Below are 144,179 nucleotides of genomic sequence, written 5' to 3'. Positions count from 1 at the left end.
GACCTTGTTTTCACACAAATGAACCCAGAATGATGTGAAATTGTGCTTCGTGCAACATAATTCTGGGTGCCATTTACAAACCATAAATGCTAATGACTCCATTCCTTTTTGTGGTTGTAGGGGCTGTTGATTGGAGTACATTAAAACAAACCTGATCTCTCTAGGACATTCAGAAGCCAAGTTATAAGCCCACAAATGTGTAACTGGACTACTTCTTTAAATTGACACCAGATCCGGTGACCTTTGGGACATGGTTTGATCCCCTTAGGAAAGCGCTATCATCATGAAACGTTCAGATCACTTACAACTAAATAGATTCTACCTTCCTGTAACGTTTCAGCCTGATTGGACCTTGTTTTCACACAAATGAACCCAGAATGATGTGAAATTGTGCTTCGTGCAACATAATTCTGGTTGCCATTTACAAACCATAAATGCTAATGACTCCATTCCTTTTTGTGGTTGTAGGGGCTGTTGATTCGAGTACATTAAAACAAACCTGATCTCTCTAGGACATTCAGAAGCCAAGTTATAAGCCCACAAATGTGTAACTGGACTACTTCTTTAAATTGACACCAGATCCGGTGACCTTTGGGACATGGTTTGACCCCCTTAGGAAAGTGCTATCATCATGAAACGTTCAGATCACTTACAACTCAATAGATTCTACCTTCCTGTAACGTTTCAGCCTGACTGGACCTTGTTTTCAAACAAATGAACCCAGAATGATGTGAAATTGTGCTTCGTGCAAAATAATTCTGGGTGCCATTTACAAACCATAAGTGCTAATGACTCCATTCCTTTTTGTGGTTGTAGGGGCTGTTGATTGGAGTATACTAAAACAAACCTGATCTCTCTAGGACATTCAGAAGCCAAGTTATAAGCCCACAAATGTGTAACTGGACTACTTCTTTAAATTGACACCAGATCCGGTGACCTTTGGGACATGGTTTGACCCACTTAGGAAAGCGCTATCATCATGAAACGTTCAGATCACTTACAACTCAATAGATTCTAGCTTCCAGTAACGTTTCAGCCTGATTGGACCTTGTTTTCACACAAATGAACCCAGAATGATGTGAAATTGTGCTTCGTGCAAAATAATTCTTTGTGCCATTTACAGACCATAAGTGCTAATGACTCCATTCCTTTTTGTGGTTGTAGGGGCTGTTGATTGAAGTACACTAAAACAAACCTAACCTTTCTAGGACATTCAGAAGCCAAGTTATAAGCCCACAAAGGTGTAACTGGACTACTTCTTTAAAGTGACACTAAGCGCGGTGACCTTTGGGACATGGTTTGACCCCCTATAGGAATGTGCGATCATCTTGAAACGTTCAGATCACTTACAACTCAATAGATTCTACCTTCTTGTAGCGTTTCAGCCGGATTGGACCTTGTTTTCACACAAATTGACCCAGAATGATGTGAAATTGTGCTTCGTGCAACATAATTCTGGGTGCCACTTACAAACTATAAGTGCTAATGACTCCATTCCTTTTTGTGGTTGTAGGGGCTGTTGATTGGAGTACATTAAAACAAACCTGATCTCTCTAGGACATTCAGAAGCCAAGTTATAAGCCCACAAATGTGTAACTGGACTACTTCTTTAAATTGACACCAGATCCGGTGACCTTTGGGACATGGTTTGACCCCCTTAGGAAAGTGCTATCATCATGAAACGTTCAGATCACTTACAACTCAATAGATTCTACCTTCCTGTAACGTTTCAGCCTCATTGGACCTTGTTTTCACACAAATGGACCCAGAATGATGTGAAATTGTGCTTCGTGCAACATAATTCTGGGTGCCATTTACAAACCATAAGTGCTAATGACTCTATTCCTTTTTGTGGTTGTAGGGGCTGTTGATTGGAGTACACTAAAACAAACCTGACCTCTCTAGGACATTCAGAAGCCAAGTTATAAGCCCACAAAGGTGTAACTGGACTACTTCTTTAAAGTGACACCAGGCCCGGTGACCTTTGGGACATGGTTTGACCCCCTATGGGAATGTGAGATCATCATGAAACGTTCAGATCACTTACAACTCAATAGATTCTACCTTCTTGTAACGTTTCAGTCTGATTGGACCTTGTTTTCAAACAAATGGACCCAGAATGATGTGAAATTGTGCTTCGTGCAACATAATTCTGGGTGCCATTTACAAACCATAAGTGCTAATGACTCCATTCCTTTTGTGGTTGTAGGGGCTGTTGATTAGAGTACACTAAAACAAACCTGATCTCTCTAGGACATTCAGAAGCCAAGTTATAAGCCCACAAATGTGTAACTGGACTACTTCTTTAAATTGACACCAGATCCGGTGACCTTTGGGACATGGTTTGATCCCCTTAGGAAAGCGCTATCATCATGAAACGTTCAGATCACTTACAACTAAATAGATTCTACCTTCCTGTAACGTTTCAGCCTGATTGGACCTTGTTTTCACACAAATGAACCCAGAATGATGTGAAATTGTGCTTCGTGCTACATAATTCTGGGTGCCATTTACAAACCATAAATGTTAATGACTCCATTCCTTTTTGTGGTTGTAGGGGCTGTTGATTGGAGTACATTATAACAAACCTGATCTCTCTAGGACATTCAGAAGCCAAGTTATAAGCCCACAAATGTGAAACTGGACTACTTCTTTAAATTGACACCAGATCCGGTGACCTTTGGGACATGGTTTGACCCCCTTAGGAAAGTGCTATCATCATGAAACGTTCAGATCACTTACAACTCAATAGATTCTACCTTCTTGTAACGTATCAGCCTGATTGGACCTTGTTTTCACACAAATGGACCCAGAATGATGTGAAATTGTGCTTCGTGCAACATAATTCTGGGTGCCATTTACAAACCATAAGTGCTAATGACTCCATTCCTTTTTGTGGTTGTAGGGGCTGTTGATTGGAGTATACTAAAACAAACCTGATCTCTCTAGGACATTCAGAAGCCAAGTTATAAGCCAACAAAGGTGTAACTGGACTACTTCTTTAAAGTGACACTTGGCCCGGTGACCTTTGGGACATGGTTTGACCCCCTATAGGAATGTGCGATCATCTTGAAACGTTCAGATCACTTACAACTCAATAGATTCTACCTTCTTGTAGCGTTTCAGCCTGATTGGACCTTGTTTTCACACAAATTGACCCAGAATGATGTGAAATTGTGCTTCGTGCAACACAATTCTGGGTGCCACTTACAAACCATAAGTGCTAATGACTCCATTCCTTTTTGTGGTTGTAGGGGCTGTTGATTGAAGTACATTAAAACAAACCTGATCTCTCTAGGACATTCATAAGCCAAGTTATAAGCCCACAAATGTGTAACTGGACTACTTCTTTAAATTGACACCAGATCCAGTGACATTTGGGACATGGTTTGACCCCCTTAGGAAAGTGCTATCATCATGAAACGTTCAGATCAGTTACAACTCAATAGATTCTACCTTCCTGTAACGTTTCAGCCTTATTGGACCTTGTTTTCTCACAAATGAACCCAGAATGATGTGAAATTGTGCTTCGTGCAACATAATTCTGGGTGCCATTTAAAAACCATAAGTGCTAATGACTCCATTCCTTTTTGTAGTTGTAGGGACTGTTGATTGGAGTACACTAAAATAAACCTGATCTCTCTAGGACATTCAGAAGCCAAGTTATAAGCCCACAAATGTGTAACTGGACTACTTCTTTAAATTGACACCAGATCCGGTGACCTTTGGGACATGGTTTGACCCCCTTAGGAAAGTGCTATCATCATGAAACGTTCAGATCACTTACAACTCAATAGATTCTACCTTCCTGTAACGTTTCAGCCTGATTGGACCTTGTTTTCACACAAATGAACCCAGAATGATGTGAAATTGTGCTTCGTGCAACATAATTCTGGGTGCCATTTACAAACCATAAGTGCTAATGACTCCATTCCTTTTTGTGGTTGTAGGGGCTGTTGATTGGAGTACACTAAAACAAACCTAACCTCTCTATGACATTCAGAAGCCAAGTTATAAGCCCACAAAGGTGTAACTGGACTACTTCTTTAAAGTGACACCAGGCCCGGTGACCTTTGGGACATGGTTTTACCCCCTATAGGAATGTGCGATCATCTTGAAATGTTCAGATCACTTACAACTCAATAGAATCTACCTTCTTGTAGCGTTTCAGCCTGATTGGACCTTGTTTTCACACAAATGGACCCAGAATGATGTGAAATTGTGCTTTGTGCAACATAATTCTGGGTGCCATTTACAAACCATAAGTGCTAATGACTCCATTCCTTTTTGTGGTTGTAGGGGCTGTTGATTGGAGTACACTAAAACAAACCTGATCTCTCTAGGACATTCAGAAGCCAAGTTATAAGCCCACAAATGTGTAACTGGACTTCTTCTTTAAATTGACACCAGATCCGGTGACCTTTGGGACATGGTTTGACCCCCTTAGGAAAGTGCTATCATCATGAAACGTTCAGATCACTTACAACTCAATAGATTCTACCTTCCTGTAACATTTCAGCCTGATTGGACCTTGTTTTCACACAAATGGACCCAGAATGATGTGAAATTGTGCTTCGTGCAACATAATTCTGGGTGCCATTTACAAACCATAAGTGCTAATGACTCCATTACTTTTTGTGGTTGTAGGGGCTGTTGATTGGAGTACACTAAAACAAACCTGATCTCTCTAGGACATTCAGAAGCCAAGTTATAAGCCCACAAATGTGTAACTGGACTACTTCTTTAAAGTGACACCAGGCCCGGTGACCTTTGGGACATGGTTTGACCCCCTATGGTAATGTGAGATCATCATGAAACGTTCAGATCACTTACAACTCAATAGATTCTACCTTCCTGTAACGTTTCAGCCTGATTGGACCTTGTTTTCACACAAATGAACCCAGAATGATGTGAAATTGTGCTTCGTTCAACATAATTCTGGGTGCCATTTACAAACCATAAGTGCTAATGACTCCATTCCTTTTTGTGGTTGTAGGGGCTGTTGATTGGAGTACACTATAACAAACCTAACCTCTCTATGACATTCAGAAGCCAAGTTATAAGCCCACAAAGGTGTAACTGGACTACTTCTTTAAAGTGACACCAGGCCCGGTGACCTTTGGGACATGGTTTTACCCCCTATAGGAATGTGCGATCATCTTGAAATGTTCAGATCACTTACAACTCAATAGATTCTACCTTCTTGTAGCGTTTCAGCCTGATTGGACCTTGTTTTCACACAAATGGACCCAGAATGATGTGAAATTGTGCTTCGTGCAACATAATTCTGGGTGCCATTTACAAACCATAAGTGCTAATGACTCCATTCCTTTTTGTGGTTGTAGGGGCTGTTGATTGGAGTACACTAAAACAAACCTGATCTCTCTAGGACATTCAGAAGCCAAGTTATAAGCCCACAAATGTGTAACTGGACTACTTCTTTAAATTGACACCAGATCCGGTGATCTTTGGGACATGGTTTGACCCCCTTAGGAAAGTGCTATCATCATGAAACGTTCAGATCACTTACAACTCAGTAGATTCTACCTTCCTGTAACGTTTCAGCCTGATTGGACATTGTTTTCACACAAATGAACCCAGAATGATGTGAAATTGTGCTTCGTGCAACATAATTCTGGGTGCCATTTAAAAACCATAAGTGCTAATGTCTCCATTCCTTTTTGTGGTTGTAGGGGCTGTTGATTGGAGTACACTAAAGCAAACCTGATCGCTCTAGGACATTCAGAAGCCAAGTTATAAGCCCACAAATGTGTAACTGGACTACTTCTTTAAATTGACACCAGATCCGGTGACCTTTGGGACATGGTTTGTCCCCCTTAGGAAAGTCCTATCATCATGAAACGTTCAGATCACTTACAACTCAATAGATTCTACCTTCCTGTAACATTTCAGCCTGATTGGACCTTGTTTTCACACAAATGGACCCAGAATGATGTGAAATTGTGCTTCGTGCAACATAATTCTGGGTGCCATTTACAAACCATAAGTGCTAATGACTCCATTACTTTTTGTGGTTGTAGGGGCTGTTGATTGGAGTACACTAAAACAAACCTAACCTCTCTAGGACATTCAGAAGCCAAGTTATAAGCCCACAAATGTGTAACTGGACTACTTCTTTAAAGTGACACCAGGCCCGGTGACCTTTGGGACATGGTTTTACCCCCTATAGGAATGTGCGATCATCTTGAAACGTTCAGATCACTTACAACTCAATGGATTCTACCTTCTTGTAGCGTTTCAGCCTGATTGGACCTTGTTTTCACACAAATGGACCCAGAATGATGTGAAATTGTGCTTCGTGCAACATAATTCTGGGTGCCTTTTACTAACCATAAGTGCTAATGACTCCATTCCTTTTTGTGGTTATAGGGGCTGTTGATTGGAGTACACTAAAACAAACCTGATCTCTCTAGGACATTCAGAAGCCAAGTTATAAGCCCACAAATGTGTAACTGGACTACTTCTTTAAATTGACACCAGATCCGGTGATATTTGGGACATGGTTTGACCCCCTTAGGAAAGTGCTATCATCATGAAACGTTCAGATCACTTACAACTCAGTAGATTCTACCTTCCTGTAACGTTTCAGCCTGATTGGACCTTGTTTTCACACAAATGAACCCAGAATGATGTGAAATTGTGCTTCGTGCAACATAATTCTGGGTGCCATTTAAAAACCATGAGTGCTAATGACTCCATTCCTTTTTGTGGTTGTAGGGGCTGTTGATTGGAGTACACTAAAACAACCCTGACCTCTCTAGGACATTCAGAAGCCAAGTTATAAGCCCACAAATGTGTAACTGGACTACTTCTTTAAAGTGACACCAGATCCGGTGACCTTTTGGGACATGGTTTGACCCCCTTAGGAAAGTGCGATCATCATGAAACGTTCAGATCACTTACAACTCAATAGATTCTACCTTCCTGTATTGTTTCAGCCTGATTGGACCTTGTTTTCACACAAATGAACCCAGAATGATGTGAAATTGTGCTTCGTGCAACATATTTCTGGGTGCCATTTAAAAACCATAAGTGCTAATGTCTCCATTCCTTTTTGTGGTTGTAGGGGCTGTTGATTGGAGTACACTAAAGCAAACCTGATCGCTCTAGGACATTCAGAAGCCAAGTTATAAGCCCACAAATGTGTAACTGGACTACTTCTTTAAATTGACACCAGATCCAGGGACCTTTGGGACATGGTTTGACCCCCTTAGGAAAGTGCTATCATCATGAAACGTTCAGATCACTTACAACTCAATAGATTCTACCTTCCTGTAACGTTTCAGCCTGATTGGACCTTGTTTTCACACAAATGAACCCAGAATGATGTGAAATTGTGCTTCGTGCAACATAATTCTGGGTGCCATTTACAAACCATAAGTGCTAATGACTCCATTCCTTTTTGTGGTTGTAGGGGCTGTTGATTGGAGTACATTAAAACAAACCTGATCTCTCTAGGACATTCAGAAGCCAAGTTATAAGTCCACAAAGGTGTAACTGGACTACTTCTTTAAAGTGACACCAGGCCCGTTGACCTTTGGGACATGGTTTTAACCCCTATAGGAATGTGCGATCATCTTGAAACGTTCAGATCACTTACAACTCAATAGATTTTACCTTCTTGTAGCGTTTCAGCCTGATTGGACCTTGTTTTCACACAAATGGACCCAGAATGATGTGAAATTGTGCTTCGTGCAACATAATTCTGGGTGCCATTTACAAACCATAAGTGCTAATGACTCCATTCCTTTTTGTGGTTGTAGGGGCAGTTGATTGGAGTACATTAAAACAAACCTGATCTCTCTAGGACATTCAGAAGCCAAGTTATAAGTCCACAAACGTGTAACTGGACTACTTCTTTAAATTGACACCAGATCCGGTGACCTTTGGGACATGGTTTGACCCCCTTAGGAAAGTGCTATCATCATGAAACGTTCAGATCACTTACAACTCAATAGATTCTACCTTCCTGTAACGTTTCAGCCTGATTGGACCTTGTTTTCACACGAATGGACCCAGAATGATGTGAAATTGTGCTTCGTGCAACATAATTCTGGGTGCCATTTACAAACCATAAGTGCTAATGACTCCATTCCTTTTTGTGGTTGTAGGGGCTGTTGATTGGAGTACACTAAAACAAACCTAACCTCTCTAGGACATTCAGAAGCCAAGTTATAAGCCCACAAAGATGTAACTGGACTACTTCTTTAAAGTGACACCAGGCCCGGTGACCTTTGGGACATGGTTTTACCCCCTATAGGAATGTGTGATCATCTTGAAACGTTCAGATCACTTACAACTCAATAGATTCTACCTTCTTATAGCGTTTCAGCCTGATTGGACCTTGTTTTCACACAAATGGACGCAGAATGAAGTGAAATTGTGCTTCGTGCAACATAATTCTGGGTGCCATTTACAAACCATAAGTGCTAATGACTCCATTCCTTTTTGTGGTTGTAGGGGCTGTTGATTGGAGTACACTAAAACAAACCTGATCTCTCTAGGACATTCAGAAGCCAAGTTATAAGCCCACAAATGTGTAACTGGACGACTACTTTAAATTGACACCAGATCCGGTGACCTTTGGGACATGGTTTGACCCCCTTAGGAAAGTGCTATCATCATGAAACGTTCAGATCACTTACAACCCAATAGATTCTACCTTCTTGTAACGTTTCAGCCTGATTGGACCTTGTTTTCACACAAATGAACCCAGAATGATGTGAAATTGTGCTTCGTGCAACATAATTCTGGGTGCCATTTACATACCATAAGTGCTAATGACTCCATTCCTTTTTGTGGTTGTAGGGGCTGTTGATTGGAGTACATTAAAACAAACCTGATATCTCTAGGACAATCAGAAGCCAAGTTATAAGCCCACAAATGTGTAACTGGACTACTTCTTTAAATTGACACCAGATCCGGTGACCTTTGCGACATGGTTTGACCCCCTTAGGAAAGTGCTATCATCATGAAACGTTCAGATCACTTACAACTCAATAGATTCTACCTTCCTGTAACGTTTCAGCCTGATTGGACCTTGTTTTCACACAAATGAACCCAGAATGATGTGAAATTGTGCTTCGTGCAACATAATTCTGGGTGCCATTTACAAACCATAAGTGCTAATGACTCCATTCCTTTTTGTGGTTGTAGGGGCTGTTGATTGGAGTACATTAAAAAAAAACCTGATCTCTCTAGGACATTCAGAAGCCAAGTTATAAGTCCACAAAGGTGTAACTGGACTACTTCTTTAAAGTGACACCAGGCCCGGTGACCTTTGGGACATGGTTTTAACCCCTATAGGAATGTGCGATCATCTTGAAACGTTCAGATCACTTACAACTCAATAGATTTTACCTTCTTGTAGCGTTTCAGCCTGATTGGACCTTGTTTTCACACAAATGGACCCAGAATGATGTGAAATTGTGCTTCGTGCAACATAATTCTGGGTGTCATTTACAAACCATAAGTGCTAATGACTCCATTCCTTTTTGTGGCTCTAGGGGCTGTTGATTGGAGTACACTAAAACAAACCTGATCTCTCTAGGACATTCAGAAGCCAAGTTATAAGCCCACAAATGTGTAACTGGACTACTTCTTTAAATTGACACCAGATCCGGTGATCTTTGGGACATGGTTTGACCCCCTTAGGAAAGTGCTATCATCATGAAACGTTCAGATCACTTACAACTCAGTAGATTCTACCTTCCTGTAACGTTTCAGCCTGATTGGACCTTGTTTTCACACAAATGAACCCAGAATGATGTGAAATTGTGCTTCGTGCAACATAATTCTGGGTGCCATTTAAAAACCATAAGTGCTAATGACTCCATTCCTTTTTGTGGTTGTAGGGGCTGTTGATTGGAGTACACTAAAAGAACCCTGACCTCTCTAGGACATTCAGAAGCCAAGTTATAAGCCCACAAATGTGTAACTGGACTACTTCTTTAAAGTGACACCAGATCCGGAGACCTTTGGGACATGGTTTGACCCCCTTAGGAAAGTGCGATCATCATGAAACGTTCAGATCACTTACAACTCAATAGATTCTACCTTCCTGTATTGTTTCAGCCTGATTGGACCTTGTTTTCACACAAATGAACCCAGAATGATGTGAAATTGTGCTTCGTGCAACATAATTCTGGGTGCCATTTAAAAACTATAAGTGCTAATGTCTCCATTCCTTTTTGTGGTTGTAGGGGCTGTTGATTGGAGTACACTAAAGCACACCTGATCGCTCTAGGACATTCAGAAGCCAAGTTATAAGCCCACAAATGTGTAACTGGACTACTTCTTTAAATTGACACCAGATCCGGTGACCTTTGGGACATGGTTTGACCCCCTTAGGAAAGTGCTATCATCATGAAACGTTCAGATCACTTACAACTCAATAGATTCTACCTTCCTGTAACGTTTCAGCCTGATTGGACCTTGTTTTCACACAAATGAACCCAGAATGATGTGAAATTGTGCTTCGTGCAACATAATTCTGGGTGCCATTTACAAACCATAAGTGCTAATGACTCCATTCCTTTTTGTGGTTGTAGGGGCTGTTGATTGGAGTACATTAAAACAAACCTGATCTCTCTAGGACATTCAGAAGCCAAGTTATAAGTCCACAAACGTGTAACTGGACTACTTCTTTAAATTGACACCAGATCCGGTGACCTTTGGGACATGGTTTGACCCCCTATGGGAATGTGAGATCATCATGAAACGTTCAGATCACTTACAACTCAATAGATTCTACCTTCTTGTAACGTTTCAGCCTGATTGGACCTTGTTTTCACACAAATGGACCCAGAATGATTTGAAATTGTGCTTCGTGCAACATAATTCTGGGTGCCATTTACAAACCATAAGTGCTAATGACTCCATTCCTTTTGTGGTTGTAGGGGCTGTTGATTGGAGTACATTAAAACAAATTTGATCTCTCTAGGACATTCAGAAGCCAAGTTATAAGCCCACAAATGTGTAACTGGACTACTTCTTTAAATTGACACCAGATCCGGTGACCTTTGGGACATGGTTTGACCCCCTTAGGAAAGTGCTATCATCATGAAACGTTCAGATCACTTACAATTCAATAGATTCTACCTTCCTGTAACGTTTCAGCCTGATTGGACCTTGTTTTCACACAAATGGACCCAGAATGATGTGAAATTGTGCTTCGTGCAACATAATTCTGGGTGCCATTTACAAACCATAAGTGCTAATGACTCCATTCCTTTTTGTGGTTGTAGGGGCTGTTGATTGGAGTACACTAAAACAAACCTAACCTCTCTAGGACATTCAGAAGCCAAGTTATAAGCCCACAAAGATGTAACTGGACTACTTCTTTAAAGTGACACCAGGCCCGGTGACCGTTGGGACATGGTTTGACCCCCTATAGGAATGTGCGATCATCTTGAAACGTTCAGATCACTTACAACTCAATAGATTCTACCTTCTTGTAGCGTTTCAGCCGGATTGGACCTTGTTTTCACACAAATTGACCCAGAATGATGTGAAATTGTGCTTCGTGCAACATAATTCTGGGTGCCACTTACAAACTATAAGTGCTAATGACTCCATTCCTTTTTGTGGTTGTAGGGGCTGTTGATTGGAGTACATTAAAACAAACCTGATCTCTCTAGGACATTCAGAAGCCAAGTTATAAGCCCACAAATGTGTAACTGGACTACTTCTTTAAATTGACACCAGATCCGGTGACCTTTGGGACATGGTTTGACCCCCTTAGGAAAGTGCTATCATCATGAAACGTTCAGATCACTTACAACTCAATAGATTCTACCTTCCTGTAACGTTTCAGCCTGATTGGACCTTGTTTTCACACAAATGGACCCAGAATGATGTGAAATTGTGCTTCGTGCAACATAATTCTGGGTGCCATTTACAAACCATAAGTGCTAATGACTCCATTCCTTTTTGTGGTTGTAGGGGCTGTTGATTGGAGTACACTAAAACAACCCTGACCTCTCTAGGACATTCAGAAGCCAAGTTATAAGCCCACAAATGTGTAACTGGACTACTTCTTTAAAGTGACACCAGATCCGGTGACCTTTGGGACATGGTTTGACCCCCTTAGGAAAGTGTGATCATCATGAAACGTTCAGATCACTTACAACTCAATAGATTCTACCTTCCTGTATTGTTTCAGCCTGATTGGACCTTGTTTTCACACAAATGAACCCAGAATGATGTGAAATTGTGCTTCGTGCAACATAATTCTGGGTGCCATTTAAAAACCATAAGTGCTAATGTCTCCATTCCTTTTTGTGGTTGTAGGGGCTGTTGATTGGAGTACACTAAAACAAACCTAACCTCTCTAGGACATTCAGAAGCCAAGTTATAAGCCCACAAAGATGTAACTGGACTACTTCTTTAAAGTGACACCAGGCCCGGTGACCTTTGGGACATGGTTTGACCCCCTTAGGAAAGTGCTATCATCATGAAACGTTCAGATCACTTACAACTCAGTAGATTCTACCTTCCTGTAACGTTTCAGCCTGATTGGACCTTGTTTTCACACAAATGAACCCAGAATGATGTGAAATTGTGCTTCGTGCAACATAATTCTGGGTGCCATTTAAAAACCATAAGTGCTAATGACTCCATTCCTTTTTGTGGTTGTAGGGGCTGTTGATTGGAGTACACTAAAAGAACCCTGACCTCTCTAGGACATTCAGAAGCCAAGTTATAAGCCCACAAATGTGTAACTGGACTACTTCTTTAAAGTGACACCAGATCCGGTGACCTTTGGGACATGGTTTGACCCCCTTAGGAAAGTGCGATCATCATGAAACGTTCAGATCACTTACAACTCAATAGATTCTACCTTCCTGTATTGTTTCAGCCTGATTGGACCTTGTTTTCACACAAATGAACCCAGAATGATGTGAAATTGTGCTTCGTGCAACATAATTCTGGGTGCCATTTAAAAACTATAAGTGCTAATGTCTCCATTCCTTTTTGTGGTTGTAGGGGCTGTTGATTGAAGTACACTAAAGCACACCTGATCGCTCTAGGACATTCAGAAGCCAAGTTATAAGCCCACAAATGTGTAACTGGACTACTTCTTTAAATTGACACCAGATCCGGTGACCTTTGGGACATGGTTTGACCCCCTTAGGAAAGTGCTATCATCATGAAACGTTCAGATCACTTACAACTCAATAGATTCTACCTTCCTGTAACGTTTCAGCCTGATTGGACCTTGTTTTCACACAAATGAACCCAGAATGATGTGAAATTGTGCTTCGTGCAACATAATTCTGGGTGCCATTTACAAACCATAAGTGCTAATGACTCCATTCCTTTTTGGGGTTGTAGGGGCAGTTGATTGGAGTACATTAAAACAAACCTGATCTCTCTAGGACATTCAGAAGCCAAGTTATAAGTCCACAAACGTGTAACTGGACTACTTCTTTAAATTGACACCAGATCCGGTGACCTTTGGGACATGGTTTGACCCCCTTAGGAAAGTGCTATCATCATGAAACGTTCAGATCACTTACAACTCAATAGATTCTACCTTCCTGTAACGTTTCAGCCTGATTGGACCTTGTTTTCACACGAATGGACCCAGAATGATGTGAAATTGTGCTTCGTGCAACATAATTCTGGGTGCCATTTACAAACCATAAGTGCTAATGACTCCATTCCTTTTTGTGGTTGTAGGGGCTGTTGATTGGAGTACACTAAAACAAACCTAACCTCTCTAGGACATTCAGAAGCCAAGTTATAAGCCCACAAAGATGTAACTGGACTACTTCTTTAAAGTGACACCAGGCCCGGTGACCTTTGGGACATGGTTTTACCCCCTATAGGAATGTGTGATCATCTTGAAACGTTCAGATCACTTACAACTCAATAGATTCTACCTTCTTATAGCGTTTCAGCCTGATTGGACCTTGTTTTCACACAAATGGACGCAGAATGAAGTGAAATTGTGCTTCGTGCAACATAATTCTGGGTGCCATTTACAAACCATAAGTGCTAATGACTCCATTCCTTTTTGTGGTTGTAGGGGCTGTTGATTGGAGTACACTAAAACAAACCTGATCTCTCTAGGACATTCAGAAGCCAAGTTATAAGCCCACAAATGTGTAACTGGACGACTACTTTAAATTGACACCAGATCCGGTGACCTTTGGGACATGGTTTGACCCCCTTAGGAAAGTGCTATCATCATGAAACGTTCAGATCACTTACAACCCAATAGATTCTACCTTCTTGTAACGTTTCAGCCTGATTGGACCTTGTTTTCACACAAATGAACCCAGAATGATGTGAAATTGTGCTTCGTGCAACATAATTCTGGGTGCCATTTACATACCATAAGTGCTAATGACTCCATTCCTTTTTGTGGTTGTAGGGGCTGTTGATTGGAGTACATTAAAACAAACCTGATATCTCTAGGACAATCAGAAGCCAAGTTATAAGCCCACAAATGTGTAACTGGACTACTTCTTTAAATTGACACCAGATCTGGTGACCTTTGCGACATGGTTTGACCCCCTTAGGAAAGTGCTATCATCATGAAACGTTCAGATCACTTACAACTCAATAGATTCTACCTTCCTGTAACGTTTCAGCCTGATTGGACCTTGTTTTCACACAAATGAACCCAGAATGATGTGAAATTGTGCTTCGTGCAACATAATTCTGGGTGCCATTTACAAACCATAAGTGCTAATGACTCCATTCCTTTTTGTGGTTGTAGGGGCTGTTGATTGGAGTACATTAAAACAAACCTGATCTCTCTAGGACATTCAGAAGCCAAGTTATAAGTCCACAAAGGTGTAACTGGACTACTTCTTTAAAGTGACACCAGGCCCGGTGACCTTTGGGACATGGTTTTAACCCCTATAGGAATGTGCGATCATCTTGAAACGTTCAGATCACTTACAACTCAATAGATTTTACCTTCTTGTAGCGTTTCAGCCTGATTGGACCTTGTTTTCACACAAATGGACCCAGAATGATGTGAAATTGTGCTTCGTGCAACATATTTCTGGGTGTCATTTACAAACCATAAGTGCTAATGACTCCATTCCTTTTTGTGGCTGTAGGGGCTGTTGATTGGAGTACACTAAAACAAACCTGATCTCTCTAGGACATTCAGAAGCCAAGTTATAAGCCCACAAATGTGTAACTGGACTACTTCTTTAAATTGACACCAGATCCGGTGACCTTTGGGACATGGTTTGACCCCTTTAGGAAAGTGCTATCATCATGAAACGTTCAGATCACTTACAACTCAATAGATTCTACCTTCCTGTAACGTTTCAGCCTGATTGGACCTTGTTTTCACACAAATGAACCCAGAATGATGTGAAATTGTGCTTCGTGCAACATAATTCTGGGTGCCATTTACAAACCATAAGTGCTAATGACTCCATTCCTTTTTGTGGTTGTAGGGGCAGTTGATTGGAGTACATTAAAACAAACCTGATCTCTCTAGGACATTCAGAAGCCAAGTTATAAGTCCACAAACGTGTAACTGGACTACTTCTTTAAATTGACACCAGATCCGGTGACCTTTGGGACATGGTTTGACCCCCTTAGGAAAGTGCTATCATCATGAAACGTTCAGATCACTTACAACTCAATAGATTCTACCTTCCTGTAACGTTTCAGCCTGATTGGACCTTGTTTTCACACGAATGGACCCAGAATGATGTGAAATTGTGCTTCGTGCAACATAATTCTGGGTGCCATTTACAAACCATAAGTGCTAATGACTCCATTCCTTTTTGTGGTTGTAGGGGCTGTTGATTGGAGTACACTAAAACAAACCTAACCTCTCTAGGACATTCAGAAGCCAAGTTATAAGCCCACAAAGATGTAACTGGACTACTTCTTTAAAGTGACACCAGGCCCGGTGACCTTTGGGACATGGTTTTACCCCCTATAGGAATGTGTGATCATCTTGAAACGTTCAGATCACTTACAACTCAATAGATTCTACCTTCTTATAGCGTTTCAGCCTGATTGGACCTTGTTTTCACACAAATGGACGCAGAATGAAGTGAAATTGTGCTTCGTGCAACATAATTCTGGGTGCCATTTACAAACCATAAGTGCTAATGACTCCATTCCTTTTTGTGGTTGTAGGGGCTGTTGATTGGAGTACACTAAAACAAACCTGATCTCTCTAGGACATTCAGAAGCCAAGTTATAAGCCCACAAATGTGTAACTGGACGACTACTTTAAATTGACACCAGATCCGGTGACCTTTGGGACATGGTTTGACCCCCTTAGGAAAGTGCTATCATCATGAAACGTTCAGATCACTTACAACCCAATAGATTCTACCTTCTTGTAACGTTTCAGCCTGATTGGACCTTGTTTTCACACAAATGAACCCAGAATGATGTGAAATTGTGCTTCGTGCAACATAATTCTGGGTGCCATTTACATACCATAAGTGCTAATGACTCCATTCCTTTTTGTGGTTGTAGGGGCTGTTGATTGGAGTACATTAAAACAAACCTGATATCTCTAGGACAATCAGAAGCCAAGTTATAAGCCCACAAATGTGTAACTGGACTACTTCTTTAAATTGACACCAGATCCGGTGACCTTTGCGACATGGTTTGACCCCCTTAGGAAAGTGCTATCATCATGAAACGTTCAGATCACTTACAACTCAATAGATTCTACCTTCCTGTAACGTTTCAGCCTGATTGGACCTTGTTTTCACACAAATGAACCCAGAATGATGTGAAATTGTGCTTCGTGCAACATAATTCTGGGTGCCATTTACAAACCATAAGTAATAATGACTCCATTCCTTTTTGTGGTTGTAGGGGCTGTTGATTGGAGTACATTAAAACAAACCTGATCTCTCTAGGACATTCAGAAGCCAAGTTATAAGTCCACAAAGGTGTAACTGGACTACTTCTTTAAAGTGACACCAGGCCCGGTGACCTTTGGGACATGGTTTTAACCCCTATAGGAATGTGCGATCATCTTGAAACGTTCAGATCACTTACAACTCAATAGATTTTACCTTCTTGTAGCGTGTCAGCCTGATTGGACCTTGTTTTCACACAAATGGACCCAGAATGATGTGAAATTGTGCTTCGTGCAACATAATTCTGGGTGTCATTTACAAACCATAAGTGCTAATGACTCCATTCCTTTTTGTGGCTGTAGGGGCTGTTGATTGGAGTACACTAAAACAAACCTGATCTCTCTAGGACATTCAGAAGCCAAGTTATAAGCCCACAAATGTGTAACTGGACTACTTCTTTAAATTGACACCAGATCCGGTGATCTTTGGGACATGGTTTGACCCCCTTAGGAAAGTGCTATCATCATGAAACGTTCAGATCACTTACAACTCAGTAGATTCTACCTTCCTGTAACGTTTCAGCCTGATTGGACCTTGTTTTCACACAAATGAACCCAGAATGATGTGAAATTGTGCTTTGTGCAACATAATTCTGGGTGCCATTTAAAAACCATAAGTGCTAATGACTCCATTCCTTTTTGTGGTTGTAGGGGCTGTTGATTGGAGTACACTAAAAGAACCCTGACCTCTCTAGGACATTCAGAAGCCAAGTTATAAGCCCACAAATGTGTAACTGGACTACTTCTTTAAAGTGACACCAGATCCGGAGACCTTTGGGACATGGTTTGACCCCCTTAGGAAAGTGCGATCATCATGAAACGTTCAGATCACTTACAACTCAATAGATTCTACCTTCCTGTATTGTTTCAGCCTGATTGGACCTTGTTTTCACACAAATGAACCCAGAATGATGTGAAATTGTGCTTCGTGCAACATAATTCTGGGTGCCATTTAAAAACTATAAGTGCTAATGTCTCCATTCCTTTTTGTGGTTGTAGGGGCTGTTGATTGGAGTACACTAAAGCACACCTGATCGCTCTAGGACATTCAGAAGCCAAGTTATAAGCCCACAAATGTGTAACTGGACTACTTCTTTAAATTGACACCAGATCCGGTGACCTTTGGGACATGGTTTGACCCCCTTAGGAAAGTGCTATCATCATGAAACGTTCAGATCACTTACAACTCAATAGATTCTACCTTCCTGTAACGTTTCAGCCTGATTGGACATTGTTTTCACACAAATGAACCCAGAATGATGTGAAATTGTGCTTCGTGCAACATAATTCTGGGTGCCATTTACAAACCATAAGTGCTAATGACTCCATTCCTTTTTGTGGTTGTAGGGGCTGTTGATTGGAGTACATTAAAACAAACCTGATCTCTCTAGGACATTCAGAAGCCAAGTTATAAGTCCACAAACGTGTAACTGGACTACTTCTTTAAATTGACACCAGATCCGGTGACCTTTGGGACATGGTTTGACCCCCTTAGGAAAGTGCTATCATCATGAAACGTTCAGATCACTTACAACTCAATAGAGTCTACCTTCCTGTAACGTTTCAGCCTGATTGGACCTTGTTTTCACACAAATGGACCCAGAATGATATGAAATTGTGCTTCGTGCAACATAATTCTGGGTGCCATTTACAAACCATAAGTGCTAATGGCTCCGTTCCTTTTTGTGGTTGTAGGGGCTGTTGATTGGAGTACACTAAAACAAACCTGACCTCTCTAGGACTTTCAGAAGCCAAGTTATAAGCCCACAAAGGTGTAACTGGACTACTTCTTTAAAGTGACACCATGCCCGGTGACCTTTGGGACATGGTTTGACCCCCTATGGGAATGTGAGATCATCATGAAACGTTCAGATCACTTACAACTCAATAGATTCTACCTTCTTGTAACGTTTCAGCCTGATTGGACCTTGTTTTCACACAAATGGACCCAGAATGATGTGAAATTGTGCTTCGTGCAACATAATTCTGGGTGCCATTTACAAACCATAAGTGCTAATGACTCCATTCCTTTTGTGGTTGTAGGGGCTGTTGATTGGAGTACATTAAAACAAATTTGATCTCTCTAGGACATTCAGAAGCCAAGTTATAAGCCCACAAATGTGTAACTGGACTACTTCTTTAAATTGACACCAGATCCGGTGACCTTTGGGACATGGTTTGACCCCCTTAGGAAAGCGCTATCATCATGAAACGTTCAGATCACTTACAATTCAATAGATTCTACCTTCCTGTAACGTTTCAGCCTGATTGGACCTTGTTTTCACACAAATGGACCCAGAATGATGTGAAATTGTGCTTCGTGCAACATAATTCTGGGTGCCATTTACAAACCATAAGTGCTAATGACTCCATTCCTTTTTGTGGTTGTAGGGGCTGTTGATTGGAGTACACTAAAACAAACCTAACCTCTCTAGGACATTCAGAAGCCAAGTTATAAGCCCACAAAGATGTAACTGGACTACTTCTTTAAAGTGACACCAGGCCCGGTGACCTTTGGGACATGGTTTGACCCCCTATAGGAATGTGCGATCATCTTGAAACGTTCAGATCACTTACAACTCAATAGATTCTACCTTCTTGTAGCGTTTCAGCCGGATTGGACCTTGTTTTCACACAAATTGACCCAGAATGATGTGAAATTGTGCTTCGTGCAACATAATTCTGGGTGCCACTTACAAACTATAAGTGCTAATGACTCCATTCCTTTTTGTGGTTGTAGGGGCTGTTGATTGGAGTACATTAAAACAAACCTGATCTCTCTAGGACATTCAGAAGCCAAGTTATAAGCCCACAAATGTGTAACTGGACTACTTCTTTAAATTGACACCAGATCCGGTGACCTTTGGGACATGGTTTGACCCCCTTAGGAAAGTGCTATCATCATGAAACGTTCAGATCACTTACAACTCAATAGATTCTACCTTCCTGTAACGTTTCAGCCTGATTGGACCTTGTTTTCACACAAATGGACCCAGAATGATGTGAAATTGTGCTTCGTGCAACATAATTCTGGGTGCCATTTACAAACCATAAGTGCTAATGACTCCATTCCTTTTTGTGGTTGTAGGGGCTGTTGATTGGAGTACACTAAAACAACCCTGACCTCTCTAGGACATTCAGAAGCCAAGTTATAAGCCCACAAATGTGTAACTGGACTACTTCTTTAAAGTGACACCAGATCCGGTGACCTTTGGGACATGGTTTGACCCCCTTAGGAAAGTGCGATCATCATGAAACGTTCAGATCACTTACAACTCAATAGATTCTACCTTCCTGTATTGTTTCAGCCTGATTGGACCTTGTTTTCACACAAATGAACCCAGAATGATGTGAAATTGTGCTTCGTGCAACATAATTCTGGGTGCCATTTAAAAACCATAAGTGCTAATGTCTCCATTCCTTTTTGTGGTTATAGGGGCTGTTGATTGGAGTACACTAAAGCAAACCTGATCGCTCTAGGACATTCAGAAGCCAAGTTATAAGCCCACAAATGTGTAACTGGACTACTTCTTTAAATTGACTGCAGATCCGGTGACCTTTGGGACATGGTCTGACCCCCTTAGGAAAGTGCTATCATCATGAAACGTTCAGATCACTTACAACTCAATAGATTCTACCTTCCTGTAACGTTTCAGCCTGATTGGACCTTGTTTTCACACAAATGAACCCAGAATGATGTGAAATTCTGCTTCGTGCAACATAATTCAGGGTGCAATTTACAAACCATAAATGCTAATGACTCCATTCCTTTTTGTGGTTGTAGGGGCTGTTGATTGGAGTACACTAAAACAAACCTGACCTCTCTAGGACATTCAGAAGCCAAGTTATAAGCCCACAAAGGTGTAACTGGACTACTTCTTTAAAGTGACACCAGGCCCGGTGACCTTTGGGACATGGTTTGACCCCCTATGGGAATGTGAGATCATCATGAAACGTTCAGATCACTTACAACTAAATAGATTCTACCTTCCTGTAACGTTTCAGCCTGATTGGACCTTGTTTTCACACAACTGAACCCAGAATGATGTGAAATTGTGCTTCGTGCTACATAATTCTGGGTGCCATTTACAAACCATAAATGTTAATGACTCCATTCCTTTTTGTGGTTGTAGGGGCTGTTGATTGGAGTACATTATAACAAACCTGATCTCTCTAGGACATTCAGAAGCCAAGTTATAAGCCCACAAATGTGAAACTGGACTACTTCTTTAAATTGACACCAGATCCGGTGACCTTTGGGACATGGTTTGACCCCCTTAGGAAAGTGCTATCATCATGAAACGTTCAGATCACTTACAATTCAATAGATTCTACCTTCCTGTAACGTTTCAGCCTGATTGGACCTTGTTTTCACACAAATGGACCCAGAATGATGTGAAATTGTGCTTCGTGCAACATAATTCTGGGTGCCATTTACAAACCATAAGTGCTAATGACTCCATTCCTTTTTGTGGTTGTAGGGGCTGTTGATTGGAGTACACTAAAACAAACCTAACCTCTCTAGGACATTCAGAAGCCAAGTTATAAGCCCACAAAGATGTAACTGGACTACTTCTTTAAAGTGACACCAGGCCCGGTGACCTTTGGGACATGGTTTGACCCCCTATAGGAATGTGCGATCATCTTGAAACGTTCAGATCACTTACAACTCAATAGATTCTACCTTCTTGTAGCGTTTCAGCCGGATTGGACCTTGTTTTCACACAAATTGACCCAGAATGATGTGAAATTGTGCTTCGTGCAACATAATTCTGGGTGCCACTTACAAACTATAAGTGCTAATGACTCCATTCCTTTTTGTGGTTGTAGGGGCTGTTGATTGGAGTACATTAAAACAAACCTGATCTCTCTAGGACATTCAGAAGCCAAGTTATAAGCCCACAAATGTGTAACTGGACTACTTCTTTAAATTGACACCAGATCCGGTGACCTTTGGGACATGGTTTGACCCCCTTAGGAAAGTGCTATCATCATGAAACGTTCAGATCACTTACAACTCAATAGATTCTACCTTCCTGTAACGTTTCAGCCTGATTGGACCTTGTTTTCACACAAATGGACCCAGAATGATGTGAAATTGTGCTTCGTGCAACATAATTCTGGGTGCCATTTACAAACCATAAGTGCTAATGACTCCATTCCTTTTTGTGGTTGTAGGGGCTGTTGATTGGAGTACACTAAAACAACCCTGACCTCTCTAGGACATTCAGAAGCCAAGTTATAAGCCCACAAATGTGTAACTGGACTACTTCTTTAAAGTGACACCAGATCAGGTGACCTTTGGGACATGGTTTGACCCCCTTAGGAAAGTGCGATCATCATGAAACGTTCAGATCACTTACAACTCAATAGATTCTACCTTCCTGTATTGTTTCAGCCTGATTGGACCTTGTTTTCACACAAATGAACCCAGAATGATGTGAAATTGTGCTTCGTGCAACATAATTCTGGGTGCCATTTAAAAACCATAAGTGCTAATGTCTCCATTCCTTTTTGTGGTTATAGGGGCTGTTGATTGGAGTACACTAAAGCAAACCTGATCGCTCTAGGACATTCAGAAGCCAAGTTATAAGCCCACAAATGTGTAACTGGACTACTTCTTTAAATTGACTGCAGATCCGGTGACCTTTGGGACATGGTCTGACCCCCTTAGGAAAGTGCTATCATCATGAAACGTTCAGATCACTTACAACTCAATAGATTCTACCTTCCTGTAACGTTTCAGCCTGATTGGACCTTGTTTTCACACAAATGAACCCAGAATGATGTGAAATTGTGCTTCGTGCAACATAATTCAGGGTGCAATTTACAAACCATAAATGCTAATGACTCCATTCCTTTTTGTGGTTGTAGGGGCTGTTGATTGGAGTACACTAAAACAAACCTGACCTCTCTAGGACATTCAGAAGCCAAGTTATAAGCCCACAAAGGTGTAACTGGACTACTTCTTTAAAGTGACACCAGGCCCGGTGACCTTTGGGACATGGTTTGACCCCCTATGGGAATGTGAGATCATCATGAAACGTTCAGATCACTTACAACTAAATAGATTCTACCTTCCTGTAACGTTTCAGCCTGATTGGACCTTGTTTTCACACAACTGAACCCAGAATGATGTGAAATTGTGCTTCGTGCTACATAATTCTGGGTGCCATTTACAAACCATAAATGTTAATGACTCCATTCCTTTTTGTGGTTGTAGGGGCTGTTGATTGGAGTACATTATAACAAACCTGATCTCTCTAGGACATTCAGAAGCCAAGTTATAAGCCCACAAATGTGAAACTGGACTACTTCTTTAAATTGACACCAGATCCGGTGACCTTTGGGACATGGTTTGACCCCCTTAGGAAAGTGCTATCATCATGAAACGTTCAGATCACTTACAACTCAATAGATTCTACCTTCTTGTAACGTATCAGCCTGATTGGACCTTGTTTTCACACAAATGGACCCAGAATGATGTGAAATTGTGCTTCGTGCAACATAATTCTGGGTGCCATTTACAAACCATAAGTGCTAATGACTCCATTCCTTTTTGTGGTTGTAGGGGCTGTTGATTGGAGTATACTAAAACAAACCTGATCTCTCTAGGACATTCAGAATCCAAGTTATAAGCCCACAAAGGTGTAACTGGACTACTTCTTTAAAGTGACACTTGGCCCGGTGACCTTTGGGACATGGTTTGACCCCCTATAGGAATGTGCGATCATCTTGAAACGTTCAGATCACTTACAACTCAATAGATTCTACCTTCTTGTAGCGTTTCAGCCTGATTGGACTTTGTTTTCACACAAATTGACCCAGAATGATGTGAAATTGTGCTTCGTGCAACATAATTCTGGGTGCCACTTACAAACCATAAGTGCTATTGACTCCACTCCTTTTTGTGGTTGTAGGGGCTGTTGATTGAAGTACATTAAAACAAACCTGATCTCTCTAGGACATTCATAAGCCAAGTTATAAGCCCACAAATGTGTAACTGGACTACTTCTTTAAATTGACACCAGATCCAGTGACATTTGGGACATGGTTTGACCCCCTTAGGAAAGTGCTATCATCATGAAACGTTCAGATCAGTTACAACTCAATAGATTCTACCTTCCTGTAACGTTTCAGCCTGATTGGACCTTGTTTTCTCACAAATGAACCCAGAATGATGTGAAATTGTGCTTCGTGCAACATAATTCTGGGTGCCATTTAAAAACCATAAGTGCTAATGACTCCATTCCTTTTTGTAGTTGTAGGGACTGTTGATTGGAGTACACTAAAACAAACCTAACCTCTCTATGACATTCAGAAGCCAAGTTATAAGCCCACAAAGGTGTAACTGGACTACTTCTTTAAAGTGACACCAGGCCCGGTGACCTTTGGGACATGGTTTTACCCCCTATAGGAATGTGCGATCATCTTGAAATGTTCAGATCACTTACAACTCAATAGAATCTACCTTCTTGTAGCGTTTCAGCCTGATTGGACCTTGTTTTCACACAAATGGACCCAGAATGATGTGAAATTGTGCTTTGTGCAACATAATTCTGGGTGCCATTTACAAACCATAAGTGCTAATGACTCCATTACTTTTTGTGGTTGTAGGGGCTGTTGATTGGAGTACACTAAAACAAACCTGACCTCTCTAGGACATTCAGAAGCCAAGTTATAAGCCCACAAAGGTGTAACTGGACTACTTCTTTAAATTGACACCAGATCCGGTGACCTTTGGGACATGGTTTGACCCCCTTAGGAAAGTGCTATCATCATGAAACGTTCAGATCACTTACAACTCAATAGATTCTACCTTCCTGTAACATTTCAGCCTGATTGGACCTTGTTTTCACACAAATGGACCCAGAATGATGTGAAAATTTGCTTCGTGCAACATAATTCTGGGTGCCATTTACAAACCATAAGTGCTAATGACTCCATTACTTTTTGTGGTTGTAGGGGCTGTTGATTGGAGTACACTAAAACAAACCTAACCTCTCTAGGACATTCAGAAGCCAAGTTATAAGCCCACAAATGTGTAAGTGGACTACTTCTTTAAAGTGACACCAGATCCGGTGACCTTTTGGGACATGGTTTGACCCCCTTAGGAAAGTGCGATCATCATGAAACGTTCAGATCACTTACAACTCAATAGATTCTACCTTCCTGTATTGTTTCAGCCTGATTGGACCTTGTTTTCACACAAATGAACCCAGAATGATGTGAAATTGTGCTTCGTGCAACATAATTCTGGGTGCCATTTAAAAACCATAAGTGCTAATGTCTCCATTCCTTTTTGTGGTTGTAGGGGCTGTTGATTGGAGTACACTAAAGCAAACCTGATCGCTCTAGGACATTCAGAAGCCAAGTTATAAGCCCACAAATGTGTAACTGGACTACTTCTTTAAATTGACACCAGATCCGGTGACCTTTGGGACATGGTTTGACCCCCTTAGGAAAGTGCTATCATCATGAAACGTTCAGATCACTTACAACTCAATAGATTCTACCTTCCTGTAACGTTTCAGCCTGATTGGACCTTGTTTTCACACAAATGAACCCAGAATGATGTGAAATTGTGCTTCGTGCAACATAATTCTGGGTGCCATTTACAAACCATAAGTGCTAATGACTCCATTCCTTTTTGTGGTTGTAGGGGCTGTTGATTGGCGTACATTAAAACAAACCTGATCTCTTTAGGACATTCAGAAGCCAAGTTATAAGTCCACAAATGTGTAACTGGACTACTTCTTTAAATTGACACCAGATCCGGTGACCTTTGGGACATGGTTTGACCCCCTTAGGAAGGTGCTATCATCATGAAACGTTCAGATCACTTACAACTCAATAGATTCTACCTTCCTGTAACGTTTCAGCCTGATTGGACCTTGTTTTCACACAAATGGACCCAGAATGATGTGAAATTGTGCTTCGTGCAACATAATTCTGGGTGCCATTTACAAACCATAAGTGCTAATGACTCCATTCCTTTTTGTGGTTGTAGGGGCTGTTGATTGGAGTACACTAAAACAAACCTGACCTCTCTAGGACATTCAGAAGCCAAGTTATAAGCCCACAAAGGTGTAACTGGACTACTTCTTTAAAGTGACACCAGGCCCGGTGACCTTTGGGACATGGTTTTAACCCCTATAGGAATGTGCGATCATCTTGAAACGTTCAGATCACTTACAACTCAATAGATTTTACCTTCTTGTAGCGTTTCAGCCTGATTGGACCTTGTTTTCACACAAATGAACCCAGAATGATGTGAAATTGTGCTTCGTGCAACATAATTCTGGGTGCCATTTAAAAACCATAAGTGCTAATGACTCCATTCCTTTTTGTGGTTGTAGGGGCTGTTGATTGGAGTACACTAAAAGAACCCTGACCTCTCTAGGACATTCAGAAGCCAAGTTATAAGCCCACAAATGTGTAACTGGACTACTTCTTTAAAGTGACACCAGATCCGGTGACCTTTGGGACATGGTTTGACCCCCTTAGGAAAGTGCGATCATCATGAAACGTTCAGATCACTTACAACTCAATAGATTCTACCTTCCTGTATTGTTTCAGCCTGATTGGACCTTGTTTTCACACAAATGAACCCAGAATGATGTGAAATTGTGCTTCGTGCAACATAATTCTGGGTGCCATTTAAAAACCATGAGTGCTAATGTCTCCATTACTTTTTGTGGTTGTAGGGGCTGTTGATTGGAGTACACTAAAACAAACCTGACCTCTCTAGGACATTCAGAAGCCAAGTTATAAGCCCACAAAGGTGTAACTGGACTACTTCTTTAAATTGACACCAGATCCGGTGACCTTTGGGACATGGTTTGACCCCCTTAGGAAAGTGCTATCATCATGAAACGTTCAGATCACTTACAACTCAATAGATTCTACCTTCCTGTATTGTTTCAGCCTGATTGGACCTTGTTTTCACACAAATGAACCCAGAATGATGTGAAATTGTGCTTCGTGCAACATAATTCTGGGTGCCATTTACAAACCATAAGTGCTAATGACTCCATTACTTTTTGTGGTTGTAGGGGCTGTTGATTGGAGTACACTAAAACAAACCTAACCTCTCTAGGACATTCAGAAGCCAAGTTATAAGCCCACAAATGTGTAAGTGGACTACTTCTTTAAAGTGACACCAGATCCGGTGACCTTTTGGGACATGGTTTGACCCCCTTAGGAAAGTGCGATCATCATGAAACGTTCAGATCACTTACAACTCAATAGATTCTACCTTCCTGTATTGTTTCAGCCTGATTGGACCTTGTTTTCACACAAATGAACCCAGAATGATGTGAAATTGTGCTTCGTGCAACATAATTCTGGGTGCCATTTAAAAACCATAAGTGCTAATGTCTCCATTCCTTTTTGTGGTTGTAGGGGCTGTTGATTGGAGTACACTAAAGCAAACCTGATCGCTCTAGGACATTCAGAAGCCAAGTTATAAGCCCACAAATGTGTAACTGGACTACTTCTTTAAATTGACACCAGATCCGGTGACCTTTGGGACATGGTTTGACCCCCTTAGGAAAGTGCTATCATCATGAAACGTTCAGATCACTTACAACTCAATAGATTCTACCTTCCTGTAACGTTTCAGCCTGATTGGACCTTGTTTTCACACAAATGAACCCAGAATGATGTGAAATTGTGCTTCGTGCAACATAATTCTGGGTGCCATTTACAAACCATAAGTGCTAATGACTCCATTCCTTTTTGTGGTTGTAGGGGCTGTTGATTGGAGTACATTAAAACAAACCTGATCTCTTTAGGACATTCAGAAGCCAAGTTATAAGTCCACAAATGTGTAACTGGACTACTTCTTTAAATTGACACCAGATCCGGTGACCTTTGGGACATGGTTTGACCCCCTTAGGAAGGTGCTATCATCATGAAACGTTCAGATCACTTACAACTCAATAGATTCTACCTTCCTGTAACGTTTCAGCCTGATTGGACCTTGTTTTCACACAAATGGACCCAGAATGATGTGAAATTGTGCTTCGTGCAACATAATTCTGGGTGCCATTTACAAACCATAAGTGCTAATGACTCCATTCCTTTTTGTGGTTGTAGGGGCTGTTGATTGGAGTACACTAAAACAAACCTGACCTCTCTAGGACATTCAGAAGCCAAGTTATAAGCCCACAAAGGTGTAACTGGACTACTTCTTTAAAGTGACACCAGGCCCGGTGACCTTTGGGACATGGTTTTAACCCCTATAGGAATGTGCGATCATCTTGAAACGTTCAGATCACTTACAACTCAATAGATTTTACCTTCTTGTAGCGTTTCAGCCTGATTGGACCTTGTTTTCACACAAATGAACCCAGAATGATGTGAAATTGTGCTTCGTGCAACATAATTCTGGGTGCCATTTAAAAACCATAAGTGCTAATGACTCCATTCCTTTTTGTGGTTGTAGGGGCTGTTGATTGGAGTACACTAAAAGAACCCTGACCTCTCTAGGACATTCAGAAGCCAAGTTATAAGCCCACAAATGTGTAACTGGACTACTTCTTTAAAGTGACACCAGATCCGGTGACCTTTGGGACATGGTTTGACCCCCTTAGGAAAGTGCGATCATCATGAAACGTTCAGATCACTTACAACTCAATAGATTCTACCTTCCTGTATTGTTTCAGCCTGATTGGACCTTGTTTTCACACAAATGAACCCAGAATGATGTGAAATTGTGCTTCGTGCAACATAATTCTGGGTGCCATTTAAAAACCATGAGTGCTAATGTCTCCATTCCTTTTTGTGGTTGTAGGGGCTGTTGATTGGAGTACACTAAAGCAAACCTGATCGCTCTAGGACATTCAGAAGCCAAGTTATAAGCCCACAAATGTGTAACTGGACTACTTCTTTAAATTGACACCAGATCCGGTGACCTTTGGGACATGGTTTGACCCCCTTAGGAAAGTGCTATCATCATGAAACGTTCAGATCACTTACAACTCAATAGATTCTACCTTCCTGTAACGTTTCAGCCTGATTGGACCTTGTTTTCACACAAATGAACCCAGAATAATGTGAAATTGTGCTTCGTGCAACATAATTCTGGGTGCCATTTACAAACCATAAGTGCTAATGACTCCATTCCTTTTTGTGGTTGTAGGGGCTGTTGATTGGAGTACATTAAAACAAACCTGATCTCTCTAGGACATTCAGAAGCCAAGTTATAAGTCCACAAACGTGTAACTGGACTACTTCGTTAAATTGACACCAGATCCGGTGACCTTTGGGACATGGTTTGACCCCCTTAGGAAAGTGCTATCATCATGAAACGTTCAGATCACTTACAACTCAATAGATTCTACCTTCCTGTAACGTTTCGGCCTGATTGGACCTTGTTTTCACACAAATGGACCCAGAATGATGTGAAATTGTGCTTCGTGCAACATAATTCTGGGTGCCATTTACAAACCGTAAGTGCTAATGACTCCATTCCTTTTTGTGGTTGTAGGGGCTGTTGATTGGAGTACACTAAAACAAACCTGACCTCTCTAGGACTTTCAGAAGCCAAGTTATAAGCCCACAAAGGTGTAACTGGACTACTTCTTTAAAATGACACCAGGCCCGGTGACCTTTGGGACATGGTTTGACCCCCTATGGGAATGTGAGATCATCATGAAACGTTCAGATCACTTACAACTCAATAGATTCTACCTTCTTGTAACGTTTCAGCCTGATTGGACCTTGTTTTCACACAAATGGACCCAGAATGATGTGAAATTGTGCTTCGTGCAACATAATTCTGGGTGCCATTTACAAACCATAAGTGCTAATGACTCCATTCCTTTTGTGGTTGTAGGGGCTGTTGATTGGAGTACACTAAAACAAACCTGATCTCTCTAGGACATTCAGAAGCCAAGTTATAAGCCCACAAATGTGTAACTGGACTACTTCTTTAAATTGACACCAGATCCGGTGACCTTTGGGACATGGTTTGATCCCCTTAGGAAAGCGCTATCATCATGAAACGTTCAGATCACTTACAACTCAATAGATTCTACCTTCCTGTAACGTTTCAGTCTGATTGGACCTTGTTTTCACACAAATGAACCCAGAATGATGTGAAATTGTGCTTCGTGCAACATAATTCTGGGTGCCATTTACAAACCATAAATGCTAATGACTCCATTCCTTTTTGTGGTTGTAGGGGCTGTTGATTGGAGTACATTAAAACAAATCTGATCTCTCTAGGACATTCAGAAGCCAAGTTATAAGCCCACAAATGTGTAACTGGACTACTTCTTTAAATTGACACCAGATCCGGTGACCTTTGGGACATGGTTTGACCCCCTTAGGAAAGTGCTATCATCATGAAACGTTCAGATCACTTACAACTCAATAGATTCTACCTTCTTATAGCGTTTCAGCCTGATTGGACCTTGTTTTCACACAAATGGACGCAGAATGAAGTGAAATTGTGCTTCGTGCAACATAATTCTGGGTGCCATTTACAAACCATAAGTGCTAATGACTCCATTCCTTTTTGTGGTTGTAGGGGCTGTTGATTGGAGTACACTAAAACAAACCTGATCTCTCTAGGACATTCAGAAGCCAAGTTATAAGCCCACAAATGTGTAACTGGACGACTACTTTAAATTGACACCAGATCCGGTGACCTTTGGGACATGGTTTGACCCCCTTAGGAAAGTGCTATCATCATGAAACGTTCAGATCACTTACAACCCAATAGATTCTACCTTCTTGTAACGTTTCAGCCTGATTGGACCTTGTTTTCACACAAATGAACCCAGAATGATGTGAAATTGTGCTTCGTGCAACATAATTCTGGGTGCCATTTACATACCATAAGTGCTAATGACTCCATTCCTTTTTGTGGTTGTAGGGGCTGTTGATTGGAGTATATTAAAACAAACCTGATATCTCTAGGACATTCAGAAGCCAAGTTATAAGCCCACAAATGTGTAACTGGACTACTTCTTTAAATTGACACCAGATCCGGTCACCTTTGCGACATGGTTTGACCCCCTTAGGAAAGTGCTATCATCATGAAACGTTCAGATTACTTACAAGTCAAAAGATTCTACCTTCTTGTAACGTATCAGCCTGATTGGACCTTGTTTTCACACAAATGGACCCAGAATGATGTGAAATTGTGCTTCGTGCAACATAATTCTGGGTGCCATTTACAAACCATAAGTGCTAATGACTCCATTCCTTTTTGTGGTTGGAGGGGCTGTTGATTGGAGTATACTAAAACAAACCTGATCTCTCTAGGACATTCAGAAGCCAAGTTATAAGCCCACAAAGGTGTAACTGGACTACTTCTTTAAAGTGACACTTGGCCCGGTGACCTTTGGGACATGGTTTGACCCCCTATAGGAATGTGCGATCATCTTGAAACGTTCAGATCACTTACAACTCAATAGATTCTACCTTCTTGTAGCGTTTCAGCCGGATTGGACCTTGTTTTCACACAAATTGACCCAGAATGATGTGAAATTGTGCTTCGTGCAACATAATTCTGGGTGCCACTTACAAACCATAAGTGCTAATGACTCCATTCCTTTTTGTGGTTGTAGGGGCTGTTGATTGGAGTACATTAAAACAAACCTGATCTCTCTAGGACATTCATAAGCCAAGTTATAAGCCCACAAATGTGTAACTGGACTACTTCTTTAAATTGACACCAGATCCAGTGACATTTGGGACATGGTTTGACCCCCTTAGGAAAGTTCTATCATCATGAAACGTTCAGATCAGTTACAACTCAATAGATTCTACCTTCCTGTAACGTTTCAGCCTGATTGGACCTTGTTTTCTCACAAATGAACCCAGAATGATGTGAAATTGTGCTTCGTGCAACATAATTCTGGGTGCCATTTAAAAACCATAAGTGCTAATGACTCCATTCCTTTTTGTAGTTGTAGGGACTGTTGATTGGAGTACACTAAAATAAACCTGATCTCTCTAGGACATTCAGAAGCCAAGTTATAAGCCCACAAATGTGTAACTGGACTACTTCTTTAAATTGACACCAGATCCGGTGACCTTTGGGACATGGTTTGACCCCCTTAGGAAAGTGCTATCATCATGAAACGTTCAGATCACTTACAACTCAATAGATTCTACCTTCCTGTAACGTTTCAGCCTGATTGGACCTTGTTTTCACACAAATGAACCCAGAATGATGTGAAATTGTGCTTCGTGCAACATAATTCTGGGTGCCATTTACAAACCATAAGTGCTAATGACTCCATTCCTTTTTGTGGTTGTATGGGCTGTTGATTGGAGTACACTAAAACAAACCTAACCTCTCTATGACATTCAGAAGCCAAGTTATAAGCCCACAAAGGTGTAACTGGACTACTTCTTTAAAGTGACACCAGGCCCGGTGACCTTTGGGACATGGTTTTACCCCCTATAGGAATGTGCGATCATCTTGAAATGTTCAGATCACTTACAACTCAATAGATTCTACCTTCTTGTAGCATTTCAGCCTGATTGGACCTTGTTTTCACACAAATGGACCCAGAATGATGTGAAATTGTGCTTCGTGCAACATAATTCTGGGTGCCATTTACAAACCATAAGTGCTAATGACTCCATTCCTTTTTGTGGTTGTAGGGGCTGTTGATTGGAGTACACTAAAACAAACCTGATCTCTCTAGGACATTCAGAAGCCAAGTTATAAGCCCACAAATGTGTAACTGGACTACTTCTTTAAATTGACACCAGATCCCTGTGATCTTTGGGACATGGTTTGACCCCCTTAGGAAAGTGCTATCATCATGAAACGTTCAGATCACTTACAACTCAGTAGATTCTACCTTCCTGTAACGTTTCAGCCTGATTGGACATTGTTTTCACACAAATGAACCCAGAATGATGTGAAATTGTGCTTCGTGCAACATAATTCTGGGTGCCATTTAAAAACCATAAGTGCTAATGTCTCCATTCCTTTTTGTGGTTGTAGGGGCTGTTGATTGGAGTACACTAAAGCAAACCTGATCGCTCTAGGACATTCAGAAGCCAAGTTATAAGCCCACAAATGTGTAACTGGACTACTTCTTTAAATTGACACCAGATCCGGTGACCTTTGGGACATGGTTTGACCCCCTTAGGAAAGTGCTATCATCATGAAACGTTCAGATCACTTACAACTCAATAGATTCTACATTCCTGTAACATTTCAGCCTGATTGGACCTTGTTTTCACACAAATGGACCCAGAATGATGTGAAATTGTGCTTCGTGCAACATAATTCTGGGTGCCATTTACAAACCATAAGTGCTAATGACTCCATTACTTTTTGTGGTTGTAGGGGCTGTTGATTGGAGTACACTAAAACAAACCTGACCTCTCTAGGACATTCAGAAGCCAAGTTATAAGCCCACAAAGGTCTAACTGGACTACTTCTTTAAAGTGACACCAGGCCCGGTGACCTTTGGGACATGGTTTGACCCCCTATGGTAATGTGAGATCATCATGAAACGTTCAGATCACTTACAACTCAATAGATTCTACCTTCCTGTAACGTTTCAGCCTGATTGGACCTTGTTTTCACACAAATGAACCCAGAATGATGTGAAATTGTGCTTCGTGCAACATAATTCTGGGTGCCATTTACAAACCATGAGTGCTAATGTCTCCATTCCTTTTTGTGGTTGTAGGGGCTGTTGATTGGAGTACACTAAAGCAAACCTGATCGCTCTAGGACATTCAGAAGCCAAGTTATAAGCCCACAAATGTGTAACTGGACTACTTCTTTAAATTGACACCAGATCCGGTGACCTTTGGGACATGGTTTGACCCCCTTAGGAAAGTGCTATCATCATGAAACGTTCAGATCACTTACAACTCAATAGATTCTACCTTCCTGTAACGTTTCAGCCTGATTGGACCTTGTTTTCACACAAATGAACCCAGAATAATGTGAAATTGTGCTTCGTGCAACATAATTCTGGGTGCCATTTACAAACCATAAGTGCTAATGACTCCATTCCTTTTTGTGGTTGTAGGGGCTGTTGATTGGAGTACATTAAAACAAACCTGATCTCTCTAGGACATTCAGAAGCCAAGTTATAAGTCCACAAACGTGTAACTGGACTACTTCGTTAAATTGACACCAGATCCGGTGACCTTTGGGACATGGTTTGACCCCCTTAGGAAAGTGCTATCATCATGAAACGTTCAGATCACTTACAACTCAATAGATTCTACCTTCCTGTAACGTTTCAGCCTGATTGGACCTTGTTTTCACACAAATGGACCCAGAATGATGTGAAATTGTGCTTCGTGCAACATAATTCTGGGTGCCATTTACAAACCGTAAGTGCTAATGACTCCATTCCTTTTTGTGGTTGTAGGGGCTGTTGATTGGAGTACACTAAAACAAACCTGACCTCTCTAGGACTTTCAGAAGCCAAGTTATAAGCCCACAAAGGTGTAACTGGACTACTTCTTTAAAATGACACCAGGCCCGGTGACCTTTGGGACATGGTTTGACCCCCTATGGGAATGTGAGATCATCATGAAACGTTCAGATCACTTACAACTCAATAGATTCTACCTTCTTGTAACGTTTCAGCCTGATTGGACCTTGTTTTCACACAAATGGACCCAGAATGATGTGAAATTGTGCTTCGTGCAACATAATTCTGGGTGCCATTTACAAACCATAAGTGCTAATGACTCCATTCCTTTTGTGGTTGTAGGGGCTGTTGATTGGAGTACACTAAAACAAACCTGATCTCTCTAGGACATTCAGAAGCCAAGTTATAAGCCCACAAATGTGTAACTGGACTACTTCTTTAAATTGACACCAGATCCGGTGACCTTTGGGACATGGTTTGATCCCCTTAGGAAAGCGCTATCATCATGAAACGTTCAGATCACTTACAACTCAATAGATTCTACCTTCCTGTAACGTTTCAGTCTGATTGGACCTTGTTTTCACACAAATGAACCCAGAATGATGTGAAATTGTGCTTCGTGCAACATAATTCTGGGTGCCATTTACAAACCATAAATGCTAATGACTCCATTCCTTTTTGTGGTTGTAGGGGCTGTTGATTGGAGTCCATTAAAACAAATCTGATCTCTCTAGGACATTCAGAAGCCAAGTTATAAGCCCACAAATGTGTAACTGGACTACTTCTTTAAATTGACACCAGATCCGGTGACCTTTGGGACATGGTTTGACCCCCTTAGGAAAGTGCTATCATCATGAAACGTTCAGATCACTTACAACTCAATAGATTCTACCTTCTTATAGCGTTTCAGCCTGATTGGACCTTGTTTTCACACAAATGGACGCAGAATGAAGTGAAATTGTGCTTCGTGCAACATAATTCTGGGTGCCATTTACAAACCATAAGTGCTAATGACTCCATTCCTTTTTGTGGTTGTAGGGGCTGTTGATTGGAGTACACTAAAACAAACCTGATCTCTCTAGGACATTCAGAAGCCAAGTTATAAGCCCACAAATGTGTAACTGGACGACTACTTTAAATTGACACCAGATCCGGTGACCTTTGGGACATGGTTTGACCCCCTTAGGAAAGTGCTATCATCATGAAACGTTCAGATCACTTACAACCCAATAGATTCTACCTTCTTGTAACGTTTCAGCCTGATTGGACCTTGTTTTCACACAAATGAACCCAGAATGATGTGAAATTGTGCTTCGTGCAACATAATTCTGGGTGCCATTTACATACCATAAGTGTTAATGACTCCATTCCTTTTTGTGGTTGTAGGGGCTGTTGATTGGAGTACATTAAAACAAACCTGATATCTCTAGGACATTCAGAAGCCAAGTTATAAGCCCACAAATGTGTAACTGGACTACTTCTTTAAATTGACACCAGATCCGGTCACCTTTGCGACATGGTTTGACCCCCTTAGGAAAGTGCTATCATCATGAAACGTTCAGATCACTTACAACTCAATAGATTCTACCTTCTTGTAACGTATCAGCCTGATTGGACCTTGTTTTCACACAAATGGACCCAGAATGATGTGAAATTGTGCTTCGTGCAACATAATTCTGGGTGCCATTTACAAACCATAAGTGCTAATGACTCCATTCCTTTTTGTGGTTGGAGGGGCTGTTGATTGGAGTATACTAAAACAAACCTGATCTCTCTAGGACATTCAGAAGCCAAGTTATAAGCCCACAAAGGTGTAACTGGACTACTTCTTTAAAGTGACACTTGGCCCGGTGACCTTTGGGACATGGTTTGACCCCCTATAGGAATGTGCGATCATCTTGAAACGTTCAGATCACTTACAACTCAATAGATTCTACCTTCTTGTAGCGTTTCAGCCGGATTGGACCTTGTTTTCACACAAATTGACCCAGAATGATGTGAAATTGTGCTTCGTGCAACATAATTCTGGGTGCCACTTACAAACCATAAGTGCTAATGACTCCATTCCTTTTTGTGGTTGTAGGGGCTGTTGATTGGAGTACATTAAAACAAACCTGATCTCTCTAGGACATTCATAAGCCAAGTTATAAGCCCACAAATGTGTAACTGGACTACTTCTTTAAATTGACACCAGATCCAGTGACATTTGGGACATGGTTTGACCCCCTTAGGAAAGTTCTATCATCATGAAACGTTCAGATCAGTTACAACTCAATAGATTCTACCTTCCTGTAACGTTTCAGCCTGATTGGACCTTGTTTTCTCACAAATGAACCCAGAATGATATGAAATTGTGCTTCGTGCAACATAATTCTGGGTGCCATTTAAAAACCATAAGTGCTAATGACTCCATTCCTTTTTGTAGTTGTAGGGACTGTTGATTGGAGTACACTAAAATAAACCTGATCTCTCTAGGACATTCAGAAGCCAAGTTATAAGCCCACAAATGTGTAACTGGACTACTTCTTTAAATTGACACCAGATCCGGTGACCTTTGAGACATGGTTTGACCCCCTTAGGAAAGTGCTATCATCATGAAACGTTCAGATCACTTACAACTCAATAGATTCTACCTTCCTGTAACGTTTCAGCCTGATTGGACCTTGTTTTCACACAAATGAACCCAGAATGATGTGAAATTGTGCTTCGTGCAACATAATTCTGGGTGCCATTTACAAACCATAAGTGCTAATGACTCCATTCCTTTTTGTGGTTGTATGGGCTGTTGATTGGAGTACACTAAAACAAACCTAACCTCTCTATGACATTCAGAAGCCAAGTTATAAGCCCACAAAGGTGTAACTGGACTACTTCTTTAAAGTGACACCAGGCCCGGTGACCTTTGGGACATGGTTTTACCCCCTATAGGAATGTGCGATCATCTTGAAATGTTCAGATCACTTACAACTCAATAGATTCTACCTTCTTGTAGCATTTCAGCCTGATTTGACCTTGTTTTCACACAAATGGACCCAGAATGATGTGAAATTGTGCTTCGTGCAACATAATTCTGGGTGCCATTTACAAACCATAAGTGCTAATGACTCCATTCCTTTTTGTGGTTGTAGGGGCTGTTGATTGGAGTACACTAAAACAAACCTGATCTCTCTAGGACATTCAGAAGCCAAGTTATAAGCCCACAAATGTGTAACTGGACTACTTCTTTAAATTGACACCAGATCCCTGTGTTTTTTGGGACATGGTTTGACCCCCTTAGGAAAGTGCTATCATCATGAAACGTTCAGATCACTTACAACTCAGTAGATTCTACCTTCCTGTAACGTTTCAGCCTGATTGGACATTGTTTTCACACAAATGAACCCAGAATGATGTGAAATTGTGCTTCGTGCAACATAATTCTGGGTGCCATTTAAAAACCATAAGTGCTAATGTCTCCATTCCTTTTTGTGGTTGTAGGGGCTGTTGATTGGAGTACACTAAAGCAAACCTGATCGCTCTAGGACATTCAGAAGCCAAGTTATAAGCCCACAAATGTGTAACTGGACTACTTCTTTAAATTGACACCAGATCCGGTGACCTTTGGGACATGGTTTGACCCCCTTAGGAAAGTGCTATCATCATGAAACGTTCAGATCACTTACAACTCAATAGATTCTACCTTCCTGTAACATTTCAGCCTGATTGGACCTTGTTTTCACACAAATGGACCCAGAATGATGTGAAATTGTGCTTCGTGCAACATAATTCTGGGTGCCATTTACAAACCATAAGTGCTAATGACTCCATTACTTTTTGTGGTTGTAGGGGCTGTTGATTGGAGTACACTAAAACAAACCTGACCTCTCTAGGACATTCAGAAGCCAAGTTATAAGCCCACAAAGGTCTAACTGGACTACTTCTTTAAAGTGACACCAGGCCCGGTGACCTTTGGGACATGGTTTGACCCCCTATGGTAATGTGAGATCATCATGAAACGTTCAGATCACTTACAACTCAATAGATTCTACCTTCCTGTAACGTTTCAGCCTGATTGGACCTTGTTTTCACACAAATGAACCCAGAATGATGTGAAATTGTGCTTCGTGCAACATAATTCTGGGTGCCATTTACAAACCATAAGTGCTAATGACTCCATTCCTTTTTGTGGTTGTAGGGGCTGTTGATTGGAGTACACTAAAACAAATCTAACCTCTCTATGACATTCAGAAGCCAAGTTATAAGCCCACAAAGGTGTAACTGGACTACTTCTTTAAAGTGACACCAGGCCCGGTGACCTTTGGGACATGGTTTTACCCCCTATAGGAATGTGCGACCATCTTGAAATGTTCAGATCACTTACAACTCAATAGATTCTACCTTCTTGTAGCGTTTCAGCCTGATTGGACCTTGTTTTCACACAAATGGACCCAGAATGATGTGAAATTGTGCTTCGTGCAACATAATTCTGGGTGCCATTTACAAACCATAAGTGCTAATGACTCCATTCCTTTTTGTGGATGTAGGGGCTGTTGATTGGAGTACACTAAAACAAACCTGATCTCTCTAGGACATTCAGAAGCCAAGTTATAAGCCCACAAATGTGTAACTGGACTACTTCTTTAAATTGACACCAGATCCGGTGATCTTTGGGACATGGTTTGACCCCCTTAGGAAAGTGCTATCATCATGAAACGTTCGGATCAATTACAACTCAGTAGATTCTACCTTCCTGTAACGTTTCAGCCTGATTGGACATTGTTTTCACACAAATGAACCCAGAATGATGTGAAATTGTGCTTCGTGCAACATAATTCTGGGTGCCATTTAAAAACCATAAGTGCTAATGTCTCCATTCCTTTTTGTGGTTGTAGGGGCTGTTGATTGGAGTACACTAAAGCAAACCTGATCACTCTAGGACATTCAGAAGCCAAGTTATAAGCCCACAAATGTGTAACTGGACTACTTCTTTAAATTGACACCAGATCCGGTGACCTTTGGGACATGGTTTGACCCCCTTAGGAAAGTGCGATCATCATGAAACGTTCAGATCACTTACAACTCAATAGATTCTACCTTCCTGTAACATTTCAGCCTGATTGGACCTTGTTTTCACACAAATGGACCCAGAATGATGTGAAATTGTGCTTCGTGCAACATAATTCTGGGTGCCATTTAAAAACCATAAGTGCTAATGACTCCATTCCTTTTTGTGGTTGTAGGGGCTGTTGATTGGAGTACACTAAAACAACCCTGACCTCTCTAGGACATTCAGAAGCCAAGTTATAAGCCCACAAATGTGTAACTGGACTACTTCTTTAAAGTGACACCAGATCCGGTGACATTTGGGACATGGTTTGACCCCCTTAGGAAAGTGCGATCATCATGAAACGTTCAGATCACTTACAACTCAATAGATTCTACCTTCCTGTATTGTTTCAGCCTGATTGGACCTTGTTTTCACACAAATGAACCCAGAATGATGTGAAATTGTGCTTCATGCAACATAATTCTGGGTGCCATTTAAAAACCATAAGTGCTAATGTCTCCATTCCTTTTTGTGGTTGTAGGGGCTGTTGATTGGAGTACACTAAAGCAAACCTGATCGCTCTAGGACATTCAGAAGCCAAGTTATAAGCCCACAAATGTGTAACTGGACTACTTCTTTAAATTGACACCAGATCCGGTGACCTTTGGGACATGGTTTGACCCCCTTAGGAAAGTGCTATCATCATGAAACGTTCAGATCACTTACAACTCAATAGATTCTACCTTCCTGTAACGTTTCAGCCTGATTGGACCTTGTTTTCACACAAATGAACCCAGAATGATGTGAAATTGTGCTTCGTGCAACATAATTCTGGGTGCCATTTACAAACCATAAGTGCTAATGACTCCATTCCTTTTTGTGGTTGTAGGGGCTGTTGATTGGAGTACATTAAAACAAACCTGATCTCTCTAGGACATTCAGAAGCCAAGTTATAAGTCCACAAATGTGTAACTGGACTACTTCTTTAAATTGACACCAGATCCGGTGACCTTTGGGACATGGTTTGACCCCCTTAGGAAAGTGCTATCATCATGAAACGTTCAGATCACTTACAACTCAATAGATTCTACCTTCCTGTAACGTTTCAGCCTGATTGGACCTTGTTTTCACACAAATGAACCCAGAATGATGTGAAATTGTGCTTCGTGCAACATAATTCTGGGTGCCATTTACAAACCATAAGTGCTAATGACTCCATTCCTTTTTGTGGTTGTAGGGGCTGTTGATTGGAGTACACTAAAACAAACCTGACCTCTCTAGGACATTCAGAAGCCAAGTTATAAGCCCACAAAGGTGTAACTGGACTACTTCTTTAAAGTGACACCAGGCCCGGTGACCTTTGGGACATGGTTTTAACCCCTATAGGAATGTGCGATCATCTTGAAACGTTCAGATCACTTACAACTCAATAGATTCTACCTTCTTGTAGCGTTTCAGCCTGATTGGACCTTGTTTTCACACAAATGGACCCAGAATGATGTGAAATTGTGCTTCGTGCAACATAATTCTGGGTGCCATTTACAAACCATAAGTGCTAATGACTCCATTCCTTTTTGTGGTTGTATGGGCTGTTGATTGGAGTACAATAAAACAAACCTGATCTCTCTAGGACATTCAGAAGCCAAGTTATAAGCCCACAAATGTGTAACTGGACTACTTCTTTAAATTGACACCAGATCCGGTGATCTTTGGGACATGGTTTGACCCCCTTAGGAAAGTGCTATCATCATGAAACGTTCAGATCACTTACAACTCAGTAGATTCTACCTTCCTGTAACGTTTCAGCCTGATTGGACCTTGTTTTCACACAAATGAACCCAGAATGTTGTGAAATTGTGCTTCGTGCAACATAATTCTGGGTGCCATTTAAAAACCATAAGTGCTAATGACTCCATTCCTTTTTGTGGTTGTAGGGGCTGTTGATTGGAGTACACTAAAAGAACCCTGACCTCTCTAGGACATTCAGAAGCCAAGTTATAAGCCCACAAATGTGTAACTGGACTACTTCTTAAAAGTGACACCAGATCCGGTTGACCTTTGGAACATGGTTTGACCCCCTTAAGAAAGTGCGATCATCATGAAACGTTCAGATCACTTACAACTCAATAGATTCTACCTTCCTGTATTGTTTCAGCCTGATTGGACCTTGTTTTCACACAAATGAACCCAGAATGATGTGAAATTGTGCTTCGTGCAACATAATTCTGGGTGCCATTTACAAACCATAAGTGCTAATGACTCCATTCCTTTTTGTGGTTGTAGGGGCTGTTGATTGGAGTACATTAAAACAACCCTGATCTCTCTAGGACATTCAGAAGCCAAGTTATAAGTCCACAAACGTGTAACTGGACTACTTCTTTAAATTGACACCAGATCCGGTGACCTTTGGGACATGGTTTGACCCCCTTAGGAAAGTGCTATCATCATGAAACGTTCAGATCACTTACAACTCAATAGATTCTACCTTCCTGTAACGTTTCAGCCTGATTGGACCTTGTTTTCACACAAATGGACCCAGAATGATTTGAAATTGTGCTTCGTGCAACATAATTCTGGGTGCCATTTACAAACCATAAGTGCTAATGACTCCATTCCTTTTTGTGGTTGTAGGGGCTGTTGATTGGAGTACACTAAAACAAACCTGATCTCTCTAGGACATTCAGAAGCCAAGTTATAAGCCCACAAATGTGTAACTGGACTACTTCTTTAAATTGACACCAGATCCGGTGACCTTTGGGACATGGTTTGATCCCCTTAGGAAAGCGCTATCATCATGAAACGTTCAGATCACTTACAACTCAATAGATTCTACCTTCCTGTAACGTTTCAGCCTGATTGGACCTTGTTTTCACACAAATGAACCCAGAATGATGTGAAATTGTGCTTCGTGCAACATAATTCTGGGTGCCATTTAAAAACCATAAGTGCTAATGTCTCCATTCCTTTTTGTGGTTGTAGGGGCTGTTGATTGGAGTACACTAAAGCAAACCTGATCGCTCTAGGACATTCAGAAGCCAAGTTATAAGCCCACAAATGTGTAACTGGACTACTTCTTTAAATTGACACCAGATCCGGTGACCTTTGGGACATGGTTTGACCCCCTTAGGAAAGTGCTATCATCATTAAACGTTCAGATCACTTACAACTCAATAGATTCTACCTTCCTGTAACATTTCAGCCTGATTGGACCTTGTTTTCACACAAATGGACCCAGAATGATGTGAAATTGTGCTTCGTGCAACATAATTCTGGGTGCCATTTACAAACCATAAGGGCTAATGACTCCATTACTTTTTGTGGTTGTAGGGGCTGTTGATTGGAGTACACTAAAACAAACCTGACCTCTCTAGGACATTCAGAAGCCAAGTTATAAGCCCACAAAGGTGTAACTGGACTACTTCTTTAAAGTGACACCAGGCCCGGTGACCTTTGGGACATGGATTGACCCCCTATGGTAATGTGAGATCATCATGAAACGTTCAGATCACTTACAACTCAATAGATTCTACCTTCCTGTAACGTTTCAGCCTGATTGGACCTTGTTTTCACACAAATGAACCCAGAATGATGAGAAATTGTGCTTCGTGCAACATAATTCTGGGTGCCATTTACAAACCATAAGTGCTAATGACTCCATTCCTTTTTGTGGTTGTAGGGGCTGTTGATTGGAGTACACTAAAACAAACCTAACCTCTCTATGACATTCAGAAGCCAAGTTATAAGCCCACAAAGGTGTAACTGGACTACTTCTTTAAAGTGACACCAGGCCCGGTGACCTTTGGGACATGGTTTTACCCCCTATAGGAATGTGCGATCATCTTGAAATGTTCAGATCACTTACAACTCAATAGATTCTACCTTCTTGTAGCGTTTCAGCCTGATTGGACCTTGTTTTCACACAAATGGACCCAGAATGATGTGAAATTGTGCTTCGTGCAACATAATTCTGGGTGCCATTTACAAACCATAAGTGCTAATGACTCCATTCCTTTTTGTGGATGTAGGGGCTGTTGATTGGAGTACACTAAAACAAACCTGATCTCTCTAGGACATTCAGAAGCCAAGTTATAAGCCCACAAATGTGTAACTGGACTACTTCTTTAAATTGACACCAGATCCGGTGATCTTTGGGACATGGTTTGACCCCCTTAGGAAAGTGCTATCATCATGAAACGTTCGGATCAATTACAACTCAGTAGATTCTACCTTCCTGTAACGTTTCAGCCTGATTGGACATTGTTTTCACACAAATGAACCCAGAATGATGTGAAATTGTGCTTCGTGCAACATAATTCTGGGTGCCATTTAAAAACCATAAGTGCTAATGTCTCCATTCCTTTTTGTGGTTGTAGGGGCTGTTGATTGGAGTACACTAAAGCAAACCTGATCACTCTAGGACATTCAGAAGCCAAGTTATAAGCCCACAAATGTGTAACTGGACTACTTCTTTAAATTGACACCAGATCCGGTGACCTTTGGGACATGGTTTGACCCCCTTAGGAAAGTGCGATCATCATGAAACGTTCAGATCACTTACAACTCAATAGATTCTACCTTCCTGTAACATTTCAGCCTGATTGGACCTTGTTTTCACACAAATGGACCCAGAATGATGTGAAATTGTGCTTCGTGCAACATAATTCTGGGTGCCATTTAAAAACCATAAGTGCTAATGACTCCATTCTTTTTTGTGGTTGTAGGGGCTGTTGATTGGAGTACACTAAAACAACCCTGACCTCTCTAGGACATTCAGAAGCCAAGTTATAAGCCCACAAATGTGTAACTGGACTACTTCTTTAAAGTGACACCAGATCCGGTGACATTTGGGACATGGTTTGACCCCCTTAGGAAAGTGTGATCATCATGAAACGTTCAGATCACTTACAACTCAATAGATTCTACCTTCCTGTATTGTTTCAGCCTGATTGGACCTTGTTTTCACACAAATGAACCCAGAATGATGTGAAATTGTGCTTCGTGCAACATAATTCTGGGTGCCATTTAAAAACCATAAGTGCTAATGTCTCCATTCCTTTTTGTGGTTGTAGGGGCTGTTGATTGGAGTACACTAAAGCAAACCTGATCGCTCTAGGACATTCAGAAGCCAAGTTATAAGCCCACAAATGTGTAACTGGACTACTTCTTTAAATTGACACCAGATCCGGTGACCTTTGGGACATGGTTTGACCCCCTTAGGAAAGTGCTATCATCATGAAACGTTCAGATCACTTACAACTCAATAGATTCTACCTTCCTGTAACGTTTCAGCCTGATTGGACCTTGTTTTCACACAAATGAACCCAGAATGATGTGAAATTGTGCTTCGTGCAACATAATTCTGGGTGCCATTTACAAACCATAAGTGCTAATGACTCCATTCCTTTTTGTGGTTGTAGGGGCTGTTGATTGGAGTACATTAAAACAAACCTGATCTCTCTAGGACATTCAGAAGCCAAGTTATAAGTCCACAAATGTGTAACTGGACTACTTCTTTAAATTGACACCAGATCCGGTGACCTTTGGGACATGGTTTGACCCCCTTAGGAAAGTGCTATCATCATGAAACGTTCAGATCACTTACAACTCAATAGATTCTACCTTCCTGTAACGTTTCAGCCTGATTGGACCTTGTTTTCACACAAATGAACCCAGAATGATGTGAAATTGTGCTTCGTGCAACATAATTCTGGGTGCCATTTACAAACCATAAGTGCTAATGACTCCATTCCTTTTTGTGGTTGTAGGGGCTGTTGATTGGAGTACACTAAAACAAACCTGACCTCTCTAGGACATTCAGAAGCCAAGTTATAAGCCCACAAAGGTGTAACTGGACTACTTCTTTAAAGTGACACCAGGCCCGGTGACCTTTGGGACATGGTTTTAACCCCTATAGGAATGTGCGATCATCTTGAAACGTTCAGATCACTTACAACTCAATAGATTCTACCTTCTTGTAGCGTTTCAGCCTGATTGGACCTTGTTTTCACACAAATGGACCCAGAATGATGTGAAATTGTGCTTCGTGCAACATAATTCTGGGTGCCATTTACAAACCATAAGTGCTAATGACTCCATTCCTTTTTGTGGTTGTATGGGCTGTTGATTGGAGTACAATAAAACAAACCTGATCTCTCTAGGACATTCAGAAGCCAAGTTATAAGCCCACAAATGTGTAACTGGACTACTTCTTTAAATTGACACCAGATCCGGTGATCTTTGGGACATGGTTTGACCCCCTTAGGAAAGTGCTATCATCATGAAACGTTCAGATCACTTACAACTCAGTAGATTCTACCTTCCTGTAACGTTTCAGCCTGATTGGACCTTGTTTTCACACAAATGAACCCAGAATGTTGTGAAATTGTGCTTCGTGCAACATAATTCTGGGTGCCATTTAAAAACCATAAGTGCTAATGACTCCATTCCTTTTTGTGGTTGTAGGGGCTGTTGATTGGAGTACACTAAAAGAACCCTGACCTCTCTAGGACATTCAGAAGCCAAGTTATAAGCCCACAAATGTGTAACTGGACTACTTCTTAAAAGTGACACCAGATCCGGTTGACCTTTGGAACATGGTTTGACCCCCTTAAGAAAATGCGATCATCATGAAACGTTCAGATCACTTACAACTCAATAGATTCTACCTTCCTGTATTGTTTCAGCCTGATTGGACCTTGTTTTCACACAAATGACCCCAGAATGATGTGAAATTGTGCTTCGTGCAACATAATTCTGGGTGCCATTTAAAAACCATAAGTGCTAATGTCTCCATTCCTTTTTGTGGTTGTAGGGGCTGTTGATTGGAGTACACTAAAGCAAACCTGATCGCTCTAGGACATTCAGAAGCCAAGTTATAAGCCCACAAATGTGTAACTGGACTACTTCTTTAAATTGACACCAGATCCGGTGACCTTTGGGACATGGTTTGACCCCCTTAGGAAAGTGCTATCATCATGAAACGTTCAGATCACTTACAACTCAATAGATTCTACCTTCCTGTAACGTTTCAGCCTGATTGGACCTTGTTTTCACACAAATGAACCCAGAATGATGTGAAATTGTGCTTCGTGCAACATAATTCTGGGTGCCATTTACAAACCATAAGTGCTAATGACTCCATTCCTTTTTGTGGTTGTAGGGGCTGTTGATTGGAGTACATTAAAACAATCCTGATCTCTCTAGGACATTCAGAAGCCAAGTTATAAGTCCACAAACGTGTAACTGGACTACTTCTTTAAATTGACACCAGATCCGGTGACCTTTGGGACATGGTTTGACCCCCTTAGGAAAGTGCTATCATCATGAAACGTTCAGATCACTTACAACTCAATAGATTCTACCTTCCTGTAACGTTTCAGCCTGATTGGACCTTGTTTTCACACAAATGGACCCAGAATGATTTGAAATTGTGCTTCGTGCAACATAATTCTGGGTGCCATTTACAAACCATAAGTGCTAATGACTCCATTCCTTTTTGTGGTTGTAGGGGCTGTTGATTGGAGTACACTAAAACCAACCTGACCTCTCTAGGACTTTCAGAAGCCAAGTTATAAGCCCACAAAGGTGTAACTGGACTACTTCTTTAAAGTGACACCAGGCCCGGTGACCTTTGGGACATGGTTTGACCCCCTATGGGAATGTGAGATCATCATGAAACGTTCAGATCACTTACAACTCAATAGATTCTACCATCTTGTAACGTTTCAGCCTGATTGGACCTTGTTTTCACACAAATGGACCCAGAATGATGTGAAATTGTGCTTCGTGCAACATAATTCTGGGTGCCATTTACAAACCATAAGTGCTAATGACTCCATTCCTTTTGTGGTTGTAGGGGCTGTTGATTGGAGTACACTAAAACAAACCTGATCTCTCTAGGACATTCAGAAGCCAAGTTATAAGCCCACAAATGTGTAACTGGACTACTTCTTTAAATTGACACCAGATCCGGTGACCTTTGGGACATGGTTTGATCCCCTTAGGAAAGCGCTATCATCATGAAACGTTCAGATCACTTACAACTCAATAGATTCTACCTTCCTGTAACGTTTCAGCCTGATTGGACCTTGTTTTCACACAAATGAACCCAGAATGATGTGAAATTGTGCTTCGTGCAACATAATTCTGGGTGCCATTTACAAACCATAAATGCTAATGACTCCATTCCTTTTTGTGGTTGTAGGGGCTGTTGATTGGAGTACATTAAAACAAATCTGATCTCTCTAGGACATTCAGAAGCCAAGTTATAAGCCCACTATGTGTAACTGGACTACTTCTTTAAATTGACACCAGATCCGGTGACCTTTGGGACATGGTTTGACCCCCTTAGGAAAGTGCAATCATCATGAAACGTTCAGATCACTTACAACTCAATAGATTCTACCTTCCTGTAACGTTTCAGTCTGATTGGACCTTGTTTACACACAAATGGACCCAGAATGATGTGAAATTGTGCTTCGTGCAACATAATTCTGGGTGCCATTTACAAACCATAAGTGCTAATGACTCCATTCCTTTTTGTGGTTGTAGGGGCTGTTGATTGGAGTACACTAAAACAAACCTAACCTCTCTAGGACATTCAGAAGCCAAGTTATAAGCCCACAAAGGTGTAACTGGACTACTTCTTTAAAGTGACACCAGGCCCGGTGACCTTTGGGACATGGTTTTACCCCCTATAGGAATGTGCGATCATCTTGAAATGTTCAGATCACTTACAACTCAATAGATTCTACCTTCTTGTAGCGTTTCAGCCTGATTGGACCTTGTTTTTACACAAATGGACCCAGAATGATGTGAAATTGTGCTTCGTGCAACATAATTCTGGGTGCCATTTACAAACCATAAGTGCTAATGACTCCATTCCTTTTTGTGGTTGTAGGGGCTGTTGATTGGAGTACACTAAAACAAACCAGATCTCTCTAGGACATTCAGAAGCCAAGTTATAAGCCCACAAATATGTAACTGGACTACTTCTTTAAATTGACACCAGATCCGGTGATCTTTGGGACATGGTTTGACCCCCTTAGGAAAGTGCTATCATCATGAAACGTTCAGATCACTTACAACTCAGTAGATTCTACCTTCCTGTAACGTTTCAGCCTGATTGGACCTTGTTTTCACACAAATGAACCCAGAATGATGTGAAATTGTGCTTCGTGCAACATAATTCTGGGTGCCATTTAAAAACCATAAGTGCTAATGTCTCCATTCCTTTTTGTGGTTGTAGGGGCTGTTGATTGGAGTACACTAAAGCAAACCTGATCGCTCTAGGACATTCAGAAGCCAAGTTATAAGCCACAAATGTGTAACTGGACTACTTCTTTAAATTGACACCAGATCCGGTGACCTTTGGGACATGGTTTGACCCCCTTAGGAAAGTGCTATCATCATGAAACGTTCAGATCACTTACAACTCAATAGATTCTACCTTCCTGTAACATTTCAGCCTGATTGGACCTTGTTTTCACACAAATGAACCCAGAATGATGTGAAATTGTGCTTCGTGCAACATAATTCTGGGTGCCATTTAAAAACCATAAGTGCTAATGACTCCATTCCTTTTTGTGGTTGTAGGGGCTGTTGAATGGAGTATACTAAAACAAACCTGATCTCTCTAGGACATTCAGAAGCCAAGTTACAAGCCCACAAATGTGTAACTGGACTACTTCTTTAGACACCAGATCCGGTGACCTTTGGGACATGGTTTGACCCCCTTAGGGAAGTGCTATCATCATGAAACGTTCAGATCACTTACAACTTAATAGATTCTACCTTCCTGTAATGTTTCAGCCTGATTGGACCTTGTTTTCACACAAATGGACCCAGAATGATGTGAAATTGTGCTTCATGCAACATAATTCTGGGTGCCATTTACAAACCATAAGTGCTAATGACTCCATTCCTTTTTGTGGTTGTATGGGCTGTTGATTGGAGTACACTAAAACAAACCTGATCTCTCTAGGACATTCAGAAGCCAAGTTATAAGCCCACAAATGTGTAACTGGACTACTTCTTTAAATTGACACCAGATCCGGTGACCTTTGGGACATGGTTTGAACCCCTTAAGAAAGTGCTATCATCATGAAACGTTCAGATCACTTACAACTCAATAGATTCTACCTACCTGTAACGTTTCAGCCTGATTGGACCTTGTTTTCACACAAATGAACCCAGAATGATGTGAAAATGTGCTTCGTGCAACATAATTCTGGGTAACATTTAAAAACCATAAGTTCTAATGACTCCATTCCTTTTTGTGGTTGTAGGGGCTGTTGATTCGAGTACACTAAAACAAACCTGATCGCTCTAGGACATTCAGAAGCCAAGTTATAAGCCCACAAATGTGTAACTGGACTACTTCTTTAAATTGACACCAGATCCGGTGACCTTTGGGACATGGTTTGACCCCCGTAGGAAAGTGCTATCATCATGAAACGGTCAGATCACTTACAACTCAATAGATTCTACCTTCCTGTAACATTTCAGCCTGATTGGACCTTGTTTTCATACAAATGAACCCAGAATGATGTGAAATTGTGCTTCGTGCAACGTAATTCTGGGTGCCATTTACAAACCATAAGTGCTAATGACTCCATTCCTTTTTGTGGTTGTAGGGGCTTTTGATTAGAGTACACTAAAACAAACCTAACCTCTCTAGGACATTCAGAAGCCAAGTTATAAGCCCAAAAAGGTGTAACTGCACTACTTCTTTAAAGTGACACCAGGCCCGGTGACATTTGGGACATGGTTTGACCCCCTATAGGAATGTGCGATCATCTTGAAACGTTCAGATCACTTACAACTCAATAGATTCTACCTTCCTGTATTGTTTCAGCCTGATTGGACCTTGTTTTTACACAAATGAACCCAGAATGATGTGAAATTGTGCTTCGTGCAACATAATTCTGGGTGACATTTAAAAACCATAAGTGCTAATGTCTCCATTCCTTTTTGTGGTTGTAGGGGCTGTTGATTGGAGTACACTAAAACAAACCTGATCGCTCTAGGACATTCAGAAGCCAAGGTTTAAGCCCACAAATATGTAACTGGACTACTTCTTTAAATTGACACCAGATCCGGTGACCTTTGGGACATGGTTTGACCCCCTTAGGAAAGTGCTATCATCATGAAACGTTCAGATCACTTACAACGCAATAGATTCTACCTTCCTGTAACGTTTCAGCCTGATTGGACCTTGTTTTAACACAAATGGACCCAGAATGATGTGAAATTGTGCTTCGTGCAACATAATTCTGGGTGCCATTTACAAACCATAAGTGCTAATGACTCCATTCCTTTTTGTGGTTGTAGGGGCTGTTGATTGGAGTACACTAAAACAAACCTGACCTCTCTAGGACATTCAGAAGCCAAGTTATAAGCCCACAAATGTGTAACTGGACTACTTCTTTAAAGTGACACCAGATCCGGTGACCTTTGGGACATGGTTTGACCCCCTTAGGAAAGTGCTATCATCATGAAACGTTCAGATCACTTACAACTCAATAGATTCTACCTTCCTGTAACGTTTCAGCCTGATTGGACCTTGTTTTCACACAAATGAACCCAGAATGATGTGAAATTGTGCTTCGTGCAACATAAATCTGGGTGCCATTTAAAAACCATAAGTGCTAATGACTCCATTCCTTTTTGTGGTTGTAGGGGCTGTTGATTGGAGTACACTAAAACAAACCTAACCTCTCTAGGACATTCAGAAGCCAAGTTATAAGCCCACAAAGGTGTAACTGGACTACTTCTTTAAAGTGACACCAGATCCGGTGACCTTTGGGACATGGTTTGACCCCCTTAGGAAAGTGCTATCATCATGAAACGTTCAGATCACTTACAACTCAATAGATTCTACCTTCCTGTAACGTTTCAGCCTGATTGGACCTTGTTTTCACACAAATGGACCCAGAATGATGTGAAATTGTGCTTCGTGCAACATAATTCTGGGTGCCATTTAAAAGTGCTAATGACTCCATTCCTTTTTGTGGTTGTAGGGGCTGTTGATTGGAGTACACTAAAACAAACCTAACCTCTCTAGGACATTCAGAAGCCAAGTTATAAGCCCACAAATGTGTAACTGGACTACTTCTTTAAAGTGACACCAGGCCCGGTGACCGTTGGGACATGGTTTTACCCCCTATAGGAATGTGCGATCATCTTGAAACGTTCAGATCACTTACAACTCAATAGATTCTACTTTCTTGTAGCGTTTCAGCCTGATTGGACCTTGTTTTCACACAAATGGACCCAGAATGATTTGAAATTGTGCTTCGTGCAACATAATTCTGGGTGCCATTTACAAACCATAAGTGCTAATGACTCCATTCCTTTTTTTGGTTGTAGGGGCTGTTGATTGGAGTACACTAAAACAAACCTGATCTCTCTAGGACATTCAGAAGCCAAGTTATAAGCCCACAAATGTGTAACTGGACTACTTCTTTAAATTGACACCAGATCCGGTGATCTTTGGGACATGGTTTGACCCCCTTAGGAAAGTGCTATCATCATGAAACGTTCAGATCACTTACAACTCAATAGATTCTAGCTTCCTGTAACGTTTCAGCCTGATTGGACCTTGTTTTCACACAAATGAACCCAGAATGATGTGAAATTGTGCTTCGTGCAACATAATTCTGGGTGCCATTTAAAAACCATAAGTGCTAATGACTCCATTCCTTTTTGTGGTTGTAGAGGCTGTTGATTGGAGTACACTAAAACAAACCTGATCTCTCTAGGACATTCAGAAGCCAAGTTAAAAGCCCACACATGTGTAACTGGACTACTTCTTTAAATTGACACCAGACCCGGTGACCTTTGGGACATGGTGTGACCCCCTTAGGAAAGTGCTATCATCATGAAACGTTCAGATCACTTACAACTCAATAGATTCTACCTTCCTGTAACGTTTCAGCCTGATTGGACCTTGTTTTCACACAAATGGACCCAGAATGATGTGAAATTGTGCTTCGTGCAACATAATTCTGGGTGCCATTTACAAACCATAAGTGCTAATGACTCCATTCCTTTTTGTGGTTGTAGGGGCTGTTGATTGGAGTACACTAAAACAACCCTGACCTCTCTAGGACATTCAGAAGCCAAGTTATAAGCCCACAAATGTGTAACTGGACTACTTCTTTAAAGTGACACCAGATCCGGTGACCTTTGGGACATGGTTTGACCCCCTTAGGAAAGTGCGATCATCATGAAACGTTCAGATCACTTACAACTCAATAGATTCTACCTTCCTGTATTGTTTCACCCTGATTGGACCTTGTTTTCACACAAATGAACCCAGAATGATGTGAAATTGTGCTTCGTGCAACATAATTCTGGGTGCCATTTAAAAACCATAAGTGCTAATGTCTCCATTCCTGTTTGTGGTTGTAGGGGCTGTTGATTGGAGTACACTAAAGCAAACCTGATCGCTCTAGGACTTTCAGAAGCCAAGTTATAAGCCCACAAATGTGTAACTGGACTACTTCTTTAGACACCAGATCCGGTGACCTTTGGGACATGGTTTGACCCCCTTAGGAAAGTGCTATCATCATGAAACGTTCAGATCACTTACAACTCAATAGATTCTACCTTCCTGTAACGTTTCAGCCTGATTGGACCTTGTTTTCACACAAATGAACCCAGAATGATGTGAAATTGTGCTTCGTGCAACATAATTCTGGGTGCCATTTAAAAACCATAAGTGCTAATGACTCCATTCCTTTTTGTGGTTGTAGGGGCTGTTGATTGGAGTATACTAAAATAAATCTGATCTCTCTAGGACATTCAGAAGCCAAGTTATAAGCCCACAAATGTGTAACTGGACTACTTCTTTAGACACCAGATCCGGTGACCTTTGGGACATGGTTTAACCCCCTTAGGGAAGTGCTATCATCATGAAACGTTCAGATCACTTACAACTTAATAGATTCTACCTTCCTGTAATGTTTCAGCCTGATTGGACATTGTTTTCACACAAATGGACCCAGAATGATGTGAAATTGTGCTTCGTGCAACATAATTCTGGGTGCCATTTACAAACCATAAGTGCTAATGACTCCATTCCTTTTTGTGGTTGTAGGGGCTGTTGATTGGAGTACACTAAAACAAACCTGATCTCTCTAGGACATTCAGAAGCCAAGTTATAAGCCCACAAATGTGTAACTGGACTACTTCTTTAAATTGACACCAGATCCGGTGACCTTTGGGACATGGTTTGAACCCCTTAGGAAAGTGCTATCATCATGAAACGTTCAGATCACTTACAACTCAATAGATTCTACCTTCCTGTAACGTTTCAGCCTGATTGGACCTTGTTTTCACACAAATGAACCCAGAATGATGTGAAATTGTGCTTCGTGCAACATAATTCTGGGTGCCATTTAAAAACCATAAGTGCTAATGACTCCATTCCTTGTTGTGGTTGTAGGGGCTGTTGATTGGAGTACACTAAAACAAACCTGATCGCTCTAGGACATTCAGAAGCCAAGTTATAAGCCCACAAATGTGTAACTGGACTACTTCTTTAAATTGACACCAGATCCGGTGACCTTTGGGACATGGTTTGACCCCCTTAGGAAAGTGCTATCATCATGAAACGTTCAGATCACTTACAACTCAATAGATTCTACCTTCCTGTAACATTTCAGCCTGATTGGCCCTTGTTTTCATACAAATGAACCCAGAATGATGTGAAATTGTGCTTCGTGCAACGTAATTCTGGGTGCCATTTACAAACCATAAGTGCTAATGACTCCATTCCTTTTTGTGGTTGTAGGGGCTTTTGATTAGAGTACACTAAAACAAACCTAACCTCTCTAAGACATTCAGAAGCCAAGTTATAAGCCCACAAAGGTGTAACTGGACTACTTCTTTAAAGTGACACCAGGCCCGGTGACATTTGGGACATGGTTTGACCCCCTATAGGCATGTGCGATCATCTTGAAACGTTCAGATCACTTACAACTCAATAGATTCTACCTTCCTGTATTGTTTCAGCCTGATTGGACCTTGTTTTTACACAAATGAACCCAGGATGATGTGAAATTGTGCTTCGTGCAACATAATTCTGGGTGCCATTTAAAAACCATAAGTGCTAATGTCTCCATTCCTTTTTGTGGTTGTAGGGGCTGTTGATTGGAGTACATTAAAACAAACCTGATCGCTCTAGGACATTCAGAAGCCAAGGTTTAAGCCCACAAATGTGTAACTGGACTACTTCTTTAAATTGACACCAGATCCGGTGACCTTTGGGACATGGTTTGACCCCCTTACGAAAGTGCTATCATCATGAAACGTTCAGATCACTTACAACGCAATAGATTCTACCTTCCTGTAACGTTTCAGCCTGATTGGACCTTGTTTTCACACAAATGGACCCAGAATGATGTGAAATTGTGCTTCGTGCAACATAATTCTGGGTGCCATTTAAAAACCATAAGTCTAATGACTCCATTCCTTTTTGTGGTTGTAGGGGCTGTTGATTGGAGTATACTAAAACATACCTGATCTCTCTAGGACATTCAGAAGCCAAGTTATAAGCCCACAAATTTGTAACTGGACTACTTCTTTAGACACCAGATCCGGTGACCTTTGGGACATGGTTTGATCCCCTTAGGGAAGTGCTATCATCATGAAACGTTCAGATCACTTACAACTTAATAGATTCTACCTTCCTGTAATGTTTCAGCCTGATTGGACCTTGTTTTAACACAAATGGACCCAGAATGATGTGAAATTGTGCTTCGTGCAACATAATTCTGGTTGCCATTTACAAACCATAAGTGCTAATGACTCCATTCCTTTTTGTGGTTGTAGGGGCTGTTGATTGGAGTACACTAAAACAAACCTGACCTCTCTAGGACATTCAGAAGCCAAGTTATAAGCCCACAAATGTGTAACTGGACTACTTCAAGTGACACCAGATCCGGTGACCTTTGGGACATGGTTTGACCCCCTTAGGAAAGTGCTATCATCATGAAACGTTCAGATCACTTACAACTCAATAGATTATACCTTCCTGTAACGGTTCAGCCTGATTGGACCTTGTTTTCACACAAATGAACCCAGAATGATGTGAAATTGTGCTTCGTGCAACATAATTCTGGGTGCCATTTAAAAACCATAAGTGCTAATGACTGTATTCCTTTTTGTGGTTGTAGGGGCTGTTGATTGGAGTACACTAAAACAAACCTAACCTCTCTAGGACATTCAGAAGCCAAGTTATAAGCCCACAAAGGTGTAACTGGACTACTTCTTTAAAGTGACACCAGATCCGGTGACCTTTGGGACATGGTTTGACCCCCTTAGGAAAGCGCTATCATCATGAAACGTTCAGATCACTTACCACTCAATAGATTCTACCTTCCTGTAACGTTTCAGCCTGATTGGACCTTGTTTTAACACAAATGGACCCAGAATGATGTGAAATTGTGCTTCGTGCAACATAATTCTGGGTGCCATTTAAAAACCATAAGTGCTAATGACTCCATTCCTTTTTGTGGTTGTAGGGGCTGTTGATTGGAGTACACTAAAATAAACCTGATCTCTCTAGGACATTCAGAAGCCAAGTTATAAGCCCACAAATATGTAACTGGACTACTTCTTTAAATTGACACCAGATCCGGTGACTTTTGGGACATGGTTTGACCCCCTTAGGAAAGTGCTATCATCATGAAACGTTCAGATAACTTACAACTCAATAGATTCTACCTTCCTGTAACGTTTCAGCCTGATTGGACCTTGTTTTCACACAAATGGACCCAGAATGATGTGAAATTGTGCTTCGTGCAACATAATTCTGAGTGCCATTTACAAACCATAAGTGCTAATGACTCCATTCCTTTTTGTGGTTGTAGGGGCTGTTGATTGGAGTACACTAAAACAAACCTAACCTCTCTAGGACATTCAGAAGCCAAGTTATAAGCCCACAAATGTGTAACTGGACTACTTCTTTAAAGTGACACCAGGCCCGGTGTCCTTTGGGACATGGTTTTACCCCCTATAGGAATGTGCGATCATCTTGAAATGTTCAGATCACTTACAACTCAATAGATTCTACCTTCTTGTAGCGTTTCAGCCTGATTGGACCTTGTTTTCACACAAATGGACCCAGAATGATGTGAAATTGTGCTTCGTGCAACATAATTCTGGGTGCCATTTACAAACCATAAGTGCTAATGACTCCATTCCTTTTTGTGGTTGTAGGGGCTGTTGATTGGAGTACACTAAAACAAACCTGATTTCTCTAGGACATTCAGAAGCCAAGTTATAAGCCCACAAATGTGTAACTGGACTACTTCTTTAAATTGACACCAGATCCGGTGATCTTTGGGACATGGTTTGACCCCCTTAGGAAAGTGCTATCATCATGAAACGTTCAGATCACTTACAACTCAATAGATTCTAGCTTCCTGTAACGTTTCAGCCTGATTGGACCTTGTTTTCACACAAATGAACCCAGAATGATTTGAAATTGTGCTTCATGCAACATAATTCTGGGTGCCATTTCAAAACCATAAGTGCTAATGACTCCATTCCTTTTTGTGGTTGTAGGGGCTGTTGATTGGAGTACACTAAAACAAACCTGATCTCTCTAGGACATTCAGAAGCCAAGTTATAAGCCCACACATGTGTAACTGGACTACTTCATTAAATTGACACCAGATCCGGTGACCTTTGGGACATGGTGTGACCCCCTTAGGAAAGTGCTATCATCATGAAACGTTCAGATCACTTACAACTCAATAGATTCTACCTTCCTGTAACGTTTCAGCCTGATTGGACCTTGTTTTCACACAAATGGACCCAGAATGATGTGAAACTGTGCTTTGTGCAACATAATTCTGGGTGCCATTTACAAACCATAAGTGCTAATGACTCCATTCCTTTTTGTGGTTGTAGGGGCTGTTGATTGGAGTACACTAAAACAACCCTGACCTCTCTAGGACATTCAGAAGCCAAGTTATAAGCCCACAAAGGTGTAACTGGACTACTTCTTTAAAGTGACACCAGATCCGGTGACATTTGGGACATGGTTTGACCCCCTTAGGAAAGTGCGATCATCATGAAACGTTCAGATCACTTACATCTCAATAGATTCTACCTTCCTGTATTGTTTCAGCCTGATTGGACCTTGTTTTCACACAAATGAACCCAGAATGATGTGAAATTGTGCTTCGTGCAACATATTTCTGGGTGCCATTTAAAAACCATAAGTGCTAATGTCTCCATTCCTGTTTGTGGTTGTAGGGGCTGTTGATTGGAGTACACTAAAGCAAACCTCATCGCTCTAGGACATTCAGAAGCCAAGTTATAAGCCCACAAATGTGTAACTGGACTAATACTTTAAATTGACACCAGATCCGGTGACCTTTGGGACATTGTTTGACCCCCTTAGGAAAGTGCTATCATCATGAAACGTTCAGATCACTTACAACTCAATAGATTCTACCTTCCTGTAATGTTTCAGCCTGATTGGACCTTGTTTTCACACAAATGAACCCAGAATGATGTGAAATTGTGCTTCGTGCAACATAATTCTGGGTGCCATTTAAAAACCATAAGTGCTAATGACTCCATTCCTTTTTGTGGTTGTAGGGGCTGTTGATTGGAGTATACTAAAACAAACCTGATCTCTCTAGGACATTCAGAAGCCAAGTTATAAGCCCACAAATTTGTAACTGGACTACTTCTTTAGACACCAGATCCGGTGACCTTTGGGACATGGTTTGACCCCCTTAGGAAAGTGCTATCAACATGAAACGTTCAGATCACTTACAACTCAATAGATTCTACCTTCCTGTAACGTTTCAGCCTGATTGGACCTTGTTTTCACACAAATGGACCCAGAATAATGTGAAATTGTGCTTTGTGCAACATAATTCTGGGTGCCATTTACAAACCATAAGTGCTAATGACTCCATTCCTTTTTGTGGTTGTAGGGGCTGTTGATTGGAGTACACTAAAACAAACCTAACCTCTCTAGGACATTCAGAAGCAAAGTTATAAGCCCACAAATGTGTAACTGGACTACTTCTTTAAAGTGACACCAGGCCCGGTGACCTTTGGGACATGGTTTTACCCCCTATAGGAATGTGCGATCATCTTGAAACGTTCAGATCACTTACAACTCAATAGATTTTACCTTCTTGTAGCGTTTCAGCCTGATTGGACCTTGTTTTCACACAAATGGACCCAGAATGATGTGAAATTGTGCTTCATGCAACATAATTCTGGGTGCCATTTACAAACCATAAGTGCTAATGACTCCATTCCTTTTTGTGGTTGTAGGGGCTGTTGATTGGAGTACACTAAAACAAACCTGATCTCTCTAGGACATTCAGAAGCCAAGTTATAAGCCCACAAATGTGTAACTGGACTACTTCTTTAAATTGACACCCCATCCGGTGATCTTTGGGACATGGTTTGACCCCCTTAGGAAAGTGCTATCATCATGAAACGTTCAGATCACTTACAACTCAATAGATTCTAGCTTCCTGTAACGTTTCAGCCTGATTGGACCTTGTTTTCACACAAATGAACCCAGAATGATGTGAAATTGTGCTTCGTGCAACATAAGTCTGTGTGCCATTTAAAAACCATAAGTGCTAATGACTCCATTCCTTTTTGTGGTTGTAGGGGCTGTTGATTGGAGTACACTAAAACAAACCTGATCTCTCTAGGACATTCAGAAGCCAAGTTATAAGCCCACACATGTGTAACTGGACTACTTCTTTAAATTGACACCAGATCCGGTGACGTTTGGGACATGGTGTGACCCCCTTAGGAAAGTGCTATCATCATGAAACGTTCACATCACTTACAACTCAATAGATTCTACCTTCCTGTAACGTTTCAGCCTGATTGGACCTTGTTTTCACACAAATGGACCCAGAATGATGTGAAATTGTGCTTTGTGCAACATAATTCTGGGTGTCATTTACAAACCATAAGTGCTAATGACTCCATTCCTTTTTGTGGTTGTAGGGGCTGTTGATTGGAGTACACTAAAACAAACCTAACCTCTCTAGGACATTCAGAAGCAAAGTTATAAGCCCACAGATCTGTAACTGGACTACTTCTTTAAAGTGACACCAGGCCCGGTGACCTTTGGGACATGGTTTTACCCCCTATAGGAATGTGCGATCATCTTGAAACGTTCAGATCACTTACAACTCAATAGATTCTACCTTCTTGTAGCGTTTCAGCCTGATTGGACCTTGTTTTCACACAAATGGACCCAGAATGATGTGAAATTGTGCTTCATGCAACATAATTCTGGGTGCCATTTACAAACCATAAGTGCTAATGACTCCATTCCTTTTTGTGGTTGTAGGGGCTGTTGATTGGAGTACACTAAAACAAACCTGATCTCTCTAGGACATTCAGAAGCCAAGTTATAAGCCCACAAATGTGTAACTGGACTACTTCTTTAAATTGACACCAGATCCGGTGATCTTTGGGACATGGTTTGACCCCCTTAGGAAAGTGCTATCATCATGAAACGTTCAGATCACTTACAACTCAATAGATTCTAGCTTCCTGTAACGTTTCAGCCTGATTGGACCTTGTTTTCACACAAATGAACCCAGAATGATGTGAAATTGTGCTTCGTGCAACATAAGTCTGTGTGCCATTTAAAAACCATAAGTGCTAATGACTCCATTCCTTTTTGTGGTTGTAGGGGCTGTTGAATGGAGTACACTAAAACAAACCTGATCTCTCTAGGACATTCAGAAGCCAAGTTATAAGCCCACACATGTGTAACTGGACTACTTCTTTAAATTGACACCAGATCCGGTGACCTTTGGGACATGGTGTGACCCCCTTAGGAAAGTGCTATCATCATGAAACGTTCAGATCACTTACAACTCAATAGATTCTACCTTCCTGTAACGTTTCAGCCTGATTGGACCTTGTTTTCACACAAATGGACCCAGAATGATGTGAAATTGTGCTTTGTGCAACATAATTCTGGGTGCCATTTACAAACCATAAGTGCTAATGACTCCATTCCTTTTTGTGGTTGTAGGGGCTGTTGATTGGAGTACACTAAAACAACCCTGACCTCTCTAGGACATTCAGAAGCCAAGTTATAAGCCCACAAATGTGTAACTGGACTACTTCTTTAAAGTGACACCAGATCCGGTGACCTTTGGGACATGGTTTGACCCCCTTACGAAAGTGCGATCATCATGAAACGTTCAGATCACTTACAACTCAATAGATTCTACCTTCCTGTACTGTTTCAGCCTGATTGGACCTTGTTTTCACACAAATGAACCCAGAATGATGTGAAATTGTGCTTCGTGCAACATAATTCTGGGTGCCATTTAAAAACCATAAGTGCTAATGTCTCCATTCCTGTTTGTGGTTGTAGGGGCTGTTGATTGGAGTACACTAAAGAAAACCTGATTGCTCTAGGACATTCAGAAGCCAAGTTATAAGCCCACAAATGTGTAACTGGACTACTTCTTTAAATTGACACCAGATCCGGTGACCTTTGGGACATTGTTTGACCCCCTTAGGAAAGTGCTATCATCATGAAACGTTCAGATCACTTACAACTCAATAGATTCTACCTTCCTGTAATGTTTCAGCCTGATTGGACCTTGTTTTCACACAAATGAACCCAGAATGATGTGAAATTGTGCTTCGTGCAACATAATTCTGGGTGCCATTTAAAAACCATAAGTGCTAATGACTCCATTCCTTTTTGTGGTTGTAGGGGCTGTTGATTGGAGTATACTAAAACAAACCTGATCTCTCTTGGACATTCAGAAGCCAAGTTATAAGCCCACAAATGTGTAACTGGACTACTTCTTTAGACACCAGATCCGGTGACCTTTGGGACATGGTTTGACCCCCTTAGGAAAGTGCTATCATCATGAAACGTTCAGATCACTTACAACTCAATAGATTCTACCTTCCTGTAACGTTTCAGCCTGATTGGACCTTGTTTTCACACAAATGAACCCAGAATGATGTGAAATTGTGCTTTGTGCAACATAATTCTGGGTGCCATTTAAAAACCATAAGTGCTAATGTCTCCATTCCTTTTTGTGGTTCTAGGGGCTGTTGATTGGAGTACACTAAAACAAACCTGATCGCTCTAGGACATTCAGAAGCCAAGTTATAAGCCCACAAATGTGTAACTGGACTACTTCTTTAAATTGACACCAGATCCGGTGACCTTTGAGACATGGTTTGACCCCCTTAGGAAAGTGCTATCATCATGAAACCTTCAGATCACTTACAACTCAATATATTCTACCTTCATGTAACGTTTCAGCCTGATTGGACCTTGTTTTCACACAAATGAACCCAGAATGATGTGAAATTGTGCTTCGTGCAACATAATTCTGGGTGCCATTTAAAAGCCATAAGTGCTAATGACTCCATTCCTTTTTGTGGTTGTAGGGGCTGTTGATTGGAGTACACTAAAACAAACCTGATCGCTCTAGGACATTCAGAAGCCAAGTTATAAGCCCACAAATGTGTAACTGGACTACTTCTTTAAATTGACACCAGATCCGGTGACCTTTGGGACATGGTTTGACCCCCTTAGGAAAGTGCTATCATCATTAAACGTTCAGATCACTTACAACTCAATAGATTCTACCTTCATGTAACGTTTCAGCCTGATTGGACCTTGTTTTCACACAAATGGACCCAGAATGATGTGAAATAGTGTTTCGTGCAACATAATTCTGGGTGCCATTTACAAACCATAAGTGCTAATGACTCCATTCCTTTTTGTGGTTGTAGGGGCTGTTGATTGGAGTACACTAAAACAAACCTGATCTCTCTAGGACATTCAGAAGCCAAGTTATAAGCCCACAAATGTGTAACTGGACTACTTCTTTAAATTGACACCAGATCCAGTGACCTTTGGGACATGGTTTGACCCCCTTAGGAAAGTGCTATCATCATGAAATGTTCAGATCACTTACAACTCAATAGATTCTACCTTCTTGTAACGTTTCAGCCTGATTGGACCTTGTTTTCACACAAATGGACCCAGAATGATGTGAAATAGTGCTTCGTGCAACATAATTCTGGGTGCCATTTACAAACCATAAGTGCTAATGACTCCATTCCTTTTTGTGGTTGTAGGGGCTGTTGATTGGAGTACACTAAAATAAACTTGATCTCTCTAGGACATTCAGAAGCCAAGTTATAAGCCCACACATGTGTAACTGGACTACTTCTTTAAATTGACACCAGATCCGGTGACCTTTGGGACATGGTTTGACCCCCTTAGGAAAGTGCTATCATCATGATACGTTCAGATCACTTACAACTCAATAGATTCTACCTTCCTGTAACGTTTCAGCCTGATTGGACCTTGTTTTCACACAAATGGACCCAGAATGATGTGAAATAGTGCTTCGTGCAACATAATTCTGGGTGCCATTTACAAACCATAAGTGCGAATGACTCCATTCCTTTTTGTGGTTGTAGGGGCTGTTGATTGGAGTACACTAAAATAAACCTGATCTCTCTAGGACATTCAGAAGCCAAGTTATAAGCCCACAAATGTGTAACTGGACTACTTCTTTAAATTGACACCAGATCCGGTGACCTTTGGGACATGGTTTGACCCCCTTAGGAAAGTGCTATCATCATGAAACATTCAGATCACTTACAACTCAATAGATTCTACCTTCCTGTAACGTTTCAGCCTGATTGGACCTTGTTTTCACACAAATGAACCCAGAATGATGTGAAAGTGTGCTTCGTGCAACATAATTCTGGGTGCCATTTAAAAACCATAAGTGCTAATGACTCCATTCCTCTTTGGGGTAATGGGGGCTGTTACCTGGAGTACTCTAAAACAAACCTGACCTCTCTAGGATATTCAGAAGCCAAGTTATAAGCCCACAAATCTGTAACTGGACTACTTCTTTAAAGTGACACCAGGCCCGGTGACCTTTGGGACATGGTTTGACCCCCTATAGGAATGTGCGATCATCATGAAACGTTCAGATCACTTACAACTCAATAGATTCTACCTTCTTGTAACGTTTCAGCCTGATTGGACCTTGTTTTCACACAAATGGACCAAGAATGAAGTGAAATTGCGCTTCGTGCAACATAATTCTGGGTGCCATTTACAAACCATAAGTGCTAATGACTCCATTCCTTTTTGTGGTTGTAGGGGCTGTTGATTGGAGTACACTAAAACAAACCTGATCTCTCTAGGACATTCAGAAGCCAAGTTATAAGCCCACAAAGATGTAACTGGACTACTTCTTTAAAGTGACACTAGGCCCGGTGACCTTTGGGACATGGTTTTACCCCCTATAGGAATGTGCGATCATCTTGAAACGTTCAGATCACTTACAACTCAATAGATTCTACCTTCTTATAGCGTTTCAGCCTGATTGGACCTTGTTTTCACACAAATGGACGCAGAATGAAGTAAAATTGTGCTTCGTGCAACATAATTCTGGGTGCCATTTACAAACCATAAGTGCTAATGACTCCATTCCTTTTTGTGGTTGTAGGGGCTGTTGATTGGAGTACACTAAAACAAACCTGATCTCTCTAGGACATTCAGAAGCCAAGTTATAAGCCCACAGATGTGTAACTGGACGACTACTTTAAATTGACACCAGATCCGGTGACCTTTGGGACATGGTGTGACCCCCTTAGGAAAGTGCTATCATCATGAAACGTTCAGATCACTAACAACTCAATAGATTCTACCTTCCTGTAACGTTTCAGCCTGATTGGACCTTGTTTTCACACAAATGGACCCAGAATGATGTGAAATTGTGCTTTGTGCAACATAATTCTGGGTGCCATTTACAAACCATAAGTGCTAATGACTCCATTCCTTTTTGTGGTTGTAGGGGCTGTTGATTGGAGTACACTAAAACAACCCTGACCTCTCTAGGACATTCAGAAGCCAAGTTATAAGCCCACAAATGTGTAACTGGACTACTTCTTTAAAGTGACACCAGATCCGGTGACATTTGGGACATGGTTTGACCCCCTTAGGAAAGTGCGATCATCATGAAACGTTCAGATCACTTACAACTCAATAGATTCTACCTTCCTGTATTGTTTCAGCCTGATTGGACCTTGTTTTCACACAAATGAACCCAGAATGATGTGAAATTGTGCTTCGTGCAACATAATTCTGGGTGCCATTTAAAAACCATAAGTGCTAATGTCTCCATTCCTGTTTGTGGTTGTAGGGGCTGTTGATTGGAGTACACTAAAGCAAACCTGATCGCTCTAGGACATTCAGAAGCCAAGTTATAAGCCCACAAATGTGTAACTGGACTACTTCTTTAAATTGACACCAGATCTGGTGACCTTTGGGACATTGTTTGACCCCCTTAGGAAAGTGCTATCATCATGAAACGTTCAGATCACTTACAACTCAATAGATTCTACCTTCCTGTAATGTTTCAGCCTGATTGGACCTTGTTTTCACACAAATGAACCCAGAATGATGTGAAATTGTGCTTCGTGCAACATAATTCTGGGTGCCATTTAAAAACCATAAGTGCTAATGACTCCATTCCTTTTTGTGGTTGTAGGGGCTGTTGATTGGAGTATACTAAAACAAACCTGATCTCTCTAGGACATTCAGAAGCCAAGTTATAAGCCCACAAATGTGTAACTGGACTACTTCTTTAGACACCAGATCCGGTGACCTTTGGGACATGGTTTGACCCCCTTAGGAAAGTGCTATCATCATGAAACGTTCAGATCACTTACAACTCAATAGATTCCACCTTCCTGTAACGTTTCAGCCTGATTGGACCTTGTTTTCACACAAATGAACCCAGAATGATGTGAAATTGTGCTTTGTGCAACATAATTCTGGGTGCCATTTAAAAACCATAAGTGCTAATGTCTCCATTCCTTTTTGTGGTTCTAGGGGCTGTTGATTGGAGTACACTAAAACAAACCTGATCGCTCTAGGACATTCAGAAGCCAAGTTATAAGCCCACAAATGTGTAACTGGACTACTTCTTTAAATTGACACCAGATCCGGTGACCTTTGAGACATGGTTTGACCCCCTTAGGAAAGTGCTATCATCATGAAACCTTCAGATCACTTACAACTCAATAGATTCTACCTTCATGTAACGTTTCAGCCTGATTGGACCTTGTTTTCACACAAATGAACCCAGAATGATGTGAAATTGTGCTTCGTGCAACATAATTCTGGGTGCCATTTACAAACCATAAGTGCTAATGACTCCATTCCTTTTTGTGGTTGTAGGGGCTGTTGATTGGAGTACACTAAAACAAACCTGATCTCTCTAGGACATTCAGAAGCCAAGTTATAAGCCCACAAATGTGTAACTGGACTACTTCTTTAAATTGACACCAGATCCGGTGACCTTTGGGACATTGTTTGACCCCCTTAGGAAAGTGCTATCATCATGAAACGTTCATATCACTTACAACTCAATAGATTCTACCTTCCTGTAATGTTTCAGCCTGATTGGACCTTGTTTTCACACAAATGGACCCAGAATGATGTGAAATTGTGCTTCGTGCAACATAATTCTGGGTGCCATTTACAAACCATAAGTGCTAATGACTCCATTCCTTTTTGTGGTTGTAGGGGCTGTTGATTGGAGTACACTACAACAAACCTAACCTCTCTAGGACATTCAGAAGCCAAGTTATAAGCCCACAAGTGTGTAACTGGACTATTTCTTTAAAGTGACACCAGGCCCGGTGACCTTTGGGACATGGTTTTACCCCCTATAGGAATGTGCGATCATCTTGAAACGTTCAGATCACTTACAACTCAATAGATTCTACATTCTTGTAGCGTTTCAGCCTGATTGGACCTTGTTTTCACACAAATGGACCCAGAATGATGTGACATTGTGCTTCGTGCAACATAATTCTGGGTGCCATTTACAAACCATAAGTGCTAATGACTCCATTCCTTTTTGTGGTTGTAGGGGCTGTTGATTGGAGTACACTAAAACAAACCTGATCTCTCTAGGACATTCAGAAGCCAAGTTATAAGCCCACAAATGTGCAACTGGACTACTTCTTTAAATTGACACCAGATCCGGTGTTCTTTGGGACATGGTTTGACCCCCTTAGGAAAGTGCGATCATCATGAAACAATCAGATCACTTACAACTCAATAGATTCTAGCTTCCTGTAACGTTTCAGCCTGATTGGACCTTGTTTTCACACAAATGAACCCAGAATGATGTGAAATTGTGCTTCGTGCAACATAATTCTGGGTGCCATTTAAAAACCATAAGTGCTAATGACTCCATTCCTTTTTGTGGTTGTAGGGGCTGTTGATTGGAGTACACTAAAACAAACCTGATCTCTCTAGGACATTCAGAAGCCAAGTTATAAGCCCACACATGTGTAACTGGACTACTTCTTTAAATTGACACCAGATCCGGTGACCTTTGGGACATGGTGTAACCCCCTTAGGAAAGTGCTATCATCATGAAACGTTCAGATCACTTACAACTCAATAGATTCTACCTTCCTGTAACGTTTCAGCCTGATTGGACCTTGTTTTCACACAAATGGACCCAGAATGATGTGAAATTGTGCTTTGTGCAACATAATTCTGGGTGCCATTTACAAACCATAAGTGCTAATGACTCCATTCCTTTTTGTGGTTGTAGGGGCTGTTGATTGGAGTACACTAAAACAACCCTGACCTCTCTAGGACATTCAGAAGCCAAGTTATAAGCCCACAAAGGTGTAACTGGACTACTTCTTTAAAGTGACACCAGATCCGGTGACATTTGGGACATGGTTTGACCCCCTTAGGAAAGTGCGATCATCATGAAACGTTCAGATCACTTACATCTCAATAGATTCTACCTTCCTGTATTGTTTCAGCCTGATTGGACCTTGTTTTCACACAAATGAACCCAGAATGATGTGAAATTGTGCTTCGTGCAACATATTTCTGGGTGCCATTTAAAAACCATAAGTGCTAATGTCTCCATTCCTGTTTGTGGTTGTAGGGGCTGTTGATTGGAGTACACTAAAGCAAACCTCATCGCTCTAGGACATTCAGAAGCCAAGTTATAAGCCCACAAATGTGTAACTGGACTAATACTTTAAATTGACACCAGATCCGGTGACCTTTGGGACATTGTTTGACCCCCTTAGGAAAGTGCTATCATCATGAAACGTTCAGATCACTTACAACTCAATAGATTCTACCTTCCTGTAATGTTTCAGCCTGATTGGACCTTGTTTTCACACAAATGAACCCAGAATGATGTGAAATTGTGCTTCGTGCAACATAATTCTGGGTGCCATTTAAAAACCATAAGTGCTAATGACTCCATTCCTTTTTGTGGTTGTAGGGGCTGTTGATTGGAGTATACTAAAACAAACCTGATCTCTCTAGGACATTCAGAAGCCAAGTTATAAGCCCACAAATGTGTAACTGGACTACTTCTTTAGACACCAGATCCGGTGACCTTTGGGACATGGTTTGACCCCCTTAGGAAAGTGCTATCAACATGAAACGTTCAGATCACTTACAACTCAATAGATTCTACCTTCCTGTAACGTTTCAGCCTGATTGGACCTTGTTTTCACACAAATGGACCCAGAATAATGTGAAATTGTGCTTTGTGCAACATAATTCTGGGTGCCATTTACAAACCATAAGTGCTAATGACTCCATTCCTTTTTGTGGTTGTAGGGGCTGTTGATTGGAGTACACTAAAACAAACCTAACCTCTCTAGGACATTCAGAAGCAAAGTTATAAGCCCACAAATGTGTAACTGGACTACTTCTTTAAAGTGACACCAGGCCCGGTGACCTTTGGGACATGGTTTTACCCCCTATAGGAATGTGCGATCATCTTGAAACGTTCAGATCACTTACAACTCAATAGATTCTACCTTCTTGTAGCGTTTCAGCCTGATTGGACCTTGTTTTCACACAAATGGACCCAGAATGATGTGAAATTGTGCTTCATGCAACATAATTCTGGGTGCCATTTACAAACCATAAGTGCTAATGACTCCATTCCTTTTTGTGGTTGTAGGGGCTGTTGATTGGAGTACACTAAAACAAACCTGATCTCTCTAGGACATTCAGAAGCCAAGTTATAAGCCCACAAATGTGTAACTGGACTACTTCTTTAAATTGACACCCCATCCGGTGATCTTTGGGACATGGTTTGACCCCCTTAGGAAAGTGCTATCATCATGAAACGTTCAGATCACTTACAACTCAATAGATTCTAGCTTCCTGTAACGTTTCAGCCTGATTGGACCTTGTTTTCACACAAATGAACCCAGAATGATGTGAAATTGTGCTTCGTGCAACATAAGTCTGTGTGCCATTTAAAAACCATAAGTGCTAATGACTCCATTCCTTTTTGTGGTTGTAGGGGCTGTTGATTGGAGTACACTAAAACAAACCTGATCTCTCTAGGACATTCAGAAGCCAAGTTATAAGCCCACACATGTGTAACTGGACTACTTCTTTAAATTGACACCAGATCCGGTGACCTTTGGGACATGGTGTGACCCCCTTAGGAAAGTGCTATCATCATGAAACGTTCACATCACTTACAACTCAATAGATTCTACCTTCCTGTAACGTTTCAGCCTGATTGGACCTTGTTTTCACACAAATGGACCCAGAATGATGTGAAATTGTGCTTTGTGCAACATAATTCTGGGTGCCATTTACAAACCATAAGTGCTAATGACTCCATTCCTTTTTGTGGTTGTAGGGGCTGTTGATTGGAGTACACTAAAACAACCCTGACCTCTCTAGGACATTCAGAAGCCAAGTTATAAGCCCACAAATGTGTAACTGGACTAATTCTTTAAAGTGACACCAGATCCGGTGACATTTGGGACATGGTTTGACCCCCTTAGGAAAGTGCGATCATCATGAAACGTTCAGATCACTTACAACTCAATAGATTCTACCTTCCTGTATTGTTTCAGCCTGATTGGACCTTGTTTTCACACAAATGAACCCAGAATGATGTGAAATTGTGCTTCGTGCAACATAATTCTGGGTGCCATTTAAAAACCATAAGTGTTAATGTCTCCATTCCTGTTTGTGGTTGTAGGGGCTGTTGATTGGAGTACACTAAAGCAAACCTGATCGCTCTAGGACATTCAGAAGCCAAGTTATAAGCCCACAAATGTGTAACTGGACTACTTCTTTAAATTGACACCAGATCCGGTGACCTTTGGGACATTGTTTGACCCCCTTAGGAAAGTGCTATCATCATGAAACGTTCAGATCACTTACAACTCAATAGATTCTACCTTCCTGTAATGATTCAGCCTGATTGGACCTTGTTTTCACACAAATGGACCCAGAATGATGTGAAATTGTGCTTCGTGCAACATAATTCTGGGTGCCATTTACAAACCATAAGTGCTAATGACTCCATTCCTTTTTGTGGTTGTAGGGGCTGTTGACTGGAGTACACTAAAACAAACCTAACCTCTCTAGGACATTCAGAAGCAAAGTTATAAGCCCACAGATGTGTAACTGGACTACTTCTTTAAAGTGACACCAGGCCCGGTGACCTTTGGGACATGGTTTTACCCCCTATAGGAATGTGCGATCATCTTGAAACGTTCAGATCACTTACAACTCAATAGATTCTACCTTCTTGTAGCGTTTCAGCCTGATTGGACCTTGTTTTCACACAAATGGACCCAGAATGATGTGAAATTGTGCTTCATGCAACATAATTCTGGGTGCCATTTACAAACCATAAGTGCTAATGACTCCATTCCTTTTTGTGGTTGTAGGGGCTGTTGATTGGAGTACACTAAAACAAACCTGATTTCTCTAGGACATTCAGAAGCCAAGTTATAAGCCCACAAATGTGTAACTGGACTACTTCTTTAAATTGACACCAGATCCGGTGATCTTTGGGACATGGTTTGACCCCCTTAGAAAAGTGCTATCATCATGAAACGTTCAGATCACTTACAACTCAATAGATTCTAGCTTCCTGTAACGTTTCAGCCTGATTGGACCTTGTTTTCACACAAATGAACCCAGAATGATGTGAAATTGTGCTTCGTGCAACATAAGTCTGTGTGCCATTTAAAAACCATAAGTGCTAATGACTCCATTCCTTTTTGTGGTTGTAGGGGCTGTTGATTGGAGTACACTAAAACAAACCTGATCTCTCTAGGACATTCAGAAGCCAAGTTATAAGCCCACACATGTGTAACTGGACTACTTCTTTAAATTGACACCAGATCCGGTGACCTTTGGGACATGGTGTGACCCCCTTAGGAAAGTGCTATCATCATGAAACGTTCAGATCACTTACAACTCAATAGATTCTACCTTCCTGTAACGTTTCAGCCTGATTGGACCTTGTTTTCACACAAATGGACCCAGAATGATGTGAAATTGTGCTTTGTGCAACATAATTCTGGGTGCCATTTACAAACCATAAGTGCTAATGACTCCATTCCTTTTTGTGGTTGTATGGGCTGTTGATTGGAGTACACTAAAACAACCCTGACCTCTCTAGGACATTCAGAAGCCAAGTTATAAGCCCACAAATGTGTAACTGGACTACTTCTTTAAAGTGACACCAGATCCGGTGACCTTTGGGACATGGTTTGACCCCCTTAGGAAAGTGCGATCATCATGAAACGTTCAGATCACTTACAACTCAATAGATTCTACCTTCCTGTACTGTTTCAGCCTGATTGGACCTTGTTTTCACACAAATGAACCCAGAATGATGTGAAATTGTGCTTCGTGCAACATAATTCTGGGTGCCATTTAAAAACCATAAGTGCTAATGTCTCCATTCCTGTTTGTGGTTGTAGGGGCTGTTGATTGGAGTACACTAAAGCAAACCTGATTGCTCTAGGACATTCAGAAGCCAAGTTATAAGCCCACAAATGTGTAACTGGACTACTTCTTTAAATTGACACCAGATCCGGTGACCTTTGGGACATTGTTTGACCCCCTTAGGAAAGTGCTATCATCATGAAACGTTCAGATCACTTACAACTCAATAGATTCTACCTTCCTGTAATGTTTCAGCCTGATTGGACCTTGTTTTCACACAAATGAACCCAGAATGATGTGAAATTGTGCTTCGTGCAACATAATTCTGGGTGCCATTTAAAAACCATAAGTGCTAATGACTCCATTCCTTTTTGTGGTTGTAGGGGCTGTTGATTGGAGTATACTAAAACAAACCTGATCTCTCTTGGACATTCAGAAGCCAAGTTATAAGCCCACAAATGTGTAACTGGACTACTTCTTTAGACAACAGATCCGGTGACCTTTGGGACATGGTTTGACCCCCTTAGGAAAGTGCTATCATCATGAAACGTTCAGATCACTTACAACTCAATAGATTCTACCTTCATGTAACGTTTCAGCCTGATTGGACCTTGTTTTCACACAAATGAACCCAGAATGATGTGAAATTGTGCTTTGTGCAACATAATTCTGGGTGCCATTTAAAAACCATAAGTGCTAATGTCTCCATTCCTTTTTGTGGTTCTAGGGGCTGTTGATTGGAGTACACTAAAACAAACCTGATCGCTCTAGGACATTCAGAAGCCAAGTTATAAGCCCACAAATGTGTAACTGGACTACTTCTTTAAATTGACACCAGATCCGGTGACCTTTGAGACATGGTTTGACCCCCTTAGGAAAGTGCTATCATCATGAAACCTTCAGATCACTTACAACTCAATATATTCTACCTTCATGTAACGTTTCAGCCTGATTGGACCTTGTTTTCACACAAATGAACCCAGAATGATGTGAAATTGTGCTTCGTGCAACATAATTCTGGGTGCCATTTAAAAGCCATAAGTGCTAATGACTCCATTCCTTTTTGTGGTTGTAGGGGCTGTTGATTGGAGTACACTAAAACAAACCTGATCGCTCTAGGACATTCAGAAGCCAAGTTATAAGCCCACAAATGTGTAACTGGACTACTTCTTTAAATTGACACCAGATCCGGTGACCTTTGGGACATGGTTTGACCCCCTTAGGAAAGTGCTATCATCATTAAACGTTCAGATCACTTACAACTCAATAGATTCTACCTTCATGTAACGTTTCAGCCTGATTGGACCTTGTTTTCACACAAATGGACCCAGAATGATGTGAAATAGTGTTTCGTGCAACATAATTCTGGGTGCCATTTACAAACCATAAGTGCTAATGACTCCATTCCTTTTTGTGGTTGTAGGGGCTGTTGATTGGAGTACACTAAAACAAACCTGATCTCTCTAGGACATTCAGAAGCCAAGTTATAAGCCCACAAATGTGTAACTGGACTACTTCTTTAAATTGACACCAGATCCAGTGACCTTTGGGACATGGTTTGACCCCCTTAGGAAAGTGCTATCATCATGAAATGTTCAGATCACTTACAACTCAATAGATTCTACCTTCTTGTAACGTTTCAGCCTGATTGGACCTTGTTTTCACACAAATGGACCCAGAATGATGTGAAATAGTGCTTCGTGCAACATAATTCTGGGTGCCATTTACAAACCATAAGTGCTAATGACTCCATTCCTTTTTGTGGTTGTAGGGGCTGTTGATTGGAGTACACTAAAATAAACTTGATCTCTCTAGGACATTCAGAAGCCAAGTTATAAGCCCACACATGTGTAACTGGACTACTTCTTTAAATTGACACCAGATCCGGTGACCTTTGGGACATGGTTTGACCCCCTTAGGAAAGTGCTATCATCATGATACGTTCAGATCACTTACAACTCAATAGATTCTACCTTCCTGTAACGTTTCAGCCTGATTGGACCTTGTTTTCACACAAATGGACCCAGAATGATGTGAAATAGTGCTTCGTGCAACATAATTCTGGGTGCCATTTACAAACCATAAGTGCTAATGACTCCATTCCTTTTTGTGGTTGTAGGGGCTGTTGATTGGAGTACACTAAAATAAACCTGATCTCTCTAGGACATTCAGAAGCCAAGTTATAAGCCCACAAATGTGTAACTGGACTACTTCTTTAAATTGACACCAGATCCGGTGACCTTTGGGACATGGTTTGACCCCCTTAGGAAAGTGCTATCATCATGAAACATTCAGATCACTTACAACTCAATAGATTCTACCTTCCTGTAACGTTTCAGCCTGATTGGACCTTGTTTTCACACAAATGAACCCAGAATGATGTGAAAGTGTGCTTCGTGCAACATAATTCTGGGTGCCATTTAAAAACCATAAGTGCTAATGACTCCATTCCTCTTTGGGGTAATGGGGGCTGTTACCTGGAGTACTCTAAAACAAACCTGACCTCTCTAGGATATTCAGAAGCCAAGTTATAAGCCCACAAATCTGTAACTGGACTACTTCTTTAAAGTGACACCAGGCCCGGTGACCTTTGGGACATGGTTTGACCCCCTATAGGAATGTGCGATCATCATGAAACGTTCAGATCACTTACAACTCAATAGATTCTACCTTCTTGTAACGTTTCAGCCTGATTGGACCTTGTTTTCACACAAATGGACCAAGAATGAAGTGAAATTGCGCTTCGTGCAACATAATTCTGGGTGCCATTTACAAACCATAAGTGCTAATGACTCCATTCCTTTTTGTGGTTGTAGGGGCTGTTGATTGGAGTACACTAAAACAAACCTGATCTCTCTAGGACATTCAGAAGCCAAGTTATAAGCCCACAAAGATGTAACTGGACTACTTCTTTAAAGTGACACTAGGCCCGGTGACCTTTGGGACATGGTTTTACCCCCTATAGGAATGTGCGATCATCTTGAAACGTTCAGATCACTTACAACTCAATAGATTCTACCTTCTTATAGCGTTTCAGCCTGATTGGACCTTGTTTTCACACAAATGGACGCAGAATGAAGTAAAATTGTGCTTCGTGCAACATAATTCTGGGTGCCATTTACAAACCATAAGTGCTAATGACTCCATTCCTTTTTGTGGTTGTAGGGGCTGTTGATTGGAGTACACTAAAACAAACCTGATCTCTCTAGGACATTCAGAAGCCAAGTTATAAGCCCACAGATGTGTAACTGGACGACTACTTTAAATTGACACCAGATCCGGTGACCTTTGGGACATGGTGTGACCCCCTTAGGAAAGTGCTATCATCATGAAACGTTCAGACCACTTACAACTCAATAGATTCTACCTTCCTGTAACGTTTCAGCCTGATTGGACCTTGTTTTCACACAAATGGACCCAGAATGATGTGAAATTGTGCTTTGTGCAACATAATTCTGGGTGCCATTTACAAACCATAAGTGCTAATGACTCCATTCCTTTTTGTGGTTGTAGGGGCTGTTGATTGGAGTACACTAAAACAACCCTGACCTCTCTAGGACATTCAGAAGCCAAGTTATAAGCCCACAAATGTGTAACTGGACTACTTCTTTAAAGTGACACCAGATCCGGTGACATTTGGGACATGGTTTGACCCCCTTAGGAAAGTGCGATCATCATGAAACGTTCAGATCACTTACAACTCAATAGATTCTACCTTCCTGTATTGTTTCAGCCTGATTGGACCTTGTTTTCACACAAATGAACCCAGAATGATGTGAAATTGTGCTTCGTGCAACATAATTCTGGGTGCCATTTAAAAACCATAAGTGCTAATGTCTCCATTCCTGTTTGTGGTTGTAGGGGCTGTTGATTGGAGTACACTAAAGCAAACCTGATCGCTCTAGGACATTCAGAAGCCAAGTTATAAGCCCACAAATGTGTAACTGGACTACTTCTTTAAATTGACACCAGATCTGGTGACCTTTGGGACATTGTTTGACCCCCTTAGGAAAGTGCTATCATCATGAAACGTTCAGATCACTTACAACTCAATAGATTCTACCTTCCTGTAATGTTTCAGCCTGATTGGACCTTGTTTTCACACAAATGAACCCAGAATGATGTGAAATTGTGCTTCGTGCAACATAATTCTGGGTGCCATTTAAAAACCATAAGTGCTAATGACTCCATTCCTTTTTGTGGTTGTAGGGGCTGTTGATTGGAGTATACTAAAACAAACCTGATCTCTCTAGGACATTCAGAAGCCAAGTTATAAGCCCACAAATGTGTAACTGGACTACTTCTTTAAATTGACACCAGATCCGGTGACCTTTGAGACATGGTTTGACCCCCTTAGGAAAGTGCTATCATCATGAAACCTTCAGATCACTTACAACTCAATAGATTCTACCTTCATGTAACGTTTCAGCCTGATTGGACCTTGTTTTCACACAAATGAACCCAGAATGATGTGAAATTGTGCTTCGTGCAACATAATTCTGGGTGCCATTTACAAACCATAAGTGCTAATGACTCCATTCCTTTTTGTGGTTGTAGGGGCTGTTGATTGGAGTACACTAAAACAAACCTGATCTCTCTAGGACATTCAGAAGCCAAGTTATAAGCCCACAGATGTGTAACTGGACGACTACTTTAAATTGACACCAGATCCGGTGACCTTTGGGACATGGTGTGACCCCCTTAGGAAAGTGCTATCATCATGAAAAGTTCAGATCACTTACAACTCAATAGATTCTACCTTCCTGTAACGTTTCAGCCTGATTGGACCTTGTTTTCACACAAATGGTCCCAGAATGATGTGAAATTTTGCTTTGTGCAACATAATTCTGGGTGCCATTTACAAACCATAAGTGCTAATTACTCCATTCCTTTTTGTGGTTGTAGGGGCTGTTGATTGGAGTACACTAAAGCAAACCTGATCACTCTAGGACATTCAGAAGCCAAGTTATAAGCCCACAAATGTGTAACTGGACTACTTCTTTAAATTGACACCAGATCCGGTGACCTTTGGGACATTGTTTGACCCCCTTAGGAAAGTGCTATCATCATGAAACGTTCATATCACTTACAACTCAATAGATTCTACCTTCCTGTAATGTTTCAGCCTGATTGGACCTTGTTTTCACACAAATGGACCCAGAATGATGTGAAATTGTGCTTCGTGCAACATAATTCTGGGTGCCATTTACAAACCATAAGTGCTAATGACTCCATTCCTTTTTGTGGTTGTAGGGGCTGTTGATTGGAGTACACTACAACAAACCTAACTTCTCTAGGACATTCAGAAGCCAAGTTATAAGCCCACAAGTGTGTAACTGGACTATTTCTTTAAAGTGACACCAGGCCCGGTGACCTTTGGGACATGGTTTTACCCCCTATAGGAATGTGCGATCATCTTGAAACGTTCAGATCACTTACAACTCAATAGATTCTACCTTCTTATAGCGTTTCAGCCTGATTGGACCTTGTTTTCACACAAATGGACGCAGAATGAAGTAAAATTGTGCTTCGTGCAACATAATTCTGGGTTCCATTTACAAACCATAAGTGCTAATGACTCCATTCCTTTTTGTGGTTGTAGGGGCTGTTGATTGGAGTACACTAAAACAAACCTGATCTCTCTAGGACATTCAGAAGCCAAGTTATAAGCCCACAGATGTGTAACTGGACGACTACTTTAAATTGACACCAGATCCGGTGACCTTTGGGACATGGTGTGACCCCCTTAGGAAAGTGCTATCATCATGAAACGTTCAGATCACTTACAACTCAATAGATTCTACCTTCCTGTAACGTTTCAGCCTGATTGGACCTTGTTTTCACACAAATGGACCCAGAATGATGTGAAATTGTGCTTTGTGCAACATAATTCTGGGTGCCATTTACAAACCATAAGTGCTAATGACTCCATTCCTTTTTGTGGTTGTAGGGGCTGTTGATTGGAGTACACTAAAACAACCCTGACCTCTCTAGGACATTCAGAAGCCAAGTTATAAGCCCACAAATGTGTAACTGGACTACTTCTTTAAAGTGACACCAGATCCGGTGACATTTGGGACATGGTTTGACCCCCTTAGGAAAGTGCGATCATCATGAAACGTTCAGATCACTTACAACTCAATAGATTCTACCTTCCTGTATTGTTTCAGCCTGATTGGACCTTGTTTTCACACAAATGAACCCAGAATGATGTGAAATTGTGCTTCGTGCAACATAATTCTGGGTGCCATTTAAAAACCATAAGTGCTAATGTCTCCATTCCTGTTTGTGGTTGTAGGGGCTGTTGATTGGAGTACACTAAAGCAAACCTGATCGCTCTAGGACATTCAGAAGCCAAGTTATAAGCCCACAAATGTGTAACTGGACTACTTCTTTAAATTGACACCAGATCTGGTGACCTTTGGGACATTGTTTGACCCCCTTAGGAAAGTGCTATCATCATGAAACGTTCAGATCACTTACAACTCAATAGATTCTACCTTCCTGTAATGTTTCAGCCTGATTGGACCTTGTTTTCACACAAATGAACCCAGAATGATGTGAAATTGTGCTTCGTGCAACATAATTCTGGGTGCCATTTAAAAACCATAAGTGCTAATGACTCCATTCCTTTTTGTGGTTGTAGGGGCTGTTGATTGGAGTATACTAAAACAAACCTGATCTCTCTAGGACATTCAGAAGCCAAGTTATAAGCCCACAAATGTGTAACTGGACTACTTCTTTAGACACCAGATCCGGTGACCTTTGGGACATGGTTTGACCCCCTTAGGAAAGTGCTATCATCATGAAACGTTCAGATCACTTACAACTCAATAGATTCTACCTTCCTGTAACGTTTCAGCCTGATTGGACCTTGTTTTCACACAAATGAACCCAGAATGATGTGAAATTGTGCTTTGTGCAACATAATTCTGGGTGCCATTTAAAAACCATAAGTGCTAATGTCTCCATTCCTTTTTGTGGTTCTAGGGGCTGTTGATTGGAGTACACTAAAACAAACCTGATCGCTCTAGGACATTCAGAAGCCAAGTTATAAGCCCACAAATGTGTAACTGGACTACTTCTTTAAATTGACACCAGATCCGGTGACCTTTGAGACATGGTTTGACCCCCTTAGGAAAGTGCTATCATCATGAAACCTTCAGATCACTTACAACTCAATAGATTCTACCTTCATGTAACGTTTCAGCCTGATTGGACCTTGTTTTCACACAAATGAACCCAGAATGATGTGAAATTGTGCTTCGTGCAACATAATTCTGGGTGCCATTTACAAACCATAAGTGCTAATGACTCCATTCCTTTTTGTGGTTGTAGGGGCTGTTGATTGGAGTACACTAAAACAAACCTGATCTCTCTAGGACATTCAGAAGCCAAGTTATAAGCCCACAGATGTGTAACTGGACGACTACTTTAAATTGACACCAGATCCGGTGACCTTTGGGACATGGTGTGACCCCCTTAGGAAAGTGCTATCATCATGAAAAGTTCAGATCACTTACAACTCAATAGATTCTACCTTCCTGTAACGTTTCAGCCTGATTGGACCTTGTTTTCACACAAATGGTCCCAGAATGATGTGAAATTTTGCTTTGTGCAACATAATTCTGGGTGCCATTTACAAACCATAAGTGCTAATTACTCCATTCCTTTTTGTGGTTGTAGGGGCTGTTGATTGGAGTACACTAAAGCAAACCTGATCACTCTAGGACATTCAGAAGCCAAGTTATAAGCCCACAAATGTGTAACTGGACTACTTCTTTAAATTGACACCAGATCCGGTGACCTTTGGGACATTGTTTGACCCCCTTAGGAAAGTGCTATCATCATGAAACGTTCATATCACTTACAACTCAATAGATTCTACCTTCCTGTAATGTTTCAGCCTGATTGGACCTTGTGTTCACACAAATGGACCCAGAATGATGTGAAATTGTGCTTCGTGCAACATAATTCTGGGTGCCATTTACAAACCATAAGTGCTAATGACTCCATTCCTTTTTGTGGTTGTAGGGGCTGTTGATTGGAGTACACTACAACAAACCTAACTTCTCTAGGACATTCAGAAGCCAAGTTATAAGCCCACAAGTGTGTAACTGGACTATTTCTTTAAAGTGACACCAGGCCCGGTGACCTTTGGGACATGGTTTTACCCCCTATAGGAATGTGCGATCATCTTGAAACGTTCAGATCACTTACAACTCAATAGATTCTACATTCTTGTAGCGTTTCAGCCTGATTGGACCTTGTTTTCACACAAATGGACCCAGAATGATGTGAAATTGTGCTTCGTGCAACATAATTCTGGGTGCCATTTACAAACCATAAGTGCTAATGACTCCATTCCTTTTTGTGGTTGTAGGGGCTGTTGATTGGAGTACACTAAAACAAACCTGATCTCTCTAGGACATTCAGAAGCCAAGTTATAAGCCCACAAATGTGTAACTGGACTACTTCTTTAAATTGACACCAGATCCGGTGATCTTTGGGACATGGTTTGACCCCCTTAGGAAAGTGCGATCATCATGAAACAATCAGATCACTTACAACTCAATAGATTCTAGCTTCCTGTAACGTTTCAGCCTGATTGGACCTTGTTTTCACACAAATGAACCCAGAATGATGTGAAATTGTGCTTCGTGCAACATAATTCTGGGTGCCATTTAAAAACCATAAGTGCTAATGACTCCATTCCTTTTTGTGGTTGTAGGGGCTGTTGATTGGAGTACACTAAAACAAACCTGATCTCTCTAGGACATTCAGAAGCCAAGTTATAAGCCCACACATGTGTAACTGGACTACTTCTTTAAATTGACACCAGATCCGGTGACCTTTGGGACATGGTGTAACCCCCTTAGGAAAGTGCTATCATCATGAAACGTTCAGATCACTTACAACTCAATAGATTCTACCTTCCTGTAACGTTTCAGCCTGATTGGACCTTGTTTTCACACAAATGGACCCAGAATGATGTGAAATTGTGCTTTGTGCAACATAATTCTGGGTGCCATTTACAAACCATAAGTGCTAATGACTCCATTCCTTTTTGTGGTTGTAGGGGCTGTTGATTGGAGTACACTAAAACAACCCTGACCTCTCTAGGACATTCAGAAGCCAAGTTATAAGCCCACAAATGTGTAACTGGACTACTTCTTTAAAGTGACACCAGATCCGGTGACATTTGGGACATGGTTTGACCCCCTTAGGAAAGTGCGATCATCATGAAACGTTCAGATCACTTACAACTCAATAGATTCTACCTTCCTGTATTGTTTCAGCCTGATTGGACCTTGTTTTCACACAAATGAACCCAGAATGATGTGAAATTGTGCTTCGTGCAACATAATTCTGGGTGCCATTTAAAAACCATAAGTGCTAATGTCTCCATTCCTGTTTGTGGTTGTAGGGGCTGTTGATTGGAGTACACTAAAGCAAACCTGATCGCTCTAGGACATTCAGAAGCCAAGTTATAAGCCCACAAATGTGTAACTGGACTACTTCTTTAAATTGACACCAGATCTGGTGACCTTTGGGACATTTTTTGACCCCCTTAGGAAAGTGCTATCATCATGAAACGTTCAGATCACTTACAACTCAATAGATTCTACCTTCCTGTAATGTTTCAGCCTGATTGGACCTTGTTTTCACACAAATGAACCCAGAATGATGTGAAATTGTGCTTCGTGCAACATAATTCTGGGTGCCATTTAAAAACCATAAGTGCTAATGACTCCATTCCTTTTTGTGGTTGTAGGGGCTGTTGATTGGAGTATACTAAAACAAACCTGATCTCTCTAGGACATTCAGAAGCCAAGTTATAAGCCCACAAATGTGTAACTGGACTACTTCTTTAAATTGACACCAGATCCGGTGACCTTTGGGACATGGTTTGACCCCCTTAGGAAAGTGCTATCATCATTAAACGTTCAGATCACTTACAACTCAATAGATTCTACCTTCCTGTAACGTTTCAGCCTGATTGGACCTTGTTTTCACACAAATGGACCCAGAATGATGTGAAATAGTGTTTCGTGCAACATAATTCTGGGTGCCATTTACAAACCATAAGTGCTAATGACTCCATTCCTTTTTGTGGTTGTAGGGGCTGTTGATTGGAGTACACTACAATAAACCTGATCTCTCTAGGACATTCAGAAGCCAAGTTATAATCCCACAAATGTGTAACTGGACTACTTCTTTAAATTGACACCAGATCCGGTGACCTTTGGGACATGGTTTGACCCCCTTAGGAAAGTGCTATCATCATTAAACGTTCAGATCACTTACAACTCAATAGATTCTACCTTCCTGTAACGTTTCAGCCTGATTGGACCTTGTTTTCACACAAATGAACCCAGAATGATGTGAAATTGTGCTTCGTACAACATTATTCTGGGTGCCATTTACAAACCATAAGTGCTAATGACTCCATTCCTTTTTGTGGTTGTAGGGGCTGTAGATTGGAGTACACTAAAACAAACCTAACCTCTCTAGGACATTCAGAAGCCAAGTTATAAGCCCACAAAGGTGTAACTGGACTACTTCTTTAAATTGACACCAGATCCGGTGACCTTTGGGACATGGTTTGACCCCCTTAGGAAAGTGCTATCATCATGAAATGTTCAGATCACTTACAACTCAATAGATTCTACCTTCTTGTAACGTTTCAGCCTGATTGGACCTTGTTTTCACACAAATGGACCCAGAATGATGTGAAATAGTGCTTCGTGCAACATAATTCTGGGTGCCATTTACAAACCATAAGTGCTAATGACTCCATTCCTTTTTGTGGTTGTAGGGGCTGTTGATTGGAGTACACTAAAATAAACTTGATCTCTCTAGGACATTCAGAAGCCAAGTTATAAGCCCACAAATGTGTAACTTGACTACTTCTTTAAATTGACACCAGATCCGGTGACCTTTGGGACATGGTTTGACCCCCTTAGGAAAGTGCTATCATCATGATACGTTCAGATCACTTACAACTCAATAGATTCTACCTTCCTGTAACGTTTCAGCCTGATTGGACCTTGTTTTCACACAAATGAACCCAGAATGATGTGAAAGTGTGCTTCGTGCAACATAATTCTGGGTGCCATTTAAAAACCATAAGTGCTAATGACTCCATTCCTCTTTGGGGTAATGGGGGCTGTTAACTGGAGTACTCTAAAACAAACCTGACCTCTCTAGGATATTCAGAAGCCAAGTTATAAGCCCACAAATGTGTAACTGGACTACTTCTTTAAAGTGACACCAGGCCCGGTGACCTTTGGGACATGGTTTGACCCCCTATAGGAATGTGCGATCATCATGAAACGTTCAGATCACTTACAACTCAATAGATTCTACCTTCTTGTAACGTTTCAGCCTGATTGGACCTTGTTTTCACACAAATGGACCAAGAATGAAGTGAAATTGTGCTTCGTGCAACATAATTCTGGGTGCCATTTACAAACCATAAGTGCTAATGACTCCATTCCTTTTTGTGGTTTTAGGGGCTGTTGATTGGAGTACACTAAAACAAACCTGATCTCTCTAGGACATTCAGAAGCCAAGTTATAAGCCCACAAATGTGTAACTGGACTACTTTAAATTGACACCAGATCCGGTGACCTTTGGGACATGGTTTGACCCCCTTAGGAAAGTGCTATCATCATGAAACGTTCAGATCACTTACAACTCAATAGATTCTACCTTCTTGTAACGTTTCAGCCTGATTGGACCTTGTTTTCACACAAATGGACCCAGAATGATGTGAAAATGTGCTTCGTGCAACATAATTCTGGGTGCCATTTACAAACCATAAGTGCTAATGACTCCATTCCTTTTTGTGGTTGTAGGGGCTGTTGATTGGAGTACACTAAAACAAACCTGATCTCTCTAGGACATTCAGAAGCCAAGTTATAAGCCCACAAATGTGTAACTGGACTACTTCTTTAAAGTGACACCAGGCCCGGTGACCTTTGGGACATGGTTTGACCCCCTATAGGAATGTGCGATCATCATGAAACGTTCAGATCACTTACAACTCAATAGATTCTACCTTCTTGTAACGTTTCAGCCTGATTGGACCTTGTTTTCACACAAATGAACCCAGAATGATGTGAAATTGTGCTTCGTGCAACATAATTCTGGGTGCCATTTACAAACCATAAGTGCTAATGACTCCATTCCTTTTTGTGGTTGTAGGGGCTGTTGATTGGAGTACACTAAAACAAACCTAACCTCTCTAGGACATTCAGAAGCCAAGTTATAAGCCCACAAAGATGTAACTGGACTACTTCTTTAAAGTGACACCAGGCCCGGTGACCTTTGGGACATGGTTTTACCCCCTATAGGAATGTGCGATCATCTTGAAACGTTCAGATCACTTACAACTCAATAGATTCTACCTTCTTATAGCGTTTCAGCCTGATTGGACCTTGTTTTCACACAAATGGATGTAGAATGAAGTAAAATTGTGCTTCGTGCAACATAATTCTGGGTGCCATTTACAAATCATAAGTGCTAATGACTCCATTCCTTTTTGTGGTTGTAGGGGCTGTTGATTGGAGTACACTAAAACAAACCTGATCTCTCTAGGACATTCAGAAGCCAAGTTATAAGCCCACAAATGTGTAACTGGACGACTACTTTAAATTGACACCAGATCCGGTGACCTTTGGGACATGGTGTGACCCCCTTAGGAAAGTGCTATCATCATGAAACGTTCAGATCAATTACAACTCAATAGATTCTACCTTCCTGTATTGTTTCAGCCTGATTGGACCTTGTTTTCACACAAATGAACCCAGAATGATGTGAAATTGTGCTTCGTGCAACATAATTCTGGGTGCCATTTAAAAACCATAAGTGCTAATGTCTCCATTCCTGTTTTTGGTTGTAGGGGCTGTTGTCTGGAGTACACTAAAGCAAACCTGATCGCTCTAGGACATTCAGAAGCCAAGTTATAAGCCCACAAATGTGTAACTGGACTACTTCTTTAAATTGACACCAGATCCGGTGACCTTTGGGACATTGTTTGACCCCCTTAGGAAAGTGCTATCATCATGAAACGTTCAGATCACTTACAACTCAATAGATTCTACCTTCCTGTAACGTTTCAGCCTGATTGGACCTTGTTTTCACACAAATGAACCCAGAATGATGTGAAAGTGTGCTTCGTGCAACATAATTCTGGGTGCCATTTAAAAACCATAAGTGCTAATGACTCCATTCCTCTTTGGGGTAATGGGGGCTGTTAACTGGAGTACTCTAAAACAAACCTGACCTCTCTAGGATATTCAGAAGCCAAGTTATAAGCCCACAAATGTGTAACTGGACTACTTCTTTAAAGTGACACCAGGCCCGGTGACCTTTGGGACATGGTTTGACCCCCTATAGGAATGTGCGATCATCATGAAACGTTCAGATCACTTACAACTCAATAGATTCTACCTTCTTGTAACGTTTCAGCCTGATTGGACCTTGTTTTCACACAAATGGACCAAGAATGAAGTGAAATTGTGCTTCGTGCAACATAATTCTGGGTGCCATTTACAAACCATAAGTGCTAATGACTCCATTCCTTTTTGTGGTTGTAGGGGCTGTTGATTGGAGTACACTAAAACAAACCTGATCTCTCTAGGACATTCAGAAGCCAAGTTATAAGCCCACAAATGTGTAACTGGACTACTTCTTTAAATTGACACCAGATCCGGTGACCTTTGGGACATGGTTTGACCCCCTTAGGAAAGTGCTATCATCATGAAACGTTCAGATCACTTACAACTCAATAGATTCTACCTTCCTGTAACGTTTCAGCCTGATTGGACCTTGTTTTCACACAAATGAACCCAGAATGATGTGAAAGTGTGCTTCGTGCAACATAATTCTGGGTGCCATTTAAAAACCATAAGTGCTAATGACTCCATTCCTCTTTGGGGTAATGGGGGCTGTTAACTGGAGTACTCTAAAACAAACCTGACCTCTCTAGGATATTCAGAAGCCAAGTTATAAGCCCACAAATGTGTAACTGGACTACTTCTTTAAAGTGACACCAGGCCCGGTGACCTTTGGGACATGGTTCGACCCCCTATAGGAATGTGCGATCATCATGAAACGTTCAGATCACTTACAACTCAATAGATTCTACCTTCTTGTAACGTTTCAGCCTGATTGGACCTTGTTTTCACACAAATGGACCAAGAATGAAGTGAAATTGTGCTTCGTGCAACATAATTCTGGGTGCCATTTACAAACCATAAGTGCTAATGACTCCATTCCTTTTTGTGGTTGTAGGGGCTGTTGATTGGAGTACACTAAAACAAACCTGATCTCTCTAGGACATTCAGAAGCCAAGTTATAAGCCCACAAATGTGTAACTGGACTACTTCTTTAAATTGACACCAGATCCGGTGACCTTTGGGACATGGTTTGACCCCCTTAGGAAAGTGCTATCATCATGAAACGTTCAGATCACTTACAACTCAATAGATTCTACCTTCTTGTAACGTTTCAGCCTGATTGGACCTTGTTTTCACACAAATGGACCCAGAATGATGTGAAATTGTGCTTCGTGCAACATAATTCTGGGTGCCATTTACAAACCATAAGTGCTAATGACTCCATTCCTTTTTGTGGTTGTAGGGGCTGTTGATTGGAGTACACTAAAACAAACCTGATCTCTCTAGGACATTCAGAAGCCAAGTTATAAGCCCACAAATGTGTAACTGGACTACTTCTTTAAAGTGACACCAGGCCCGGTGACCTTTGGGACATGGTTTGACCCCCTATAGGAATGTGCGATCATCATGAAACGTTCAGATCACTTACAACTCAATAGATTCTACCTTCTTGTAACGTTTCAGCCTGATTGGACCTTGTTTTCACACAAATGAACCCAGAATGATGTGAAATTGTGCTTCGTGCAACATAATTCTGGGTGCCATTTACAGACCATAAGTGCTAATGACTCCATTCCTTTTTGTGGTTGTAGGGGCTGTTGATTGGAGTACACTAAAACAAACCTAACCTCTCTAGGACATTCAGAAGCCAAGTTATAAGCCCACAAAGATGTAACTGGACTACTTCTTTAAAGTGACACCAGGCCCGGTGACCTTTGGGACATGGTTTTACCCCCTATAGGAATGTGCGATCATCTTGAAACGTTCAAATCACTTACAACTCAATAGATTCTACCTTCTTATAGCGTTTCAGCCTGATTGGACCTTGTTTTCACACAAATGGACGCAGAATGAAGTAAAATTGTGCTTCGTGCAACATAATTCTGGGTGCCATTTACAAATCATAAGTGCTAATGACTCCATTCCTTTTTGTGGTTGTAGGGGCTGTTGATTGGAGTACACTAAAACAAACCTGATCTCTCTAGGACATTCAGAAGCCAAGTTATAAGCCCACAAATGTGTAACTGGACGACTACTTTAAATTGACACCAGATCCGGTGACCTTTGGGACATGGTGTGACCCCCTTAGGAAAGTGCTATCATCATGAAACGTTCAGATCACTTACAACTCAATAGATTCTACTTTCCTGTAACGTTTCAGCCTGATTGGACCTTGTTTTCACACAAATGGACCCAGAATGATGTGAAATTGTGCTTTGTGCAACACAATTCTGGGTGCCATTTAGAAACCATAAGTGCTAATTACTCCATTCCTTTTTGTGGTTGTAGGGGCTGTTGATTGGAGTACACTAAAACAACCCTGACCTCTCTAGGACATTCAGAAGCCAAGTTATAAGCCCACAAATGTGTAACTGGACTACTTCTTTAAAGTGACACCAGATCCGGTGACATTTGGGACATGGTTTGACCCCCTTAGGAAAGTGCGATCATAATGAAATGTTCAGATCACTTACAACTCAATAGATTCTACCTTCCTGTATTGTTTCAGCCTGATTGGACCTTGTTTTCACACAAATGAACCCAGAATGATGTGAAATTGTGCTTCGTGCAACATAATTCTGGGTGCCATTTAAAAACCATAAGTGCTAATGTCTCCATTCCTATTTTTGGTTGTAGGGGCTGTTGATTGGAGTACACTAAAGCAAACCTGATCGCTCTAGGACATTCAGAAGCCAAGTTATAAGCCCACAAATGTGTAACTGGACTACTTCTTTAAATTGACACCAGATCCGGTGACCTTTGGGACATGGTGTGACCCCCTTAGGAAAGTGCTATCATCATGAAACGTTCAGATCACTTACAACTCAATAGATTCTACCTTCCTGTAACGTTTCAGCCTGATTGGACCTTGTTTTCACACAAATGGACCAAGAATGAAGTGAAATTGTGCTTCGTGCAACATAATTCTGGGTGCCATTTAAAAACCATAAGTGCTAATGACTCCATTCCTCTTTGGGGTAATGGGGGCTGTTAACTGGAGTACTCTAAAACAAACCTGACCTCTCTAGGATATTCAGAAGCCAAGTTATAAGCCCACAAATGTGTAACTGGACTACTTCTTTAAAGTGACACCAGGCCCGGTGACCTTTGGGACATGGTTTGACCCCCTATAGGAATGTGCGATCATCATGAAACGTTCAGATCACTTACAACTCAATAGATTCTACCTTCTTGTAACGTTTCAGCCTGATTGGACCTTGTTTTCACACAAATGGACCAAGAATGAAGTGAAATTGTGCTTCGTGCAACATAATTCTGGGTGCCATTTACAAACCATAAGTGCTAATGACTCCATTCCTTTTTGTGGTTGTAGGGGCTGTTGATTGGAGTACACTAAAACAAACCTGATCTCTCTAGGACATTCAGAAGCCAAGTTATAAGCCCACAAATGTGTAACTGGACTACTTCTTTAAATTGACACCAGATCCGGTGACCTTTGGGACATGGTTTGACCCCCTTAGGAAAGTGCTATCATCATGAAACGTTCAGATCACTTACAACTCAATAGATTCTACCTTCTTGTAACGTTTCAGCCTGATTGGACCTTGTTTTCACTCAAATGGACCCAGAATGATGTGAAATTGTGCTTCGTGCAACATAGTTCTGGGTGCCATTTACAAACCATAAGTGCTAATGACTCCATTCCTTTTTGTGGTTGTAGGGGCTGTTGATTGGAGTACACTAAAACAAACCTGATCTCTCTAGGACATTCAGAAGCCAAGTTATAAGCCCACAAATGTGTAACTGGACTACTTCTTTAAAGTGACACCAGGCCCGGTGACCTTTGGGACATGGTTTGACCCCCTATAGGAATGTGCGATCATCATGAAACGTTCAGATCACTTACAACTCAATAGATTCTACCTTCTTGTAACGTTTCAGCCTGATTGGACCTTGTTTTCACACAAATGAACCCAGAATGATGTGAAATTGTGCTTCGTGCAACATAATTCTGGGTGCCATTTACAAACCATAAGTGCTAATGACTCCATTCCTTTTTGTGGTTGTAGGGGCTGTTGATTGGAGTACACTAAAACAAACCTAACCTCTCTAGGACATTCAGAAGCCAAGTTATAAGCCCACAAAGATGTAACTGGACTACTTCTTTAAAGTGACACCAGGCCCGGTGACCTTTGGGACATGGTTTTACCCCCTATAGGAATGTGCGATCATCTTGAAACGTTCAGATCACTTACAACTCAATAGATTCTACCTTCTTATAGCGTTTCAGCCTGATTGGACCTTGTTTTCACACAAATGGACGCAGAATGAAGTAAAATTGTGCTTCGTGCAACATAATTCTGGGTGCCATTTACAAATCATAAGTGCTAATGACTCCATTCCTTTTTGTGGTTGTAGGGGCTGTTGATTGGAGTACACTAAAACAAACCTGATCTCTCTAGGACATTCAGAAGCCAAGTTATAAGCCCACAAATGTGTAACTGGACGACTACTTTAAATTGACACCAGATCCGGTGACCTTTGGGACATGGTGTGACCCCCTTAGGAAAGTGCTATCATCATGAGACGTTCAGATCAATTACAACTCAATAGATTCTACCTTCCTGTATTGTTTCAGCCTGATTGGACCTTGTTTTCACACAAATGAACCCAGAATGATGTGAAATTGTGCTTCGTGCAACATAATTCTGGGTGCCATTTAAAAACCATAAGTGCTAATGTCTCCATTCCTGTTTTTGGTTGTAGGGGCTGTTGATTGGAGTACACTAAAGCAAACCTGATCGCTCTAGGACATTCAGAAGCCAAGTTATAAGCCCACAAATGTGTAACTGGACTACTTCTTTAAATTGACACCAGATCCGGTGACCTTTGGGACATTGTTTGACCCCCTTAGGAAAGTGCTATCATCATGAAACGTTCAGATCACTTACAACTCAATAGATTCTACCTTCCTGTAACGTTTCAGCCTGATTGGACCTTGTTTTCACACAAATGAACCCAGAATGATGTGAAAGTGTGCTTCGTGCAACATAATTCTGGGTGCCATTTAAAAACCATAAGTGCTAATGACTCCATTCCTCTTTGGGGTAATGGGGGCTGTTAACTGGAGTACTCTAAAACAAACCTGACCTCTCTAGGATATTCAGAAGCCAAGTTATAAGCCCACAAATGTGTAACTGGACTACTTCTTTAAAGTGACACCAGATCTGGTGACATTTGGGACATGGTTTGACCCCCTTAGGAAAGTGCGATCATCATGAAACGTTCAGATCACTTACAACTCAATAGATTCTACCTTCCTGTATTGTTTCAGCCTGATTGGACCTTGTTTTCACACAAATGAACCCAGAATGATGTGAAATTGTGCTTCGTGCAACATAATTCTGGGTGCCATTTAAAAACCATAAGTGCTAATGTCTCCATTCCTGTTTTTGGTTGTAGGGGCTGTTGATTGGAGTACACTAAAGCAAACCTGATCGCTCTAGGACATTCAGAAGCCAAGTTATAAGCCCACAAATGTGTAACTGGACTACTTCTTTAAATTGACACCAGATCCGGTGACCTTTGGGACATTGTTTGACCCCCTTAGGAAAGTGCTATCATCATGAAACGTTCAGATCACTTACAACTCAATAGATTCTACCTTCCTGTAACGTTTCAGCCTGATTGGACCTTGTTTTCACACAAATGAACCCAGAATGATGTGAAAGTGTGCTTCGTGCAACATAATTCTGGGTGCCATTTAAAAACCATAAGTGCTAATGACTCCATTCCTCTTTGGGGTAATGGGGGCTGTTAACTGGAGTACTCTAAAACAAACCTGACCTCTCTAGGATATTCAGAAGCCAAGTTATAAGCCCACAAATGTGTAACTGGACTACTTCTTTAAAGTGACACCAGGCCCGGTGACCTTTGGGACATGGTTTGACCCCCTATAGGAATGTGCGATCATCATGAAACGTTCAGATCACTTACAACTCAATAGATTCTACCTTCTTGTAACGTTTCAGCCTGATTGGACCTTGTTTTCACACAAATGGACCAAGAATGAAGTGAAATTGTGCTTCGTGCAACATAATTCTGGGTGCCATTTACAAACCATAAGTGCTAATGACTCCATTCCTTTTTGTGGTTGTAGGGGCTGTTGATTGGAGTACACTAAAACAAACCTGATCTCTCTAGGACATTCAGAAGCCAAGTTATAAGCCCACAAATGTGTAACTGGACTACTTCTTTAAATTGACACCAGATCCGGTGACCTTTGGGACATGGTTTGACCCCCTTAGGAAAGTGCTATCATCATGAAACGTTCAGATCACTTACAACTCAATAGATTCTACCTTCTTGTAACGTTTCAGCCTGATTGGACCTTGTTTTCACACAAATGGACCCAGAATGATGTGAAATTGTGCTTCGTGCAACATAATTCTGGGTGCCATTTACAAACCATAAGTGCTAATGACTCCATTCCTTTTTGTGGTTGTAGGGGCTGTTGATTGGAGTACACTAAAACAAACCTAACCTCTCTAGGACATTCAGAAGCCAAGTTATAAGCCCACAAAGATGTAACTGGACTACTTCTTTAAAGTGACACCAGGCCCGGTGACCTTTGGGACATGGTTTTACCACCTATAGGAATGTGCGATCATCTTGAAACGTTCAGATCACTTACAACTCAATAGATTCTACCTTCTTATAGCGTTTCAGCCTGATTGGACCTTGTTTTCACACAAATGGACGCAGAATGAAGTAAAATTGTGCTTCGTGCAACATAATTCTGGGTGCCATTTACAAATCATAAGTGCTAATGACTCCATTCCTTTTTGTGGTTGTAGGGGCTGTTGATTGGAGTACACTAAAACAAACCTGATCTCTCTAGGACATTCAGAAGCCAAGTTATAAGCCCACAAATGTGTAACTGGACGACTACTTTAAATTGACACCAGATCCGGTGACCTTCGGGACATGGTGTGACCCCCTTAGGAAAGTGCTATCATCATGAAACGTTCAGATCACTTACAACTCAATAGATTCTACCTTCCTGTAACGTTTCAGCCTGATTGGACCTTGTTTTCACACAAATGGACCCAGAATGATGTGAAATTGTGCTTTGTGCAACATAATTCTGGGTGCCATTTACAAACCATAAGTGCTAATTACTCCATTCCTTTTTGTGGTTGTAGGGGCTGTTGATTGGAGTACACTAAAACAACCCTGACCTCTCTAGGACATTCAGAAGCCAAGTTATAAGCCCACAAATGTGTAACTGGACTACTTCTTTAAAGTGACACCAGATCCGGTGACATTTGGGACATGGTTTGACCCCCTTAGGAAAGTGCGATCATCATGAAACGTTCAGATCACTTACAACTCAATAGATTCTACCTTCCTGTATTGTTTCAGCCTGATTGGACCTTGTTTTCACACAAATGAACCCAGAATGATGTGAAATTGTGCTTCGTGCAACATAATTCTGGGTGCCTTTTAAAAACCATAAGTGCTAATGTCTCCATTCCTGTTTGTGGTTGTAGGGGCTGTTGATTGGAGTACACTAAAGCAAACCTGATCGCTCTAGGACATTCAGAAGCCAAGTTATAAGCCCACAAATGTGTAACTGGACTACTTCTTTAAATTGACACCAGATCCGGTGACCTTTGGGACATTGTTTGACCCCCTTAGGAAAGTGCTATCATCATGAAACGTTCAGATCACTTACAACTCAATAGATTCTACCTTCCTGTAATGTTTCAGCCTGATTGGACCTTGTTTTCACACAAATGAACCCAGAATGATGTGAAATTGTGCTTCGTGCAACATAATTCTGGGTGCCATTTAAAAACCATAAGTGCTAATGTCTCCATTCCTTTTTGTGGTTGTAGGGGCTGTTGATTGGAGTATACTAAAACAAACCTGATCTCTCTAGGACATTCAGAAGCCAAGTTATAAGCCCACAAATGTGTAACTGGACTACTTGTTTAGACACCAGATCCGGTGACCTTTGGGACATGGTTTGACCCCCTTAGGAAAGTGCTATCATCATGAAACGTTCAGATCACTTACAACTCAATAGATTCTACCTTCCTGTAACGTTTCAGCCTGATTGGACCTTGTTTTCACACAAATGGACCCAGAATGATGTGAAATTGTGCTTTGTGCAACATAATTCTGGGTGCCATTTAAAAACCATAAGTGCTAATGTCTCCATTCCTTTTTGTGGTTCTAGGGGCTGTTGATTGGAGTACACTAAAACAAACCTGATCGCTCTAGGACATTCAGAAGCCAAGTTATAAGCACACAAATGTGTAACTGGACTACTTCTTTAAAGTGACACCAGATCCGGTGACATTTGGGACATGGTTTGACCCCCTTAGGAAAGTGCGATCATCATGAAACGTTCAGATCACTTACAACTCAATAGATTCTACCTTCCTGTATTGTTTCAGCCTGATTGGACCTTGTTTTCACACAAATGAACCCAGAATGATGTGAAATTGTGCTTCGTGCAACATAATTCTGGGTGCCATTTAAAAACCATAAGTGCTAATGTCTCCATTCCTGTTTGTGGTTGTAGGGGCTGTTGATTGGAGTACACTAAAGCAAACCTGATCGCTCTAAGACATTCAGAAGCCAAGTTATAAGCCCACAAATGTGTAACTGGACTACTTCTTTAAATTGACACCAGATCCGGTGACCTTTGGGACATTGTTTGACCCCCTTAGGAAAGTGCTATCATCATGAAACGTTCAGATCACTTACAACTCAATAGATTCTACCTTCCTGTAATGTTTCAGCCTGATTGGACCTTGTTTTCACACAAATGAACCCAGAATGATGTGAAATTGTGCTTCGTGCAACATAATTCTGGGTGCCATTTAAAAACCATAAGTGCTAATGTCTCCATTCCTTTTTGTGGTTGTAGGGGCTGTTGATTGGAGTATACTAAAACAAACCTGATCTCTCTAGGACATTCAGAAGCCAAGTTATAAGCCCACAAATGTGTAACTGGACTACTTGTTTAGACACCAGATCCGGTGACCTTTGGGACATGGTTTGACCCCCTTAGGAAAGTGCTATCATCATGAAACGTTCAGATCACTTACAACTCAATAGATTCTACCTTCCTGTAACGTTTCAGCCTGATTGGACCTTGTTTTCACACAAATGAACCCAGAATGATGTGAAATTGTGCTTTGTGCAACATAATTCTGGGTGCCATTTAAAAACCATAAGGCTAATGTCTCCATTCCTTTTTGTGGTTCTAGGGGCTGTTGATTGGAGTACACTAAAACAAACCTGATCGCTCTAGGACATTCAGAAGCCAAGTTATAAGCCCACAAATGTGTAACTGGACTACTTCTTTAAATTGACACCAGATCCGGTGACCTTTGAGACATGGTTTGACCCCCTTAGGAAAGTGCTATCATCATGAAACCTTCAGATCACTTACAACTCAATAGATTCTACCTTCTTGTAACGTTTCAGCCTGATTGGACCTTGTTTTCACACAAATGAACCCAGAATGATGTGAAATTGTGCTTCGTGCAACATAATTCTGGGTGCCATTTAAAAGCCATAAGTGCTAATGACTCCATTCCTTTTTGTGGTTGTAGGGGCTGTTGATTGGAGTACACTAAAACAAACCTGATCGCTCTAGGACATTCAGAACCAAGTTATAAGCCCACAAATGTGTAACTGGACTACTTCTTTAAATTGACACCAGATCCGGTGACCTTTGGGACATGGTTTGACCCCCTTAGGAAAGTGCTATCATCATTAAACGTTCAGATCACTTACAACTCAATAGATTCTACCTTCCTGTAACGTTTCAGCCTGATTGGACCTTGTTTTCACACAAATGGACCCAGAATGATGTGAAATAGTGTTTCGTGCAACATAATTCTGGGTGCCATTTACAAACCATAAGTGCTAATGACTCCATTCCTTTTTGTGGTTGTAGGGGCTGTTGATTGGAGTACACTACAATAAACCTGATCTCTCTAGGACATTCAGAAGCCAAGTTATAATCCCACAAATGTGTAACTGGACTACTTCTTTAAATTGACACCAGATCCGGTGACCTTTGGGACATGGTTTGACCCCCTTAGGAAAGTGCTATCATCATTAAACGTTCAGATCACTTGCAACTCAATAGATTCTACCTTCCTGTAACGTTTCAGCCTGATTGGACCTTGTTTTCACACAAATGAACCCAGAATGATGTGAAATTGTGCTTCGTGCAACATAATTCTGGGTGCCATTTACAAACCATAAGTGCTAATGACTCCATTCCTTTTTGTGGTTGTAGGGGCTGTAGATTGGAGTACACTAAAACAAACCTAACCTCTCTAGGACATTCAGAAGCCAAGTTATAAGCCCACAAAGGTGTAACTGGACTACTTCTTTAAATTGACACCAGATCCGGTGACCTTTGGGACATGGTTTGACCCCCTTAGGAAAGTGCTATCATCATGAAATGTTCAGATCACTTACAACTCAATAGATTTTACCTTCTTGTAATGTTTCAGCCTGATTGGACCTTGTTTTCACACAAATGGACCCAGAATGATGTGAAATAGTGCTTCGTGCAACATAATTCTGGGTGCCATTTACAAACCATAAGTGCTAATGACTCCATTCCTTTTTGTGGTTGTAGGGGCTGTTGATTGGAGTACACTAAAATAAACTTGATCTCTCTAGGACATTCAGAAGCCAAGTTATAAGCCCACACATGTGTAACTGGACTACTTCTTTAAATTGACACCAGATCCGGTGACCTTTGGGACATGGTTTGACCCCCTTAGGAAAGTGCTATCATCATGATACGTTCAGATCACTTACAACTCAATAGATTCTACCTTCCTGTAACGCTTCAGCCTGATTGGACCTTGTTTTCACACAAATGGACCCAGAATGATGTGAAATAGTGCTTCGTGCAACATAATTCTGGGTGCCATTTACAAACCATAAGTGCTAATGACTCCATTCCTTTTTGTGGTTGTAGGGGCTGTTGATTGGAGTACACTAAAATAAACCTGATCTCTCTAGGACATTCAGAAGCCATGTTATAAGCCCACAAATGTGTAACTGGACTACTTCTTTAAATTGACACCAGATCCGGTGACCTTTGGGACATGGTTTGACCCCCTTAGGAAAGTGCTATCATCATGAAACATTCAGATCACTTACAACTCAATAGATTCTACCTTCCTGTAACGTTTCAGCCTGATTGGACCTTGTTTTCACACAAATGAACCCAGAATGATGTGAAAGTGTGCTTCGTGCAAAATAATTCTGGGTGCCATTTAAAAACCATAAGTGCTAATGACTCCATTCCTCTTTGGGGTAATGGGGGCTGTTAACTGGAGTACTCTAAAACAAACCTGACCTCTCTAGGATATTCAGAAGCCAAGTTATAAGCCCACAAATGTGTAACTGGACTACTTCTTTAAAGTGACACCAGGCCCGGTGACCTTTGGGACATGGTTTGACCCCCTATAGGAATGTGCGATCATCATGAAACGTTCAGATCACTTACAACTCAATAGATTCTACCTTCTTGTAACGTTTCAGCCTGATTGGACCTTGTTTTCACACAAATGGACCAAGAATGAAGTGAAATTGTGCTTCGTGCAACATAATTCTGGGTGCCATTTACAAAACATAAGTGCTAATGACTCCATTCCTTTTTGTGGTTGTAGGGGCTGTTGATTGGAGTACACTAAAACAAACCTGATCTCTCTAGGACATTCAGAAGCCAAGTTATAAGCCCACAAATGTGTAACTGGACAACTTCTTTAAATTGACACCAGATCCGGTGACCTTTGGGACATGGTTTGACCCCCTTAGGAAAGTGCTATCATCATGAAACGTTCAGATCACTTACAACTCAATAGATTCTACCTTCTTGTAACGTTTCAGCCTGATTGGACCTTGTTTTCACACAAATGGACCCAGAATGATGTGAAATTGTGCTTCGTGCAACATAATTCTGGGTGCCATTTACAAACCATAAGTGCTAATGACTCCATTCCTTTTTGTGGTTGTAGGGGCTGTTGATTGGAGTACACTAAAACAAACCTGATCTCTCTAGGACATTCAGAAGCCAAGTTATAAGCCCACAAATGTGTAACTGGACTACTTCTTTAAAGTGACACCAGGCCCGTTGACCTTTGGGACATGGTTTGACCCCCTATAGGAATGTGCGATCCTCATGAAACGTTCAGATCACTTACAACTCAATAGATTCTACCTTCTTGTAACGTTTCAGCCTGATTGGACCTTGTTTTCACACAAATGAACCCAGAATGATGTGAAATTGTGCTTCGTGCAACATAATTCTGGGTGCCATTTACAAACCATAAGTGCTAATGACTCCATTCCTTTTTGTGGTTGTAGGGGCTGTTGATTGGAGTACACTAAAACAAACCTAACCTCTCTAGGACATTCAGAAGCCAAGTTATAAGCCCACAAAGATGTAACTGGACTACTTCTTTAAAGTGACACCAGGCCCGGTGACCTTTGGGACATGGTTTTACCCCCTATAGGAATGTGCGATCATCTTGAAACGTTCAGATCACTTACAACTCAATAGATTGTACCTTCTTATAGCGTTTCAGCCTGATTGGACCTTGTTTTCACACAAATGGACGCAGAATGAAGTAAAATTGTGCTTTGTGCAACATAATTCTGGGTGCCATTTACAAATCATAAGTGCTAATGACTCCATTCCTTTTTGTGGTTGTAGGGGCTGTTGATTGGAGTACACTAAAACAAACCTGATCTCTCTAGGACATTCAGAAGCCAAGTTATAAGCCCACAAATGTGTAACTGGACGACTACTTTAAATTGACACCAGATCCGGTGACCTTTGGGACATGGTTTGACCCCCTTAGGAAAGTGCTATCATCATGAAATGTTCAGATCACTTACAACTCAATAGATTTTACCTTCTTGTAATGTTTCAGCCTGATTGGACCTTGTTTTCACACAAATGGACCCAGAATGATGTGAAATAGTGCTTCGTGCAACATAATTCTGGGTGCCATTTACAAACCATAAGTGCTAATGACTCCATTCCTTTTTGTGGTTGTAGGGGCTGTTGATTGGAGTACACTAAAACAACCCTGACCTCTCTAGGACATTCAGAAGCCAAGTTATAAGCCCACAAATGTGTAACTGGACTACTTCTTTAAAGTGACACCAGATCCGGTGACATTTGGGACATGGTTTGACCCCCTTAGGAAAGTGCGATCATCATGAAACGTTCAGATCACTTACAACTCAATAGATTCTACCTTCCTGTATTGTTTCAGCCTGATTGGACCTTGTTTTCACACAAATGAACCCAGAATGATGTGAAATTGTGCTTCGTGAAACATAATTCTGGGTGCCATTTAAAAACCATAAGTGCTAATGTCTCCATTCCTGTTTGTGGTTGTAGGGGCTGTTGATTGGAGTACACTAAAGCAAACCTGATCGCTCTAGGACATTCAGAAGCCAAGTTATAAGCCCACAAATGTGTAACTGGACTACTTCTTTAAATTGACACCAGATCCGGTGACCTTTGGGACATGGTTTGACCCCCTTAGGAAAGTGCTATCATCATGAAACGTTCAGATCACTTACAACTCAATAGATTCTACCTTCCTGTAACGTTTCATTCTGATTGGACATTGTTTTCACACAAATGGACCCAGAATGATGTGAAATTGTGCTTTGTGCAACATAATTCTGGGTGCCATTTACAAACCATAAGTGCTAATTACTCCATTCCTTTTTGTGGTTGTAGGGGCTGTTGATTGGAGTACACTAAAACAACCCTGACCTCTCTAGGACATTCAGAAGCCAAGTTATAAGCCCACAAATGTGTAACTGGACTACTTCTTTAAAGTGACACCAGATCCGGTGACATTTGGGACATGGTTTGACCCCCTTAGGAAAGTGCGCTCATCATGAAACGTTCAGATCACTTACAACTCAATAGATTCTACCTTCCTGTATTGTTTCAGCCTGATTGGACCTTGTTTTCACACAAATGAACCCAGAATGATGTGAAATGGTGCTTCGTGCAACATAATTCTGGGTGCCATTTAAAAACCATAAGTGCTAATGTCTCCATTCCTGTTTGTGGTTGTAGGGGCTGTTGATTGGAGTACACTAAAGCAAACCTGATCGCTCTAGGACATTCAGAAGCCAAGTTATAAGCCCACAAATGTGTAACTGGACTACTTCTTTAAATTGACACCAGATCCGGTGACCTTTGGGACATTGTTTGACCCCCTTAGGAAAGTGCTATCATCATGAAACGTTCAGATCACTTACAACTCAATAGATTCTACCTTCCTGTAATGTTTCAGCCTGATTGGACCTTGTTTTCACACAAATGAACCCAGAATGATGTGAAATAGTGCTTCGTGCAACATAATTCTGGGTGCCATTTAAAAACCATAAGTGCTAATGACTCCATTCCTTTTTGTGGTTGTAGGGGCTGTTGATTGGAGTATACTAAAACAAACCTGATCTCTCTAGGACATTCAGAAGCCAAGTTATAAGCCCACAAATGTGTAACTTGACTACTTCTTTAGACACCAGATCCATTGACCTTTGGGACATGGTTTGACCCCCTTAGGAAAGTGCTATCATAATGAAACATTCAGATCACTTACAACACAATAGATTCTACCTTCCTGTAACGCTTCAGCCTGATTGGACCTTGTTTTCACACAAATTGACCCAGAATGATGTGAAATTGTGCTTCGTGCAACATAATTCTGGGTGCCATTTACAAACCATAAGTGCTAATGACTCCATTCCTTTTTGTGGTTGTAGGGGCTGTTGATTGGAGTACACTACAACAAACCTAACCTCTCTAGGACATTCAGAAGCCAAGTTATAAGCCCACAAATGTGTAACTGGACTACTTCTTTAAAGTGACACCAGGCCCGGTGACCTTTGGGACATGGTTTTACCCCCTATAGGAATGTGCGATCATCTTGAAACATTCAGATCACTTACAACTCAATAGATTCTACATTCTTGTAGCGTTTCAGCCTGATTGGACCTTGTTTTCACACAAATGGACCCAGAATGATGTGAAATTGTGCTTCGTGCAACATAATTCTGGGTGCCATTTACAAACCATAAGTGCTAATGACTCCATTCCTTTTTGTGGTTGTAGGGGCTGTTGATTGGAGTACACTAAAACAAACCTGATCTCTCTAGGACATTCAGAAGCCAAGTTATAAGCCCACAAATGTGTAACTGGACTACTTCTTTAAAGTGACACCAGATCCGGTGATCTTTGGGACATGGTTTGACCCCCTTAGGAAAGTGCTATCATCATGAAACGTTCAGATCACTTACAACTCAATAGATTCTAGCTTCCTGTAACGTTTCAGCCTGATTGGACCTTGTTTTCACACAAATGAACCAAGAATGATGTGAAATTGTGCTTCGTGCAACATAATTCTGGGTGCCATTTAAAAACCATAAGTGCTAATGACTCCATTCCTTTTTGTGGTTGTAGGGGCTGTTGATTGGAGTACACTAAAACAAACCTGATCTCTCTAGGACATTCAGAAGCCAAGTTATAAGCCCACACATGTGTAACTGGACTACTTCTTTAAATTGACACCAGATCCGGTGACATTTGGGACATGGTGTGACCCCCTTAGGAAAGTGCTATCATCATGAAACGTTCAGATCACTTACAACTCAATAGATTCTACCTTCCTGTAACGTTTCAGCCTGATTGGACCTTGTTTTCACACAAATGAACCCAGAATGATGTGAAATTGTGCTTTGTGCAACATAATTCTGGGTGCCATTTACAAACCATAAGTGCTAATGACTCCATTCCTTTTTGTGGTTGTAGCGGCTGTTGATTGGAGTACACTAAAACAACCCTGACCTCTCTAGGACATTCAGAAGCCAAGTTATAAGCCCACAAATGTGTAACTGGACTACTTCTTTAAAGTGACACCAGATCCGGTGACATTTGGGACATGGTTTGACCCCCTTAGGAAAGTGCGATCATCATGAAACGTTCAGATCACTTACAACTCAATAGATTCTACCTTCCTGTATTGTTTCAGCCTGATTGGACCTTGTTTTCACACAAATGAACCCAGAATGATGTGAAATTGTGCTTCGTGAAACATAATTCTGGGTGCCATTTAAAAACCATAAGTGCTAATGTCTCCATTCCTGTTTGTGGTTGTAGGGGCTGTTGATTGGAGTACACTAAAGCAAACCTGATCGCTCTAGGACATTCAGAAGCCAAGTTATAAGCCCACAAATGTGTAACTGGACTACTTCTTTAAATTGACACCAGATCCGGTGACCTTTGGGACATGGTTTGACCCCCTTAGGAAAGTGCTATCATCATGAAACGTTCAGATCACTTACAACTCAATAGATTCTACCTTCCTGTAATGTTTCAGCCTGATTGGACCTTGTTTTCACACAAATGAACCCAGAATGATGTGAAATAGTGTTTCGTGCAACATAATTCTGGGTGCCATTTACAAACCATAAGTGCTAATGACTCCATTCCTTTTTGTGGTTGTAGGGGCTGTTGATTGGAGTACACTACAATAAACCTGATCTCTCTAGGACATTCAGAAGCCAAGTTATAAGCCCACAAATGTGTAACTGGACTACTTCTTTAAATTGACACCAGATCCGGTGACCTTTGGGACATGGTTTGACCCCCTTAGGAAAGTGCTATCATCATTAAACGTTCAGATCACTTACAACTCAATAGATTCTACCTTCCTGTAACGTTTCAGCCTGATTGGACCTTGTTTTCACACAAATGAACCCAGAATGATGTGAAATTGTGCTTCGTGCAACATAATTCTGGGTGCCATTTACAAACCATAAGTGCTAATGACTCCATTCCTTTTTGTGGTTGTAGGGGCTGTTGATTGGAGTACACTAAAATAAACTTGATCTCTCTAGGACATTCAGAAGCCAAGTTATAAGACAACACATGTGTAACTGGACTACTTCTTTAAATTGACACCAGATCCGGTGATCTTTGGGACATGGTTTGACCCCCTTAGGAAAGTGCTATCATCATGAAACGTTCAGATCACTTACAACTCAATAGATTCTAGCTTCCTGTAACGTTTCAGCCTGATTGGACCTTGTTTTCACACAAATGAACCAAGAATGATGTGAAATTGTGCTTCGTGCAACATAATTCTGGGTGCCATTTAAAAACCATAAGTGCTAATGACTCCATTCCTTTTTGTGGTTGTAGGGGCTGTTGATTGGAGTACACTAAAACAAACCTGATCTCTCTAGGACATTCAGAAGCCAAGTTATAAGCCCACACATGTGTAACTGGACTACTTCTTTAAATTGACACCAGATCCGGTGACCTTTGGGACATGGTGTGACCCCCTTAGGAAAGTGCTATCATCATGAAACGTTCAGATCACTTACAACTCAATAGATTCTACCTTCCTGTAACGTTTCAGCCTGATTGGACCTTGTTTTCACACAAATGAACCCAGAATGATGTGAAATTGTGCTTTGTGCAACATAATTCTGGGTGCCATTTACAAACCATAAGTGCTAATGACTCCATTCCTTTTTGTGGTTGTAGGGGCTGTTGATTGGAGTACACTAAAACAACCCTGACCTCTCTAGGACATTCAGAAGCCAAGTTATAAGCCCACAAATGTGTAACTGGACTACTTCTTTAAAGTGACACCAGATCCGGTGACATTTGGGACATGGTTTGACCCCCTTAGGAAAGTGCGATCATCATGAAACGTTCAGATCACTTACAACTCAATAGATTCTACCTTCCTGTATTGTTTCAGCCTGATTGGACCTTGTTTTCACACAAATGAACCCAGAATGATGTGAAATTGTGCTTCGTGAAACATAATTCTGGGTGCCATTTAAAAACCATAAGTGCTAATGTCTCCATTCCTGTTTGTGGTTGTAGGGGCTGTTGATTGGAGTACACTAAAGCAAACCTGATCGCTCTAGGACATTCAGAAGCCAAGTTATAAGCCCACAAATGTGTAACTGGACTACTTCTTTAAATTGACACCAGATCCGGTGACCTTTGGGACATGGTTTGACCCCCTTAGGAAAGTGCTATCATCATGAAACGTTCAGATCACTTACAACTCAATAGATTCTACCTTCCTGTAATGTTTCAGCCTGATTGGACCTTGTTTTCACACAAATGAACCCAGAATGATGTGAAATTGTGCTTTGTGCAACATAATTCTGGGTGCCATTTAAAAACCATAAGTGCTAATGTCTCCATTCCTTTTTGTGGTTCTAGGGGCTGTTGATTGGAGTACACTAAAACAAACCTGATCGCTCTAGGACATTCAGAAGCCAAGTTATAAGCACACAAATGTGTAACTGGACTACTTCTTTAAATTGACACCAGATCCGGTGACCTTTGAGTCATGGTTTGACCCCCTTAGGAAAGTGCTATCATCATGAAACCTTCAGATCACTTACAACTCAATAGATTCTACCTTCATGTAACGTTTCAGCCTGATTGGACCTTGTTTTCACACAAATGGACCCAGAATGATGTGAAATAGTGTTTCGTGCAACATAATTCTGGGTGCCATTTACAAACCATAAGTGCTAATGACTCCGTTCCTTTTTGTGGTTGTAGGGGCTGTTGATTGGAGTACACTACAATAAACCTGATCTCTCTAGGACATTCAGAAGCCAAGTTATAAGCCCACAAATGTGTAACTGGACTACTTCTTTAAATTGACACCAGATCCGGTGACCTTTGGGACATGGTTTGACCCCCTTAGGAAAGTGCTATCATCATTAAACGTTCAGATCACTTACAACTCAATAGATTCTACCTTCCTGTAACGTTTCAGCCTGATTGGACCTTGTTTTCACACAAATGAACCCAGAATGATGTGAAATTGTGCTTCGTGCAACATAATTCTGGGTGCCATTTACAAACCATAAGTGCTAATGACTCCATTCCTTTTTGTGGTTGTAGGGGCTGTTGATTGGAGTACACTAAAATAAACTTGATCTCTCTAGGACATTCAGAAGCCAAGTTATAAGACAACACATGTGTAACTGGACTACTTCTTTAAATTGACACCAGATCCGGTGACCTTTGGGACATGGTTTGACCCCCTTAGGAAAGTGCTATCATCATGATACGTTCAGATCACTTACAACTCAATAGATTCTACCTTCCTGTAACGTTTCAGCCTGATTGGACCTTGTTTTCACACAAATGGACCCAGAATGATGTGAAATAGTGCTTCGTGCAACATAATTCTGGGTGCCATTTACAAACCATAAGTGCTAATGACTCCATTCCTTTTTGTGGTTGTAGGGGCTGTTGATTGGAGTACACTAAAATAAACCTGATCTCTCTAGGACATTCAGAAGCCATGTTATAAGCCCACAAATGTGTAACTGGACTACTTCTTTAAATTGACACCAGATCCGGTGACCTTTGGGACATGGTTTGACCCCCTTAGGAAAGTGCTATCATCATGAAACATTCAGATCACTTACAACTCAATAGATTCTACCTTCCTGTAACGTTTCAGCCTGATTGGACCTTGTTTTCACACAAATGAACCCAGAATGATGTGAAAGTGTGCTTCGTGCAAAATAATTCTGGGTGCCATTTAAAAACCATAAGTGCTAATGACTCCATTCCTCTTTGGGGTAATGGGGGCTGTTAACTGGAGTACTCTAAAACAAACCTGACCTCTCTAGGACATTCAGAAGCCAAGTTATAAGCCCACAAATGTGTAACTGGACTACTTCTTTAAAGTGACACCAGGCCCGGTGACCTTTGGGACATGGTTTGACCCCCTATAGGAATGTGCGATCATCATGAAACGTTCAGATCACTTACAACTCAATAGATTCTACCTTCCTGTAACGTTTCAGCCTGATTGGACCTTGTTTTCACACAAATGGACCAAGAATGAAGTGAAATTGTGCTTCGTGCAACATAATTCTGGGTGCCATTTACAAAACATAAGTGCTAATGACTCCATTCCTTTTTGTGGTTGTAGGGGCTGTTGATTGGAGTACACTAAAACAAACCTGATCTCTCTAGGACATTCAGAAGCCAAGTTATAAGCCCACAAATGTGTAACTGGACTACTTCTTTAAAGTGACACCAGGCCCGGTGACCTTTGGGACATGGTTTGACCCCCTATAGGAATGTGCGATCATCATGAAACGTTCAGATCACTTACAACTCAATAGATTCTACCTTCTTGTAACGTTTCAGCCTGATTGGACCTTGTTTTCACACAAATGAACCCAGAATGATGTGAAATTGTGCTTCGTGCAACATAATTCTGGGTGCCATTTACAAACCATAAGTGCTAATGACTCCATTCCTTTTTGTGGTTGTAGGGGCTGTTGATTGGAGTACACTAAAACAAACCTAACCTCTCTAGGACATTCAGAAGCCAAGTTATAAGCCCACAAAGATGTAACTGGACTACTTCTTTAAAGTGACACCAGGCCCGGTGACCTTTGGGACATGGTTTTACCCCCTATGGGAATGTGCGATCATCTTGAAACGTTCAGATCACTTACAACTCAATAGATTCTACCTTCTTATAGCGTTTCAGCCTGATTGGACCTTGTTTTCACACAAATGGACGCAGAATGAAGTAAAATTGTGCTTCGTGCAACATAATTCTGGGTGCCATTTACAAATCATAAGTGCTAATGACTCCATTCCTTTTTGTGGTTGTAGGGGCTGTTGATTGGAGTACACTAAAACAAACCTGATCTCTCTAGGACATTCAGAAGCCAAGTTATAAGCCCACAAATGTGTAACTGGACGACTACTTTAAATTGACACCAGATCCAGTGACCTTTGGGACATGGTGTGACCCCCTTAGGAAAGTGCTATCATCATGAAACGTTCAGATCACTTACAACTCAATAGATTCTACCTTCCTGTAACGTTTCATTCTGATTGGACCTTGTTTTCACACAAATGGACCCAGAATGATGTGAAATTGTGCTTTGTGCAACATAATTCTGGGTGCCATTTACAAACCATAAGTGCTAATTACTCCATTCCTTTTTGTGGTTGTAGGGGCTGTTGATTGGAGTACACTAAAACAACCCTGACCTCTCTAGGACATTCAGAAGCCAAGTTATAAGCCCACAAATGTGTAACTGGACTACTTCTTTAAAGTGACACCAGATCAGGTGACATTTGGGACATGGTTTGACCCCCTTAGGAAAGTGCGATCATCATGAAACGTTCAGATCACTTACAACTCAATAGATTCTACCTTCCTGTATTGTTTCAGCCTGATTGGACCTTGTTTTCACACAAATGAACCCAGAATGATGTGAAATTGTGCTTCGTGCAACATAATTCTGGGTGCCATTTAAAAACCATAAGTGCTAATGTCTCCATTCCTGTTTGTGGTTGTAGGGGCTGTTGATTGGAGTACACTAAAGCAAACCTGATCGCTCTAGGACATTCAGAAGCCAAGTTATAAGCCCACAAATGTGTAACTGGACTACTTCTTTAAATTGACACCAGATCCGGTGACCTTTGGGACATTGTTTGACCCCCTTAGGAAAGTGCTATCATCATGAAACGTTCAGATCACTTACAACTTAATAGATTCTACCTTCCTGTAATGTTTCAGCCTGATTGGACCTTGTTTTCACACAAATGAACCCAGAATGATGTGAAATTGTGCTTCATGCAACATAATTCTGGGTGCCATTTAAAAACCATAAGTGCTAATGACTCCATTCCTTTTTGTGGTTGTAGGGGCTGTTGATTGGAGTATACTAAAATAAACCTGATCTCTCTAGGACATTCAGAAGCCAAGTTATAAGCCCACAAATGTGTAACTTGACTACTTCTTTAGACACCAGATCCATTGACCTTTGGGACATGGTTTGACCCCCTTAGGAAAGTGCTATCATAATGAAACGTTCAGATCACTTACAACACAATAGATTCTACCTTCCTGTAACGTTTCAGCCTGATTGGACCTTGTTTGCACACAAAAGGACCCAGAATGATGTGAAATTGTGCTTCGTGCAACATAATTCTGGGTGCCATTTACAAACCATAAGTGCTAATGACTCCATTCCTTTTTGTGGTTGTAGGGGCTGTTGATTGGAGTACACTACAACAAACCTAACCTCTCTAGGACATTCAGAAGCCAAGTTATAAGCCCACAAATGTGTAACTGGACTACTTCTTTAAAGTGACACCAGGCCCGGTGACCTTTGGGACATGGTTTTACCCCCTATAGGAATGTGCGATCATCTTGAAACGTTCAGATCACTTACAACTCAATAGATTCTACATTCTTGTAGCGTTTCAGCCTGATTGGACCTTGTTTTCACACAAATGGACCCAGAATGATGTGAAATTGTGCTTCGTGCAACATAATTCTGGGTGCCATTTACAAACCATAAGTGCTAATGACTCCATTCCTTTTTGTGGTTGTAGGGTCTGTTGATTGGAGTACACTAAAACAAACCTGATCTCTCTAGGACATTCAGAAGCCAAGTTATAAGCCCACAGATGTGTAACTGGACTACTTCTTTAAAGTGACACCAGATCCGGTGATCTTTGGGACATGGTTTGACCCCCTTAGGAAAGTGCTATCATCATGAAACGTTCAGATCACTTACAACTCAATAGATTTTAGCTTCCTGTAACGTTTCAGCCTGATTGGACCTTGTTTTCACACAAATGAACCAAGAATGATGTGAAATTGTGCTTCGTGCAACATAATTCTGGGTGCCATTTAAAAACCATAAGTGCTAATGACTCCATTCCTTTTTGTGTTTGTAGGGGCTGTTGATTGGAGTACACTAAAACAAACCTGATCTCTCTAGGACATTCAGAAGCCAAGTTATAAGCCCACACATGTGTAACTGGACTACTTCTTTAAATTGACACCAGATCCGGTGACCTTTGGGACATGGTGTGACCCCCTTAGGAAAGTGCTATCATCATGAAACGTTCAGATCACTTACAACTCAATAGATTCTACCTTCCTGTAACGTTTCAGCCTGATTGGACCTTGTTTTCACACAAATGGACCCAGAATGATGTGAAATTGTGCTTTGTGCAACATAATTCTGGGTGCCATTTACAAACCATAAGTGCTAATGACTCCATTCCTTTTTGTGGTTGTAGGGGCTGTTGATTGGAGTACACTAAAACAACCCTGACCTCTCTAGGACATTCAGAAGCCAAGTTATAAGCCCACAAATGTGTAACTGGACTACTTCTTTAAAGTGACACCAGATCCGGTGACATTTGGGACATGGTTTGACCCCCTTAGGAAAGTGCGATCATCATGAAACGTTCAGATCACTTACAACTCAATAGATTCTACCTTCCTGTATTGTTTCAGCCTGATTGGACCTTGTTTTCACACAAATGAACCCAGAATGATGTGAAATTGTGCTTCGTGAAACATAATTCTGGGTGCCATTTAAAAACCATAAGTGCTAATGTCTCCATTCCTGTTTGTGGTTGTAGGGGCTGTTGATTGGAGTACACTAAAGCAAACCTGATCGCTCTAGGACATTCAGAAGCCAAGTTATAAGCCCACAAATGTGTAACTGGACTACTTCTTTAAATTGACACCAGATCCGGTGACCTTTGGGACATGGTTTGACCCCCTTAGGAAAGTGCTATCATCATGAAACGTTCAGATCACTTACAACTCAATAGATTCTACCTTCCTGTAATGTTTCAGCCTGATTGGACCTTGTTTTCACACAAATGAACCCAGAATGATGTGAAATTGTGCTTTGTGCAACATAATTCTGGGTGCCATTTAAAAACCATAAGTGCTAATGTCTCCATTCCTTTTTGGGGTTCTAGGGGCTGTTGATTGGAGTACACTAAAACAAACCTGATCGCTCTAGGACATTCAGAAGCCAAGTTATAAGCACACAAATGTGTAACTGGACTACTTCTTTAAATTGACACCAGATCCGGTGACCTTTGAGTCATGGTTTGACCCCCTTAGGAAAGTGCTATCATCATGAAACCTTCAGATCACTTACAACTCAATAGAGTCTACCTTCATGTAACGTTTCAGCCTGATTGGACCTTGTTTTCACACAAATGGACCCAGAATGATGTGAAATAGTGTTTCGTGCAACATAATTCTGGGTGCCATTTACAAACCATAAGTGCTAATGACTCCATTCCTTTTTGTGGTTGTAGGGGCTGTAGATTGGAGTACACTAAAACAAACCTAACCTCTCTAGGACATTCAGAAGCCAAGTTATAAGCCCACAAAGGTGTAACTGGACTACTTCTTTAAACTGACACCAGATCCGGTGACCTTTGGGACATGGTTTGACCCTCTTAGGAAAGTGCTATCATCATGAAATGTTCAGATCACTTACAACTCAAAAGATTCTACCTTCTTGTAACGTTTCAGCCTGATTGGGCCTTGTTTTCACACAAATGGACCCAGAATGATGTGAAATAGTGCTTCGTGCAACATAATTCTGGGTGCCATTTACAAACCATAAGTGCTAATGACTCCATTCCTTTTTGTGGTTGTAGGGGCTGTTGATTGGAGTACACTAAAATAAGCTTGATCTCTCTAGGACATTCAGAAGCCAAGTTATAAGCTCACACATGTGTAACTGGACTACTTCTTTAAACTGACACCAGATCCGGTGACCTTTGGGACATGGTTTGACCCTCTTAGGAAAGTGCTATCATCATGAAATGTTCAGATCACTTACAACTCAAAAGATTCTACCTTCTTGTAACGTTTCAGCCTGATTGGACCTTGTTTTCACACAAATGGACCCAGAATGATGTGAAATAGTGCTTCGTGCAACATAATTCTGGGTGCCATTTACAAACCATAAGTGCTAATGACTCCATTCCTTTTTGTGGTTGTAGGGGCTGTTGATTGGAGTACACTAAAATAAGCTTGATCTCTCTAGGACATTCAGAAGCCAAGTTATAAGCTCACACATGTGTAACTGGACTACTTCTTTAAATTGACACCAGATCCGGTGACCTTTGGGACATGGTTTGACCCCCTTAGGAAAGTGCTATCATCATGAAACGTTCAGATCACTTACAACTCAATAGATTCTACCTTCCTGTAACGTTTCAGCCTGATTGGACCTTGTTTTCACACAAATGGACCCAGAATGATGTGAAATAGTGCTTCGTGCAACATAATTCTGGGTGCCATTTACAAACCATAAGTGCTAATGACTCCATTCCTTTTTGTGGTTGTAGGGGCTGTTGATTGGAGTTCACTAAAATAAACCTGATCTCTCTAGGACATTCAGAAGCCATGTTATAAGCCCACAAATGTGTAACTGGACTACTTCTTTAAATTGACACCAGATCCGGTGACCTTTGGGACATGGTTTGACCCCCTTAGGAAAGTGCTATCATCATGAAACGTTCAGATCACTTACAACTCAATAGATTCTACCTTCCTGTAACGTTTCAGCCTGATTGGACCTTGTTTTCACACAAATGAACCCAGAATGATGTGAAAGTGTGCTTCGTGCAACATACTTCTGGGTGCCATTTAAAAACCATAAGTGCTAATGACTCCATTCCTCTTTGGGGTAATGGGGGCTGTTAACTGGAGTACTCTAAAACAAACCTGACCTCTCTAGGATATTCAGAAGCCAAGTTATAAGCCCACAAATGTGTAACTGGACTACTTCTTTAAAGTGACACCAGGCCCGGTGACCTTTGGGACATGGTTTGACCCCCTATAGGAATGTGAGATCATCATGAACGTTCAGATCTCTTACAACTCAATAGATTCTACCTTCTTGTAACGTTTCAGCCTGATTGGACCTTGTTTTCACACAAATGAACCCAGAATGATGTGAAATTGTGCTTCGTGCAACATAATTCTGGGTGCCATTTACAAACCATAAGTGCTAATGACTCCATTCCTTTTTGTGGTTGTAGGGGCTGTTGATTGGAGTACACTACAATAAACCTGATTTCTCTAGGACATTCAGAAGCCAAGCTATAAGCCCACAAATGTGTAACTGGACGACTACTTTAAATTGACACCAGGTCTGGTGACCTTTGGGACATGGTTTGACCCCCTTAGGAAAGTGCTATCATCATGAAACGTTCAGATCACTTACAACCCAATAGATTCTACCTTCTTGTAACGTTTCAGCCTGATTGGACCTTGTTTTCACACAAATGGACCCAGAATGATGTGAAATTGTGCTTCGTGCAACATAATTCTGGGTGCCATTTACAAACCATAAGTGCTAATGACTCCATTCCTTTTTGTGGTTGTAGGGGCTGTTGATTGGAGTACACTAAAACAAACCTGATCTCTCTAGGACATTCAGAAGCCAAGTTATAAGCCCACAAATGTGTAACTGGACTAATTCTTTAAAGTGACACCAGATCCGGTGACCTTTGCGACATGGTTTGACCCCCTTAGGAAAGTGCTATCATCATGAAACGTTCAGATCAATTACAACTCAATAGATTCTACCTTCCTGTAATGTTTCTGCCTGATTGGACTTTGTTTTCACACAAATGAACCCAGAATGATGTGAAATTTTGCTTCGTGCAACATAATTCTGGGTGCCATTTACAAACCATAAGTGCTAATGACTCCATTCCTTTTTGTGGTTGTAGGGGTTGTTGATTGGAGTACATTAAAACAAACCTGACCTCTCTAGGACATTCAGAAGCCAAGTTATAAGCCCACAAATGTGTAACTGGACTACTACTTTAAATTGACACCAGATCCGGTGACATTTGGGACATGGTTTGACCCCCTTAGGAAAGTGCTATCATCATGAAACGTTCAGATCACTTACAACTCAATAGATTCTACCTTCCTGTAACGTTTCAGCCTGATTGGACCTTGTTTTCACACAAATGAACCCAGAATGATGTGAAATTGTGCTTCGTGCAACATAATTCTGGGTGCCATTTAAAAACCATGAGTGCTAATGACTCCATTCCTTTTTGTGGTTGTAGGGGCTGTTGATTGGAGTATACTAAAACAAACCTGATCTCTCTAGGACATTCAGAAGCCAAGTTATAAGCCCACAAATGTGTAACTGGACTACTTCTTTAGACACCAGATCCGGTGACCTTTGGGACATGGTTTGACCCCCTTAGGGAAGTGCTATCATCATGAAACGTTCAGATCACTTACAACTTAATAGATTCTACCTTCGTGTAATGTTTCAGCCTGATTGGACCTTGTTTTCACACAAATGGACCCAGAATGATGTGAAATTGTGCTTCGTGCAACATAATTCTGGGTGCCATTTACAAACCATAAGTGCTAATGACTCCATTCCTTTTTGTGGTTGTAGGGGCTGTGGATTGGAGTACACTAAAACAAACCTGATCTCTCTAGGACATTCAGAAGCCAAGTTATAAGCCCACAAATGTGTAACTGGACTACTTCTTTAAATTGACACCAGATCCGGTGACCTTTGGGACATGGTTTGACCCCCTTAGGAAAGTGCTATCATCATGAAACTTTCAGATCACTTACAACTCAATAGATTCTACCTTCTTATAGCGTTTCAGCCTGATTGGACCTTGTTTTCACACAAATGGACGCAGAATGAAGTAAAATTGTGCTTCGTGCAACATAATTCTGGGTGCCATTTACAAATCATAAGTGCTAATGACTCCATTCCTTTTTGTGGTTGTAGGGGCTGTTGATTGGAGTTCACTAAAACAAACCTGATCTCTCTAGGACATTCAGAAGCCAAGTTATAAGCCCACAAATGTGTAACTGGACGACTACTTTAAATTGACACCAGATCCGGTGACCTTTGGGACATGGTGTGACCCCCTTAGGAAAGTGCTATCATCATGAAACGTTCAGATCACTTACAACTCAATAGATTGTACCTTCCTGTAACGTTTCAGCCTGATTGGACCTTGTTTTCACACAAATGGACCCAGAATGATGTGAAATTGTGCTTTGTGCAACATAATTCTGGGTGCCATTTACAAACCATAAGTGCTAATTACTCCATTCCTTTTTGTGGTTGTAGGGGCTGTTTATTGGAGTACACTAAAACAACCCTGACCTCTCTAGGACATTCAGAAGCCAAGTTATAAGCCCACAAATGTGTAACTGGACTACTTCTTTAAAGTGACACCAGATCCGGTGACATTTGGGACATGGTTTGACCCCCTTAGGAAAGTGCGATCATCATGAAACGTTCAGATCACTTACAACTCAATAGATTCTACCTTCCTGTAACGTTTCAGCCTGATTGGACCTTGTTTTCACACAAATGAACCCAGAATGATGTGAAATTGTGCTTTGTGCAACATAATTCTGGGTGCCATTTAAAAACCATAAGTGCTAATGTCTCCATTCCTTTTTGTGGTTCTAGGGGCTGTTGATTGGAGTACACTAAAAAAAACCTGATCGCTCTAGGACATTCAGAAGCCAAGTTATAAGCCCACAAATGTGTAACTGGACTACTTCTTTAAATTGACACCAGATCCGGTGACCTTTGAGACATGGTTTGACCCCCTTAGGAAAGTGCTATCATCATGAAACCTTCAGATCACTTACAACTCAATAGATTCTACCTTCATGTAACGTTTCAGCCTGATTGGACCTTGTTTTCACACAAATGAACCCAGAATGATGTGAAATTGTGCTTCGTGCAACATAATTCTGGGTGCCATTTAAAAGCCATAAGTGCTAATGACTCCATTCCTTTTTGTGGTTGTAGGGGCTGTTGATTGGAGTACACTAAAACAAACCTGATCGCTCTAGGACATTCAGAACCAAGTTATAAGCCCACAAATGTGTAACTGGACTACTTCTTTAAATTGACACCAGATCCGGTGACCTTTGGGACATGGTTTGACCCCCTTAGGAAAGTGCTATCATCATTAAACGTTCAGATCACTTACAACTCAATAGATTCTACCTTCCTGTAACGTTTCAGCCTGATTGGACCTTGTTTTCACACAAATGGACCCAGAATGATGTGAAATAGTGTTTCGTGCAACATAATTCTGGGTGCCATTTACAAACCATAAGTGCTAATGACTCCATTCCTTTTTGTGGTTGTAGGGGCTGTTGATTGGAGTACACTACAATAAACCTGATCTCTCTAGGACATTCAGAAGCCAAGTTATAAGCCCACAAATGTGTAACTGGACTACTTCTTTAAATTGACACCAGATCCGGTGACCTTTGGGACATGGTTTGACCCCCTTAGGAAAGTGCTATCATCATTAAACGTTCAGATCACTTACAACTCAATAGATTCTACCTTCCTGTAACGTTTCAGCCTGATTGGACCTTGTTTTCACACAAATGAACCCAGAATGATGTGAAATTGTGCTTCGTGCAACATAATTCTGGGTGCCATTTACAAACCATAAGTGCTAATGACTCCATTCCTTTTTGTGGTTGTAGAGGCTGTAGATTGGAGTACACTAAAACAAACCTAACCTCTCTAGGACATTCAGAAGCCAAGTTATAAGCCCACAAAGGTGTAACTGGACTACTTCTTTAAACTGACACCAGATCCGGTGACCTTTGGGACATGGTTTGACCCTCTTAGGAAAGTGCTATCATCATGAAATGTTCAGATCACTTACAACTCAAAAGATTCTACCTTCTTGTAACGTTTCAGCCTGATTGGACCTTGTTTTCACACAAATGGACCCAGAATGATGTGAAATAGTGCTTCGTGCAACATAATTCTGGGTGCCATTTACAAACCATAAGTGCTAATGACTCCATTCCTTTTTGTGGTTGTAGGGGCTGTTGATTGGAGTACACTAAAATAAGCTTGATCTCTCTAGGACATTCAGAAGCCAAGTTATAAGCTCACACATGTGTAACTGGACTACTTCTTTAAATTGACACCAGATCCGGTGACCTTTGGGACATGGTTTGACCCCCTTAGGAAAGTGCTATCATCATGAAACGTTCAGATCACTTACAACTCAATAGATTCTACCTTCCTGTAACGTTTCAGCCTGATTGGACCTTGTTTTCACACAAATGGACCCAGAATGATGTGAAATAGTGCTTCGTGCAACATAATTCTGGGTGCCATTTACAAACCATAAGTGCTAATGACTCCATTCCTTTTTGTGGTTGTAGGGGCTGTTGATTGGAGTTCACTAAAATAAACCTGATCTCTCTAGGACATTCAGAAGCCATGTTATAAGCCCACAAATGTGTAACTGGACTACTTCTTTAAATTGACACCAGATCCGGTGACCTTTGGGACATGGTTTGACCCCCTTAGGAAAGTGCTATCATCATGAAACGTTCAGATCACTTACAACTCAATAGATTCTACCTTCCTATAACGTTTCAGCCTGATTGGACCTTGTTTTCACACAAATGAACCCAGAATGATGTGAAAGTGTGCTTCGTGCAACATACTTCTGGGTGCCATTTAAAAACCATAAGTGCTAATGACTCCATTCCTCTTTGGGGTAATGGGGGCTGTTAACTGGAGTACTCTAAAACAAACCTGACCTCTCTAGGATATTCAGAAGCCAAGTTATAAGCCCACAAATGTGTAACTGGACTACTTCTTTAAAGTGACACCAGGCCCGGTGACCTTTGGGACATGGTTTGACCCCCTATAGGAATGTGAGATCATCATGAACGTTCAGATCTCTTACAACTCAATAGATTCTACCTTCTTGTAACGTTTCAGCCTGATTGGACCTTGTTTTCACACAAATGAACCCAGAATGATGTGAAATTGTGCTTCGTGCAACATAATTCTGGGTGCCATTTACAAACCATAAGTGCTAATGACTCCATTCCTTTTTGTGGTTGTAGGGGCTGTTGATTGGAGTACACTACAATAAACCTGATCTCTCTAGGACATTCAGAAGCCAAGCTATAAGCCCACAAATGTGTAACTGGACGACTACTTTAAATTGACACCAGGTCTGGTGACCTTTGGGACATGGTTTGACCCCCTTAGGAAAGTGCTATCATCATGAAACGTTCAGATCACTTACAACCCAATAGATTCTACCTTCTTGTAACGTTTCAGCCTGATTGGACCTTGTTTTCACACAAATGGACCCAGAATGATGTGAAATTGTGCTTCGTGCAACATAATTCTGGGTGCCATTTACAAACCATAAGTGCTAATGACTCCATTCCTTTTTGTGGTTGTAGGGGCTGTTGATTGGAGTACACTAAAACAAACCTGATCTCTCTAGGACATTCAGAAGCCAAGTTATAAGCCCACAAATGTGTAACTGGACTAATTCTTTAAAGTGACACCAGATCCGGTGACCTTTGCGACATGGTTTGACCCCCTTAGGAAAGTGCTATCATCATGAAACGTTCAGATCAATTACAACTCAATAGATTCTACCTTCCTGTAATGTTTCTGCCTGATTGGACTTTGTTTTCACACAAATGAACCCAGAATGATGTGAAATTTTGCTTCGTGCAACATAATTCTGGGTGCCATTTACAAACCATAAGTGCTAATGACTCCATTCCTTTTTGTGGTTGTAGGGGTTGTTGATTGGAGTACATTAAAACAAACCTGACCTCTCTAGGACATTCAGAAGCCAAGTTATAAGCCCACAAACGTGTAACTGGACTACTACTTTAAATTGACACCAGATCCGGTGACATTTGGGACATGGTTTGACCCCCTAAGGAAAGTGCTATCATCATGAAACGTTCAGATCACTTACAACTCAATAGATTCTACCTTCCTGTAACGTTTCAGCCTGAATGGACCTTGTTTTCACACAAATGAACCCAGAATGATGTGAAATTGTGCTTCGTGCAACATAATTCTGGGTGCCATTTAAAAACCATGAGTGCTAATGACTCCATTCCTTTTTGTGGTTGTAGGGGCTGTTGATTGGAGTATACTAAAACAAACCTGATCTCTCTAGGACATTCAGAAGCCAAGTTATAAGCCCACAAATGTGTAACTGGACTACTTCTTTAGACACCAGATCCGGTGACCTTTGGGACATGGTTTGACCCCCTTAGGGAAGTGCTATCATCATTAAACGTTCAGATCACTTACAACTTAATAGATTCTACCTTCGTGTAATGTTTCAGCCTGATTGGACCTTGTTTTCACACAAATGGACCCAGAATGATGTGAAATTGTGCTTCGTGCAACATAATTCTGGGTGCCATTTACAAACCATAAGTGCTAATGACTCCATTCCTTTTTGTGGTTGTAGGGGCTGTGGATTGGAGTACACTAAAACAAACCTGATCTCTCTAGGACATTCAGAAGCCAAGTTATAAGCCCACAAATGTGTAACTGGACTACTTCTTTAAATTGACACCAGATCCGGTGACCTTTGGGACATGGTTTGACCCCCTTAGGAAAGTGCTATCATCATGAAACTTTCAGATCACTTACAACTCAATAGATTCTACCTTCTTATAGCGTTTCAGCCTGATTGGACCTTGTTTTCACACAAATGGACGCAGAATGAAGTAAAATTGTGCTTCGTGCAACATAATTCTGGGTGCCATTTACAAATCATAAGTGCTAATGACTCCATTCCTTTTTGTGGTTGTAGGGGCTGTTGATTGGAGTTCACTAAAACAAACCTGATCTCTCTAGGACATTCAGAAGCCAAGTTATAAGCCCACAAATGTGTAACTGGACGACTACTTTAAATTGACACCAGATCCGGTGACCTTTGGGACATGGTGTGACCCCCTTAGGAAAGTGCTATCATCATGAAACGTTCAGATCACTTACAACTCAATAGATTGTACCTTCCTGTAACGTTTCAGCCTGATTGGACCTTGTTTTCACACAAATGGACCCAGAATGATGTGAAATTGTGCTTTGTGCAACATAATTCTGGGTGCCATTTACAAACCATAAGTGCTAATTACTCCATTCCTTTTTGTGGTTGTAGGGGCTGTTTATTGGAGTACACTAAAACAACCCTGACCTCTCTAGGACATTCAGAAGCCAAGTTATAAGCCCACAAATGTGTAACTGGACTACTTCTTTAAAGTGACACCAGATCCGGTGACATTTGGGACATGGTTTGACCCCCTTAGGAAAGTGCTATCATCATGAAACGTTCAGATCACTTACAACTCAATAGATTCTACCTTCCTGTATTGTTTCAGCCTGATTGGACCTTGTTTTCACACAAATGAACCCAGAATGATGTGAAATTGTGCTTCGTGCAACATATTTCTGGGTGCCATTTACAAACCATAAGTGTTAATGACTCCATTCCTTTTTGTGGTTGTAGGGGCTGTTGATTGGAGTACACTAAAGCAAACCTGATCGCTCTAGGACATTCAGAAGCCAAGTTATAAGCCCACAAATGTGTAACTGGACTACTTCTTTAAATTGACACCAGATCCGGTGACCTTTGGGACATTGTTTGACCCCCTTAGGAAAGTGCTATCATCACGAAACGTTCAGATCACTTACAACTCAATAGATTCTACCTTCCTGTAATGTTTCAGCCTGATTGGACCTTGTTTTCACACAAATGAACCCAGAATGATGTGAAAGTGTGCTTCGTGCAACATAATTCTGGGTGCCATTTAAAAACCATAAGTGCTAATGTCTCCATTCCTTTTTGTGGTTGTAGGGGCTGTTGATTGGAGTATACTAAAACAAACCTGATCTCTCTAGGACATTCAGAAGCCAAGTTATAAGCCCACAAATGTGTAACTGGACTACTTCTTTAGACACCAGATCCGGTGACCTTTGGGACATGGTTTGACCCCCTTAGGAAAGTGCTATCATCATGAAACTTTCAGATCACTTACAACTCAATAGATTCTACCTTCTTATAGCGTTTCAGCCTGATTGGACCTTGTTTTCACACAAATGGACGCAGAATGAAGTAAAATTGTGCTTCGTGCAACATAATTCTGGGTGCCATTTACAAATCATAAGTGCTAATGACTCCATTCCTTTTTGTGGTTGTAGGGGCTGTTGATTGGAGTTCACTAAAACAAACCTGATCTCTCTAGGACATTCAGAAGCCAAGTTATAAGCCCACAAATGTGTAACTGGACGACTACTTTAAATTGACACCAGATCCGGTGACCTTTGGGACATGGTGTGACCCCCTTAGGAAAGTGCTATCATCATGAAACGTTCAGATCACTTACAACTCAATAGATTGTACCTTCCTGTAACGTTTCAGCCTGATTGGACCTTGTTTTCACACAAATGGACCCAGAATGATGTGAAATTGTGCTTTGTGCAACATAATTCTGGGTGCCATTTACAAACCATAAGTGCTAATTACTCCATTCCTTTTTGTGGTTGTAGGGGCTGTTTATTGGAGTACACTAAAACAACCCTGACCTCTCTAGGACATTCAGAAGCCAAGTTATAAGCCCACAAATGTGTAACTGGACTACTTCTTTAAAGTGACACCAGATCCGGTGACATTTGGGACATGGTTTGACCCCCTTAGGAAAGTGCGATCATCATGAAACGTTCAGATCACTTACAACTCAATAGATTCTACCTTCCTGTAATGTTTCAGCCTGATTGGACCTTGTTTTCACACAAATGAACCCAGAATGATGTGAAAGTGTGCTTCGTGCAACATAATTCTGGGTGCCATTTAAAAACCATAAGTGCTAATGTCTCCATTCCTTTTTGTGGTTGTAGGGGCTGTTGATTGGAGTATACTAAAACAAACCTGATCTCTCTAGGACATTCAGAAGCCAAGTTATAAGCCCACAAATGTGTAACTGGACTACTTCTTTAGACACCAGATCCGGTGACCTTTGGGACATGGTTTGACCCCCTTAGGAAAGTGCTATCATCATGAAACGTTCAGATCACTTACAACTCAATAGATTCTACCTTCCTGTAACGTTTCAGCCTGATTGGACCTTGTTTTCACACAAATGAACCCAGAATGATGTGAAATTGTGCTTTGTGCAACATAATTCTGGGTGCCATTTAAAAACCATAAGTGCTAATGTCTCCATTCCTTTTTGTGGTTCTAGGGGCTGTTGATTGGAGTACACTAAAACAAACCTGATCGCTCTAGGACATTCAGAAGCCAAGTTATAAGCCCACAAATGTGTAACTGGACTACTTCTTTAAATTGACACCAGATCCGGTGACCTTTGAGACATGGTTTGACCCCCTTAGGAAAGTGCTATCATCATGAAACCTTCAGATCACTTACAACTCAATAGATTCTACCTTCATGTAACGTTTCAGCCTGATTGGACCTTGTTTTCACACAAATGAACCCAGAATGATGTGAAATTGTGCTTCGTGCAACATAATTCTGGGTGCCATTTAAAAGCCATAAGTGCTAATGACTCCATTCCTTTTTGTGGTTGTAGGGGCTGTTGATTGGAGTACACTAAAACAAACCTGATCGCTCTAGGACATTCAGAACCAAGTTATAAGCCCACAAATGTGTAACTGGACTACTTCTTTAAATTGACACCAGATCCGGTGACCTTTGGGACATGGTTTGACCCCCTTAGGAAAGTGCTATCATCATTAAACGTTCAGATCACTTACAACTCAATAGATTCTACCTTCCTGTAACGTTTCAGCCTGATTGGACCTTGTTTTCACACAAATGGACCCAGAATGATGTGAAATAGTGTTTCGTGCAACATAATTCTGGGTGCCATTTACAAACCATAAGTGCTAATGACTCCATTCCTTTTTGTGGTTGTAGGGGCTGTTGATTGGAGTACACTACAATAAACCTGATCTCTCTAGGACATTCAGAAGCCAAGTTATAAGCCCACAAATGTGTAACTGGACTACTTCTTTAAATTGACACCAGATCCGGTGACCTTTGGGACATGGTTTGACCCCCTTAGGAAAGTGCTATCATCATTAAACGTTCAGATCACTTACAACTCAATAGATTCTACCTTCCTGTAACGTTTCAGCCTGATTGGACCTTGTTTTCACACAAATGAACCCAGAATGATGTGAAATTGTGCTTCGTGCAACATAATTCTGGGTGCCATTTACAAACCATAAGTGCTAATGACTCCATTCCTTTTTGTGGTTGTAGGGGCTGTAGATTGGAGTACACTAAAACAAACCTAACCTCTCTAGGACATTCAGAAGCCAAGTTATAAGCCCACAAAGGTGTAACTGGACTACTTCTTTAAACTGACACCAGATCCGGTGACCTTTGGGACATGGTTTGACCCTCTTAGGAAAGTGCTATCATCATGAAATGTTCAGATCACTTACAACTCAAAAGATTCTACCTTCTTGTAACGTTTCAGCCTGATTGGACCTTGTTTTCACACAAATGGACCCAGAATGATGTGAAATAGTGCTTCGTGCAACATAATTCTGGGTGCCATTTACAAACCATAAGTGCTAATGACTCCATTACTTTTTGTGGTTGTAGGGGCTGTTGATTGGAGTACACTAAAATAAGCTTGATCTCTCTAGGACATTCAGAAGCCAAGTTATAAGCTCACACATGTGTAACTGGACTACTTCTTTAAATTGACACCAGATCCGGTGACCTTTGGGACATGGTTTGACCCCCTTAGGAAAGTGCTATCATCATGAAACGTTCAGATCACTTACAACTCAATAGATTCTACCTTCCTGTAACGTTTCAGCCTGATTGGACCTTGTTTTCACACAAATGGACCCAGAATGATGTGAAATAGTGCTTCGTGCAACATAATTCTGGGTGCCATTTACAAACCATAAGTGCTAATGACTCCATTCCTTTTTGTGGTTGTAGGGGCTGTTGATTGGAGTTCACTAAAATAAACCTGATCTCTCTAGGACATTCAGAAGCCATGTTATAAGCCCACAAATGTGTAACTGGACTACTTCTTTAAATTGACACCAGATCCGGTGACCTTTGGGACATGGTTTGACCCCCTTAGGAAAGTGCTATCATCATGAAACGTTCAGATCACTTACAACTCAATAGATTCTACCTTCCTGTAACGTTTCAGCCTGATTGGACCTTGTTTTCACACAAATGAACCCAGAATGATGTGAAAGTGTGCTTCGTGCAACATACTTCTGGGTGCCATTTAAAAACCATAAGTGCTAATGACTCCATTCCTCTTTGGGGTAATGGGGGCTGTTAACTGGAGTACTCTAAAACAAACCTGACCTCTCTAGGATATTCAGAAGCCAAGTTATAAGCCCACAAATGTGTAACTGGACTACTTCTTTAAAGTGACACCAGGCCCGGTGACCTTTGGGACATGGTTTGACCCCCTATAGGAATGTGAGATCATCATGAACGTTCAGATCTCTTACAACTCAATAGATTCTACCTTCTTGTAACGTTTCAGCCTGATTGGACCTTGTTTTCACACAAATGAACCCAGAATGATGTGAAATTGTGCTTCGTGCAACATAATTCTGGGTGCCCTTTACAAACCATAAGTGCTAATGACTCCATTCCTTTTTGTGGTTGTAGGGGCTGTTGATTGGAGTACACTACAATAAACCTGATCTCTCTAGGACATTCAGAAGCCAACCTATAAGCCCACAAATGTGTAACTGGACGACTACTTTAAATTGACACCAGGTCTGGTGACCTTTGGGACATGGTTTGACCCCCTTAGGAAAGTGCTATCATCATGAAACGTTCAGATCACTTACAACCCAATAGATTCTACCTTCTTGTAACGTTTCAGCCTGATTGGACCTTGTTTTCACACAAATGGACCCAGAATGATGTGAAATTGTGCTTCGTGCAACATAATTCTGGGTGCCATTTACAAACCATAAGTGCTAATGACTCCATTCCTTTTTGTGGTTGTAGGGGCTGTTGATTGGAGTACACTAAAACAAACCTGATCTCTCTAGGACATTCAGAAGCCAAGTTATAAGCCCACAAATGTGTAACTGGACTAATTCTTTAAAGTGACACCAGATCCGGTGACCTTTGCGACATGGTTTGACCCCCTTAGGAAAGTGCTATCATCATGAAACGTTCAGATCAATTACAACTCAATAGATTCTACCTTCCTGTAATGTTTCTGCCTGATTGGACTTTGTTTTCACACAAATGAACCCAGAATGATGTGAAATTTTGCTTCGTGCAACATAATTCTGGGTGCCATTTACAAACCATAAGTGCTAATGACTCCATTCCTTTTTGTGGTTGTAGGGGTTGTTGATTGGAGTACATTAAAACAAACCTGACCTCTCTAGGACATTCAGAAGCCAAGTTATAAGCCCACAAATGTGTAACTGGACTACTACTTTAAATTGACACCAGATCCGGTGACATTTGGGACATGGTTTGACCCCCTTAGGAAAGTGCTATCATCATGAAACGTTCAGATCACTTACAACTCAATAGATTCTACCTTCCTGTAACGTTTCAGCCTGATTGGACCTTGTTTTCACACAAATGAACCCAGAATGATGTGAAATTGTGCTTCGTGCAACATAATTCTGGGTGCCATTTAAAAACCATGAGTGCTAATGACTCCATTCCTTTTTGTGGTTGTAGGGGCTGTTGATTGGAGTATACTAAAACAAACCTGATCTCTCTAGGACATTCAGAAGCCAAGTTATAAGCCCACAAATGTGTAACTGGACTACTTCTTTAGACACCAGATCCGGTGACCTTTGGGACATGGTTTGACCCCCTTAGGGAAGTGCTATCATCATTAAACATTCAGATCACTTACAACTTAATAGATTCTACCTTCGTGTAATGTTTCAGCCTGATTGGACCTTGTTTTCACACAAATGGACCCAGAATGATGTGAAATTGTGCTTCGTGCAACATAATTCTGGGTGCCATTTAAAAGCCATAAGTGCTAATGACTCCATTCCTTTTTGTGGTTGTAGGGGCTGTTGATTGGAGTACACTAAAACAAACCTGATCGCTCTAGGACATTCAGAACCAAGTTATAAGCCCACAAATGTGTAACTGGACTACTTCTTTAAATTGACACCAGATCCGGTGACCTTTGGGACATGGTTTGACCCCCTTAGGAAAGTGCTATCATCATTAAACGTTCAGATCACTTACAACTCAATAGATTCTACCTTCATGTAACGTTTCAGCCTGATTGGACCTTGTTTTCACACAAATGAACCCAGAATGATGTGAAATTGTGCTTCGTGCAACATAATTCTGGGTGCCATTTAAAAGCCATAAGTGCTAATGACTCCATTCCTTTTTGTGGTTGTAGGGGCTGTTGATTGGAGTACACTAAAACAAACCTGATCGCTCTAGGACATTCAGAACCAAGTTATAAGCCCACAAATGTGTAACTGGACTACTTCTTTAAATTGACACCAGATCCGGTGACCTTTGGGACATGGTTTGACCCCCTTAGGAAAGTGCTATCATCATTAAACGTTCAGATCACTTACAACTCAATAGATTCTACCTTCCTGTAACGTTTCAGCCTGATTGGACCTTGTTTTCACACAAATGGACCCAGAATGATGTGAAATAGTGTTTCGTGCAACATAATTCTGGGTGCCATTTACAAACCATAAGTGCTAATGACTCCATTCCTTTTTGTGGTTGTAGGGGCTGTTGATTGGAGTACACTACAATAAACCTGATCTCTCTAGGACATTCAGAAGCCAAGTTATAAGCCCACAAATGTGTAACTGGACTACTTCTTTAAATTGACACCAGATCCGGTGACCTTTGGGACATGGTTTGACCCCCTTAGGAAAGTGCTATCATCATTAAACGTTCAGATCACTTACAACTCAATAGATTCTACCTTCCTGTAACGTTTCAGCCTGATTGGACCTTGTTTTCACACAAATGAACCCAGAATGATGTGAAATTGTGCTTCGTGCAACATAATTCTGGGTGCCATTTACAAACCATAAGTGCTAATGACTCCATTCCTTTTTGTGGTTGTAGGGGCTGTAGATTGGAGTACACTAAAACAAACCTAACCTCTCTAGGACATTCAGAAGCCAAGTTATAAGCCCACAAAGGTGTAACTGGACTACTTCTTTAAACTGACACCAGATCCGGTGACCTTTGGGACATGGTTTGACCCTCTTAGGAAAGTGCTATCATCATGAAATGTTCAGATCACTTACAACTCAAAAGATTCTACCTTCTTGTAACGTTTCAGCCTGATTGGACCTTGTTTTCACACAAATGGACCCAGAATGATGTGAAATAGTGCTTCGTGCAACATAATTCTGGGTGCCATTTACAAACCATAAGTGCTAATGACTCCATTACTTTTTGTGGTTGTAGGGGCTGTTGATTGGAGTACACTAAAATAAGCTTGATCTCTCTAGGACATTCAGAAGCCAAGTTATAAGCTCACACATGTGTAACTGGACTACTTCTTTAAATTGACACCAGATCCGGTGACCTTTGGGACATGGTTTGACCCCCTTAGGAAAGTGCTATCATCATGAAACGTTCAGATCACTTACAACTCAATAGATTCTACCTTCCTGTAACGTTTCAGCCTGATTGGACCTTGTTTTCACACAAATGGACCCAGAATGATGTGAAATAGTGCTTCGTGCAACATAATTCTGGGTGCCATTTACAAACCATAAGTGCTAATGACTCCATTCCTTTTTGTGGTTGTAGGGGCTGTTGATTGGAGTTCACTAAAATAAACCTGATCTCTCTAGGACATTCAGAAGCCATGTTATAAGCCCACAAATGTGTAACTGGACTACTTCTTTAAATTGACACCAGATCCGGTGACCTTTGGGACATGGTTTGACCCCCTTAGGAAAGTGCTATCATCATGAAACGTTCAGATCACTTACAACTCAATAGATTCTACCTTCCTGTAACGTTTCAGCCTGATTGGACCTTGTTTTCACACAAATGAACCCAGAATGATGTGAAAGTGTGCTTCGTGCAACATACTTCTGGGTGCCATTTAAAAACCATAAGTGCTAATGACTCCATTCCTCTTTGGGGTAATGGGGGCTGTTAACTGGAGTACTCTAAAACAAACCTGACCTCTCTAGGATATTCAGAAGCCAAGTTATAAGCCCACAAATGTGTAACTGGACTACTTCTTTAAAGTGACACCAGGCCCGGTGACCTTTGGGACATGGTTTGACCCCCTATAGGAATGTGAGATCATCATGAACGTTCAGATCTCTTACAACTCAATAGATTCTACCTTCTTGTAACGTTTCAGCCTGATTGGACCTTGTTTTCACACAAATGAACCCAGAATGATGTGAAATTGTGCTTCGTGCAACATAATTCTGGGTGCCCTTTACAAACCATAAGTGCTAATGACTCCATTCCTTTTTGTGGTTGTAGGGGCTGTTGATTGGAGTACACTACAATAAACCTGATCTCTCTAGGACATTCAGAAGCCAACCTATAAGCCCACAAATGTGTAACTGGACGACTACTTTAAATTGACACCAGGTCTGGTGACCTTTGGGACATGGTTTGACCCCCTTAGGAAAGTGCTATCATCATGAAACGTTCAGATCACTTACAACCCAATAGATTCTACCTTCTTGTAACGTTTCAGCCTGATTGGACCTTGTTTTCACACAAATGGACCCAGAATGATGTGAAATTGTGCTTCGTGCAACATAATTCTGGGTGCCATTTACAAACCATAAGTGCTAATGACTCCATTCCTTTTTGTGGTTGTAGGGGCTGTTGATTGGAGTACACTAAAACAAACCTGATCTCTCTAGGACATTCAGAAGCCAAGTTATAAGCCCACAAATGTGTAACTGGACTAATTCTTTAAAGTGACACCAGATCCGGTGACCTTTGCGACATGGTTTGACCCCCTTAGGAAAGTGCTATCATCATGAAACGTTCAGATCAATTACAACTCAATAGATTCTACCTTCCTGTAATGTTTCTGCCTGATTGGACTTTGTTTTCACACAAATGAACCCAGAATGATGTGAAATTTTGCTTCGTGCAACATAATTCTGGGTGCCATTTACAAACCATAAGTGCTAATGACTCCATTCCTTTTTGTGGTTGTAGGGGTTGTTGATTGGAGTACATTAAAACAAACCTGACCTCTCTAGGACATTCAGAAGCCAAGTTATAAGCCCACAAATGTGTAACTGGACTACTACTTTAAATTGACACCAGATCCGGTGACATTTGGGACATGGTTTGACCCCCTTAGGAAAGTGCTATCATCATGAAACGTTCAGATCACTTACAACTCAATAGATTCTACCTTCCTGTAACGTTTCAGCCTGATTGGACCTTGTTTTCACACAAATGAACCCAGAATGATGTGAAATTGTGCTTCGTGCAACATAATTCTGGGTGCCATTTAAAAACCATGAGTGCTAATGACTCCATTCCTTTTTGTGGTTGTAGGGGCTGTTGATTGGAGTATACTAAAACAAACCTGATCTCTCTAGGACATTCAGAAGCCAAGTTATAAGCCCACAAATGTGTAACTGGACTACTTCTTTAGACACCAGATCCGGTGACCTTTGGGACATGGTTTGACCCCCTTAGGGAAGTGCTATCATCATTAAACATTCAGATCACTTACAACTTAATAGATTCTACCTTCGTGTAATGTTTCAGCCTGATTGGACCTTGTTTTCACACAAATGGACCCAGAATGATGTGAAATTGTGCTTCGTGCAACATAATTCTGGGTGCCATTTACAAACCATAAGTGCTAATGACTCCATTCCTTTTTGTGGTTGTAGGGGCTGTGGATTGGAGTACACTAAAACAAACCTGATCTCTCTAGGACATTCAGAAGCCAAGTTATAAGCCCACAAATGTGTAACTGGACTACTTCTTTAAATTGACACCAGATCCGGTGACCTTTGGGACATGGTTTGACCCCCTTAGGAAAGTGCTATCATCATGAAACTTTCAGATCACTTACAACTCAATAGATTCTACCTTCTTATAGCGTTTCAGCCTGATTGGACCTTGTTTTCACACAAATGGACGCAGAATGAAGTAAAATTGTGCTTCGTGCAACATAATTCTGGGTGCCATTTACAAATCATAAGTGCTAATGACTCCATTCCTTTTTGTGGTTGTAGGGGCTGTTGATTGGAGTTCACTAAAACAAACCTGATCTCTCTAGGACATTCAGAAGCCAAGTTATAAGCCCACAAATGTGTAACTGGACGACTACTTTAAATTGACACCAGATCCGGTGACCTTTGGGACATGGTGTGACCCCCTTAGGAAAGTGCTATCATCATGAAACGTTCAGATCACTTACAACTCAATAGATTGTACCTTCCTGTAACGTTTCAGCCTGATTGGACCTTGTTTTCACACAAATGGACCCAGAATGATGTGAAATTGTGCTTTGTGCAACATAATTCTGGGTGCCATTTACAAACCATAAGTGCTAATTACTCCATTCCTTTTTGTGGTTGTAGGGGCTGTTTATTGGAGTACACTAAAACAACCCTGACCTCTCTAGGACATTCAGAAGCCAAGTTATAAGCCCACAAATGTGTAACTGGACTACTTCTTTAAAGTGACACCAGATCCGGTGACATTTGGGACATGGTTTGACCCCCTTAGGAAAGTGCGATCATCATGAAACGTTCAGATCACTTACAACTCAATAGATTCTACCTTCCTGTATTGTTTCAGCCTGATTGGACCTTGTTTTCACACAAATGAACCCAGAATGATGTGAAATTGTGCTTCGTGCAACATATTTCTGGGTGCCATTTACAAACCATAAGTGTTAATGACTCCATTCCTTTTTGTGGTTGTAGGGGCTGTTGATTGGAGTACACTAAAGCAAACCTGATCGCTCTAGGACATTCAGAAGCCAAGTTATAAGCCCACAAATGTGTAACTGGACTACTTCTTTAAATTGACACCAGATCCGGTGACCTTTGGGACATTGTTTGACCCCCTTAGGAAAGTGCTATCATCATGAAACGTTCAGATCACTTACAACTCAATAGATTCTACCTTCCTGTAATGTTTCAGCCTGATTGGACCTTGTTTTCACACAAATGAACCCAGAATGATGTGAAAGTGTGCTTCGTGCAACATAATTCTGGGTGCCATTTAAAAACCATAAGTGCTAATGTCTCCATTCCTTTTTGTGGTTGTAGGGGCTGTTGATTGGAGTATACTAAAACAAACCTGATCTCTCTAGGACATTCAGAAGCCAAGTTATAAGCCCACAAATGTGTAACTGGACTACTTCTTTAGACACCAGATCCGGTGACCTTTGGGACATGGTTTGACCCCCTTAGGAAAGTGCTATCATCATGAAACGTTCAGATCACTTACAACTCAATAGATTCTACCTTCCTGTAACGTTTCAGCCTGATTGGACCTTGTTTTCACACAAATGAACCCAGAATGATGTGAAATTGTGCTTTGTGCAACATAATTCTGGGTGCCATTTAAAAACCATAAGTGCTAATGTCTCCATTCCTTTTTGTGGTTCTAGGGGCTGTTGATTGGAGTACACTAAAACAAACCTGATCGCTCTAGGACATTCAGAAGCCAAGTTATAAGCCCACAAATGTGTAACTGGACTACTTCTTTAAATTGACACCAGATCCGGTGACCTTTGAGACATGGTTTGACCCCCTTAGGAAAGTGCTATCATCATGAAACCTTCAGATCACTTACAACTCAATAGATTCTACCTTCATGTAACGTTTCAGCCTGATTGGACCTTGTTTTCACACAAATGAACCCAGAATGATGTGAAATTGTGCTTCGTGCAACATAATTCTGGGTGCCATTTAAAAGCCATAAGTGCTAATGACTCCATTCCTTTTTGTGGTTGTAGGGGCTGTTGATTGGAGTACACTAAAACAAACCTGATCGCTCTAGAACATTCAGAACCAAGTTATAAGCCCACAAATGTGTAACTGGACTACTTCTTTAAATTGACACCAGATCCGGTGACCTTTGGGACATGGTTTGACCCCCTTAGGAAAGTGCTATCATCATTAAACGTTCAGATCACTTACAACTCAATAGATTCTACCTTCCTGTAACGTTTCAGCCTGATTGGACCTTGTTTTCACACAAATGGACCCAGAATGATGTGAAATAGTGTTTCGTGCAACATAATTCTGGGTGCCATTCACAAACCATAAGTGCTAATGACTCCATTCCTTTTTGTGGTTGTAGGGGCTGTTGATTGGAGTACACTACAATAAACCTGATCTCTCTAGGACATTCAGAAGCCAAGTTATAATCCCACAAATGTGTAACTGGACTACTTCTTTAAATTGACACCAGATCCGGTGACCTTTGGGACATGGTTTGACCCCCTTAGGAAAGTGCTATCATCATTAAACGTTCAGATCACTTACAACTCAATAGATTCTACCTTCCTGTAACGTTTCAGCCTGATTGGACCTTGTTTTCACACAAATGAACCCAGAATGATGTGAAATTATGCTTCGTGCAACATACTTCTGGGTGCCATTTACAAACCATAAGTGCTAATGACTCCATTCCTTTTTGTGGTTGTAGGAGCTGTAGATTGGAGTACACTAAAACAAACCTAACCTCTCTAGGACATTCAGAAGCCAAGTTATAAGCCCACAAAGGTGTAACTGGACTACTTCTTTAAATTGACACCAGATCCGGTGACCTTTGGGACATGGTTTGACCCCCTTAGGAAAGTGCTATCATCATGAAATGTTCAGATCACTTACAACTCAATAGATTTTACCTTCTTGTAACGTTTCAGCCTGATTGGACCTTGTTTTCACACAAATGGACCCAGAATGATGTGAAATAGTGCTTCGTGCAACATAATTCTGGGTGCCATTTACAAACCATAAGTGCTAATGACTCCATTCCTTTTTGTGGTTGTAGGGGCTGTTGATTGGAGTACACTAAAATAAACTTGATCTCTCTAGGACATTCAGAAGCCAAGTTATAAGCCCACAAATGTGTAACTGGACTACTTCTTTAAATTGACACCAGATCCGGTGACCTTTGGGACATTGATTGACCCCCTTAGGAAAGTGCTATCATCATGAAACGTTCAGATCACTTACAACTCAATAGATTCTACCTTCCTGTAATGTTTCAGCCTGATTGGACCTTGTTTTCACACAAATGAACCCAGAATGATGTGAAATTGTGCTTCGTGCAACATAATTCTGGGTGCCATTTAAAAACCATAAGTGCTAATGTCTCCATTCCTTTTTGTGGTTGTAGGGGCTGTTGATTGGAGTACACTAAAACAAACCTGATCGCTCTAGGACATTCAGAACCAAGTTATAAGCCCACAAATGTGTAACTGGACTACTTCTTTAAATTGACACCAGATCCGGTGACCTTTGGGACATGGTTTGACCCCCTTAGGAAAGTGCTATCATCATTAAACGTTCAGATCACTTACAACTCAATAGATTCTACCTTCCTGTAACGTTTCAGCCTGATTGGACCTTGTTTTCACACAAATGGACCCAGAATGATGTGAAATAGTGTTTCGTGCAACATAATTCTGGGTGCCATTTACAAACCATAAGTGCTAATGACTCCATTCCTTTTTGTGGTTGTAGGGGCTGTTGATTGGAGTACACTACAATAAACCTGATCTCTCTAGGACATTCAGAAGCCAAGTTATAATCCCACAAATGTGTAACTGGACTACTTCTTTAAATTGACACCAGATCCGGTGACCTTTGGGACATGGTTTGACCCCCTTAGGAAAGTGCTATCATCATTAAACGTTCAGATCACTTACAACTCAATAGATTCTACCTTCCTGTAACGTTTCAGCCTGATTGGACCTTGTTTTCACACAAATGAACCCAGAATGATGTGAAATTGTGCTTCGTGCAACATAATTCTGGGTGCCATTTACAAACCATAAGTGCTAATGACTCCATTCCTTTTTGTGGTTGTAGGAGCTGTAGATTGGAGTACACTAAAACAAACCTAACCTCTCTAGGACATTCAGAAGCCAAGTTATAAGCCCACAAAGGTGTAACTGGACTACTTCTTTAAATTGACACCAGATCCGGTGACCTTTGGGACATGGTTTGACCCCCTTAGGAAAGTGCTATCATCATGAAATGTTCAGATCACTTACAACTCAATAGATTTTACCTTCTTGTAACGTTTCAGCCTGATTGGACCTTGTTTTCACACAAATGGACCCAGAATGATGTGAAATAGTGCTTCATGCAACATAATTCTGGGTGCCATTTACAAACCATAAGTGCTAATGACTCCATTACTTTTTGTGGTTGTAGGGGCTGTTGATTGGAGTACACTAAAATAAACTTGATCTCTCTAGGACATTCAGAAGCCAAGTTATAAGCCCACAAATGTGTAACTGGACTACTTCTTTAAATTGACACCAGATCCGGTGACCTTTGGGACATTGTTTGACCCCCTTAGGAAAGTGCTATCATCATGAAACGTTCAGATCACTTACAACTCAATAGATTCTACCTTCCTGTAATGTTTCAGCCTGATTGGACCTTGTTTTCACACAAATGAACCCAGAATGATGTGAAATTGTGCTTCGTGCAACATAATTCTGGGTGCCATTTAAAAACCATAAGTGCTAATGTCTCCATTCCTTTTTGTGGTTGTAGGGGCTGTTGATTGGAGTATACTAAAACAAACCTGATCTCTCTAGGACATTCAGAAGCCAAGTTATAAGCCCACAAATGTGTAACTGGACTACTTCTTTAGACACCAGATCCGGTGACCTTTGGGACATGGTTTGACCCCCTTAGGAAAGTGCTATCATCATGAAACGTTCAGATCACTTACAACTCAATAGATTCTACCTTCCTGTAACGTTTCAGCCTGATTGGACCTTGTTTTCACACAAATGAACCCAGAATGATGTGAAATTGTGCTTTGTGCAACATAATTCTGGGTGCCATTTAAAAACCATAAGTGCTAATGTCTCCATTCCTTTTTGTGGTTCTAGGGGCTGTTGATTGGAGTACTTTAAAACAAACCTGATCGCTCTAGGACATTCAGAAGCCAAGTTATAAGCCCACAAATGTGTAACTGGACTACTTCTTTAAATTGACACCAGATCCGGTGACCTTTGAGACATGGTTTGACCCCCTTAGGAAAGTGCTATCATCAAGAAACCTTCAGATCACTTACAACTCAATAGATTCTACCTTCATGTAACGTTTCAGCCTGATTGGACCTTGTTTTCACACAAATGAACCCAGAATGATGTGAAATTGTGCTTCGTGCAACATAATTCTGGGTGCCATTTAAAAGCCATAAGTGCTAATGACTCCATTCCTTTTTGTGGTTGTAGGGGCTGTTGATTGGAGTACATTAAAACAAACCTGATCGCTCTAGGACATTCAGAACCAAGTTATAAGCCCACAAATGTGTAACTGGACTACTTCTTTAAATTGACACCAGGTCCGGTGACCTTTGGGACATGGTTTGACCCCCTTAGGAAAGTGCTATCATCATTAAACGTTCAGATCACTTACAACTCAATAGATTCTACCTTCCTGTAATGTTTCAGCCTGATTGGACCTTGTTTTCACACAAATGGACCCAGAATGATGTGAAATAGTGTTTCGTGCAACATAATTCTGGGTGCCATTTACAAACCATAAGTGCTAATGACTCCATTCCTTTTTGTGGTTGTAGGGGCTGTTGATTGGAGTACACTACAATAAACCTGATCTCTCTAGGACATTCAGAAGCCAAGTTATAATCCCACAAATGTGTAACTGGACTACTTCTTTAAATTGACACCAGATCCGGTGACCTTTGGGACATGGTTTGACCCCCTTAGGAAAGTGCTATCATCATTAAACGTTCAGATCACTTACAACTCAATAGATTCTACCTTCCTGTAACGTTTCAGCCTGATTGGACCTTGTTTTCACACAAATGAACCCAGAATGATGTGAAATTGTGCTTCGTGCAACATAATTCTGGGTGCCATTTACAAACCATAAGTGCTAATGACTCCATTCCTTTTTGTGGTTGTAGGGGCTGTAGATTGGAGTACACTAAAACAAACCTAACCTCTCTAGGACATTCAGAAGCCAAGTTATAAGCCCACAAAGGTGTAACTGGACTACTTCTTTAAATTGACACCAGATCCGGTGACCTTTGGGACATGGTTTGACCCCCTTAGGAAAGTGCTATCATCATGAAATGTTCAGATCACTTACAACTCAATAGATTTTACCTTCTTGTAACGTTTCAGCCTGATTGGACCTTGTTTTCACACAAATGGACCCAGAATGATGTGAAATAGTGCTTCGTGCAACATAATTCTGGGTGCCATTTACAAACCATAAGTGCTAATGACTCCATTCCTTTTTGTGGTTGTAGGGGCTGTTGATTGGAGTACACTAAAATAAACTTGATCTCTCTAGGACATTCAGAAGCCAAGTTATAAGCCCACACATGTGTAACTGGACTACTTCTTTAAATTGACACCAGATCCGGTGACCTTTGGGACATGGTTTGACCCCCTTAGGAAAGTGCTATCATCATGATACGTTCAGATCACTTACAACTCAATAGATTCTACCTTCCTGTAACGTTTCAGCCTGATTGGACCTTGTTTTGACACAAATGGACCCAGAATGATGTGAAATAGTGCTTCGTGCAACATAATTCTGGGTGCCATTTACAAACCATAAGTGCTAATGACTCCATTCCTTTTTGTGGTTGTAGGGGCTGTTGATTGGAGTACACTAAAATAAACCTGATCTCTCTAGGACATTCAGAAGCCATGTTATAAGCCCACAAATGTGTAACTGGACTACTTCTTTAAATTGACACCAGATCCGGTGACCTTTGGGACATGGTTTGACCCCCTTAGGAAAGTGCTATCATCATGAAACATTCAGATCACTTACAACTCAATAGATTCTACCTTCCTGTAACGTTTCAGCCTGATTGGACCTTGTTTTCACACAAATGAACCCAGAATGATGTGAAAGTGTGCTTCGTGCAAAATAATTCTGGGTGCCATTTAAAAACCATAAGTGCTAATGACTCCATTCCTCTTTGGGGTAATGGGGGCTGTTAACTGGAGTACTCTAAAACAAACCTGACCTCTCTAGGATATTCAGAAGCCAAGTTATAAGCCCACAAATGTGTAACTGGACTACTTCTTTAAAGTGACACCAGGCCCGGTGACCTTTGGGACATGGTTTGACCCCCTATAGGAATGTGCGATCATCATGAAACGTTCAGATCACTTACAACTCAATAGATTCTACCTTCTTGTAACGTTTCAGCCTGATTGGACCTTGTTTTCACACAAATGGACCAAGAATGAAGTGAAATTGTGCTTCGTGCAACATAATTCTGGGTGCCATTTACAAAACATAAGTGCTAATGACTCCATTCCTTTTTGTGGTTGTAGGGGCTGTTAATTGGAGTACACTAAAACAAAACTGATCTCTCTAGGACATTCAGAAGCCAAGTTATAAGCCCACAAATGTGTAACTGGACTACTTCTTTAAATTGACACCAGATTCGGTGACCTTTGGGACATGGTTTGACCCCCTTAGGAAAGTGTTATCATCATGAAACGTTCAGATCACTTACAACTCAATAGATTCTACCTTCTTGTAACGTTTCAGCCTGATTGGACCTTGTTTTCACACAAATGGACCCAGAATGATGTGAAATTGTGCTTCGTGCAACATAATTCTGGGTGCCATTTACAAACCATAAGTGCTAATGACTCCATTCCTTTTTGTGGTTGTAGGGGCTGTTGATTGGAGTACACTAAAACAAACCTGATCTCTCTAGGACATTCAGAAGCCAAGTTATAAGCCCACAAATGTGTAACTGGACTACTTCTTTAAAGTGACACCAGGCCCGGTGACCTTTGGGACATGGTTTGACCCCCTATAGGAATGTGCGATCATCATGAAACGTTCAGATCACTTACAACTCAATAGATTCTACCTTCTTGTAACGTTTCAGCCTGATTGGACCTTGTTTTCACACAAATGAACCCAGAATGATGTGAAATTGTGCTTCGTGCAACATAATTCTGGGTGCCATTTACAAACCATAAGTGCTAATGACTCCATTCCTTTTTGTGGTTGTAGGGGCTGTTGATTGGAGTACACTAAAACAAACCTAACCTCTCTAGGACATTCAGAAGCCAAGTTATAAGCCCACAAAGATGTAACTGGACTACTTCTTTAAAGTGACACCAGGCCCGGTGACCTTTGGGACATGGTTTTACCCCCTATAGGAATGTGCGATCATCTTGAAACGTTCAGATCACTTACAACTCAATAGATTCTACCTTCTTATAGCGTTTCAGCCTGATTGGACCTTGTTTTCACACAAATGGACGCAGAATGAAGTAAAATTGTGCTTCGTGCAACATAATTCTGGGTGCCATTTACAAATCATAAAGGCTAATGACTCCATTCCTTTTTGTGGTTGTAGGGGCTGTTGATTGGAGTACACTAAAACAAACCTGATCTCTCTAGGACATTCAGAAGCCAAGTTATAAGCCCACAAATGTGTAACTGGACGACTACTTTAAATTGACACCAGATCCGGTGACCTTTGGGACATGGTGTGACCCCCTTAGGAAAGTGCTATCATCATGAAACGTTCAGATCACTTACAACTCAATAGATTCTACCTTCCTGTAACGTTTCAGCCTGATTGGACCTTGTTTTCACACAAATGGACCCAGAATGATGTGAAATTGTGCTTTGTGCAACATAATTCTGGGTGCCATTTACAAACCATAAGTGCTAATTACTCCATTCCTTTTTGTGGTTGTAGGGGCTGTTGATTGGAGTACACTAAAACAACCCTGACCTCTCTAGGACATTCAGAAGCCAAGTTATAAGCCCACAAATGTGTAACTGGACTACTTCTTTAAAGTGACACCAGATCCGGTGACATTTGGGACATGGTTTGACCCCCTTAGGAAAGTGCGATCATCATGAAACGTTCAGATCACTTACAACTCAATAGATTCTACCTTCCTGTATTGTTTCAGCCTGATTGGACCTTGTTTTCACACAGATGGACCAAGAATGAAGTGAAATTGTGCTTCGTGCAACATAATTCTGGGTGCCATTTACAAAACATAAGTGCTAATGACTCCATTCCTTTTTGTGGTTGTAGGGCCTGTTGATTGGAGTACACTAAAACAAAACTGATCTCTCTAGGACATTCAGAAGCCAAGTTATAAGCCCACAAATGTGTAACTGGACTACATCTTTAAATTGACACCAGATTCGGTGACCTTTGGGACATGGTTTGACCCCCTATAGGAATGTGCGATCATCTTGAAAGGTTCAGATCACTTACAACTCAATAGATTCTACCTTCCTGTAACGTTTCAGCCTGATTGGACCTTGTTTTCACACAAATGGACCCAGAATGATGTGAAATTGTGCTTTGTGCAACATAATTCTGGGTGCCATTTACAAACCATAAGTGCTAATTACTCCATTCCTTTTTGTGGTTGTAGGGGCTGTTGATTGGAGTACACTAAAACAACCCTGATCGCTCTAGGACATTCAGAAGCCAAGTTATAAGCCCACAAATGTGTAACTGGACTACTTCTTTAAATTGACACCAGATCCGGTGACCTTTGGGACATTGTTTGACCCCCTTAGGAAAGTGCTATCATCATGAAACGTTCAGATCACTTACAACTCAATAGATTCTACCTTCCTGTAATGTTTCAGCCTGATTGGACCTTGTTTTCACACAAATGAACCCAGAATGATGTGAAATTGTGCTTCGTGCAACATAATTCTGGGTGCCATTTAAAAACCATAAGTGCTAATGACTCCATTCCTTTTTGTGGTTGTAGGGGCTGTTGATTGGAGTATACTAAAACAAACCTGATCTCTCTAGGACATTCAGAAGCCAAGTTATAAGCCCACAAATGTGTAACTTGATTACTTCTTTAGACACCAGATCCATTGACCTTTGGGACATGGTTTGACCCCCTTAGGAAAGTGCTATCATAATGAAACGTTCAGATCACTTACAACACAATAGATTCTACCTTCCTGTAACGTTTCAGCCTGATTGGACCTTGTTTTCACACAAATGGACCCAGAATGAAGTGAAATTGTGCTTCGTGCAACATAATTCTGGGTGCCATTTACAAACCATAAGTGCTAATGACTCCATTCCTTTTTGTGGTTGTAGGGGCTGTTGATTGGAGTACACTACAACATACCTAACCTCTCTAGGACATTCAGAAGCCAAGTTATAAGCCCACAAATGTGTAACTGGACTACTTCTTTAAAGTGACACCAGGCCCGGTGACCTTTGGGACATGGTTTTACCCCCTATAGGAATGTGCGATCATCTTGAAACGTTCAGATCACTTACAACTCAATAGATTCTACATTCTTGTAGCGTTTCAGCCTGATTGGACCTTGTTTTCACACAAATGGACCCAGAATGATGTGAAATTGTGCTTCGTGCAACATAATTCTGGGTGCCATTTACAAACCATAAGTGCTAATGACTCCATTCCTTTTTGTGGTTGTAGGGGCTGTTGATTGGAGTACACTAAAACAAACCTGATCTCTCTAGGACATTCAGAAGCCAAGTTATAAGCCCACAAATGTGTAACTGGACTACTTCTTTAAAGTGACACCAGATCCGGTGATCTTTGGGACATGGTTTGACCCCCTTAGGAAAGTGCTATCATCATGAAACGTTCAGATCACTTACAACTCAATAGATTCTAGCTTCCTGTAACGTTTCAGCCTGATTGGACCTTGTTTTCACACAAATGAACCAAGAATGATGTGAAATTGTGCTTCGTGCAACATAATTCTGGGTGCCATTTAAAAACCATAAGTGCTAATGACTCCATTCCTTTTTGTGGTTGTAGGGGCTGTTGATTGGAGTACACTAAAACAAACCTGATCTCTCTAGGACATTCAGAAGCCAAGTTATAAGCCCACACATGTGTAACTGGACTACTTCTTTAAATTGACACCAGATCCGGTGACCTTTGGGACATGGTGTGACCCCCTTAGGAAAGTGCTATCATCATGAAACGTTCAGATCACTTACAACTCAATAGATTCTACCTTCCTGTAACGTTTCAGCCTGATTGGACCTTGTTTTCACACAAATGGACCCAGAATGATGTGAAATTGTGCTTTGTGCAACATAATTCTGGGTGCCATTTACAAACCATAAGTGCTAATGACTCCATTCCTTTTTGTGGTTGTAGGGGCTGTTGATTGGAGTACACTAAAACAACCCTGACCTCTCTAGGACATTCAGAAGCCAAGTTATAAGCCCACAAATGTGTAACTGGACTACTTCTTTAAAGTGACACCAGGTCCGGTGACATTTGGGACATGGTTTGACCCCCTTAGGAAAGTGCGATCATCATGAAACGTTCAGATCACTTACAACTCAATAGATTCTACCTTCCTGTATTGTTTCAGCCTGATTGGACCTTGTTTTCACACAAATGAACCCAGAATGATGTGAAATTGTGCTTCGTGAAACATAATTCTGGGTGCCATTTAAAAACCATAAGTGCTAATGTCTCCATTCCTGTTTGTGGTTGTAGGGGCTGTTGATTGGAGTACACTAAAGCAAACCTGATCGCTCTAGGACATTCAGAAGCCAAGTTATAAGCCCACAAATGTGTAACTGGACTACTTCTTTAAATTGACACCAGATCCGGTGACCTTTGGGACATGGTTTGACCCCCTTAGGAAAGTGCTATCATCATGAAACGTTCAGATCACTTACAACTCAATAGATTCTACCTTCCTGTAATGTTTCAGCCTGATTGGACCTTGTTTTCACACAAATGAACCCAGAATGATGTGAAATTGTGCTTTGTGCAACATAATTCTGGGTGCCATTTAAAAACCATAAGTGCTAATGTCTCCATTCCTTTTTGTGGTTCTAGGGGCTGTTGATTGGAGTACACTAAAACAAACCTGATCGCTCTAGGACATTCAGAAGCCAAGTTATAAGCCCACAAATGTGTAACTGGACTACTTCTTTAAATTGACACCAGATCCGGTGACCTTTGAGTCATGGTTTGACCCCCTTAGGAAAGTGCTATCATCATGAAACCTTCAGATCACTTACAACTCAATAGATTCTACCTTCATGTAACGTTTCAGCCTGATTGGACCTTGTTTTCACACAAATGGACCCAGAATGATGTGAAATTGTGCTTCGTGCAACATAATTCTGGGTGCCATTTACAAACCATAAGTGCTAATGACTCCATTCCTTTTTGTGGTTGTAGGGGCTGTTGATTGGAGTACACTACAATAAACCTGATCTCTCTAGGACATTCAGAAGCCAAGTTATAAGCCCACAAATGTGTAACTGGACTACTTCTTTAAATTGACACCAGATCCGGTGACCTTTGGGACATGGTTTGACCCCCTTAGGAAAGTGCTATCATCATTAAACGTTCAGATCACTTACAACTCAATAGATTCTACCTTCCTGTAACGTTTCAGCCTGATTGGACCTTGTTTTCACACAAATGAACCCAGAATGATGTGAAATTGTGCTTCGTGCAACATAATTCTGGGTGCCATTTACAAACCATAAGTGCTAATGACTCCATTCCTTTTTGTGGTTGTAGGGGCTGTAGATTGGAGTACACTAAAACAAACCTAACCTCTCTAGGACATTCAGAAGCCAAGTTATAAGCCCACAAAGGTGTAACTGGACTACTTCTTTAAACTGACACCAGATCCGGTGACCTTTGGGACATGGTTTGACCCCCTTAGGAAAGTGCTATCATCATGAAATGTTCAGATCACTTACAACTCAAAAGATTCTACCTTCTTGTAACGTTTCAGCCTGATTGGACCTTGTTTTCACACAAATGGACCCAGAATGATGTGAAATAGTGCTTCGTGCAACATAATTCTGGGTGCCATTTACAAACCATAAGTGCTAATGACTCCATTCCTTTTTGTGGTTGTAGGGGCTGTTGATTGGAGTACACTAAAATAAGCTTGATCTCTCTAGGACATTCAGAAGCCAAGTTATAAGCTCACACATGTGTAACTGGACTACTTCTTTAAATTGACACCAGATCCGGTGACCTTTGGGACATGGTTTGACCCCCTTAGGAAAGTGCTATCATCATGAAACGTTCAGATCACTTACAACTCCATAGATTCTACCTTCCTGTAACGTTTCAGCCTGATTGGACCTTGTTTTCACACAAATGGACCCAGAATGATGTGAAATAGTGCTTCGTGCAACATAATTCTGGGTGCCATTTAAGAACCATAAGTGCTAATGACTCCATTCCTTTTTGTGGTTGTAGGGGCTGTTGATTGGAGTATACTAAAACAAACCTGATCTCTCTAGGACATTCAGAAGCCAAGTTATAAGCCCACAAATGTGTAACTTGATTACTTCTTTAGACACCAGATCCATTGACCTTTGGGACATGGTTTGACCCCCTTAGGAAAGTGCTATCATAATGAAACGTTCAGATCACTTACAACACAATAGATTCTACCTTCCTGTAACGTTTCAGCCTGATTGGACCTTGTTTTCACACAAATGGACCCAGAATGAAGTGAAATTGTGCTTCGTGCAACATAATTCTGGGTGCCATTTACAAACCATAAGTGCTAATGACTCCATTCCTTTTTGTGGTTGTAGGGGCTGTTGATTGGAGTACACTACAACATACCTAACCTCTCTAGGACATTCAGAAGCCAAGTTATAAGCCCACAAATGTGTAACTGGACTACTTCTTTAAAGTGACACCAGGCCCGGTGACCTTTGGGACATGGTTTTACCCCCTATAGGAATGTGCGATCATCTTGAAACGTTCAGATCACTTACAACTCAATAGATTCTACATTCTTGTAGCGTTTCAGCCTGATTGGACCTTGTTTTCACACAAATGGACCCAGAATGATGTGAAATTGTGCTTCGTGCAACATAATTCTGGGTGCCATTTACAAACCATAAGTGCTAATGACTCCATTCCTTTTTGTGGTTGTAGGGGCTGTTGATTGGAGTACACTAAAACAAACCTGATCTCTCTAGGACATTCAGAAGCCAAGTTATAAGCCCACAAATGTGTAACTGGACTACTTCTTTAAAGTGACACCAGATCCGGTGATCTTTGGGACATGGTTTGACCCCCTTAGGAAAGTGCTATCATCATGAAACGTTCAGATCACTTACAACTCAATAGATTCTAGCTTCCTGTAACGTTTCAGCCTGATTGGACCTTGTTTTCACACAAATGAACCAAGAATGATGTGAAATTGTGCTTCGTGCAACATAATTCTGGGTGCCATTTAAAAACCATAAGTGCTAATGACTCCATTCCTTTTTGTGGTTGTAGGGGCTGTTGATTGGAGTACACTAAAACAAACCTGATCTCTCTAGGACATTCAGAAGCCAAGTTATAAGCCCACACATGTGTAACTGGACTACTTCTTTAAATTGACACCAGATCCGGTGACCTTTGGGACATGGTGTGACCCCCTTAGGAAAGTGCTATCATCATGAAACGTTCAGATCACTTACAACTCAATAGATTCTACCTTCCTGTAACGTTTCAGCCTGATTGGACCTTGTTTTCACACAAATGGACCCAGAATGATGTGAAATTGTGCTTTGTGCAACATAATTCTGGGTGCCATTTACAAACCATAAGTGCTAATGACTCCATTCCTTTTTGTGGTTGTAGGGGCTGTTGATTGGAGTACACTAAAACAACCCTGACCTCTCTAGGACATTCAGAAGCCAAGTTATAAGCCCACAAATGTGTAACTGGACTACTTCTTTAAAGTGACACCAGGTCCGGTGACATTTGGGACATGGTTTGACCCCCTTAGGAAAGTGCGATCATCATGAAACGTTCAGATCACTTACAACTCAATAGATTCTACCTTCCTGTATTGTTTCAGCCTGATTGGACCTTGTTTTCACACAAATGAACCCAGAATGATGTGAAATTGTGCTTCGTGAAACATAATTCTGGGTGCCATTTAAAAACCATAAGTGCTAATGTCTCCATTCCTTTTTGTGGTTCTAGGGGCTGTTGATTGGAGTACACTAAAACAAACCTGATCGCTCTAGGACATTCAGAAGCCAAGTTATAAGCCCACAAATGTGTAACTGGACTACTTCTTTAAATTGACACCAGATCCGGTGACCTTTGAGTCATGGTTTGACCCCCTTAGGAAAGTGCTATCATCATGAAACCTTCAGATCACTTACAACTCAATAGATTCTACCTTCATGTAACGTTTCAGCCTGATTGGACCTTGTTTTCACACAAATGGACCCAGAATGATGTGAAATTGTGCTTCGTGCAACATAATTCTGGGTGCCATTTACAAACCATAAGTGCTAATGACTCCATTCCTTTTTGTGGTTGTAGGGGCTGTTGATTGGAGTACACTACAATAAACCTGATCTCTCTAGGACATTCAGAAGCCAAGTTATAAGCCCACAAATGTGTAACTGGACTACTTCTTTAAATTGACACCAGATCCGGTGACCTTTGGGACATGGTTTGACCCCCTTAGGAAAGTGCTATCATCATTAAACGTTCAGATCACTTACAACTCAATAGATTCTACCTTCCTGTAACGTTTCAGCCTGATTGGACCTTGTTTTCACACAAATGAACCCAGAATGATGTGAAATTGTGCTTCGTGCAACATAATTCTGGGTGCCATTTACAAACCATAAGTGCTAATGACTCCATTCCTTTTTGTGGTTGTAGGGGCTGTAGATTGGAGTACACTAAAACAAACCTAACCTCTCTAGGACATTCAGAAGCCAAGTTATAAGCCCACACAGGTGTAACTGGACTACTTCTTTAAACTGACACCAGATCCGGTGACCTTTGGGACATGGTTTGACCCCCTTAGGAAAGTGCTATCATCATGAAATGTTCAGATCACTTACAACTCAAAAGATTCTACCTTCTTGTAACGTTTCAGCCTGATTGGACCTTGTTTTCACACAAATGGACCCAGAATGATGTGAAATAGTGCTTCGTGCAACATAATTCTGGGTGCCATTTACAAACCATAAGTGCTAATGACTCCATTCCTTTTTGTGGTTGTAGGGGCTGTTGATTGGAGTACACTAAAATAAGCTTGATCTCTCTAGGACATTCAGAAGCCAAGTTATAAGCTCACACATGTGTAACTGGACTACTTCTTTAAATTGACACCAGATCCGGTGACCTTTGGGACATGGTTTGACCCCCTTAGGAAAGTGCTATCATCATGAAACGTTCAGATCACTTACAACTCCATAGATTCTACCTTCCTGTAACGTTTCAGCCTGATTGGACCTTGTTTTCACACAAATGGACCCAGAATGATGTGAAATAGTGCTTCGTGCAACATAATTCTGGGTGCCATTTACAAACCATAAGTGCTAATGACTCCATTCCTTTTTGTGGTTGTAGGGGCTGTTGATTGGAGTTCACTAAAATAAACCTGATCTCTCTAGGACATTCAGAAGCCATGTTATAAGCCCACAAATGTGTAACTGGACTACTTCTTTAAATTGACACCAGATCCGGTGACCTTTGGGACATGGTTTGACCCCCTTAGGAAAGTGCTATCATCATGAAACGTTCAGATCACTTACAACTCAATAGATTCTACCTTCCTGTAACGTTTCAGCCTGATTGGACCTTGTTTTCACACAAATGAACCCAGAATGATGTGAAAGTGTTCTTCGTGCAACATACTTCTGGGTGCCATTTAAAAACCATAAGTGCTAATGACTCCATTCCTCTTTGGGGTAATGGGGGATGTTAACTGGAGTACTCTAAAA

This window comes from Nothobranchius furzeri, chromosome 6 (genome assembly GCF_043380555.1).
Source record: "Nothobranchius furzeri strain GRZ-AD chromosome 6, NfurGRZ-RIMD1, whole genome shotgun sequence".
Lineage (NCBI taxonomy): Eukaryota > Metazoa > Chordata > Actinopteri > Cyprinodontiformes > Nothobranchiidae > Nothobranchius > Nothobranchius furzeri.
The sequence above is the reverse complement of the archived record's forward strand: the minus strand, read 5'-3'. Positions refer to the sequence as shown.